The sequence below is a fragment of the Sceloporus occidentalis genome, unplaced genomic scaffold (genome assembly GCF_023333645.1).
Source record: "Sceloporus occidentalis isolate IW3139 unplaced genomic scaffold, rSceOcc1.0.p SCAF_70, whole genome shotgun sequence".
NCBI classification, from domain to species: domain Eukaryota; kingdom Metazoa; phylum Chordata; class Lepidosauria; order Squamata; family Phrynosomatidae; genus Sceloporus; species Sceloporus occidentalis.
This window is the reverse complement of record NW_028317050.1, coordinates 1311265-1455443: the sequence shown is the minus strand read 5'-3', so window position 1 is coordinate 1455443 and position 144179 is coordinate 1311265. Positions and strand designations below refer to the sequence as shown.

General features: G+C 38.3%; 2 protein-coding genes across 2 annotated transcripts; one reads left to right on the top strand and one right to left on the bottom strand.

Moving 5' to 3' along the window:
* The first annotated feature begins 23856 nt into the window (after window positions 1-23856).
* LOC149286320 (axin-related protein-like) lies at window positions 23857-29538 on the top strand. Its single transcript, XM_089494265.1, has 11 exons — window positions 23857-23961; window positions 24235-24857; window positions 25717-25839; window positions 26431-26521; window positions 26810-26950; window positions 27214-27500; window positions 27608-27802; window positions 28080-28259; window positions 28656-28745; window positions 29017-29181; window positions 29412-29538. Exons 1-11 carry the CDS (start codon window positions 23857-23859, stop codon window positions 29536-29538), a joined length of 2127 nt encoding a protein of 708 aa, XP_089350391.1.
* A 16142-nt stretch (window positions 29539-45680) lies between these two features.
* Window positions 45681-140462, bottom strand: LOC149286319 (cytoplasmic phosphatidylinositol transfer protein 1-like). Its single transcript, XM_089494229.1, has 11 exons — window positions 140269-140462; window positions 136622-136838; window positions 74404-74552; window positions 66213-66301; window positions 56129-56136; window positions 54724-54795; window positions 51253-51345; window positions 50748-50903; window positions 48927-48990; window positions 48324-48410; window positions 45681-45838 (listed from the first exon to the last, which is right to left on the bottom strand). Exons 1-11 carry the CDS (start codon window positions 140460-140462, stop codon window positions 45681-45683), a joined length of 1287 nt encoding a protein of 428 aa, XP_089350355.1.
* Window positions 140463-144179: the final 3717 nt, after the last annotated feature.

The window sequence follows — 144179 nt, the reverse complement described above, 5'->3', positions numbered from 1 at the left end:
TGTTTGATTTAAGTCACATTTGTATCATGTTACTTTTAGGTTAAATGGACAGTGTAAAGTCCCCGTCAGACCTACCATACAGTAATGATTGTTGGAGTACTTTTGAGTAATTTCATTCTGTAAAAATAAAAAATAGATATAATAATAATAATAATAATATACCTTAAGGAGAGCTTGTAGCTCCCCTCCTCCTCCATGGTCACTACTGATTGGCTGTTTGTATCTAGGGGCCGATCCAGTAATAGAGCTGACTGGCGGTAAGTATATCATATGGCAGGTAATGTGTTCGACTGAACATATGTTTGATGCATATTGAACCCCCAGGAAAAAGATTACCCAGTTTTTAAGATGTACTTAACATTATTTTGTGCTAGTTGATAATTCACAACTTCTGCTGAGTATTGAAGCTGGTATTAGGGAGCTCTATCCCTAAATGGGACATGGGTTATGGAAAATTAATGTTGACCTTGACATAGACTTTGGAGATGAAATTAGAGAATATTTCATCTACGGTCACCCCATCAATCAAAACTGCGCAAGTCAGTCAATCTATGCTGAAAAAGACTAATATGCAAAATCTAGACCTACTATATAAACTCCAGGATCTTGAACAAATGGATAAAAGCAGCACCTCTGAACAGCTTAATATTAACAAAATTCAGCAGAAGCTTCATCAACCACAATTGGGAAAAAAAAATGGTTCTTAGAAGATTGAAACATTGTTTTTATTCTCACGGTAACAAAGCTGCCATCAGGCAAATTGCTAAATGTTGGCGACCTGTTATAAATCTGTGGATATCCTGAACCTTTACCAGGCCACTTATCCAGATCTAGGAGTGATTCACACTTTCTTAAATCAGATCAGTTAACTGATGCTACCTACCATAGCTTTTGTTATGTGTATTTCTGTTTCTAAATGAGGAGACAAAAGAAAAAGTTTACTACCTATCTTCACGGAGGAAATACTTGGTGCAATTAAAATTTTGAAGCCCCATAAGGCCCCAGGCCCTCAAAGCTTCCCTAAATTCCTATTTGACCCAAATGTTTATTGTGTGTAAAAGTGAAGGCTTCTTTCCTCCTAATTTGTTATTGGCCAGTATAGTAATGCTACAAAAACCAACCAATGAGCTAATGTCAGGCCAATATCTTATTCAACAAAGATGTTATATCTTAGTTAATAGATTAGCATCCTTAACCTTTTCATTACTTAAAAGTGAACAAGTGTGTTTCTATAGACACCCTTCTGATGATGTGCATATTACTTTCTCTGGACACCGAGAAACTATTTGACAGGCTATACCAGGGCTTTGTTGGAGAAACCCTACTAAGATTTATATTTCCTGCTAATTTTATTTTATGGCATTTTTGCCCTTTATAATGCACAAAAAAGCATAGAACTAATTATACAGAATTTTCATTGTCATCATCAGTAATACACAAGGTCTGTAGGGTCATTTGATAGGGACATGCTTAGGTCTTCTACTGAAATTCAAGGAATATAACAGGTGGTCACTAAAATTCAACTTCTGTGACTCCATGACTCTGGTAGTTAACCTGGTAATATCAATACCCATAGTCAGGTGAACTGTCACTTCTTGACACTTTCTGTTGGTAGCTTCAAGCACTCCTAAATACACACATGCAAAAAGGACAAGCACATATCCAAAACTCGTTTACCAGAGAGGCGCATGATCAGGCCATATGCCATGCTTCTGGATGTGTTAATCATAAGGAGGTGTTAACCAAAATACTGCTTGGGTGGTACCTCCCTCCCCAACGGCCATCCAAAATAGTTACCTGTACATCTGCCATGTGTTGGAGAGGCTGCTCTAATATAGGAACAATACTCCATTTGTAGGGGCACTGTCTTGATCTTCATACTCTGTGGTCCACTACCTTTGACTTAACATATAAGACAACTTATCCAAATTTTCATATCTGGGACCCTTCAATTGGCCTTATTAGGAACCATTCCACACGGCATCCCATCTTAGAAAATGTATCAGTTTTGTATTACCGTATTTGCTCGATTATAAGACGACCCCCCAAAATATTAATTTAGGAAAAAAACAAAAAGCCTGAATATAAGACTACCCTATAGGAAAAAAAGTTTTACTAGTAAATACTAATTCATGTTAACAATTTTTTCATATTTAATAAAAGCTATGTGTCAGGAACCAATTTTTTGCTGCCTGAACCATGGGTTTTTTATACCTGTGGTGTTTACATCTGCAACCACTAGTGGCCACTCTCCACCCTCTGGAGCACTCAGAACTCAGGTGTGCCTTGTTACCTGGGTTGAGCCCTAGTCTACATCCAGCTGGGCCTTGTTATCTGGATTACCCTGCCTTTATGAACCTGCCCTGCCCTTCAGTCAGGGCCTTTGTATTGAAGTCTATGGACCTTCCTGCTGTGGCTCTGCACCTGTACTGTTCCTGGTTCCCTGCTTTGTGTCCTTCCAAGTGGACTCCCTGCCTTTGTGTCCTTCCAAGTGGACTCCCTGCCTTTGTGTCCTTCCAAGTGGACTCCCTGCCTTTGTGTCCTTCCAAGTGGACTCCCTGCCTTTGTGTCCTTCCAAGTGGGCTGTGTGCCTTTCGTACCCTTCCAAGCGGGCTGTGTGCCTTTCGTACCCTTCCAAGCGGGCTGTGTGCCTTTCGTACCCTTCCAAGCGGGCTGTGTACCTTTCGTACCCTTCCAAGCGGGCTGTGTGCCTTTCGTACCCTTCCAAGCGGGCTCTCTGTCTGTTGTGCCCTTCCAAGCGGGCTCTCTGTCTGTTGTGCCCTTCCAAGCGGGCTCTCTGTCTGTCGTGCCCTTCCAAGCGGGCTCCCTGCCAAAAGACTTATTACCTGTATTTTATTTTGCCATACGTCCGGTTACTTGCTTAGACTATATTACCCTTATTTGCTGGTCCTGTTATATACATGAAATACACTGCGTTACCTGGATTTCTGTTTGTGGTGTCTTTGTTTGCATAATCATGCACCGTGGGTTACATACTGAACCCCAAGTATCCCCTGCGCATGGGCTCCTACCTGACCTGATCACCCGAGTCCTGACACTATGATTGAGAAAAATATATTTTTTTATTTCCTTTTATTTGGCAACCTGCCCCCCCCAGTTATGCACATCTGCCCCCAGGGTTGCCACTCTGCCCCCAGAAATGCCCCATGATGTGTCTTTTAACCCTCTACATGCCACTCTGCCTCCAGAAATGTCTTATACCCTCCTATATGCCACTCTGCCCCATGATATGCCTTTTAACCCCTATATGCCAGTGGCATATAGGGGGTTAAAAGGCATATCATGGGGCAGAGTGGCATATAGGGGGTTAAAAGGCATTTCTGGAGATATATATATATATACTGCTAACAGCAATCACACTCCTATCAAGCCAAGGCAGCCAGTACATGCTGGAACCTGGGGATGATAGGAGTGTGAGTACAGCCTCCCTATGCCATACTACCACCACCATCCCCCTTACACATCCTTGCTATCACACACACACTCATTCACAAACATTTAAATACTCATTCATTCCATTAATCACACATACTTGCTCAATGCTCAAAAACCCTCCCCCACCCCCTTACCTGAACTGCAGCTCTCTCACTCGAAGACTTCTGCAGGGGCCCGGCTGTAGGAGCAACCTCTCTGGCCCCGTCCCCAGAGGAAGGAGGGGGAGGCAGAATTATGTGACACTCTGCTAGCTTCCTGTTCTCTTGCTGCTAGTAGAAGATATGCTGCTCATGATCAAAGCACCGGTAAACAGCCTGGCCCCAGCAGACATTTTTTTGAGGTCTGATTAGAAGGCGACCTCGATTATAAGACGAGGGGTATTTTTCAGAGCATTTGCTCTGAAAAAAACCTCGTCTTATAATCGAGCAAATACGGTACTACTACAGTTATCGACAGAAAATGGAAACAAGTAGACCTCTCAACTCTCCTCTATGTTCTCTATGGCCTGCTGTTGTGAATGTTGTGATTGTTTCATCAAAATAAATAGTAATACTCCTCATATGTACCCTTACTTTTTTCTCTTTATTTTATTTTTTGTGACAAGTGTAACCAAAATGATTTAACTGTATGGTAATATTATATATAATGTTCACCTTTAAGCCTGTAGTATGGCCACACTACTATATGTCTATGAGTGGGAAAGCATCTGCATAATATTAACAAGGACACCAAGAACCATAGAACCATAGTTTGTCTGATTCTAAGGATCAAAGGGCTCCTACTGGTCTAGATCACTAGGTGATTAAGAACACTGAAAGAGATTGGAGGGTTGGCGATGTCTATAAAACTTTAGCAACAGAAAAAGGTACAGAACAGTGAGGGAATTTAAACATGTATGAGACCAAGGACTGATTAAAGTTTGTGGAAGACAAGAATAGTTCTTATCTGCTGTCATAATGTTACTTCATTTGGGACATATACCCAGTATTAAGAATTTTTATTTTCACTTTGTCTTAAGACTGTAACAATCTACAGAGAAACAATTCTTAAACAAGACGTCTCTCTCTCCCTTTCTTTCTCTATTCATATGTATATGTTGTCTAGTGGAGCCATTCTCCTTATTTATTTACCATTGCATTACATGTGATATTTGTTACAGATATTTTTGTATTATACGCTAAAGCTATCGTTTGGAGCTATCAAGCATGCTCCAAAAGCATGCTGCTAGCCAGTAACCCTGAATGAATAGGGATACACACATTTGATGTTATTGATGTGGGGTTGGTGTCATGGTGTGCATTAGGTCTGAATTTTGACTGTGCATGCCAATTGTACAAAGACACAGCAGTAAGTCAGGAATGCCGAGTGAATGAAGACATGCTGCTTTGTGGAAAAATGCATATTGAGACCAGAGGAAAAAGACAGGTTGTGCAAGTATTGCCATGTTATCTATACCTGGATCCTTCCCGTGCTCCATTCACATGTTTTCGAGGCAGAACATTTGGTGCATGTGTGTTAGGCCGTGATAGTATGCATTGAGAATGTTGTCAAATGGGCTGCTATACAGTGAAGTATTTACCGAACCTCTGTGGTCAGCACTCAGGTATATTAAAATGAAGTCTATGGAGGCTGTGCTGAGCTTCCACAACCTCCATAGCTTAAATAGGCCAGTTCATGAGATCTAAGATCTCCCTTATAACAGGCCCATTGTGCAGCGAGACACCAGGGGGCTTGATCGCCCAAGAGGCTGCCGTCTGCCTGGACCTGCCGCCTTAGGCCTAGGCAACTGCTGCATTATCATTAGGTTGTGGGGCTAGGCTTACCCAAGTAGCTGTAAGTTGCCACAAAGCTTGAAAGGTGCATTATTAGTGGTTTCTTAATAACAGCCTATTAATAAACACACAATATTCAATGTATGTCCAGTTAAAAAAGCTAATTATATTAACAGTGGAGTTCAGAAAGAAAATGTGTTATTTGACAAGAGCCGGCTTAGTAAACTGAGTCTAATGCCTTTCCTGGTCACTGCTTATACAGCTGCCTCTTATAATCACATCCTGATCAGGATATGTATAGACATTCTTTTTGGTAAGCTAGGAATTGAGAATTGTCTTGATAATTACTTACTGCTATGACCAGAACTTTATTGTAATTGTAAGTCTTTCTTTTGATGCAAAAGGTTTTGCTTTCGCTGGTCCCTACCTGTGTTTCTGCATTTATCACCAAATACACACCTACCAGTTGGGGAGATTAGGCCTGGCTCACATGCCTAGGATGTTCAAGGAGGTTCAGGCCAGGGTTCTGTGTAGGCCAGTCAGGTTCTTCCTCATATGGAGTTCTTTAAAAGTTCCACAAAATAGGAAATACTAAATCATCTAAAATGAAATTGTATGCTGCCCCTTAACTGAAACTAATAGGCCTAGACCAAACCACAAAAAAACAGCCCCAGATCATTATCCCTCCTCCAACAAACTTTATAGTTTGCAGTATTTAGTCAGGCAAGGAATGTTCTTCTGGCATCAGATGGACCCAGTGTCAGTCTAGGACTGCCAGATGGTGAAGCACATGATTCATGACTGCACAGAACATGTTCGCTCTGCTCTGGAGTCCAATGGAGGCGAGCTTTACACTACTCCAGCTGACACTTGACATTGTGCATGGTGATCTTTGTCTTGTGTCCTGCTACACTATGAAAACCCATTTCATAAAGAACAGCTCTTGTGTTGGCCTGGCTTCCAGGGACAGTTTGGCAGTGAGTATACCAATAGGCAATACTTTGTGGCTGAGCTGTTGCTAGATTTTTTCAATTTACAGTAACAGAGCTTATACTTTAGTGTTACAGCTATAGCAGAGCAACGCTATGATGAACTGGTAGCTAGGACTCTCTATTATAAGATGCTTATTGAAAATGCATGGTGGTCTAGAAGGAAGGTAATATGCCACACGGCTGGGACCCATTTATTCTACCCTTCGTTCCTGTTTGAAGGAAAGTAAGCTAGATTCTCTTTTAGGCTAAACCAGTTTGTTACTGGGTAGCCTGTTATGAGTTTTCAAAGGTAGTGTCATTAGCAATCCCAGATATCTGTTGGGGACTTACTGTTTTTTGTTTACCCTTTAACATTGGTCCATATAACTCATAATTACAGCGCTGTACAGATTCTGGTATACCTATGGGTTGGCCAAAGTGTTTCATTGTCAAGATCCTAATTTGAAAATCTGTCTAATTTGTCAACTGCCTTAACCTATATGTATTTAAAACAAAGTATTGAATTGGATATGTACCACGGTCAGTTCTCTGTTTTGTTTATAAAGATTGCTGTATGTTACCAACTAAGCAATTAATGTTCAACATACATTTTATATACGTAAAGAACGCAGAAGAAAGACGTCACCAGGGATGTCTCAATACTTTTTGGGACAAAAGCTATCACATGTTTTTAATTTTTAAAATAATTTTAAGTTTAATGCTTCCACAAGAAAAGTAAGAATTATCCTTCAGGGAAAATCGATTTAAGGAATTATGTTTCTGTGTAATTCTGAGTAATAGGCCCTTATGGTTTGGCTCTCTTGTGCATATATCTGACGAGATATTTTTTTACTCATTTTGTTGCCTTCTATTGTTCATGGAAACGAAGGACCTATAATGCTTGGCATTATACAGTGTACTGTCAATCGGAATTAATTTCCCCTACCGTAGTACCGTACTAATATTTAATACACAGGTCAATGCAGGATTCCCCAAAACAAAACAACTTACCTTTACTTTTTTAACCCCTTAAGGACAATGGGTGGTCCCTAAACACATTGAAAACAATGCATTTTGAGCCCAAACATGTACGGGCTTTGTCATTAAGTTAATTGTGGGTGTTATGTCATCAAGATATGTCGAACAAAATTAAACAATTTTATTTACATGAACGCATATGCAGGTGAATTTACTGTCGTTTTAAATATTATATATTGTTATAGAGCTCTGTGGTACATTAACCTTTCTTGTGCAATAATCCTATCACAGAAAAATCAGTTTATCTTTCATCTATTTATCAGCGATAGCCTTCCCACCACTGGTTTTGCCATTATTTACTCCATCTGTATGGAGAACTCAACTATTTCAATGGATAAAATATGCCTTCTACTGAACCAAACAAAAAACAAATCTGTTCTAATCAGATACAACATTCTTCTCCTAAACCCAGTTCCATTGGGTAGTTTTGCGGAATCATGCTTGACATTGTAAAGACATAAGGATCTAAAGCTCTATCCTACATTATTCAAATCCGAACACCACTGAGTCATAGCATCGCATCTAAGACAAGGAACTAAGTGACCAGACAGCTTTAGACAGGACTTGTAAACAGGTCTTTTTAAATTGCAATTGAATTGCAGTTCATTAACCTGCCTTTTGTTGCATAAACAGACATCGGGATAGTAATTCAATCTAAGGAGTTACCTTTTGGCTTCCCCTAACTTAGTACCTCTTTCTTGTGAGTATGTTGTGAATTTACATTGATTTAACGTTGTTGTTAATTCTAAACACATTGGGAACTCTTAAAGTAAGACAGCCCATTGATGCTTAATTATATCACTTTACTGGATGCGGGGAAGATGGACCATTGGTTCATACGAAATCAAAGGTGTAACTATTTAAATGGAAAGCTTGCCTATAGTCTGCCCAAATATATTTAGATTCTATCAATTTGTATTCCAAGAAATGATAAAGTAAAAAGTTAGAAAACTTTATTTGATGAGTCACCTATATGAACACAATAACGTCAAGCAAGTCTGAAAGAGATCCATACCAAGCCACTAGGTCTTATATAAATTTTAATTGGGTTACCTATATTTATGCAAGATTTACTGAACAGGGAATGCATTAAGCACGAGGTCCATACAATATAAAACTAGAGGAGAACATAAAGCAAACACTCAGAGGCCGAACACTTGAGTTTGGTCTGTACAGCCTTAGGTATATGGTTGTAAATATGGGTGTTTTTGATGGGTTATCTAGTGTTTGCAGTGTGAATAGAGTCAGTGTACATATGTCAAAATTCTGTCGATGGCCAAGCCCTGGACCTCGTAAGGCGCCCTTGAGCAGCGATTATGTATTCCTGAGAATCAGAACATAATTTATTTATTTCGCGTTCTCTCGTTTTCAAGTATGTCCTGGGGACCAAATGCAGAAATGGCTTTACATACAGGATTTACAATTATTGATATAGAAAAAATAGAGAAAAACAACAATAGACATGTACAGTGTAAATAGGAGTTTGTAATCTCATAATAGGTACATTCTGTTTTTCAGGGATTGTAGGCTATTGGATGATTTGACAGAATCTTTAGAGGAGCTCTAAAAGAGAATTCACCTTGGCCTGCTTCATTTTTGGAGTGAGGGACAGCTAGTAAGGGGCTGAGATTGTAGGAGGTGTGGGGAGTAAGAGTGAGCGTGCTGCCCAGGAAGCGGGGGAGCCTTCCACCAAAGTGGTTATGCGGTAAGCAAGCTGTTAGGAGAGTGTGCCTGGAGGCAAGTGTCAGCTAGTTTAGCTCTTTAAATGTTTTGCAGGGATGTGTGTTATAATTGTGCTGGAGGACAAATGTACAAGAGTGTGAAGTTTACCGAGATGGGTCTGCGGTGCATCTCGGTAAGCCAAGTCCCCATGGTCTGAGAACGGCATTAACATTTGCTGCACAACACGTTGGCTTATCAATATGGAGCCCAAAAGAAAAATTGGGATCTAGCCACACACCGAGATACTTGTAAGATACTTGTAAGAAAATATTGAGTTCTGTCAGACTGGAAGGAACGAAACCAAACTGAGTGATCACTCACTTATACTGGAGCATTTAAGCTTGTTTAGCAGAAGATCATGATCATCCGTTTCAAAGGCCTTTGCACAGTCTAGGAAAACTGCTCTAGTAAGTTCACCTCTCTCTCTTATGAGGCCTTGAATCGATATATTAAAAACCTGGCAAGTATTACACTTCTCCACCTCCCCATTTTGTTTCACAAATACCAAATACCATTAAAATCATGTAATTGGTTTATGTTACAAAAAGGTTTCGGGTTTCTGAAAAAAGGACAGGAAATATAATATGTAACTGAAGTAAAATAACTACTCTTGTTTCTGTGTGGAGAAGTGAAAAGGGTACACAGTCTACTACTTCTTTAACATGCCTAAGCTGCTTAGAGGGATAGTTTACCGACCATGGCAGCCAAACTAAAGAAGAAGTTTATGCGCTCTGTGAATAGTTTAATATGCATTTTTCCAAAAATTAAAGCTTTTAAGTAAGGTAGACACTGCAGCCCTGCAACTGTCCATCTTGCTCCATGGTACTATGATTTTTGCCACGGATTGGCTGCTTGAAGCAGCCAATCAGTGTACGGAAAGCACTCCCAACTGAAATAAATGGAAGTTTGTTCCACGCATGGGCATGGGGTCTGAACAGACGGCTGTATTGTTCCAGAGCCAGTACTACAGCTAACTAAATGAAGTTTATTGGAAAGAGTGAAACTCTTTTTTGCCTTCTTTTGGATCAACAGCAACAAATTAACAGATATAGGAAAGGCTGAACTTGATGGACGCATGTCTTTTTTCAGCCTATGTAACTATGTAACAATGTATATGGAGATGTGATTGGCTAAACACAACTCATAAACAGAAAATAACTGGTGGTGGGCATGAAAATTGCCCACGTAGCTATAATATGCAAAAAAAAACATTGTACAGAGTTGCGGAATATGATGGCACTTTATAAGTCAATAAATAATAACAACAATGTCCATATGATTGCTGGGATGTCCCTTTAAGAGCTTACATGTTTGTTTTTTTCTAGGGACTAAAATCTTACATATCGTACAGCAGTTTTGATCCTCTTTCTTAGTTTTATTAAACAACAGAATTTGTAGGTAATTTACCTTACAATCCAATTCAGATGGTCCAACTATCCTGACCTGAGCACCCATTGACCAGACACCTTGCAAAAGTAATCTTTTCATCCATATACAGCAGGTCCAAGAGAAAAGATGGAATTGTCCTGATTGTATTTGTTTTTAAACTTACTACCAGTCTAAATTTTCCCTACAGTTAAAATTTATGTTTAGGTATAATATATATATATATGTATAATTAGTCAGTGACTTGAAGTACCTACAATACAGTTTGGTGCCTCGAGCATTAGAAACCAGGTCAAGAAGAGATTGAGCTTGAATTAAAGTCTTGCATTTCAAAGTAGTTACTTTATCACTAGGTCACTGCTCCTTTACAAGTATGTAAACCTTCCGAGAAAATGTGTTTAGATTATAGCCATTAGTTGCCATTACTAAAGTGTTCCGTCCCTTTTCAAATATAGTTTGCAGCTGTTATATTAAGAGTACTGAAAATGAGAACATATATTAGGGAACGGCAATAATGCTGATCTGAGGCGACCATCATCCGTGTTATGATGATAGGGGATTTTTTTAAAAAAAAATCTAGTTTTCAATATTATTCATAAAACTGCCATAATTGCTTTTTTGGTATAATAATAAATAATAATAATAATAATTTAGTAATTAATATAATATATATAAATGAATTGTTTTAATTGATTATAAATAATATTATTATTATTATTTATAATCAATTAAAACAACAATTCATTTATATATGTTATATTAATTACGAATGTATCATCTGGCAGCTGTTAATGATTTTTAGCAATCGTGCAGAAAATAAAGTCAATTAACAAAAAAAAAAAAAGAAACAGAAGACTAATCTTTCAGCACTGCTGCCTTACAAATGTATTCAGTAAATCTTGGCACCGAGATACATGATTAGAAAATAGAAGGAAAAGCTAAGGCAGACTTTGAAACAAAGACATCTTTGATGTGGGTCTAAACACTGCTATAGCGTAAACCCACCATACGCATTCAAAGCCTTATACGGAAAGCTTACCATGCGCGATAAAGACGTAAGGTTGAAAAGTAAAAGTTAGCACAAGGTTCTCTGATTCCGTTTTGATTTCATCGTTCAAGAAATTCTTGATATGTAAGACATGGTACATCCTGATTTAAATCTTTTTTTTTTTTGTTTAATGTTATTATAAATAATTCAGTAACTGTTCTGAGATTCTAAAAGGTTTAATGATTAAAGGTATATGACTGAGTGTCTGTTTGTGGAGTTCAAATGCCACCATATAGCCTTGGGTGGCTCAGACAGTCTTGCGTCTCACTTGCAAATACTCCATGGTGATAGCTCATACAGTGATGGCGTAATGTGACCTAAAATAAGTGACAAAGAGATGAGGTGATATACATATGCAGGAAAGAAGGGGGAGGGAGGTGTACATAGGATAAAAGAGAAGGCTTCCAAATCTCTTTCACCAATTGCCTTCCCTGCCATCCCCCCTGAGAGAGAAAGCTTTGTCAACAAATAACAGTGTGATATGAAAAAGCCCTCCAAGGTGCAAACAATGCGACAGAAGGGGCTTTTTGAAGTGATAAAAGGATAAATATGCAAGGGGAGGGGTGAGTGAACCAGAAGGAAAGTTCGAACTGTTAAGGGGATTAGATGGAAAAAGAAATCCTACCTTCCTATTCCAAATCCCCTTTCCCCCCCCTTTACTTAGAAAGACAGTGTTTAAAAGGAGAACGGGTGGTGGACAGGACAGCAAGTGGAAGGTATCACCACCATTATTGGTGGCGAAAGGACCACTGTGGTCTAATCAACCCGGTCAAAATCCCACCAAGGCCAAAGGTTAAAAAAATTAGATTATGCGAATGATGTGGGTGACTCCTGAATAAAAAATACATTTTTACACACCCTAAAAAACATATACATTCAGATTATGGGAGGCCCGCCACTACGTCAAAGTACCCCAATGTTGGCAAGTTAATTAACCTGTGTGGTTTGGTTGGGTGCTTAACCTTAAGGTTGGCCAGCACTTGCAAAGGTACACAGAAAATACAAAAAAAGCATATAAATTTCGTTTTTAGGGGTTCTGCTGAAATGACCGATATGTGCATGCAACAAAACAAGCTGAAAAAACGAGGAAAATGTGTTCAGTCCAAAAGAGATAGATACACATCCCACTTGCATATATATAACCTGCTGTAAAACAAGTCAAAATGTCGAGATGATACATGGGGAAAAATTATTTGGTCAATTTTAATGTAAATTAAATTTCACTTGTCGTTATAGGGCTATGAAACCATTTGGCGCTTCGTAAATAAAATTTGATATTCTTAGCAAAATATTTCTATGTATTTGATGGTCTTTTTTATTAGCATAAGTTGTTTTTGAAAGTGTTCCGTAAAATGAAATGGCTGGTCACATCCTTGGTTTTACACCGAGTGTTGGGAGATATTCAGGTTGGCCATTGTAATCCCAATACATTTGATCCCTAATAGTTTGTCTACATGGATCATTTGTGAATGTTAATTAGCGAGACCGCGCTCTTTGTACAGGACAGTATAGGTAGACCTAAATAGATATCAGCAGTTAAATCAAATAATTTGCAATCAGGTTAGGCGAGTCTGTGAATGCACTCGTGGCTATGTTGTCTTTGTAGTTTTTGTGCAATGCGTGGTATTGCTCACTACCTTATTGTGTTTGGTAAACATCAATTAAGCTTTTGAAGTGTTGGCATGGTGTTCTTTTTCAGGTACCAGCAAATATCAGTTCCTCAGGATTTCCAAGGTACATAGGATCGCATTTTAATCCATTTCAATGTAAAACATTATTTGTGAGGTTTTTTTTCGAGTATTCCCAACATTGGAAACCTTGACCCAGCTATATATTCATATGGTTTGGTTTTTACACACACGCCTTAGTTTTGTCTCCATCCTAGTGTTCCAAATTAGAAGGTGAGTTTACGTCTCTCATCGGTTGCATCTGCTAAATACAGAGGTACCATTTTCATGGGAACTTTGATCATCTGGCCCAGATTATGATGCCTTTTGCTCTATTCGTGGAGCAAATTATACTCTTCTTATCTTTGAAAATCTGAATTTGCTTGAGCCAAAATTTTATGAGATCCTCAAGTAGAATTCTATTTCCTTTGGTAAACAAATAACTAGCAGTAGAGTAACCTTTGTAATACAAGGCCATTTTGTATTTATGTATGCATACCCTTTACCAGTATTGTACCTCCCTGTTGTTGTACTGTAAAAGTGACAATTATCTTCCATCTTGTAAACATATATAATTTAAGGGCAGAGCCAGAAGCACCCAGAAAAAGCCTCCGAGCAGAGATTAAATAGATGATGTGTAACAGGGACCTGGTTCTCCATGAAGGAGTTTAGCATGAACATATTGTGAAGTTTTTTAGAGGCGATACAGAAGACCAAATGGGATTGAACGTAGATCTTTATATTTCTATTTCCAATTTAGGTGCACCATTTCCTCCCAGACATAACTGATACATGTCTGCAAGCAACACTACAAACCTGCCAGGTGTTCTCTACTTGAGTTAGAAACGCAATCCATATTTTCGTGACATTACAGATTTCTTTCAAGGGCCTGACGGCACATTTATGGATTTGTAGATCACTAATGGACATAATACCCATCAAACATTACCAACCAACACAACAAACGTTTTCCGAGTTATCTGGTAATTTCTAGGAGACAAAAAAAGCTCTATAGAAAATGTATATTGTATGTATAATATTTATTCAAAATGGCATACGAAGGAATACATCAATGTTATAACCTGTCTAAAAGTAAATTTCCACATGAGGTCCTCAAGATAATAGTTTAACATCACGACTGCTATATAGTTGGTACTATTAGTCTCGATGCACAAACTAGGGGGTAATAATAATAGAAGATGAACGCTCTAAAACAGGGACGCACCGGGAGCTAACACCAATTTATTCCCTCTCTTTAAATAACCAAGATAATTATCGTTGGCGAAGTGATTATATTGTTGGCAGTTTTGTTATTTCGTGTTGGAAGAACCTCAATCCCATTGAAGTTAAGATGAATGAAAAACATAAATACTTTGCATTGTTGATAATTTATATAGTGATCAAGCGCTAAAGTATACAAGAATATATAGCTCCAAAAAAATGTAAATACTACTCAAAAGAATAAGTGGATGCTGCGAGCACTAGAGGTATACCCCCTATACCCAAAAAATAAATAAATATATAAAGTGTCGCGCAAAAAGAAAAAAAAGGGCGAAACGCGTTTAGGTGTTTGACGTTATACCCGGGAGCTGTTTCTCGCCGGTTGGAGCTACAAAGAGGACTCCGATACTTTGAGACTTTAATTCAAGAGCACATTGCACTTTATTGCTGCAAATAAATCTTTTTGCAATACATATCCTGTCTCCCCATCTGCATTTCGCTATTTGTATGGATCAGAAAACGGTTCAAACGTAAACAACGGAGGAGATACAACTTGGGAGAGAAATCCCACAACGCTTGTCTAGTTTGAGCAAGCTGTTTTGCTCAACCTTACGTGAGTGCAATATTATCCTGGGGGGGGAAGTCTTTCACTGATATAATATAGAAAGCACTATGATTATTATTTGTTTTTGATTTTCATATGTCAACAAGCCTCCATTTGAAAACGGTTGGATGCCAATTCCACTTAATTGAGGATATAAGTATTGTTTTCAATTATATTTCTGGTGGATTATACACTGTGTGTGTCACAACTTTGGTGAATTTTATATCTTTAAATTGTGGTTTTTGTTTTTTTTTTTTTGTTTTTTTTGTTTTTTTTGTTTTTTTTTTTTCTTTTTGCGCGACACTTTATATATTTACTTTGCATTGTTGGCATAACTGTAGTATAAACAGTCTTTGTGTCCACTTGCACCACAGATCTCATAATTAATTTAAGGAAAGCTATAGCTTACAAAAACATTGGCAGCATTAACAAATATAAATGTCATTGTTTAACTGTACTGGCACAACACAGGATAGTTAATTGTGTGCATTGTGTTTTTAATTATGTATGTGTATACGTATGTACTTATTATATGTGTAATGGAGACACTCAGATAAAAGGTTAATGGATGTTCTTGCCTGTAGAAATGCATATTTTAATGTACTATTTAATATTTTTAATTTAATATTTTTTTAATCATTACATAATACATTTATTATTATTATTATTATTATTTAGTTACCATATCATAGCACAATTATATCTGCAATTATTATGAAAAGAAATAGCGTTATAATAAAGATAATAAGTAATCATATGATTGAAGTAGAATTTTTTTTTTTAATAAATACAGAGGGAAAAAAATAAATTTTTGTATTGTATATAAATATAATGAATACATTTTCTAATCATCCATGGTTATCACATGACAAAGTCAGCACAGAGAATATAAGGGGAAAATACTTTGATTTGACCTTTGGTGTAAATACTCTTTATGCTCTGAATGGAGATTTTTAAAGTTCAGAGAAGATTATTTACATGTATATTTATTATGTAAAGTCAATATGTTGAACAAAAAGCTCAGAAACTGGGTAGTAAAAGGGCAGTTGTGTTTCAACATGGAAAAATGTGAAGTCATGCATTTGGAGAAGAAAAACAATTATGATTATCTATTAAGAAAAGATCTGGTAGTTTTTGTGGATAATAGACTTCCCAGCAGTCTGTAATCTCAGGGATTTGATGAAAAATCAACCAATTGGTTATCCTTGATTTAAAAGGGGATATGTTTCTAAGATAAGAATGAAATATCGCCCCTTTATATATATATCAGTGGCAAGAACACACCTTGAATATGCAGTTCAGTTTAGCTCATAAAAAAGACGTCATGGAACTTGGCAAGGGCTTCGACACAAAACTAATTAAAGGAATGGAAGATCTCGGCTATGAGAGACTTTCCAAATTGGGTTTATTTGCTTTGTAGAAAAGATACCTGCTTGCGGATATGATTTCCATGTACTATACAAGGGTCTTCAAATACGACACCAAGACCTGTCCTGGGATGTTTACATTCAGAAAGCTTTACAGGCAACATGGCATCGTCCTCTGATGTTAGAGGATAATAGATCTGATATTGCGCAAGGGAAAGATTTTTTTTTTCCAAGTCAGGGAAGTTAACAAATGGGGAATACGCTGCCAAGTGAAGTGATTTTGACAGATTCGGTTAATACTTTCAAAACTCTTGGATGCTTTTCTACCAAAACACGGGCATTTAAGGTTATGACAATTTAACTTTCGCATAGGCAATGATAATCCAAGGAAAACGCTTAATAGCCTTTGGAGTCCATAAATATTTTGTTACACTTTTGGGACAATATGTAATTAACCCCTTAAGGACAATGGGCGGTCCGTAAACCCATTAAAAAATAATGCATTTTATCATTAAGGGGTTAAAAGATAATTTTGCCTTCTTCTGGATCAACAGATATAAATGTTTGGAAAATATGTACTTTGTCCTTTGTAACTATAAAGCAGGTAAGAACCATTTGGCCCATTAAGTCTGCCCATTTCTCCTGCAGTAAAGACTCTGCCTTAACCAGTCCTTGGTCTCGTCTTAGATTCAGGAAAGCTTTATGCCTTTCCCATGCATGGTTAAATTCCCTTACTGTGTTAACATCTACCACTTCTGCTGGGAGGCTGTTCCACTTATCAACCACTCACTCGGTAAAGTGAAACATCCTTGCATTACAGCTAAGCCTGTAAACTATGTAAGAAGTCAACATTCTGCTACGATTTTGATGTTTTGGTGCAAAATCCTGGCTCATACCCAGCATTTTACATATGGAGGCAAAGAATACATTGCATTATTTAATGCTGGATTGCTTCCGCTTTAATAAGTGCTACGTTTCAACTGTGTCCTCATGTAGACCAGTTGCCTTTCCTTCCTTTCTTGTCCACGTTTGAATCAAAAGGATGACACACTTAATCTAGGGAGTTACTCAGATTTCCACGTAGAACAAAAGCAGCGCTTTGAACCACAGTTATGTTTATATTATAAAAAGCAATATATTAAGGAAAACCCAGATATGATGAAGGAAATTGCAAAGGATGAAGCTCATACTAATAACATTTAGTGTTCTACTCACACAGTTGAATAGAGTATAGAATTTAAGTGAGTAAGTGGGTGTAATCAAAATGTAAAGTACATTCTAGGCTACATGTGATATGCTGAACCTAAAGGAGAAGTTGCAGCTCCTGAGCTGCAGTGCAATGTCCAGGACATGAACAAAGAGATACAGGAAGAGAATTTACATTCTATTCAGTAAATCTATTCTATGACATAAGCTATATATGAATCATGGGCCACACCGAGCACCTATAATTAAAATTAAATGCAAAAATATGTGCTGCTCATTTTTAAGGTCAGCATACCAGGAAAATGTTTAATTACCACTATTACATCAAAAACATTGTGTTGTTGTATGTTTTAAAACTTCTAGGTTTCACTAATAATATAATGTGTTCAGACGGCTGTATGTTGGTCCTGCATATGAGTTCTTGCTCTGTTATCGGATCCCAGTCTACTAGACCAACATCCCGACTCCTTATCATACTGCCTTGTGATAAACAATAGAAATGCCTCAGACTTAAAGAGGCACTCCAACCATCATATGTACTCTAATGCATGGGATAGCTGAATTTTACATCCCTCACAAATGCATGGAGGATTGTGCAGAAACCCACCATATGGACTGCCCCTTTCCATATTTAGAAGGGTGGACATCTGACTATTTGTAGTATTGTAGTCTTCAACTTCTACAAACTAGGGAACATACAATATAAGTGCCTTGTCATATGGGGGGGACCAACTATTTACATAAGTAGAAGTCTTTACGCAATGACATCACTATGCATTATGAAGGGTGCACCCCAGTGTGCTTCTCCTTCAAGGAGAGCTTAGTACACCAGCCAGGTTTCTCTGAAATCAAAGAACCAGATGGACCACATGGATTATACTTGTAGAAGAAGCTCACTGAGGATTCAACTTCATAATGCATAGTGAAGTCTACTAGATCTAGTATATGAGATTAATATGATCGGTTTATAATTGATGATGATCCGCTGAATGGGTATATTGATTGATTCCATAGGAATTAAGCTAACATGCTAAACAAATAAAACTTTCTACTGAAGGTTTTATCACATCAAACTTATATGAAAACAACTGTTTCAGAAGTTTTTTGTTTATATGGCAACAGCCAATCAGTGCATGCTTTGCATCACATGACAAGCCTCTTAATGAAAAATTATAAATAAAGCACAGGTTAACACCATTATTTATGAGAATTATGAGGGTTTAGGCATTCCATTGTAAAGCTAAATTAATTGTAGGTGGAATAGCGCCTTTGACATTCTGCACTTACTATATCGGTTCCTCTTTCCTACTTATAAAAGAGTAAGATGCTAGTCATGGACCCTATCTATCTATCTCTATATATTTAATGCAGTCTTCTAAAAAAGAGGCATGTCCCTAACCAAGGCAATAGTTAGTCAGCAAGAACATTCCATGGGTTGCTGTGGTGGTACCACGTTTTAAAGTGGTGGAGCTAGTTTGCCTGGATAGCAACTGCACTTGGTGCCATGGTGAGATAATCTGTTAGACTATTGTCTAGGTCACCAAAAAAGGCAAACCTCTTTTTTTGTGATCTGTAACGTAAAATACATATAGAATTATCTATTCTCTAGACTTCTCTATAGTAGTGACCACCAATGTCAAGGTCCACACTCTTCCTGATGCATACTGGTGGAACCACCAGTAGAGCCGGATTTAGTGGTGGCTCCCGTGGAAGCACTGATGAGTGCGACATCACAAAAGATTGTGTGATATATTTTAAGCATCGGAGAAGCAGGGAGCCCTACTTTATACCCATTTTCGGAAATGGGCTCATTTTTTATTTTTTTTTGCCCAGTCCTAATCACTAGTAGTCAAAACACACACCGTCACACACACACACACTGGCCCACACAGTCACAGACAGATATGCAGAGCTGCCAACACAAAAGTAGCTTCCCCATTCAAAAGAGTTTCAATTGGCAGCTTTTCATAAGCCTTAATTAAAACCAAACCCAGAACACCAGCCAAACATTCTATTAACTAATTCATTACTCAGCTAGGCAGAATGACTATAACATTATACAGCTGAACACATTAATACCATTGTGCTTCCCTGTATAAATAGATACTGTATAAATCACAGCATGGATCAAAATGATTGCTCATGCCAGCAACATCGCTACCTCCGTGCAACATGTGCTTGCCAAAGGCTACAAAGGGGACTTTGGTCACCCACTAGAAAATAGGCATTTTGCACCAATATTTTGTAACTGCAACAGGTTCCACCACCTGTCTACGTAAGGACGGCCTGAAACCTCTATGACACTATAGTACAAAATTTGCAAAAAATGTTCCTTGGAAGTCAACCTTGTCAATGTCATTGTTGTTCCACTTAAGTGCCTAAGGGTTCCATTGGCCCCTAGATATGGCAGCTGTCCCTCACAGCTGAACCTCAGGGGACATTTAGCCAAGCCAAGACCTAAGACAATAGGGGCTTCATTTGTCTGAACTCTGCTGAGTTGTGACCAGATTGGCAAATAGTAAATTTAAGTTCAGGAAAGGAGTTTTAGGTAATATATCCCAAAGATATAGGAACGCACAAGGATGGCGCTGGAAATAATGAGAGTTAAGGTGAAGCACTGCATCTGTCCATATCTGAATCCTAAAACCGAGGCATCTAGAATAAAAAATTTATATAAAAAAAAAGAAAATAAATTATAAGCATATTGGCAAAAAGTGCCTATGTTTCATGCATTATTGGTGGATCAGTACCACACATAGTGGTCATAACAAAGACGTGCCTAGGGTGCATGTCCCCCTTTGAGTTGTCCTTGACCCCTATCCCTCTTAAAGGATCCCTACAAATGGATCCAATTTTGCACACATATACGCCATTGATATAATAAAAACCCATCTAGCGGGTAACAAATAATTCTACAAGTCATTAGCAACAAAGTATTTTTAGAGCTGACTTCAAAGAGTCAACTTATGTACCAAGAAGCCTTGTGTCCTGTGACCCCCCATACACTGCAGGGGCCTATGATAGCCCGCTGGCTTTACGTTCTAGACCCCGGACATTTATTGCACGCCTCTGGCAGGGAACGCGTTAATTAATTTTGCTTTTGATTTAGTTGTTGGAAAGATTGCGTCTTCAAAATACTATTTGTTAATCATGTAAAAACTTGTCGTGACTAATCCCATTATTTTTTAATTGTTGGAATCACTAACGCTGAGTTCATATTTTACATTTTAAGTTTACTTTGAAAATAGTTTGGACATAGTTATGCCGCAACTAACTAAAGAATAATAATCAATAATAATAATTGATAAATATATATCTATATATTATAAATTGATAAATATATATATAAATGTTAATATTATATATATATATATATATATATATAGTATATGGATAAATATATATATTTATAAATATATATCTATAAATTATATATATATATGTTTATATTATATATTGATAAATATAATATATATTGATATATCTATATATTAAATATTGGTAAAAAATATATATGTATGCAAATGTTTAAAAAAAATATTAATACTTAAGTATCAGTGAAATACACTGTAATTTTGCAGCTTTAAAAATATTCTTAAGGTCACTTAGTTCACAACAAAAAATACGAATTAAAACACATGCTACCACTTATAAGAAAAAAAACTTCCTTAATCATTCACAAATGTGCGCATATGATTTCTTAGGCAAATCATTTTCTGCTTTGTATGTTTTATTTTTTATTTCCTTCTTTTTTTGGTGTCTGATTATCCATCTTTGGAAGAGTTGCAAGCTTCAAAAAATCTTAAAACCCTTCCCCCCCCTCTTCTTCGCCTCCCTTGCTCGCAGCACATCGGGGGTTAAAAGTGATTGAAGGCTCTTTGAAGATGGGATGAAAGGAATAGCTGCTGGAGACTCTTTGCTGTGATTGGCCCGGCAGCCTTCAAAGGACTCTTTTTCTTAACCAGAGGGGGGAGTCTGGCTTTAAGAAAGGAATTCAGAAATCCCAGGTCCTGGCAGATACATTGTGATGAGCGCAGGATAAAGATCGCTCCAAAAAAATCAACGCACCCAGATTTTTGTACCCGAAGCGGACACTTTTTCAATATAATCAGAAAATCATCTGGAGAGGATTATTTCTTTTTTTTAATTGCGTTTTACGTCCTTTGTGCTGTATAGAGTGTTTTCCGAGCTTCCAGGACGCAGCCTTCAGTGATCTCCACTGATGTTTCATTAAAGCCATAACACCCCTTTGTTCTTTTGGCTTTGTCCCCAGGGGGAGTGAAAAAGGGCTTTTTGGTTTTGATTAAAAAAAAAAAAAAAAAAAAAGTTCAGAGAGAGAGAGAGGAGGGAGAGGGAGAAAATCCTTCCAGTTCTAACTCACTCAAGGAAGGTGTAAGCTTTTTTCCTCCTCTTGTCCCTGTTTTTCCTCCCCTCCTGTAGTCTGGATCATGTTTTTTTCTGCAACTTGGACCCCCGATTGGATTATTTTAACGTTGTGAGCCATGAGAAAGCTTCCCTGGCGGACTGGATTACTTGTTTTCTGATTGAATCCGGAGTTAGACCCGATCGAGGATCCTTAAAAAAAAAAAAAAAAACACGGTAAGAGCCGCATGAAGTCACCCGATCTCTCGGGGCTGCTTCCAGTAAACTTTTATGTAGCGGGACCGGGTTGTGGTCGGTACGTGCACGGGGGCAGCTATTAAACCCCCTCCGGCCCTGCGATCCTCCTTACCAAACGGATCCGAAAAACAATTAAATGCCCCCACCGTAGCCGGCTGCCCCCCTTCCACCCGATCCTACGGGAAAGTTCTGCCCTGGGAGCAGAAGTGGATCTAACTGATTCCGCCCCACCGGTGAATCCATATGTTTGTGATCGGTGACTTCGGATACATTGTGTAATTGTTTCAAATGATTTAAAAACAAAAAAATCAAAATAAACAAAACACCGGCCGTCGGCTTTTACCCCATCCCAGGGCAGCTCTGAACCCCATGTGTGTAGTTTTCTAAGATGGGCATTTTTGGGTTTTTTTTTTTAAAATAAATGGTTTTTTTTTATGCATTATTTGTATAGTGAAGCCTTTGATGGGTGGCCATGCCATTGGAACTCATAAGCAACTTGTGTTGGGACCCTGGTGTGAAGGTGTTGGTTATTTGGATGAGGTCATAGTGAATGGTTAGAGGTATGATGATTTACTATGTCATCAACTTAGTTGTGTTTGATGCCCAGAATGGGGTTGTGTAGCGCTGTGTGTATTTTTGGTCTGATATTGAGATTTGTGCTCCATAATAGTGTCTTTTGATAAATCTTCTTTACTCCACAATGGATGTGATGGGCTATAATTGCTAACAGGAGAGGACCTTTTATCCATGCAACTTTTTGTTGGTTGGGGTCATAGGTGTTACCCCCCCCCCCCTGTGTTTCACGCTTTGAAATGAATTTACTTTGGTCCTTTTAATAGAAGAAAAAAAGAGATGATATCATTCCTCCTGTCTACCAGGAAGGACTAAGTGATTCCCTAAACCATGGTGTAATCTACATCAGAAGTGTGATGACCTGCTTGACGTTATGGGCGCAGTATGGGCCTCACCACTGTGGCATTTCGTGGGAAATAACCTCCTTTATCCGCAAACGTCTGTGAACTTGTACCTATAAAACCGTCCAAACATCTGGATATAGTGGAAGCGTTTGCTGGTATGCGGGTGAACAACAGAGACTTGGGCCCACCTGTTGTGAATAATTTTCGAGAAAAAGCTCTACAGGGCAACAGGGTATATGGAATAAGTCATGTTGAAAAGGAGGAAAATAGTTCCCAGATGGCCATTTACTTGTAATAGAAACGAGCAGTTCCGGAGAAGTTGTGCTGCATTCTTAAGTGGATTCTTCTAAAGCCTGCTTAACCTTTTAAGTTCCAGAGCATCAGCAATATGATGATGCATGCCGAGAACCCAAATGGTTAATGCATCTCGCTTAGATTTCGACAAAGCACGCTTTCCCTGATTAAAACAAGACCCTCTTTCTCTCTCGTTTGTGATTGAGTCCGGTTCCGCTGTTTGTTAAAGTAGGTACAATTTGGAGGAAAGTTATTCAAACTAATCCTATATTCCACATGATTCCTGTTCTTAGCAGCTCATCCATTACTTGAGATCCTGCATTCCTCGTTGACTCTGATCTTCTGTAATTTATGTCTTCCACTGCATTTTGTAATTTGCAGTAGGCCAGTGGAATTGGCTAACATGACTCTTGATTGATTTCCGATTACTTTTTAATTAAGGTGTTTTTGTACCAACAAATTGTTTTTGGTCCATATATCTTTTATTGAATTATATGAATTTACGTTTTTTTTTGTTTTTTTTTTGTCCTTTATAATTCAGCTCAATCTTCAAGATTCCTGGCAGCCATGAGTTCTGCTGGGGTGCTGACCTGTATGCCAGATTCTGGGCAGATCTTCAGGGAGACCTCTTTACGCCCACCGGTGCCTGGCCAAGAGACGAAACACTTCAAGGTATGAATTCATGGCCAACTTTGTTTTATTAGTGTATACTACTGTTAAATCTATAAATTATACTGTTGTTAAAACCGTTTTCTAAGGGTTTTTGCATGTCTGTTACATTATAGCAGATGTGAAATAGTAGAGAGAAACCCAAGAGTTTGTTCAAGAGCTTACTTTTAGCATCAGACTCTCAGGTTTATCCCAATATTCTGTTTAATACCCATATTTCTGTTTTGAGTTTTGTGATGATTGATGTGCAGCTAATATTATCTTTCATTAATTCAGACTGAAAAATACACCATGGAGCCTCAGCAACCAAGATACAAGGAAGATGTTCTTAGAGAAGCAGAAGGTTGTGTTTCCCATGACACACGCTTCTCACGCTGGGGCAGATCCCTCAATGGATTGTTGGATGACCAAGATGGAGCAACACTTTTTCGAATGTACTTGGAAGGAGAAGGGCTAGTTGATCTTCTAAGTTTTTGGTTTGCTTGCAATGGTTTCAGAGCCATGGATCTAGCAGAACCCAAGACCTTAAAGACTGCCAAAGCTATATACCGTTGGTATGTACAAAACAGCCAGGCTGTTTCAAGCCGGTTAAAGCCAGCTACACGAGCCCAAGTGAAGGACTGTGTGAAGAATCAGCAGTTGAATAGGACTTTATTTGACCAGGCCCAGCAGGAGATTCAGAAGGCAATGGAGCAAGAAGCATTCCCTTCTTTTCTACAGTCTGATATATGCAAGGAATACTCTCATGTTGAAGATAGTCCCACGCCAGATAGTCCTAGGCTTGGACTTCCCACACTGACTGAGGATGAGGAATTTGGGGTACATCATGGTCCTGTTAACACAGGAGCCGTGGGGAAAATTAACCGTGCCTTTACACGTATCCCTCCAAGACACCAAAGGTGAGAGCTAAAGTATTTTGCTGAAAGCTTCTCCAATCTGGTTTTGCCTTTTGTGTTTATTATTATTATTATTTTTATTTATTTTTTTGGCTATTTGTCAGACTTCTGGTAAACAGTGGGTTAAAAACTGTTTTTTTTCTTTGCTCACACCTATGTTATTTATCTAAGCCACTATTTCTGCATTTTCTTTGTTACTGTTACCCCTCCTTGTGTTAAAGGTTAACTTAGCTGTTATTCCTTTCCCTGAGCTCACATATCTTTGATGTGAACAAAATTTTTCCCTGCTCCAGAGATCAAAGAACAACATCCATAAAGCGGGACAGCTTTCTTCTCTCTCTTTCTCCACACTTCCCCCTCCCTCCCAAGATGCCTTGCTGTTTCAAAGCCTTCTTATCTTATAATGACTGTTTATAGCAGTTCTTCTTTTTCTTTTATGGCTTATGTTGGATTAGATAGTAAAGATGTTTGAGAAGATATTTTGTGTTTGCGTCAGGATTGTCAAATTTCCATGAACCCCCCCCCGAACACCTTTAACATACTCTAACTTTTTGTGATGAAAGGTCCAACTACAAAAAAGATATAAAATGATGAGAAAGTTCTGTAATCAAAGTGTTTTTGGTAACTTTATAGGGTTCACGTGATATAATGTCATCAGCTCCTCAACCTTGTCTGCAAATCAAATCGGCTTATAGCTCCCCCCCCCCCCCCGACTACTCCTGCTTTTTAGCTGGTGGGAATTAAAGGGACATAAAGACTATTAAAGGTTTATGCATATGATTGACATTTTTGTATTACTTAACCTTTAACCAAGGAAGTAATGGTATGCATTACTGGAGGTTTAATTAGTATGTTCTTTCAGGTTCCACACAAGGAAAGCTGAAGCAGCTTACCAGTACTTTGCTCCTGCAGCCAGCATCAATGATAGTGAAATCTCCAGTGATGCCCTCACTGAGGACAGCATGTCCATGACAGATGGTAGTGTGTAAGTAAATATATTTCATGCTGATTCATTATACCTTAAGCCTAACCATATATTGTGCATTTCCAAATACCAAATTAAAAATGGGTATGTGGCTACAATTATATTGGCACATAGCCGTAAATTATGGCTTAGAAGTAAATATAATATTTCAAGACCAAAAAGAAATGTCAACTGAGTGAGGAGAAATTATTATTCCACGTGCTTGCACATGTTGAGGCATCTTAGGCAGGTGGTCTTGCAGGACTCCATTCTTTCAACAAGTTGACTGCTAGAGGCTGCAGGTCAAGAAACACACAGCCCCTTGCTTTTTTTTTTCTTCTCTTCCTATTGTTTGAGACAATGAATGGAATTTGTTGCTCACTTTGACGGAATTGGAAAGTGCGTGTCGCTCAAAAAGAGGAGATGTTGATGTTCTTGGTTCTTTGGCATCTCTGAACTGGAGTAGGAGGGATGATGTTCTGATTGATGTATTGAACCATTTCTGCATGTATAGGATAATTGACTAGTTATGCTTACAATATATTGTTTTGGATAAAAAACATGCCAAAAACAAAAAAACCTTACCTCTTTGCATGCGTTTACTCTCAACAGTGATGGGATTCCCCCATACCGCTCCAAAAAGCAGCGTGAAATACATCGAAGTGTTAGTGCAAATGGACAAGTGCACCTGCCTTTTGTTCCGGTGAGCATCATAGGGAAAAAAAGTTACATGTAAAGTCGCTAAAATTTGATGGAACAGGACCCATTTTATAAAATTTGAGTTGGCTTACCTCATTGATGGTGAGGGCGAACCCTACAAATCTTGATATTTGTATCCATTACTTTTATAGTGTTTTGAGTTAAGGACAAAAATAATTGTCCTGTATCCTGAAGAACCCAAGTAAAATGTTCATGCATGTCAAAAAAACTTTCAATTCTTGTAGACTCTGTATTTTTTCTTAAAAAATATCTTCCTGTATGCCCCTTACAGAGGACGCTGCGGCCACCGGCAGAAATGATGCCCAGCAACCCAGCAGAATTTGCAGCCAAATTAACAATCGCTTTGGAAAGGGTAAAGAAACAAAGAGAAGCTGAAGAAAGATTGGAAGAGAGGTTACAGAGATTGAAAGAGGTAAGCATTACGAAACAACGCAAATCACGTTACAGGGAAACTCCCACGTTCATTACAAGTATTAAAATGTTAAAAAGTTATCAAAAATAACATTTTTACAATAGTTCTAGCTTTTTAATACTATATATAAAACAGTTCTGTATTTGTCAGGTATATGTGTTCCAGCCGTGTTGTTTTTGATCAGTCTACTAAACATCGTCACTCCTTATGACATTATAATGTTTTAATTTATTGTTCTCTTGGGTGTTTTTTATACTTTAAAGGAGGAGGAAAAGGTTGAATATGACATCCCTTCATCCGGCCATGAGCCTTTTGCTACTTCAGCGGAGGATGACCCTCAGTCCATTCTTGATGACCATGTGTCTAGGGTTTTGAAGACACCAGCAAACTTGTCACCAAGAGCACAGTCCCCTTTTACACAAAGAAAAGCCAAAGGTCAATCGGCATTTGCCAAGTGCCAGAGTTCCACTTCCTCTCACATACGCCCAAAAGTTTCTCAGGGAATGGAATCGGTTGTCCCAGCATCTGTAGAACACAAGAGCGCAAACAGGTATGCGTACCCCACGTTTTGTGTTTAATTCTTGTACAGTGTTTGAGAACAGTAATTTATAGTCTTCAATTGTTCATCCTTTAAAAATATAATGCTTTTTTTTCCAGTTCACAAGGCACAAGGAGTTACAGGAAAACAGAAGGTTGTGCGCAGTCTTATCGAGTAGAGGAAGGGTCCTCTTCTGTTCCACTCACCACTCCTCTGTCACCAGAACAGGAGGTAGAGCGGACCCACAGTGTCTTGCAATGGGTGCTTGAAAGTGCGAAGTTGATGAAGAAGCATCACCGTGATGGCAGTACAACGTGAGTTTTATATAAACTATTTGCCTTTGAAACTTACTATATAAACAATGCTTGCCAAGATATACTTTTATGTGTATGTTGTCAGAAACAAAGATAACCTAGTTGGTGCCGATTATGCATAATATACGTAAGCAACATTTAATTTACCTTTATTTACACAGAATTTGTGAGCCAGCCACTGAATATGTGTGCATTACAGTTATGGGGTTGTTGGTACATATCATGTCTTTTTACTTGGAATGTGTTTATAATGTTGGGTTTTTTGTTTTTTTTTAAGGGTAAACCACTGTCCAGAGATGAAGAAGTCCACTCACCGAACAGCATCTCAGCCAGCACACCTGTTCCTGCAGGATACATCCATGCCCCCACTAACAGCCCCCAACACCCTAGATCAATTGGAAGAGGCACGAAGACGCCTTGTGGAAGAAAAGCGACTGCCAAAAGTTCATAAAGCCAGGTATTTTATTTTGGTTCATTCTGCATTCAGTAAGGGTTAACCTTGTTTTATTAACTTAATACACTTTGTCAAATTGAATATGAATTGTTGAAAAAATGAATAGGTACATGGGTCTAATCTTGCCTATATTGGTTAAAAGGACCGACTTAAATTTTCATCCTCCTTTTAGTTTACAGTTTTATAGGAAGTAAAGTAACTTTGGTCACCAAGTTCTCCCGGGTACCTGCTATTCCAAAGCCCTGCGGATGGAATACAGCTTTAAAATAAATGTAAAAAGCACCGAAATTTAAAGTGTTCCTTTTATTGGATTTCATCTCTTTACAACAAATTGCACACGCTTCAGAAACCTTTTTATTTTCTCCAAATGCTAACGTTTATTATTATTTTTATTTTAAGGTGTGCCCCATCTTCAACATTAAAAGAAAAAGGCAAAACCACAGAAAGTGTTCCATCATCTGGATTCTCCACTCTTAAGCTTTCGGAAGAGTAAGTATCGTGACTTTGATATCTTTGAATTGTATCCATATTTTTTTATATATTTATAGTCAACTTTTTCTTGATTCAAGCTTGAGTAGATTAAACAGAAGCTTGTTTGCTGTTAGTCCCTTTTTTTTTTTTAAGAGTGTCCCATCAAAGTTGTGGATAAAAATGCTAAAGGTTCCAACACATACTATGCCAATGAAGTATTTCTTGCTCATTTGATATATTTTGTTCTATGGCTAAGGTAAACGTCACTCATTTCTTCTTCCGCTTACAGGCATAAGTCTGCCAAGAAACTCAACAGTGATGGTCAAGGACAAGGAGGTTTAGCGATCGTCTATTATTTCTGCGGCGAAAGGATTCCTTACATGATTCGAACAAAAGAGCCTAGCTTGACTCTGCAAGAGTTCAAAGAGCTGTTGAGTAAGAAAGGAAGTTACAAGTAAGTTTAAAAAAAAAATAAAAAAATAAAATAAAAATATTTTACAAACTTACTTCAAATGCCAGAGAACCGTAATGCAACGACTTTTAATGAAACCTCAGTAGTTACGTTTCAAACTCTGCTGTAGTACCATATCGGTCATCTAATCACATAGATTCCAATATAGGTCCGACAGACATTCATTCACATTCATTTCTTTTCAATTAATATTTCTTCTTCTCCATTTCTAGATATTACTTCAAAAAGGAGAGCCATGAATTTGAATGCAATGCTGTGTTCCAGGAAGTTTCCGAGGAGGATGCTGTACTTCCTCTATATGAAGAAAAGATCATCTGCAAGGTGGAAAGAGCATGTTGAAAGTACAATGGATTTCTTGTTTTTCTGCAAGCGAAATGGTGGTTTATCGCTGCTATTTGCATAGGACACAGAGAGCGATATCCATTGGTTCAGAGTTATTCTCTGAATTAAAACAGATGGGTAGAAAAAGATGTCAGTGGAAGATCTTCTAAAGGCGGAAGCGTGTTCTTTCACGGCGTCGATCAAGGAATTTGAAAGAGGCAATCTATGGACGGCATGTTGGAAGATCAGTAAAGTGGAAAGAATAAAAACTCTAAGGTGTTCGTGAGTGAAGGATGTAAAATAGTCAAGTTGGTACAACTCCGGAATCCAATAACAGAAGATCAGGAGTCCTGTCTGATGCAAAAAGGTTATTCTGGTCATTACGTATACCGGTACATTAAATGTACCCTGTTTTGTGTGGATAAATATTTTGATTCTGGAAAAAAACTTGACAAGAAAAAAACAACTTCAACAAAGTTGAACACAAAATCACCACTATTTATACCACAAATAATAAGCTGCAAACAATCAATGGACATTCTAATGCCCACCTGCAACCTCATGGATGTTCTTGAAGTAACCTCATCTCTTTGTTTGTTGGTCTTTGATTTTTGCATATAAAAGACCTTCATACACATCCATAAGACTTGAGCAGAAACATGGATGCTATTTAATAAATAGAAATGTTACATCATGCTATTAATTTTTTGAATTTTAGACATGGAGGACTTTAAAATAAGTTTTGGCTCCATGATGTCCCCATGTTGAACTCGCTTAACCCATGGTTACAAGCTATGCAAGAAATTAACGTGTGCTGCTATTCAGAGCTTGCTGTTGGCAAGAATTCACAGCCATAATTCTCAAACTATTGCTGTGTGATGTTATCAGGACATTGTAATTATTTTTTACTTAATATCATTTCTAACCTGGTACTTCTGATATATATTCTAATATATTCTGGAACATAGTTACCTACCAAATATTTTACTTGGTACATCAGAGGATCACAATAATTTTTCTATTTTTTTTTTTAGTTCTGTTTTAAGAACTGGTGGGTTTTGTTTTTTTGTTAAATTACAAAAATAACAATGTTTTTTTGTTTTTTTTTTGAAAATTGGACTCTTAAAACCATTTCCCAGAGGTATCGCAAAAGTGTCTTCCCGATTGGTCGATATATATCTAATTGAAGCCATACTGCCACCCTTCCTGAACTCTGTTTTAAGAGTGTATGTTTTTCCTTTGTTCTAAAGGGTTCACTTGCCTTTTGTATATAATGTAAAAACATTTAATGTCTGTTATTTAAGCAATAATGACTGGGCATTGTTTGGTTTTGTCATCTTGTGTATCTAGAGGATTTTGTAAAGAAGAAAAGTCGTTACCACACCAGCCTGTATCCTTGGCTAGTAGGTACTGAGTGTTTTTATGCACTTTAGCTTAAAAGCTGCGTGTGGTGTGCAAAGTTCTTGAATTGACTTACTCAAGACACTGGGACTTCTGAGATTGTGATGAAAGTAGTGGAGGAAGCTAACAGACATTATCTGGCTTTCAAAAGTATCGTTGCAGGTTGTAGCATGTATTTTGCACAACACCTGGAACACCTGGTTTAGAGTAATTCATTTCTAAAGTTTTTTGGGAAGACTCGGTGTGCTTGTGAGTTGTAGAGCAAGCAAATTTTGAACCAATCATTTTTGTTTCGGTTTTCCAGGATAGTTTGTGTCGGTAAAGCAAAATTGCTCTACTGCACTATAAACTATGAAATGCACCACTTAGTCTGTAGATCGTACAAGATCTGTGGTGCCAAGTTTATTCCCATAACCATATTAAGGTTCTAGGGTTATCCAAAGTGTTATTGTTGTGTTTGGAGATTCACGTGGTCAGCATAAGGGATCCAATTATTTTTTATATATATATATTTTTTTTTTATAACATGATTGGTATAAAATTTGCATTTTTGCAACATCTGCAACTCGCCTTAATTACTCTTTTTTCAAACTCGTACCCAGTTAAAAAAAAATAAAAAAAAAATAAATGTTTAAATTAAATAATCAAACTTTTAGTTACATGCCAGCAATGTGTTATATGATTTTTTTATTTTTTTTTTCTGGAATACAAAGTGTACATTTTCTATAAATATAAAAATGCTATTTAATGATTGATATTAATAAAGTATTTGTTATAATTTTGGTTTTGTGGTTGCCAAGATAATCTATACAAAAACTGCAACGCCTGTTTTAAAGGTGCTAATTATGAAATGGTGTTTATTGCTATAGGAAAAGAGATCTAGAATTATCTAGATATTTCCCCCTGCTTTTTGTACTGTCTTTCCTATAGCAATGAATAATAATGGTAGCCAATAATTCCACAGGTTTTATACAGTAATGCATATTTTTATATATAAATATTTACACATGTATAAATATAATTGTTTTATATATTTCAGAGTGTTAATTAATATGTAAAAACATTGAAGCATTTTTGCTATTCAAATTTGTAAAAATACATTGAAATAAAATTTTATATTTTTTTGTTAACTCTTCTCTTATGGGAATTTATTTTTGTTTCTTTTGTTGTGAACGCTATTAAACTGGCACCTGGGCCACATCCACATTTTTTTATGTAAAATTATCTGTCGCTCTCTTCGATTCCTGCAGTTTTACAGTTCAGTAAATTAAATTAACCAACATTTCTATAGGATCAATTTAGCCATTTGTATGTATTAGAAACCCACCTTATGTGTATACCTACCTAGGGAACTTAAGGGGAGTGTATTTTTTGCATTCCCAACTTTTATGATCCATAAACAAGGTATAACAACTTGGGTGCTACAGCGCCAACTTGTTTGAAGACACTTATGTAACCGTTTTAAAAGGTGATCCATCTGGAGCAGTGTGGTTCATAAAAATGAGTCAAAGAAGGCTGAACGTGTAGCAGACTGAGATCTAGATGGGGATTAGAAATCCCATATGAAATCCTCGAGAACTATACAGCAATTAAATCAATTATAGTGACTTGGTATACCCTTACCCCAGATACTCAACTCAAGCACTTACATTGTGTGCAGGGTGGTTCAGTAGATTAAACCAGGGTTGTAAAACTTGTCCTCCATTGGCAGCATCCAGCTTGTCTTTTAAGTGCCTCTAATTGTTATGAGTTGTGCGAGTATGTAGGAGCTTGGGTTGTGTTTTTGTGTGAGTTGTGTTGAGTGCCTGTTAGGCTGAAAAAAAGAAAGGGTCTGGTTGGGAGAAAAATCGGACAGAAGGCCCTCAATCACTGAGGTCCTCGACTTTATTTGACCCTATTTGCCCCAAAGGATAGAGGGCAGAATGTATGGTGCTATGGTGTTGTAAAGTTACATAATGTTTGTTAGTGTGGGTATCTGGGTCTTTTTTCCACAGAAAGAAGAGAAATAGAAGATTTTTACTTACCAAAGTAACGCCAGACAGCTGGACCAGCTACTGTCCTGGAGAGTGGCGATAGGAGAGTCTGACAGGGATATTGACTGCAAGATTGTAAGGGCTCTCTCCACCTAATGTATCGGTTTGTCTTAGTCTGTCAATTCCCGTTTTGTCAGACCCCTTGAATATATGTATTGCATTAAGCGCTGCGTAAATTAATGGCACTATATAAATAAAAGATGTTAATAACAACACAGACATCCAATACGGTAACTGGTATCTGCTTGTAAGGAATAATAACGGACAAAGTTATTGTGTGAGAATCCAACCATCGACTTGAAGCTGCAGGAAAATGGATACTTTGGAGGTAGTCAGTGTGTATTTCTGTATAAAACTCACGTGGTGCCTATCTGTGTGTATCCCTCTATATATAAAAGGACAGAAACACCTTCCATATAAATATTTATTTTTCTCCTGGTGCTTGCTTATGTGTGGATATTCATAATACAGAGATATATATATATATATATATATATATAATTCAAGGGGGGCACACTCTTGTAACATTGTTGTTAGGCCTCATGTGACCTTCATCCTCCCCTGCATGTAACTAAGCATGGCTGTAAGCGATTGGGATTATGGAGGCTTCAAAGGGCTACAAACAAACCTTGTCATGTAGTTTGATATAGCTGCTTAACAGAGCGGCGGCTAGTTTCCTTGCAAGTCCAAAGTCTGACCCAAATTTCAATCTGCTTCAGATGCTTAGCTGAACTTCTGGAGCATAGAGAATGGCTGGACTATTGAGGTTTCTACTTTACTTCACTATTCATTATGAAGGGCCAACACGATCAATTTCCTCCAACTAGAAGGGTTGTGCTGCAGAAGTTCACTGGGGTTGGGCATTCATAATGTACAGCACTGTACCTAAATTTTAAGGTAGGTATGAGAAAATGCTGTAAAATAAGAATGCTTTTACAAATAAACATGTCAATACTTTAGTTTTATCATTTTGGTATGACCACCCATTGCCTTCAAAACAGCATCAAATATTCTAGGTACACTTGCACACATTTTTTGGGGGAACTTAGCAGGTAGTTTGTTCCAAACATCTTGGAGAACATTTTTTGTGGATTTAGGCAGCTTCAGTTGCTTCTTCAGATAATCCCAGACTAACTCAATGATGTTGAGATTAGGACTCTCTGAGGGCCATGCCATCAGTTCCAGAACTCTTAGTTCTTCTTCCACTGAAAATACACACTATAAACAAAAGTATTGGGACACACCTCTTAATTATTGAATTCAGATGTTTCAATCAGACCCATTGCCACAGGTGTACTAAATCAAGAACCTAGCCATGCAGTCTGCATTTACAAACATTTGGGAAAAAATGGGTCATTCTGAAAAGCTCAGCAAATTCAAGCGTGGTGCTGTGATAGGATGCCACCTTTACAATAAGTCAGTTTGTGAAATCTCATCCCTGCTAGATATTCCGCGATGAACTGTAAGTGGTATTGCTGGAAAGTGGAAGGAAGCATTTAGGAGCAGCAACAACAACTCGGCAAAAGACCACATAAAGTCACAGAGCTAAGTTGTTAATGCTCTGCTGATTCCATAGCTGAGAAGTTTCAAACTTCTGCTGAGATTAATATCAGCACAAAAGCTTCATGGGATGGGTTTCCATGGCTAAGCATCTACATGCAATTCTCAGACCACGAAGTACAATGCCAAGCATCGGATTGAGTGATACAAGCATGTCACCACTGGACTCCGGAGCAGTAGAAACGTGTTCTGTGGAGGGCCAAATCATGCTTCTTTGTATTGCAGTCTGATGGATGAGTCTGGGTTTGATGGATGCCAGGAGAACGTTACTGGACTTATTCTGATTGCAAAAGGAGGTAAGCATGATTTGTCTTTCGTTTGCTGCAGTATGTTTCCTTGGCCGACCACTGTGTCTGTGGTCCTCAACATTGCCTATTTCTATGTACTTCTTCAATAGTGCTTGGACAGAACATTTGGCTTGAGTTTGTAAACACTTTATGTGACTGAGATTTTCATATGTCCTTGAAAGTTACAGGCAAATATTACAAGGCTCTCGAAGCTTTATATCCGCTGTAATTTTCTCCAAATTATATGGCATATGGGACCCGTAGACTAATGGAGCTCATGCAGTCCAAAACTGCCATGCCAAAGTATGTTTTTATGTCTGCATGACATGGTATCCAGCTTCATACCCTCATGCACAGTTTTTGTCCTGTTTTGGAAGGGAATAAAATTGTTTTTGTTTGTTGTTAGCCACAATAGGTTTTTCTGCTGGGACTGGTACAATTTGTTTGGGGATTTTTTAAATAAGTGTAATATTTTTTTTTTTCGAACTACACTTTCCGAATGATGACTATACATACCTGCTGGTGTCAAGCATCAGCATTTTATATACTTGCTATTTGTCATTTAGTGTAAACAGCTTGTTGGTGCTGCCTCTAATCTTTTAAAATTATACATGTCACACATCCATATCCACTTTAAAGCGTCTCACTTCCAATTTAGACTTTGATGAAAAGAAAGCTATGTAGGCGATTTGCTGGAAAATAGAGACATTTTCGGGGCTTGTGACAGGAGAGCATAACAACTCCATCCGTATCAATCATCTTATACACAGAGATCTGTTTTCAGTTTTACATGACAATCTGCAATGGGCCAAGATAGATCACTTTTAGGATCAGGGTCCAAACATTCCACTATAAACTGACAATTTGTTGATTACATGTAGCTCTAAATATCAACCACTAGAGGGCTGTTGTGTTCTGATCATTAACTTTTTTTTTTTTCAAAGACATTGTAAAAAATGATTTTCAGACTCTGCCTCATGCAGTCTTAATGAATCATTAAATGAATTGGTCTTATGTACACCCGATGGCAAGGGCTTTCATGTTTTACTTTAAAAAGCAACAAGTTGCTGCATTAGTATAGCATAATTACTGCGTTACTCCATAGTTGTGCCTTCTGGTGGTTTGAAACCAAAAGTGCAACACATTGCAAGTACAAAAATTTTTTTTTTTTTGTACTATAACCTCCTATAGTAATAGCAATTTAGGTTAAAAAAATATGCTAATTAATTGAGTTCAAACCTGCTAACCTCCTAATTGTGCCTAAAATCCTCCCTGGCTCCAAAATGATAATGTGATTCCTCAGAAAGCAAGCAACAATTAATGATGTCCTTATTAACTTTTATATCCCTGTATCTTCTTCTTTGATAAAAATCATACACTGTATGTGTAAAGACAAAAGTAGTGAAGGACAGTCTGAGACAGGAACATTTAAAAAGAAACACACAACAAACGATGAATACTCCTGATGAAGTCTATTTGACGAAACGCGTTGAGGATTTGAGGATTTTATAGAGCTCTTTTATCTGATTTTTTATTTTATGTTTTTCAAACATCCCTGAGTGGATATTTGTTATAATCTTTTATTATTTTGGCTTATAGCCTATAAATAAATATACTTGATTGGAATATAGTGTGGACTTACCTCTATTCCATCACAAAGCGCCAGTTCACATCCGGGGAATACGGAAAAGTGTCCAACAGCACGGAGCAGGAATACCAGGAATACATATCTGATGGGTGTTATACCCTTGTAGTAAGTGTAAGTGTCTCTCTATATTTGCGGGTCACACTATTGTTAAATACTACACCATTGGGTTTTTCCACGTGTCTTCTGTTTCCTTGCATATTCCCATTATACATCCACCTGGAGGACTGGATGTCCTATGACGCTTGAAAGTCTACACAAAGTGTGAGTGCATCACTTAGTCATACAGCGCCACCTTTGTATACAATATTATGCTATTAATTGTTTCTTTCTGTTTTATTTTTTCGATTGATCTAAACCGGTATACACGAGCGCCCCCGAGTGTCCTTTTTTCTGTATAAAAATCATACAGCCTGTATTTAAAGGCATCAATGGAACAGTACAACCTCTTTATGTAGTTAATTCCAGATCTTCATTGTTCTGACTGTAAAGAAACTTCTTTGCCACCTTAGGTGACAACCCTTTTCCTCAAGTCTCGATGGATGATCTGTCTTCTTTGTAGAGTGCTATCAATGAACAAAACATCAATGTTGCAGAAGTAGGGCAAAATGCACACATTTACTAAATCCGGCTAGTATACACTTGTCTGTAGGAGCAAGTCATTTGCAGAGTCACTAACCTGTGAGTTGCAAATAGTTCCAGCGCACAAAATACACTTTGTGGCTGGAGGGTAATAAATAATTTAAAAAGACAAATGAGTGACCCCAGGGCCCTCTATTAATGGAGGGGGAGCCAAAACACCCTATAAGAGGTGCTGACCTTAAGCTGTGCCTCCCCCTCACCTCCCATCCTGTTCCCTGTAAGAAAAGTAACAGCCCATTGGGAGCATCCTTTCCCACTATGATTGTGGGATTTTAAAGTTATTGGGATGATCATGTGATGATGTCCAAGGCCATTGTGTCAAAGGAGCAGTGGCGTCGCTACAGGGGGGCAATTGCCCCCCCCAGGTTAATCCTTGCCCCCCCTTTTGCCCCCCTGCCGAATTCTGAAAAAAGTCGCAATGCGACTTTAAAACCCATCATTTTTTTAATGCGGAGGAGAGAGAGGGGCGCCTAGCAACCGCTCGGCGCCCCCCATTCTCCTCCACGAGGCCTCTACCTCCGTCGCGGTGCCGGCATTTCATCCTGAGCGCCGAAATATGACGTCAGCAGTGAAGCAGCGGCCACCGCAGCAGAGAACGAAGACAGAAGCCTTGTGCCAACATGCGGCCCGCGAGACCTCGAGGTGCGGCCCGCGTAAGATCGCCAGGCAGTGCAACCGATCTTACGCGGGCCGCACCTCGAGCATGTACTGGCTGACTTGGCATGATAGGAGTGTGATTGCTAACAGCAATCAAAGTCCCATCATGCCTAGGTTCCAGCACTTACACATTCGACCAGTAAATGCTGGAACCTAGGCATGATGGGACTGTGATTGCTGTTAGCAATCACACTCCAATCATGCCCAGTCAGCCAGTACATGCTGAAACCTATCTAGCTGCCCCCCTTGTGTATTGATGCTGCCAGCAGTATGGGGTCTGCACATCACTTACAGCCACCCTGTACCAGCATGTACTGGTTGCCTGGGTATGATAGGAGTGTGATTGCAGTGTGGACGCCAGGGCTGGCTTTGGGGTATGCAACCTGTGATCTATGCGTGTAATTTAGGGGGTTTTAAATATACCTTTTAATTACGTGTTTTTTTGTGAATTCCAATTGATATATACCTGCAAAGCTGGGGTTGTGTTATTCTGTAGATCCATATCTGCTATGCTATGTTTCCATACATTATTTATGTATACCTGCAAATACAGGGTTAATATGTCTTATTCAGTTGATTAATACCTGCAATGCTGTTTCCATGTATTTATTTGATCTATACCTCCAATGCTACGTTTCATATACTATTGTATACCTGCAAATACAGGATTTGTATGTCTGATTCTGTTTATTTGAGATCACAAGTGAATTTCAGCAAAGCTTGGTTTGTGTGTTAATGTGTTGATCTATACCTGCTATCGGCAACTGGGGCTAATGTTAATATATATGGGCAGCAGGGGCATCAATACACAAGGGGCAAAAACACTAAGGGGGGTATAAATGACAATGCATTGTGAAAAATCCATCCTGATGTAGATGTCTGTGACGTAGATTGTGTCCTGCTGTTTGTGTGTTTTTGGTTATCAGTGTAGCAGAGCCTGTCCTCGGTGTGTGTGTGTTAGGGACCAGGAACCAGACGGACACAAAACGTAAAATGCAATCACCTTTATTGTAATGACAATAGTGAACAAAGCCAAATCGTGATCCAAAAGCATATACCAAAAGACAAGCCGGGGTCAGGAACCAAGACGGGTACTCAGACAAGCCGGGGTCAGGAATACAGAGATCAGCGAAGTCAGGAACAAGCCAGGAATCAGGAGCTGGCATGGACGTCAGAGAAAGCCATGTCATACACAGGAATTCAGGAACACAGCAATAGCACTTGCAGCCGGAAACAACACAAGGGCAAGGAGGAAGTGAAGTTTAGCTGCTAAAATAGCCAAAAGGGGCTGGCTGTGGGCTGGACAATGGGCTGAGTCACAGGAGTGACAGGAGTGTAGCCATGGCAACCCAGCCAGGGTGTAAGCCTCCAGCAATGCAGCAGAAAAGCAGCTAGACCATAACAGTGTGTTTGGGTGTCAGTGTGTCAGAGCCTGTCCTGGTGTGTGTGTTTGGTTGTCGGTGTGGCAGAGCCTTCCTGGTGTGTGTGTCTGGGTGTCTGTGTGACAGAGCCTGTCCTGGTGTGTGTGTGTTCAGTTGTCAGTGTGTCATGGCCTGTCCTGGTGTGTGTTTGGTTGTCGGTGTGGCAGAGCCTGTCCTGGTGTGTGTGTCTGTGTGGCAGAGCCTGTCCTGGTGTGTGTTTGGTTGTCGGTGTGGCAGAGCCTGTCCTGGTGTGTGTGTTCAGTTGTCAGTGTGGCAGAGCCTGTCCTGGTGTGTGTTTGGTTGTCGGTGTGGCAGAGCCTGTCCTGGTGTGTGTGTCTGGGTGTCGGTGTGACAGAGCCTGTGTTGGTGTGTGTGTTTGGTCATCTGTTTCCTGGCACTTAACTTACAGTAGGAATTATTTAATTTATATTTATCCAGAGATAAAATGCCCTCCTGAAGTTGTAGTGACTTCAGGGGACAAAACGTTCAAGGCCCTGAAATCATTTAGTGGAAAAGTTATTTATTGTGTTATAATATTTATTTCAAGGATTAGTCGCACTCAATTGTGGCTTCAGGCTTCCCATGTTGAATAATCAAGTATTATTTTAGCCCAATAACAAAAGTATAATTCCATAGCACATTACTTTTGGAAATTATTAATGCCCCCCCAGTTTGCCTGTGGTATCTTGTGTGCCCCCCCTACATATTGTTTCTAGAGTCGCCACTGCAAAGGAGGATGCGGTGACGCTGTTAACTTTTTTTGATATCCTATTCTAAAACCATGGGCAATATAGAGTTGGTCATTAACCACAGCCTCTACTCTTCTAGGAAGGCATTCTCCAAGATTTTGGAGTGTGTCTTTGGGGAATTGTGCCCATTTAGCAAAAAGAACATTCATGATTTCAGGCGCTGATGTTGGATGAGAAGACCTGGCATGCCAAGTCATATTGTTGAATGTTCTGTCCAATTTTGGTGTGTTACTTACTTGGACATTTGGACAAAAAATAAAAAATAACTATTAATTTATATATGATTGTTGACAGCAATCACCTATCTCCTGTCATGCCCAGCCAACCAGTACATGCTGGAATCTGGAAATGCCTGAGACTGCTGTTAACAATCAAAAAAATATATATATTATTAAATTTTTTTGTACAATTTCGGTGTGTAACTTTTTTATTAAAACTGTGGGATTTTTTATTTTTAAAGGTGGGGTTCATTTTCCGCTTCGGCTAAGTGAATCCTGAATTTTCGGTTTCGGTCCAGAATTTTCATTACAGTGCATCCCTAGAATAAATATAACTATTTCATTTTTACTTATCCAGAATCCTGAATTTGTAGTCACAAAACTTTCTAGGCCCAGAAACCAGTGAGAGGAAAAGTAAAGGTTTTGTGTCATTTACTTTATTTTAATCTGCATATCTTATTAAAGGCTATGTTTTCTCACAGTGAAAAATGAGTGCGGCCCTCGCACGTATACAATTCTGATGAAGTGGCCCACTGCAGAAACAGGCAATTTTCACCCGCTACGCACTTCAGCAGTTAGGAACCCCACTCTGTGACTGTAGGTGGTCTACCACTTCATGGCTGAGCCGTTGTGACTCCTAGATGCTTCTGCAATAATGGCACTTACAGTGGACTGGAGCAGCTCTAGCAGGGCAAAAATTTCACAAACTGACTTGTGGTAAAGGTAGCATCTTATGACAGTGCCACGTTTACTGAGCTCTTCAGTATGAACCATTCTTCTGCCAATGCTTTTCTATGGAGATGGCTGCCTATGTTCTTCCTTTTATACGCGTGTTAGCAATGAGTGTAGCTGAAACACTTAAATTCAACAATTGGGAAGGTTGTCCATACTGTCATATACAGCAGTGTACGATCATTCCATAAGGCTTTACTTATATTAATTTGTTTTATAGTTTATTCTATCTTATCTAATCACATTTGGTGCTTTTATCTAGCATTAATTTCTAGACCTGGAGGCATTGGATCTCCATTGTGTATGCAGAGGAGGAAAATAAATAAACATCTCCCTTATGCTGATCTTGATTAACCAACTTAACCTTAGTTCCTAGGAAATATTCATCTCTTTCAAAGAGCTTCACCTCTGTCCTTAACCTGTTGAATCTGTCCTTCTTAAAATGTTCCTGTTTGGCGTCCCTCCCTGGTTTGCTTTTTAGAATTGATCTCAACAGTCACCATGTTATGGTCCCCAAATGCTTCCTTACTTGAATATTTGACAAAAGCTCTACATTATTATTAGCAAATTTGTACAGGTGTCCTTTCGTGTCGATGTCTAATTGAACATGAAGTTCTCATTTAACAGGCTTAAAACTTGTTCCTTATGTTTTGTTAAATGTTTGGATAATTAAACTGCCCAGATTAAAGCCGTACTCGGTTGTGGATCTTTTTCAATGTTTGATAGCATTGATGAAGATCAGATTTTAACATTTAGGGGTTTATAGCATATACCTAAACTTAATGCACAGACCCTTTTAAAACAGCACATTTCTACAGATAAGGCTTCCACATTATCAGCATATACTATTTCCTTAACACTTCATGTTTAACATAAAGACATACCTCTCGTAAAGAGTTTCACATGTAAACTCAGCACTGAGGGTATAGATCAAATACACACGGAAACAGCGTTGCACATATTGATCAACTAAATAAGACGTACAAACCCTGTATTTACAGGTATACATAATGTATGGAAACATAGCATAGCAGATATGGATCAAAAGAATAACACACAAACCCCATATAAAACCGCATAGATCACAGGTTGCACAACCCAAAGCCAGCCCTGGCGTCCACATTGCCCACATAGCACCCAGATAACACACGTAAGACTTGTCAGCTTTGACCCCAAACAACCCGTCCTATGCCATCTTTGTCCTATAAACACCCTGCTTGTGCCATCTTTGCCTTTCCACAAATCAATTATACATCTATGATATACACACAAATTTTAGTCACTCACTAATTCACGTAATTCATTCACACAATCACTTATTCTCTAACTCATTCACACAAATCATTTACATATTCATTAATGCATTCTCACAAATTAATAAATTCTCTCCCTCAGACAACTTATCCACACATTAATTTTCATTCTCTCACTCATTCAGACAATTCATACACAAATTAATTTGTTCTGTCATTCACACAATTTATCCACACATTCATTCTCACTCTTTTTCAATATTTTTACTGCCCTTTCTCACCATCTACCCCCTCTCCCCCTTCTCACTATCTACCCTCTCCCTCCTTTCTCAATGTCTACCTGCTCTCCTCCCCTTCTCACTATCTAAAACCCCTTCTTCCCTTCTCTACCACCTCTGCCTCCCTTCTGTCTCCCCTCTCCCCTCTTTGTAGTTCACTTACCTTCCAAATGTATGATGTCATATTCCGGCGCTCAGCATGACATGCCGGCGCCCCTCTCTCTCCTCCGCGCCACCGTAATAAAAATGTTGTAGTAGATAAGTAGAAGAGCTCCTCAGCAGAAGTAGTAGAGGCTAATCCAATTAGGGAATTTTAATGTGCATGGGGCAGGCATAAAGCTATCCTGTATCTAATAGAAGACCATGGACTGGTTAAGGTTTGAGTCTTTACATCAGAAAAACATGGGCAGACTAGACGGGACAAATGTTTTTTATCCGCTGTCAGATACGTACATGTATATATGTATTCACGTAGCAATACACAGACATACATGTATATACAAGTAAATATATACACACAGCTGTGCATAAATACATCCACATCCTATAAGCATATACACATGTACATTAATAGACAGACATACACATATGTTCTAGGACAAACAAAACTACAAACTACAAGTTACTATCTTGTTTCTCAGGTGTCATTGATATAGCAGTTGTGCTGGGGAATACACAAGTTGGCTACTAGCCCTGGGACATATATGGAAGACTTGTACTGTTGGTGTGTATGGTGCATTGTTCCATATGTGCCCAAGAAAAAAGTGGTCATCATCAGGAATTTTTGATATGTGTACCCAATTCCATGTGCTAAATCATGTTCTGTATGTGCATTGGTATTCTTGATAATACAGAGCTGAGGAATATGATGGCGAGCATGTTGTGGTTGTGTGTGTGTTCAGAAAACAAGCTCAATGAAAGGACGCAGTTTCCAAACTTGTATGTACTTTCATACCCGTTTGAATATACACAAAATACAATCATTATCCAATGTAAACAATAAGGACAATAATGCCATAAGACAAAGTTGCCCATGATCACATACACAAACCTCAGACTAATTAAAGGGAAATTAATACTTAATGCATGACATATCTTAAGCTTAAAAGCATGTTTTATTTTTGTCTTCTTAATAACCACAAAGGGATGTCTGGAACCAATTTAGGGACCTAGGTCATTTTCAGAAAGCCGAGTGTTTACATAAGATCAAATAAAGCATATTTTAAAACATAACTAAATGTCATGTTTTAAATATTTGAAAAACATTTAAATTTGAAAACTTTAAATATCTGCAGAAGGGACAAGAACTGTGGCAATAAATGGAAATCTCTCTGGTTCCTAATTTTTAAGCCTAATAAAACTGTACGAAAGATATGTCCTGTTTTTGCACACAGTTGGTTTAGTTTCTATCATCAGCCACATCCTAAGACCTAAGTGGTTAAACATGATGATAATAAAGAATTAACGGGCAGATCATCTATATAACAAGCTCACTATATACAATTTTATTTTTATATAAATAATGAATGATATAATGAGAACTCATCTTATAATATTTTCTGGCTATACTTGTTCTCTTATTTAATAGCTAAAGGTGTGTATTTTAATAACTGCTAAAGCGCTACTTTTGGGAATACATTTTTTTTTTGTTTTTATAATAAAAATGTGCGGAATATTAATATGGAATTATGAAACAAATTGGTAGGTTTACTGCAAAGATGTTTTGATTTAAAGTCTTCTCCAAACAATATAAACCAATTTTTTAATTGATTCAGGTTACACATTTTTTTATTTTTTTTACCATGTACAGAAGTTCATGTCCAAGATACTAAAATAAGTGTTTTTTTTATTATTATTTGTGCATTTAAAGAGTTTTTGCTTCCTTCCAATCTGTTGCTGCTGACCTTGTTAAAAGCGAATAAAAAAGGTTGATGTCTATAGTGGTAGTTTTTATACGCCATATATGCGTATAAGTCAAGAATTCTATGCAGTCAAAAAATATTGTTTATAGTTTTTGTTTTTACATAGAAATTGACACCTCTTCTGATCTCAAATATAATTTATGCAATTTAAGACTGTTGTATGATTAATATATTTTAAATTTTTTCCTTAAAATATCACTTTTTAATGAAATGTAACAGACTTTTCTGCATGTGTTATTTTATATAAATGTTTCACATATATAATATAGGGGTAAGAACAAACACCAGACACTAAAACTGTGAGAAACGGAATTCATTTGGTAAAAGGTAATTTCAGTCGAAGGTAAAAAAAAATACAGCAATTGATCTAGACAGGAGACAGTAAAAGCCCATAAGTGTTTTTATATCCATATACAAATTACATAGTTAAAAAAAATTCTAAAAACAAAACTTGTGTGGTCCTTTAATCACATTAGCAAAACTGTGAACAGAACAGCAAGCCTATAGCGAACGTAACATGGTAGCTTATAATATAGCAATGAATGTTTTCATTTACATTACCCTGGACTCGCTGGGTGATTTCTAGAATCACGGTACCCTTTAAAAGGTATAACCTGAGCTGTGAAGCATACACACAGGTGTACAATTACAAATACATGTTGCATGACTACACTGTATATATACTTTTCCACTGGAAGCCAATACAATGCATGTTTTATACATTTCTTTAGTACCCTGATGCTCTGGACTACGGATGCATATATTGACCATGAACCAAATGCTGAAAAGCAGAATAGAATTACTATATAATATGTAGCCTTAAAGCATGATAACCAAACTTGTTAATGACACGCATGATAACAAAAAAAAAAGTAAATGATTATTTTTCAAAATTATTTTTTAAATGTGCCAAACAGGACGAAATACCGGAATTCTCTCATTATTTTTAGAGCTAAGGAATCTGTGTCGTGACAAATGAAAAACCACTCAGTGCATCATTTGTTTGAGTCTCACCAAAAAAGATCGGTCCTAAAACGCTTCCTCCATTAATTTGTTCATAGAGAAGTTTTTTTGTTTCTAAAAACACAACTCAATATACAGATGCCATTTTTCTTTTAAACATTAGAAAATCCAAAATATTATTTTTAAACTGCAAATCTATGTTTATACAAACAAGTCCATGCTATTGAGCCTTCTCTTAAACTTCGTAGAATGCAGAAGGTAACCGGTGATCAAAATCTCACTGGCTATGCCATCTGCCATGGATATATTAAACCCTTGGTGCTGAAAAACACAACCCTCAGGAAATTTTTTTTACATCACATCCTGGTCCATATATTAAGAATTATATTCCTTCAAGAACTATTCTGGAGCCGAGGGCAGTCTTGGTCTTGGCTTTAATTCTGCAGCCCCATTGGTCGCAGCGTAAGAATGTGCCTCGCTTCCATTATTCCATGACGTTGACCGGTTAATAGAATGTTTCCCTCCAGCAATGCTTAGGTGATTTTCACTTCGGGAATCTACAAGACAAAAAATAATTTAGTGTTTAAAAACTAACGTGTAAGTATACTTAAGAATGAGAAAGGCGTGCACATGGTGCCAGGGTATTGTGACATTAGGCTGCCCATGTTGGGAAATCTTTCCTATAGTAAGAAGTGCTTTAGATCAGTTTGTGTTTATACACTGTGAAATCAGAAATAAATCAGAATATCCATTATTGAAGGAGAAAAAAAAGGGAAAGAAGCATAATTATCAGCAAAACTCATCTTACTGTACTCCGTGAATGTTGTGAACATCTTCGGTTAGAGGGATTACAATCTACAAAAAGACGTAATTGAGAGAATGGATGCATAAGGCGCCACAGTGAAAGAAAACATAATAAAGCCAAATTCATGGTTGGGGCAGCTGTCCTATTCACAATTGAGTGATGAGTGCTATCAATCTGCTTCCCTCTTTCATATATTGGTCCAGTTCATATATACAACTTCAGTACTACTGATAGTATAATTTAATGACGGATAAGACTACAATGCACCAACATAATCTGTGGTTAGCTCAGCTCTAAAATGTGGGTGTAATGCATTACGTCAATGGGTGAAGCATCGTAGTGAGTCCAAAGGGATTTTAATAGGGGTTGAACTCTGGAGCCCATCTGCGGAGGACACTTGTGTTGTCTGAGTAGCACCAAGTTTCCCCAGACATAAACAAATCAAGTTTGAAGGGAACATTCTGGGATCTGGGGATTCATTATACCCAGAAACTATTTCCCCTACGAGTTACCAGATTGGCCCTTTAAATACCAAGACAAATTTGTTGTTTGAAATGCATACACTTTTTCTCAATTCTGAATATATTCAGTATCTACTTACATATACTACCTATTGCCTTACCATAGTTTTATCATAGTTCTGGATAGCTAAAGATTGATTAATATACTTTAACACAAAACAAAAAGTATTTTATGAAATGTTGTACAGGCACATGCATGGCCTCCTAGTGGTATGGACATCTGTATCTACATGACATTCAAAAACAGACATGTGAAAGGTCATCAAAACTTAAATTTAACTTTATAGTCTTTCCCTTTTCTATCCCTTTTTGTTCTGAATTATTCGGGGTCATTTTATGCATATCTCATGCGGGTATATACACTTTCTCATAATACCCCTCAATGTTCCACTCTCTAATGTGGGAATATGCTATGTAGATGGCATTTATGCATAAAATCCCTGATTATATACCTTCTAATGGCTATAGATATAGACTTGTCTTTCCAATGATGCAGAAATAAGATTTGCTTTTTATTTTAATTAATTTAGTTTTGATTTTAAGGCCTTATTGTAACCTCACTCAGAACTCCAATCTCTATCTGACTCATTATAAAGTCTAACTTTAACATATAAAAGGCATGAGGTTTAACCATCGGTTTAACAGCAAGAAAACATTCATCTTGATCTGGTCGGCTGACTGACTGACTAGATTCACCAGAAGTTGCGTACTTGCAGAAATACTCACATATTCACGAACATGCAAGTTGTTTGCAAAATTCAGGCAAGGGGATGTGAATTGAATGAAAATGTGCATGTGCCAGTATGAAACCCAGAAAAAAAAAATAACGGGAACTTATACATATAATAAAATAAATGAAACGGTGGCCCCCAGGGCCCCCTATTAACCAAGGGAGAGGGCCTGATAATGACCCCTCTTGCCCCACTACCTGCATGGAGGGGTGGGGAGGTAAGAAAATAACCATAAAAGTACTTCATTGGCTTGAATGGGGTCTGTGCCTCCCCTAGGGTGTAGTAAGACGCTATGCTTTACCCAGGACTTTTGTTAATTACTTTCTGCCTCATAATGCATAAGAAGACCATTGCTCTGCATCTTTGGACCCCCATTTAGTTTAGTTTATTTTTATATTATTTTTGCATATGGGAGGGGAGGAGGGGCTCTTAAGTCACTTCACAACCCCCTGGGAATATAAGGTGAAATTGCAAAGAAATAAGTTCCAATTCGCATTTGCTACTGGCAAGTAAATCATGTATTAATCTGTAAATTGCTTTCTTTTTTCAGCCCGCTTCAACTCAACTCTCCGAAAATTGAGTGTATGCGAGCTTAGTGATTTTTTTTTGGAAATGCATAGTGGCATTAAGGAACTTGTGAGCTGGACTTTTGTTTGCTACTGCAAATTTTATTTTTTTGCCAACTTCCAAGCACTCAAGATTTAGTGAACAGGCCCTTTTATCTCGCTGAAGGTGTCCAACAACTTATTATTCAAGGGGAACAGCCATTATTTCTTTATTACTGACATCGGAGAGAAAACTCATATTCACAACCTTGCCTTCCATCTATAGCACTTGGCTGTTCAGAAACAAATGATTTAGTGAATACCTGAAGAAGAGCAATGGATATTTTTCGGACCGACGCAGCAATATTTTTTGAGTGATAATTTCCCTTTAAATAAATTTAAATAGATTTTGGATTTTATAATAGCACTCTAAAGCTCACCTGCAGTTTTTTTCTGTGAATTTACTTTGCAGTTTGTTTCTTCTTGAAGTTTTTTCTCAAATTTCCTTACATCCTCCAAAGACATACCTGAAACAATAACATGGCGTTTAGTATAAAACATACAAGAACAAGTCCTCCTTGGGTTGGGCTCCAGCCACCTCCTAAATAGAGGAAGTTTTTTTCTCTTTTATTTTTTTGGTCAATATGTGCATATGGTCACGCATGAGGACATAACTAATGCTAAAGTCTGAAAATACATAGTATAGGGTGACCAGGTGTCTCATTTAAAGGTACAATTCTTAGTAATATGCTGAATTTAACACTTTGTAACTAACATTGTGAAACACTTATTATATGACATTAAACCTTCAGGCTTAAAGTTGTAGAACAAAAATCACTTTTAACCGGTTTCACTTCCATTTTTGCTCTTGTTTCTTAACATCAAATCACTTGCTTATGATCTATTCTATTTGATCTCTGACCCTCTTCTTGTTCAGTATTGTCTTTGTTAGTCCCAGCCGTTTTTATTCCCTCTTATTAGCCACTGTCCTTCTCACAGTGTGCATTAATCATTCCTACGTAAAACCTTGTTTCAGTACTTACCATACCATTCGTCCATCCAAGCAACAGCCTGTCTGTGGCCGGCAAGTAAAATGTCTCTGATGTTCTGGAAGTATAAAGAATACAATTATTATTTCAATGGATGTTTTAGTTTTTCACAGACAGTTCATTTCACACTGATTATTAGCTCTATTCAAATGACAACAATTATATTTTGTGTCCTTGAATTACTAATTTCTTGAAGTACACACTTATTATAACAAAGAAAAAAAAGACAGGCCTAATATATTTTAGTCCAAGATCATGGTTCATCAGAGACTAAGAGGACCTGAAGTTTGGTTGTCAAAAGGGGCTCTGTATGTGAGCATGAATGTGTATGTGGGTATGAATGTCTATGTAGAAGTGTGTGAGAGGATGGATGTGTACGTGTGCACGAGCATGCACGTGTACATGTCCGTGTAAGCATGGATATGTGTGTGTGTGAGTGTCTGTGAGCATGGATGTGTAAGTGTGTGTTTGTGTTACTTAGTATAGGTAAATGTATGTAAGTGTGTTTACATATGTGTGCCAGAGTGTATGTTGAAGGGGACAAGGGACAAAGATGGCACAGTCAGACTAGTGCATTTATTAGTTTTTTTGAGTTAGAAAATTATTTTTTTTATCTCATGTAACTCCTCCTGCGACTGCTTGTACTGAAAGCTGAGAGCATACCTCAGTATGGTAAATGCTCAGTAGAACTATCAATCATTGGGCAAAGCAGCAGTCAATCCATCACATGTATGCATCACAACACTGATGTTTTGCAAAAATAATTGTGATTGGGTGCTGCTTCAATTGAAGGGAGTTCTAGTAAGCACGTGCAAGAATGTTTCATTCATAGTAATGGTTCCTGTTTTGGCAGAGGCAGCACGGAGGGAGGTTAACTCTTTCAGGACGGAGGTGTTTCATACCCTAGGACTAGATTTTTTTTTTGATTTTTTTTTTTTTACCATATGTTTGTGAAACCACGAATTCCCTTTAAAATAATAATTATATATATTTTTTTAAAAATGTCCCCAATATCCCTTAGACCTTCCGCGACTTTAAGCCAGTATTAGACTGAAGTCTTTTTTTCAACCTACAATACTATACTGCTTCTAGTACAGTATGGATTGAGATTCTTTTGGGTATCTTTTATACATTTTGCATATCATCGATGTCACTGTGACATCACTGGGCTCACAACTTATATTTTTCATTTATTTATTTTTTACCCTGTCCTTCCTCTCATGTGGAAGTAACACTGTGATCAGCAAGCAGGGCATCGTAGGCCTGCACTGCCGATCTTAATACATGCAAACAGCCAGCAGAGGGAGCAATCACTTCAGGGTTTAAAAAGACACTGCTGGTATTCTCCTTTCCTCCAGTGAACATTTGGTGGGTGTCAGGATTGACACATACCAGAAGGGAATGCCTGATCTTGTGATCAAGCATTCTTTACATAACAGTGTACTGGCACTAATGGCATGCACCATTACACAAGAAAGGTCATCAGGAAGCCAGTGCTTGGGTTTTGTCCTGTATGTTTTAAAGGGCATCCTGGCATCTACCTGTACATCCATAGCGGAGCAAAAGTGTTAAATGAAACAGAATTCCCATTTTCTAAATCCAATAAATTAATCATTTTCATAATTTCCATGCAGTAAATGTGCATTGTGCACAGAATGGACACTGGCATGCATTAATAAAATACAATTTTTGGGGACTAGATTGTTCCTTTAACTATAACTGTGCCAACCCATCTTTTAACGTTGAACCATTTTTAATGTTAAACCACCTTTTTGTTAATGTAATATCATGTAATTTTGTGGAAACAATGCTTACCTTGTGAACAAAGCTTTCTACTCTTGATTGAAAACCATAAACTTCAAATTTAGCAGCTACTAACTTATAGGAGCACATAATGGGCTGCGTAGTCTCTCTCCAGTTCTGTAGCAATGGCCCTCGACCTGTCTTCTCCGAATGAAATGTTCTGAGGTCCTAATAAGAAAGTTTATCAGTCAAAATATGTCTAGTGAGCCTCATCCTGTTAATATACACTTCTTACACAAAATATGTGTACTTAATAAATTGTGGTGGAAGATACAAATTATCTTAATGCCAAATCCCATTTACGAAGCACTGACTCTTGGAGCTGTTTGGCAAACATCAATTCATATGTAGGAATAGCTACCCATTAAATAGTGCACTTTTTATGTACTATATAATGCTATAAATCCCATTTTGGAAATTAGTTGTACATATCTGTAATCAACGGGTGAGATTTTTAATATAATAATTTATTGTGGAAGTATTTAATTAGTTGATAAAGTCTCCACATATTGTTTACCTCCGATTTCTTGTAATAATCTTCTGTGATGTCATCACCTGCAATATCCACATAGCAGACATCTTCTTCAGGTGTAGGTTTTTCTCCAAAGACCTGCAATATTAACGAATTATAGTGAGCTAATAACAATTTAGTAAAACTCTGTTTAACAGTATTGAAAAGCATTCTTTTTTAAAACCCACTTTATTTTCTTTAAAATATAATGCTTTTAGCACGTGCGTACAATATTCTAAGACTGAATTCATTCAACCAAGAGTTTTAAGTAAGCCTATATGAAATTAAATATTTCACCTCTGCAATTTTTACCATGTATTATGAACGGCAAACCTGTCCGGTCTCAGCAGCAACAAGGCGCATAATAATTGTTAAATATGTGGTTTTTTTTAAAGCAAAGAGGAAGGATGATGCTCTGAGAAGCGCCTCGCTTTACTGACCACCCCTTTCTGAGCAGGCATGTTTTTAATGAGATTTTTATTCATTTTTTACTTTTTGTATGGAATAAAAAACAGAATCTGAAATATTAATATTATTGTAATATTAAGCTCAGCTGTTTGACATGACTTAATTTACATATAATCAGCCAATCTCCACTCGGTCTTCTCATTCCATCACTTCAGGTAGGTGTAGTCTGTTTATTAGGCTGCTGGACCGCAGGCGATGAGGCGGCAATGGCGCCGTGGTTGACACCTGAGTATGAGAGGCCGCACGCCATGTTTTTGTGCTCACACAGTGTACGCCTGGGCATAACCAGTTGAACGTAGCAGATAGGGTGTATATGGAATGATGTTGTCCAAGTCCAGACCTGGGCTGCCGTAATTACAAATTTACCTGAGCTGCCGTTGTAATGTATTCTGAATGAATAGTAATGGTTTAAGGTTTTATAGCCGCTGCTTACAGCACTGCGAACTGTTTTGAAGTTTGAGTTCATTCTAGAATCACCAGTTTGCATTGATGCAAATAACATTTATATTTCAGATTTGTGTTTTTCGAATTTGAAAGACAAATGTTTATTTTGTGACTTTTGCTAGAGAAGTGCAGTCAGCCAGAAGACTATAATTTGCATCTAATATTATAACAGGATTAGCCTGGATTTGTTCCGGATTTCTGACAGAAGTCCTAACCTCCAGTTGTACACCACTGGGTTCCGTACTTTTGTTTACCAAGTAATTTACATTTTTTTTATCAAATATATAAGCATTCATTGTTGTTCACAAAAAAACCTTGTGGTTGGCTGGATTGATTACAACACTTGACTCTTGCTGACTCTGTCACCTTGCACAAGGAAAAATATTAACGTTCTTCAAACGAGATCAGTGATTAAAATGTTAGCCTAAGATTATGTAAAACTGAGTGAAACCCCAACATTGGGAGAGCTAGTATCGTTTAATTTACTAAATTGGCCTAGATCAATGTGATCATTTTCTAAAACAGAGACATTAAAGCTATGGCAATCTGTATAAATATACTCTTAAAAGGAACAGTACAATAATTGATATAGTTACAAAAATGCATGACCTATATTGCCCTTTATTCTATAATGCCACAAAAAGTTATCTTTATTTTATAAATCTACATTGTTTCATATAGAACATTATAAAAACATAAAAATAAGCAAATATTCACTTCAAACTGTCAATGACTTAACGAATTGCTAACAAAAATATGCTTACACATGTCGAATTTTAGAGAAATACCAGGACTAGGTATTTAAGAGAATATCTGTGAGTACTACAGTTATTAAACAGTATAGGCTATCTAGGGGTTTATAGTGTGATCATGGGAAACAGACAAAAATAAAAAATACAGTGTACTAATACCACCAGCAACCGGTCACATAAAAATAAAACGGTCTACAGAAATGGCCCCCAAATTTGGCAACATGGCCCTCCTTTAGGACTTAACTGCATAGAATTTACTATAGGGTACCATCATGTCCGAGTGTGTGCTCTTTGGACTATTTGAACAGAAGCAGTCTTTCTAAATGGGTTAAGCATTGGGTTATAATATATATAATATATAATTAATAAAGGATCATTTGTGTTTTGTTAAACGGCCTTTTTAGATGGGTGCTCAGGAACGTAACATGAGCCACACGAGACTATGTTATTATTAGGCGTAGTAAATGAGACAGTGCAAATGAGATTCAAAAAAGGATTCCCTCTAATGTCAACAGAGATTCAGAATATCCTATGGAAAAACAAGTGGCAAGGAAATGGCGTCTTTATAACACCAAAGGCACCCGTTTTTTGTAAAAAAAATTGATTTGTCAATTCAAGTAGAATCTGCTTACTGCATATATACTGAAATCATGGTAAGAGGGAAAGAGCAATGGGCTCTAAGGCCACACTAGCTTTAAAAGCTTTCAAATCTCTCTCCCTCTTTTAGATTATAACACAAATTTTACATTCATTCCATCAAGAAACTAATGGAGAAGGGGTGTGGTGGTGGTTGTGGTGATGGTGCTGGAGGCGAGGGGGAGTGCAGTACAACTCAACCTCAAACCTAAAGCTACAAATAAAAAAGCAGATTGTTCATAACCATTTGATTTTAAGGAGCATCCCAGTTTTCAGCGAAGGCTATATTGTAATCTAAATTCACTGCTAAAAATGTACCAGAGCCCACTAGAACCACAACGTGACAACTCTCCAGAGCAGAGACTTCTTTTAGAGCCTCTGAGCCAGACGGAGAACTCGAGGGCATTTGAATGTCTCAATCTTATCTGCCAAAAATGACATTTGTTCTTAGTTCTTTCCTCTCTCGAGAGACCCAATTCTCATGGATAGAGTCCGACCAGTTCGTTAGGATTTATGTAATTCACATGCGCTTAACCAATTAATTCCTGCGTCACTGAGCAATTTAGCAAGTATGTCTTTGAACAGCCATATTCCCAAGATAGATTTTGTCATCTATTATTTTTAGTAAGATCAAACACGAAAAAGTAACTGTTGTAACATCACTTGGCCTACGACTGTATCTTGTATACCAACCATAATTTTAATATTTCTTCTGCCTATTTTCGGTTTTCATCTATTATGTTATTTAGGATCCGTCCTTTGACACTATAAAACATTCTGAAATTAAGTTTTGTTTTACTGTTTTATATTTGAACATCTAACCCTGGGCACTTTCTAGATGAGCTGACCATAAGACGCTTGACATATTAACCCTTCAATGGCCCATTGTAAAGATTCTATGCAGCAACTTGCCAAATGTGTTAACCAAATGGCTCTAATACCGATCCTCATTGAAACCTTGATTTGTCATTATTAAAAGATACACTTGATTGCAATTAAACTTCATTCAATTTGGCTACACACACGTTATGGTGCATATCCCTGTTTGAGAGTATTGTATATGACCACAGCAGAGGAGAATAGGAATGAGTCGGCTTCATACTGTGTGACCTTCACCCCGAGACTGGGACTTCCTAGGTATACCAATGGTAAGATTTTTGATGTCTGACTTTCTTACCTGTGCGTTGCTACCATTGTTGTTTTCAAACTTTGTTTCAATCCGAATCTGAAATTTTGGTAAAAAAGAGCACTAGAGAGAAAAAAAAAAGAGTGGTAGGTAAATATAAAAAGGCATTAAAGTGCACCCCATGAACATTAACAAATCACTTTGCTAATGGTGATGCTTAGAATACATTATTACACAAACCATTATAACGCAGGGCAGATAGGATTTTATGCGTTTTCATTCCCTGTACACAATGCTTAATTATCCAGGCATCATTTGCAAAATGATGGCACATTTTATAAAGAGAAACATCAGGTAAGGGAAGGCACTAGACCTTTTTCACGGTCCCCAGTGTAAACAACATAAAAAAGTAATACATTAACTTGATTTATCTATTCTGTTCCAGGGCTGGCTGGCTGGCTACATTTTGCTATTTTTCTGTTTTCACTGCTCAACGTTTCCTACTTTTAAGACTGTAAATATGAAGAATACATCGTGCTCAGTCATTTGCATTACAAACAGCAATGTGGCACAATGTGGCCTACAATCGGCAAACACCATTATGTATGGGATGCTTTACCCAATGGCAACCATCATTTATAATCTAATATCATATACTAGCTTTACCAATAAATAATTATTTAACCCCCTTGCATCGGGAGTGATAGGCGGACTGGATGGGCCGGGTGGTTTAATGTATTGTTTTCTCAGTGGCTGCTTAATTATGCATCAATTGTGTGTTTTCTTGATCGTGATGAGCCTGCAATTAAAATTTCACTGCAACCCCTTTAATGAATATGATAGCTGAGTGGTAGTGGTACCCCCTTACAAATGCATAGGGGATTCTGCCGTATTTCCCTTATGCATTTGTCTTCGGCTAAATGCATTACGTTGCATGTGATATGCTTGGCGCCAGTCAACTCCAGCACTAGCTTGGCTAATGCTGTGTGGTCTATTCAGACCCCCGCGCGCATGCATAGATACCAATCTAATTGAATTCAATGGAATTTGTTTCCTGTCACCAATCGGTGAAAAGAATCCTAGGGCCACAGAGCTGGTAGGGAGCTGCAACTTCTCTTTAAGGTTAGTAAATGGTTTTTTCAGCTTGTAAAAATGCATATGAAAGTAAATACAAAGTACTTTCATATGTATTGTTTGCTTAGGGGGCTTCCTGGGACACTGGAGCATCTGTAATCATAACTGAAAAACTTGCATAATGACCCAAATTTTCAGTTCTAACTGACTATGTTTAGAAATCATACTGTTTGATCCGGGGGAATGATATATAATAAAATCCTAACATTTTTAGGATTTTATTTTCTGTAAACTATTTTCACAAGGAGGAAGCTGAATCAATAACGTAAAAAAAAAAAAAGCACCGTACATATATACATATACCTTAAATCATGTGACTTACTGTATATTCTGTGCACCATCATGTAAGGAAACCACAGGGAAAGAAAACACAAAAAAAACATATTAGACAGGTGCATGGAATTCCTGGCACAAAGTCGGTTACATATTGCGGTTGCACTTTTATGCTAGTGTCAGAACTCCCACCTAAAACTCTATTAATAGCCTATTTTTGTTTCATTTTTTATAATTGTATGTCTTAATTTTTCTAGGAACTCGTACAGTCTTTTTGTACTTAATTTAGATCCCTTTATTCCATTCCTGACAGTTTTCATAACTTTGTTATTTGAGCCAATGTAGAAAAAGATACAGGCATCAACTTCAACTTAACACTCAATTTTCTCTTGTGCCGACACGACTATATCCATTTTTAATATCACATTATTCTACAGCACTAATAGTCACAACCATGGGGGCTGGCTTATGTATTTTCTTTTGCTGTCTGGAGGACCACTATTTAAGCATTTTATGGTAAACTTATCTCCACCACTTAAATGGATCAAATGATGGAGATAAAGATATCACAAATAATTCAATAGCAATTCTACCATAGATTGCCAGGAAAAAAAATAAAATAGATATACATTAGAGCAGATTCATCAACTGACATAAAATGTATCGCTGCTTTTTAACTCATTTTCTCCCGCAATCTGTGGGAGGACTGCTATTAAATTACTCTTGACGAATTTATCTCCACCACTGATCCTAGCCCAGTAAATCCAGCCCAGTGTTTGTCGAGTTAAATATTCTACTCGGGGCCAGGCTGGGGATGACAAGGTAGCCCTGGTACCTTAAGGCCAGTGGCCTCCTGACGACACTAGTGCAGTTGGTATCTGGATATGCATGAGCCCACACTATGTTTTTTTATGCCCACGTAGTGTGTGGCCGGGCATATTCACCCAGGGGACGCGCACTGCAGCAGCAGATCGGGTAACTGTGTTGCACTTTTGGCCAATGGCCCCCCTGGGCATTTGCCTGGGATGTCAGATGACCGGCCCAAACCTGATCAAATTACAATATTTGAAGGGATCTAAAGTAATAGACCATCTATAACCATATTTTAGGAATGGCTAAACCATTCAGAAAATGTTAATATACTAAACAGGCCATTTTTATAGTCTACCAATTAACAAAGTTTTCTAAACTCCAAGCTGTATTCATGAAAGCAGTGCTAACCATTTCTGTTGTCATGTTGGTTGCAGTCTTTTGTCAACGGTAAAAAGTAAAACAACTGTTTATAGTTTTCCAATAAGGAATTTATTTCACCTGAAATGGTGAGATGATGCCATTACAACGAATCATCCTAAAGGAACAGTCACATTTAATTCATTGAAATTATGAAATTGAACCCCCCCCCCCAAGGTGCAATGGAGCATAAAGCAGATATCCCCATTATTTGTGCATGTTCTTTGAAATGGCTTTCTGGGTTCTCTGGGTTCAGTCAATGAACCCATCACATCCAAGAGTGATCATATGGCAGGTACCAGAGCAGAAAAGCAAACACAAAGAAGCAAATGTGCTTGGTTTCATTTGTAAATGTGTGACCTACATGAGATCTATTCTCATATGATCAGTGAAGTAGGAGGTGTTGTAAAATGTGAGCATACATACCTCTGGACAAAGGACTGTGTCTACAGGGGATTATTTTTAAGAAAATGATATTGTTCTTCTTGAGCCTAATAATAACTCTTTTAATACTTTCTACAGGTGGAACTGACGCCACATCTAAATGCCAAGAAACAGATGAGCGACCTTTAGCCAAACCTACTACACCCGATGTGTATTAGTGACCGATAACCGTGACAGTGAAAGGAAAAGCAGATTCTGCAACCAGAGTAAGTCTTGAAAGCAACGTTCCATCATCTGTTTTGTGTTTGAACATCTGCTGGGAGATCTAATTTACTGTATAACATTCCAAAACTGAATCCACAGTATGAAAACCTTACTTCATGGTTCATGGATGTAGAAAAAACCGGGGCGCATAGATATGTGGGGAAAAAATTAAGCAAATATAGTGTAATATGTCTCAACAAAAAAATTAAAAGTGTGATATTGATTGCACTCACAAGTATAGTTGAAAATGATCGCTCATCAAAAATCCAGACTCTTTTCGGTCTTGGAGTTTCTGTGATTAAAATCAGGAAACGAAATAGTGCAATAAAAGTTGGTATTTTTTTAATAAATAAAGGTAAAAAACTTACAAGCGGATGGGCATAACTATTTCGTTTCCTGATTTTAATCACAGAAACTCCAAGACCGAAAAGAGTCCGGATTTTTGATGAGCGATCATTTTCAACTATACTTGTGAGTGCAATCAATATCACACTTTTAATTTTTTTGTTGGGACATATTACACTATATTTGCTTAATTTTTTTCCCACATATCTATGCGCCCCGGTTTTTCTACATACTGTTTCTAACAACACTTGTGAGGAGTGTTGATTTCGGGAGCAGCAAGATCTGTAGGGTAATTATATATAATTTTTACGATTCACTCATTTGTGGAGGTGTTCCTATTTCTTTCTTCATGGTTCATGGAGCCTGAACCACATTTTTAAACTTTCATTATTATACACATTATAATTCTTTGTTTCAATCTACACGACTTAAATTATTTGGGTATGAGTTTTTGTATTTAGATAAAACTGTCTATTTGAATGTTGCATTACTTCATGGGGGTTCTAGGGTGGTTGTCTGGCTCCCATGCCCCAAGAAAAAGGGTCAGCTGGAGAGAGTGAATGTTTGTGTACGGTGCTGGAGAGTGTTTTTATATAGCTAAATGTATAATGTTATAGTGAGTTGTGTGACCACAAGGTGTTAATGTGTGTGTCAGCATATCACATTAAAGTGTGTGTATGTTAGTGAATGGTGTTATCATGAGTGCGTCTGTTACACTAACATGCACAACCTAACGCTTTACATTGTGGTATTAGCATGTGTGTGTACAAGTGTATGTGGTGAGCATGACTCTATGTATCTGTTGCTGTTCTGTGTTCCAGAATGGCAGGGCCAGCAAGATCTAATCAATTTCCTATCCGGAGGTCCAAGCCCTTCATGTTCACTGACCCTTATAAAGGCTGCTAAAATTTGACAAAAGATGACATAAATGATGCCTTTCACCTTGCTATACATACAGTATTTAATGCTGTTTATTTCAACATATAATGGGTGTATTTAGTGGATATAATAGTGACATGTAAAATTTGTGAAACAAGAACTAATGTGCAAAACTGTTTTAATCTATAGTGACTAGGGTTGTGGAAAATGTTATGCAAAAATCAACACATGAAAAAATACTACACTGCTGCCGCCATAGGGGAGGAATAACAAGTAAAGGGAGGAACAGCATTGTAATTTGTAGGGGGCAATGCAAGTCCTGTTACAAACACCGGTATATAATTTAGGGAAATAATTTCTAAAATGTATAAAGTATGTGACAGATCGGCTTTACATTATACATTTTATATCTTATATAAAGCACCCAAATCTGGTATATTCTATTTTATGCACGTTTTTGGTTAGCTTTTGAATGTGCGTCTCCCTCCCCCATCATGTTGACTCTTGTTCAAGTGACAATCTTGCAAACATTTGGTCTGTATTTACTCAGTGCCAGTTCAATGACAAGCTTTAGTAGAAATCCTTTGCTTTGGGAGCAGAGTGCACCTGCTTGATTTAGGCTTTTAAATAAGCAATCACTGGAGACACCTTAGTATTAAGGAGTCACTACAGACACCCCAGTGGATGTTTGTGGCTGCCAATGACTCATGTTGGGGGGGGCAGTGGTTATAGGACTTAACATTCTGCTTAAGTGTTATTCACAATGCAACAGAGTAATGTCTAATGTTAATGAGTTTAATAGATTTACAAAGACTGTAATTACAGTGGATCTATGGTATACAACCCCAATATACTATACAGTATTGAGAAACTTTCTACTGACTCTTGTAGGGAAGGAGGTTCATATATTCACATGTGGTGGTACTACCCCATGATTCAAAGGACATGGTGGCAAGTCAGACTCCTATGTGAACAGATTTTGCAAGCGTGACCCCTGGCTTTTCCCTCCCTCCAGACCCTTAACTGTCCTCACTAGGTTGGGCAATAAATTGGTTCAGAAAATAGCCGTAGCCGTGTGCTGAGCAATTGCAGATGTTTGGTTTCAGCAAATGGTTCCATCTCCCCTTCAAATCCAAGTTAAAAATCGGTGAAACACTGCTGATGGACAAGCTGACTTTCTGGTACACTGATCTCCTGCGTCTTTCTACAGAATTGGGTCCTAATGGCTAGTGGACCCTGGACTGAGCTCTTTAGATCATCGCTCAGAACCTATTAGTTAATTATGTCGAACTAAGTAAATTATAAAAATTATGCTAATCATGAGGAATACTATTAGATATGTTGGTCTTTATTCTACAAAATTCTTATAAGGTAGTTATAATTATGTTATAAAGGAATAGCAGATAAAACAACATTATATTATACATGGCACATATTTAAATTTAACCTGCATTGCTTAAAATTCATTATTAAAAAATTCATTATTTTTTTTTATACGTCAGTCGTTGCCATCGCAAAGTTTATCATTCTAATGTTTTCCTTTTTGGAGGCTTTCCTTTTTATTCCTAAAATATGCAAATTAAGAGAGATTTATCTAGGTGCCAGATGGATGAGAAACATGTTACTTTGTATTCTCACTGGAAATTATATAATCCAGCAATGTGGATAATCCTTTTGGAATATTTGTGTTAAAACAATGGATTTTGCCATATGGAACTAGTAGACTCTTACACTGAAACGTTACCACTGTTACCACTTACCAATAGCTACTTGATTCCAAACGTATATTAAGTAAGGTCCATCAATAGTCAAAGGCAAAAAAGCAAGCTAGTCTATAATTTAGTCCTAAGGAAGAAATGCGTCGGACACGCATGAAATTAGTGGCTTTCCAAGTAGGGGGACTAATCGTATATATGGATGGAGCTGGCTATATACATCGGTGGGGGTAGCCTCAAACAACTTAAATTTGGTGTGGGGGGGGGGATAGGGTGCCTAAACCGACACAGAGCTTGAGCACAGTAACCCGGAGATGTGGTGTTTCTGGGTGAAACCTAGAGCGTTCCCATGTATGAATATCATCCGTTATTTACGCTACTACAGAAGTTGGCATTAATGTTATTGGCAATAAATCTTGCAGGGTTTTGTTCTAAATATTCTGGCTACTTCTGAAAAAAAATTTGATGTTAAGAGAACACTGTCATCCAAAATATTACAATTCTTTTTAAATGAACTTATTTTAGGTATTTATCAAAAATATTTTTATTTTATGCTCATGTCCTAGTGCTGCCATTTTAGCATATTTAAGGACACTGACGAACCCCTCCTTCAACAAGTCAGCATAGCAATGCTATTTCACAATGGGGTCCTTTCTCTAAACAGCAAAAAAGTACAACCCTACTGGGCAGGGATGAAGGGAGAGACATGGAACACATTTTGTCGCTCTTCACTCCAGTGGGCAGTAACAGTTTATTTTAATCCCACAAGGAACAGAATAGGGTGGTGAGGTACAGAATGGGATATGCACTTGCCGTATGGTATAAGCAGAGGATGGTGATTAAGGAAGTATACTTGGGACCTATACCTACCAAGTGGATTAAATTACCCACACCCCATTAAGCACAAAATGGGGAAAGAAGGGGCGATTTTCAACCGCCTTGGTCCATTTTTAAAGTGCATTCACTGATGTGTCCAGACGATGTCTGCGCTGAATTTTGCGACTTTCAAGAGAGGACATGCAACCTTTAATTTAACTCTTGCACTCCATGTACTTGCCAGGAATTCAGTTCAAATTTAAATTCAGTTGTAGTTTTAATCCTTTGGCTATTCATTTTTTGATTATGAAATTATCTCCAGTGCAAAGGGCTTGGCTGGCCCTGCATAATGCATAATTCAATGTGCAAGAAGACTTGAAGAAATGTCAAATAATTGAATACATTATGCATGGTAAACCAAACTCTTCCTGACGCAGAAGCACTAGAACTATTTAAAAAAAGGAAAAAGGCTATATATTTTTGAATACTAATAATAAAATGGCAGTTCATTGCAAGAATAATGAAACTAGTAACCAGAACGGCAGGAGGTGTTGGGGATATCACAGGGAGGCAACACCAGGAGTTTCAAATGTCAGCACTGGAGAATCAGCAGCGACACACACACCATTGTGTAACTCGGCAGATAACAGGACACCAGAGTCCTATCAGGTCATTTTGTCTCCCAGCACTTCGCCCTTGTTTATGGACATAAGATCATATCCTCATAAGAAATAACCCATGGAATTACTGCAGGTGTTAAAGAACAAACTTTTATTTTAGATTTCTGCCTTTTTATATAAACTTAAATGTGTTTTTAGTTTAAAATGCAAAGTTAAATTAAATCAGCACTTAAATTTGTGGTTGTATTCCTTTAATTTTTTGGGTTTTCTGTTTGCTTCTAACATTTGGGATCCAAGGCTCTAGGCAAACAGGTCTATATGTTTTGTGCAGACCCATACTAGCAAAGAACCATAGCGAAGTATTGTAATCTTATCACACTGATAAGAGCTGTTAGCACAAGTGACCATGGCTACTAGTGTAGAGTTTCCCTGTGAACTAAAGCAAATATAGAATGGCTCCGACACAGCTTTCACTCTCATGTCCAGGTGATGTCAAGATAGTAATAATGTCAATGAGAGGAAAACACTCAATATCGTAAGAAAACATGTGTAGGGTAAATGACTACCGAAAAAGCTGTTTTTCCCCCAAATCGAAGGAAGTAACTGCAAGTCAAAAATGAAGTGCATGTGTATTGAGTAACCAAAGGGTATTCATTTGTATCACAATGTAGTAAATGGAAATCATCTCAGATCCTTGGCCCATGCCACCAAAGTATCCTTTAGGACCAAAATCCTTTTACTTCCCTGATGCCCCATCTTTCTAGGAGCTTTGAATGCTTGGTGGGTATCATCACCACGTTCTACAACCCTAAAAGTTTTAATAATGTGGAAATAAACATCTGGTGATGGGTCTATAAATTAGATTATGTAGATAAAATATTGTTGTACATAAATAGCAATTAGGGCTGAAACAACTAATCGATAAAATCGATAATTAAAATGACAACAATTTTCATTATCGATTAGTCGAATTGATTTTTATCGATTACAAAAAGAGAGTTTTTTTCAGAGCAAACAGAGATCGGATTATAACACTAGAATCCAGATCCCCCGCAACCCTGCAGGGGACCTGGATTCCCCTCACTGTCGGCCGGTGGGTGTCCGTGCGATACGCACAGACAACTTCCGCCTCTCCCCTCCACTTCCATACACCCCTCTGACTCCTCCCCCCTCCCATACACCGCTCTGCCTCTCTCCCGACTCCCTGGTATTTTGTGAACCTCCGTTGCTGACAGGCACTTTCACTGCAGCTTCATAGAAGCCTCAGCGTAAGTGAAGGGCAGTAACGGAGGCTGTCTGTGCGCATCGTGCAGACCCCCACCGGCTGACAGAGAATTGAGGTCTCCTGCAGAGGATCATCCTCTCTGTCAGCCGGTGGGGGTCTGCATCGCACAGACAGCCTCCGTTACTGCCCTTCACTTATGCTGAGGCTTCTATGAAGCTGCAGTGAAAGTGCCTGTCAGCAATGGAGGTTCACAAAACACCAGGGAGTCGGGAGAAAGGCAGAGTGGTGTATGGGAGGGGGGAGGAGTCAGAGGGGTGTATGGGAGCCACCCTCCCATACACCACTCTGGCTCCTCCCCCTCCCATACGCCACTCTGCCTCTCTACCCGGCTCCCTGGTGTCTTGTGAACCTCCGTTACCGACAGGAGGCAGAGTGGGAGGAGGCAGAGTGGAGTATGGGAGGGGGGAGGAGGCAGAGTGGAGTATGGGAGGAGGCAGAGTGGTGTATGGGAGGGGGGAGGAGGCAGAGTGGTGTATGGGAGGGGGGAGGAGTTAGAGTGGTGTATGGGATGGGGGAGGAGGCAGAGTGGTGTATCGGGGGTATAATGAATTTCAAGGAGGCAGAATGGCATATCTGGGGGAGTTAGAGTGGTGTATAGGGAGAGGTAGAGTGGTGTATGGGGGGTATAATGAATTTCAGAGTGGCATATCTGGGGGAGGCAGAGTGGTGAATCAGGGAGTATAATGAATTTCAGGGTGGTGCAGGGCATCTATGGGGGGGCGGAGTGGCATATCAGGGTGCACAGTGGCATATAGGGAGGTATAAGGCATAAATGGGGGCTAATGGCATATTTGAAGTTATGAGGCATATCAGGGGGCACAGTGGCATATAGGGGGTATAAGACATATCGATATTAGGCATATCAGGGGGGCATAAGATATATCTGGGGGTAAAAGGTATATCAGGGGGCTCAGTGGAATCTCTGGCATATAGGAGGTATAAGGCATATATGGGGGAAGAGTGGCAAGCTGAGGATCAGATGTGCATAACTGGGGGCAGTTTGGTAAATAAAAGAAAATATAAACAAGGCTTTTTTCTCATAGTTTTTATTAAATATGAAAAATAATTGAGATATGAATTAATATTTACTAATAACTTTGTATTAAAACCTAGTTTGAGAAACACTGTGTTTGGGTTCTTGTAGCTTTTACTATGTCAGTAAAATAAGAAGGTGAATAGAGAGCGGCCATTACAATAAAGAGATGAAAGTGTAAATTGTACGTTTTTTATTACATTATTTTAAATTAAAAAAAATTGCATTTTTTTATCAGATTAATCGAAAAAATAATCGGCCAACTAATCGATTATTAAAATAATCGTTAGTTGCAGCCCTAATAGTAATTAATAGGTGACAAAGAAACGCAAAAATCTTGCTTAATTAAGACATACCCCCTTAGTTCCTCTAATAATGCTCCCTAAAATTGACTCTGAACATATCAAAATAGAAAAGGCATATACCACAGAAACATTTGGGCACCTCACGCCAGGTTCTGTTCCATTCTGGTATTTGGGATTGTGATGCCTTATGGCAAAGATTATTACCCCAGTAAATAAATATATGCCATCTCACTGTCTATTTTTGTTGTGTAGTCTTTTCCCTTTGTTTAAAAAAACATATTGTACATACATACCATAAGTATTTCAGTAGAGTTGATTTAAAAAAAAAATGGCACATCATAAAATAAAATGATTGATATTGATTAATTTTCAAATTAGGGTCAGTCGCATCACTTTTTCAGAGATCAGTGAATCAATGTTTGCTACAACAACCCCTCAACATACCACCATTGCCTTTTCACGTCCCTAGGCGTGTTATGAAAGATCAGCGGATGTTTTCAATCTGCCTATGCTCCCTACTGCCTGCTAAATCATAGGTGCATAGGAGGAGGCTGGTATAGACCAACTAGATATAGATGGAGATCGAGCCTCTCTGCTGCTGCTCAGTGGACTGCTTCCAAGGAGATCTCTGATCTCCCCAACCAGACCAGTTTACACTATGGAGGACCTTGCCTTGCTGATACAGCTTCCACAGCGGTGTACCTGGCACTGTATGTCATTAAGAAGCATAGCAGCGGTAAGGACATCTCATGTGGAGGGGCACCTAGGTCAATCTGAGGCCGGCATGAATGTGATAAGTCTCTGCTTCTTACACCATACTAATGGCCATTGTCACTCAGGAGCACTGGGTGTTTGTATGAGCCGACATTCTCAGCCACTTTACATAGACAGACTCCCAGTTATTTTCACCATGTAGCTGAGATCATGACTGAATCTTGTACATTGGCTTCTTTAACAAATGCCTGTCAAAAAGGCATTGGGTGCCAAGATACGAAAAAAGGAGAAATCTGTGTTTCAGGAAGAAGATCGATGAAGGGTATTTCAATGGTTTGTTTTTTTTAATAATTAAAAATGACTGTTCCTTTAGGTTTACATATACAATGCTAAGAATCACCTTAAATATTATTGAATTACTGTTAGTTTTAAGAACTTAGCCTGACCCCTATGTAGCCAAAGGCTGTTGCTATATTATCATGTTTTCACAAAAAAAAATTGTCACTTAAAATATTACACTTTATCTGTTATTGCCTTTCCTACCTGTGATTGTGTAGGGATAATAGTTCCAGGCCTTTTCTGTGATGTAGAATATCTTGGGAACAAATCCTCTTACCCACGCTGGCAGTTTGCTGAAAAATATAAAGTCGATGAATATATGTTCAAAAACAAATCTGAATACATAAGAAAAATGTAGAGAAATTATATTTAACCCCTTCGTGACAACGGCTGATTTTATTTTTTGTACCCTTTGTGACAATGTTTTAACATTTCTGCGCTGCTTGTGTTTAGCTGTAATTTTCTTCTTTCCCATTTTCTGAACCCACACAAGTTAAATATTTGTTTTTTCAGGACAAAAAGGGCTTTCTTTAGATGTCATTATTTTGATTGTATCATATAATTTACTATAAAAAAAAAAAGTATACAATCTGGTGAAAAATTGAAAGAAAAATACTTTTTCTGACTTTTACTTGAAAAATATTGTACTAATCTATAAAAGCTAATGAAAAAACCTGCTAAATTGATTCTACTATTTGTCCTGAGTTTCAAAATACTTTTGTATGTTTTTATGTTGTTTTGCTTTTTTCTGCACGTTATATGGCAATAATTAGTAGCGGTTTGCTATTTCAAAACCATGTTTTCTAAATCTGGTAAATCTGCCCCCATGTGCTATTTGGGACATCTTTGTCAAGTATTTTAACCAGGGTATTTCAAATGCTAGTATTTTAACTCTTTCCGAGCACTAATTCTACCACCACTCTTTATCAAACTTTGTGGTAGTAATTTCTTTGCGGTCCCCCCCTCCCCACACACACACACACATTTTACTTCAGGTATGAATTTAAAGCTCTTGGTATATGTGACTGTCATACAAAACCCCAATGTGTGTTCAGCAACATCTCCTGAGTACAGTGACTCCATCCATTCACGTGTTTATCAGGTTGTTTGGGGGGTAATAGGCTACGTTTGGGGCATGCACAACTCAGTTTTTCAACTTTGAATTTTCATATGTTGAAAATTCTGCTTCATGTCCTATAAGGGATATCTTTGAAGCCAGCCAATTCAATCTACCCCATCAAACCCTATACCGTATTTGCTCAAATTTAAGACAGGCTTTCTTTTAGAGAAAATGCTCCAACAAATAGCCCTCGTCTTATAATTGAGGTAGTCTTATACTCTTACCTCAAATAGAGGTCTGACTATAAGACTAAGATCCGGAACCCCCCCCCCCGCAGCACTGCAGGGGTCCTGGCAGCCGGTGGACATTCAACGGCTGCCCTCACTAGACACCAGGGAGTCTTGAGCACGGGGGCAAGTCTGGGAATGGATAGGTAAGTCTGGGGGCAGAGTGGCATATCTGGGGGGTAATAAGACATGTCTGGGGGGCAGAGTGGCATATCTGAGGGCAGATATGTATAACTAGGGTCAGATGTGCATAACTGGGACGCAGATTGGCAAATAAAAAATAAAAACAAGAATGCATTTAATCATAGTTTTTATTAAATATGAAAAATAGTTTACATGTGAATTAATATTTACTAGTAAAAAAAAGCTATATGTACACTATATAGGAGTGAAAGTAATAAATGTAATAGAAAGTGTGACTGTACTAACCACCATGGAGATTGTATCACTGAATATCAATTACCACCTAATTTGGACTATGGAACTTTTAATGTATACTACTTATTTTTTTATTTAGATTCAGTGTATTTAGTGGTTTATATGGAAATTGGTATACCACACTACGGGTCACATTTTTGGTACTTTTTGTAGTTATAGAAAATTGTCATTGTTGTCTTATCACTGTTGGTAAAAATGAGCTTATTAAGATCTGTTGTAAGAACTGATCATTTATGCTTTTTCTTTCTTTGCTTATTTTTTTTTTTTTTTTTTTTTTTTTAACATCTTATAACATTTATAAGAAGTTGGTAACTATCCCCCATGGATGGAGTTTTTTTTAGCTGAAGGCCTTTTTCTAAAAGATTCAGTCTAAAAATATTTTTTATGTTGGTCCAATAAAAGGTATCATCTTCAACTAAATACTTTTCTTGGACTGATACGACTATATACATTTTAGTTACTTATCTTCATTGAGTAACAATGATTTTCATCTCAATTTTAGACCCAGTACATCTGCCCTGCATGCTCTTTATCTATGTTATGAGTTCTCCTGCTGGTAAAGTGGAAACCTCAAAAATAGTGGTGTTATAATTGGTTCTCTAGAGGAAAGTGTTCATGCTCACAGCCTACTATCAGTTATAAGTATGGTAATATAAAACAATTCCTTTTTAAATACATTTTCGTTACAAACAAAAAATTATCTCTTATCTTAAAGTAAATCTGCGTATGTCTTATGGCATTTATGAAGAGTTCACTTTATTATGCCTGTATTGACATGTATTCATGTATATATGTAACTGTTTCAGTAGTTGTCAAACAAATTAACAGTTGCTTGTTTTTGCAATTTAAGAACTAAAGGCACATCCGAGATGTTAGACTTATTCTAAAATTTCATCCACTGTTCAGCTGCACAAAGACTTGATACAGTGAGTCATATTCTTCTGTTCCATCAATGTACTTCTGTAACTAGCATGTCTAGAACACCGTCTACTCACTATGCCTTTCTATTCTATTTATCTTGAACAGACTGTGATATATTACAGGCTTGTAATGTGTTTAATGCTCCCCCACTGGTACAATGTGGTGAACAGGGCTCTCTTTTAATCCCGTATGTACTTATTATCATTCATTACAGGTCATTTGAACAGGATCATGATTTATAGCATCTGCAAAATCCGTACAAGGTGGCGGTTGTGTTACTTATATTTCAATCTGCGCTTAGTGACATTCTTAGTTTGTTCCTTTCCACAGCATATATATTAGGTATTTATATCAAGATAGGATTGAAATATTGTTATTGTATAATGTGCTACCTGTTATGTTCTTCTTACTCATTATAAACGTGCTGGTGCTATAGAAATGAATAACTACCAATGGGTATGGAATGGACCACAGAATACCGCCTCTTCTGGACCATTTGATCCCCAGGTGTCAGATCTACTGGCTATTTCTTTCTGTCTGCGTGAAAATATTTGCCCTGCATATATATATATACTTGCCTACAACCACTTATGCTGAATTGGCATCAGGGCACCAGGGACTATCTTTAGGAAAAGTAGCAGTCTCTGAAAAAGGCAAAGCCATGTTTGTGAAATACTAAATCGTCAGTAGAATTGGCCCCAGGTTGGATCTCCATTTTCCATGACCCATAAGGTTGTCTCATGTTTAATGAAGATCTAGTTCAGGATTATGTGGGGATCTGCCGTTAACCAGCCATGCTCTAGAATCCGGTCATATACATGATCCTCCTTTGGAGCATAACTAAGTATAAACTTACAATCAGGTTTTGATCTAAGATCTCCCAGAAAAAGGCTTTCGGTCTCCATGCCATACATAATAAATGCTATACTAACAAATGTCACTTAAAGTCACCGCTACATGGAATAACATTGTGCAATTACTGTAACTTAGATATAAATAGAAGGGCATTAAAATGTGTATGTAAAAATTCATCATAGTTCTACTCTGAACGATCTATTCGTCGGTGATAGCAGCATTTTGCTAGCAACCAATTCAACAACTGGTTTAAAAATAACAAGGTTTCCTGTACTTTGACTTGGCAAGCTGCCACATTTAAGCATGCATCTATTATTTACCCCTTTTCCAGGGTTGCTTAAAACATAAGAGCTATGTATGTCATTCTATGTTTGTCCTCTCTACTTGTTACAGGGCATTCCAATCTTTTTTCTATTAGTTGACATTGGGTTTTAGTTTATCATCACCAATCATTCTACAAAAGGGGGGTGGAAAAAGTCCAACGCAAAAGGAATGTGATGTTACAAATGTTTATCACCTGAAAACATGCAGAATATTTAAGCTCCGCACACCTAGAGGGCCTTTTTAGGGGAAATCTAGACTTGAAAAAATATGCTATATTAACGAGAAAGGGTTTTGTTTTTTTGTTTTTTCTGGTAGACTGAAGTTGTTTCAGATGTTGACTGCCACGTCTTGAAGCAGATTTTTTCTCCCCATATTGAAATGTCTACTTATACATATTATACGCTCTTACATCTATACACAGTGTGAGTAATCTGCACAGCAGGAACACTGAGGCGGTGTGTGGGTGAGACACAGTTTCTTTGCGTCCTGAATTTGAGATATTAAATTATTATTCCTCCTTCCTATCTCGAAAATTCAGGCTAATTTATGGGGGAATGTACCATTAAAGACATGTTTACACGTTTATATTTTTTAGAATAAAATAACGGCTTTAAAGAAAAATAAATATTCCTCTCCAATTTATGTACAAATATAATGGAGGCAACATGGGGATTTACAGAAACATTGCAAATACGGCTGAGAGAATGATTTGAGGTTGAGTAGAAAAATGAGATTCCTGTTACCATAGAAAACAAGTAAATGATCGAACTAATAGGACCATAACATTGGTTGAGTCGGTAAAAGGCCATCTTGGTCAGAATCACTATTTTACTCTTGGCCTTTTATGCATTTGGTATACATTAATCATTTACGTGCCTTAATACTACTGAATTATGCATTGACTCTTGACATCATGGATGTTGTTGTGATGAATTAGTCTCCGGCCAACTATCCTATTAATCAAATCCGATCAGCTTTGAGAAACAGATCTAACAGATAACATATAATACAATAGTACCAAATCAGCTATATTTTTTTAGGTAACAGTATTGGTGTACCTGTAGAACCATGTTTTGAAGTGTCTACATGTAAAACACCCACAAAAGCCACTCAGTTTCACCCATTTTAAAGGGAATATCCAATGAAGAAGAAAATCTTTGATCATAAAATTCAGTGCTATATAAAGTAACGTGGGTTTCCCAGTAATTGACAAAAAATAGTTTTAGCTCGTTTTGTTCCAGTAAACTTCCCTTATCCTGGAGGCCACCATTGTTGTCTCTTGTGTGTGTTATTTTTGGTGACTTTTCCTGCTCTGCACTGAGCTGATTCTTTATGTCAATGCTGAGTGTACAGCTGAGTAATTAAGACCGAGTCATTCCTTTGTTTACCACAAGGAAGTATGATACGAATCCAGGGTGTTTGTCTGGTAGATTGGGCTCAGATAACAGAGCTAGAACAAACAGATGGCTAATACGCAGCTGCGTGAAAACATTATAGTGTGCAAACACTTAAAAAAAACAAACAACAAAAATTTTTTTTTGAAAATGTATTTTTAATCTGATACTAGTAATAACCCATTTAATTTGATGGCAAGTTAACCTTTAACATGGTAGTGAACCCTCCCCCTACAGAAGAAAGCATTGAGGACATACAAACATACTAACCCTAACCCAATGCCTGTACATGTGCACAAAATAATTTTATCTGCCTATAGCAATTAGTTAACAGAAGACGCTGTCATGATTGTAGATAATAACATCTCTGTTGATGAACAAATAATGTTATTATGATGTACAGGATTCATTTATGTCTACATAAGGACCTCTCGGGTGAACTGGGCTTTTGCGCAACAGAGCAGTGAGATCACATCACAGATAAAAAGTGGAAAAACTTTGGCAGCAAATTATTTTAAGCCATGACTGGTGTCTAGTTTAAAATAATAATTACATAATAATAATAACAATAATTTTAAAATAGTTTAAAATAATAATTACATGGTGATTACCTCTTTAAGACTTAGATGCTGTTTATGTCTGTACTGACAGATACCACAAATCTCTACTACTACTACAATGTATTTTCTTTAAAAACATTTGTCTCCACGCTCCAAGTCAAACAAACCTGTTTTATTGAAAATTTTAGGGAATCTCATGAAAGCAGAATAATAATGTTCAAGTCTGAGGCTCTGTTGTGCTTGTACAAGTTATTTGAATGCTTCCACTGCTGTCTCAATTCTACAAACATCTATAAATAATGGCTCACAAAGTCACATGTTTAAGTAAAGCCCCACTCCTCTAACTATCCCCCTCAGAACACAAGTGTTCCTCTTTGGCCCTGTGAATGGAAACTTTATTTTAGATGTCACTTTAGGGGAGCGTATATTTTATATATAATCATTAAAGACATGAGTAGATTCAGAGTGTTAACCCCTGACGTAATGAGACACACAGTCACACAAACAGTCACACAAATAGACAAACACAGTCACATACACACAGTCAAACACACATACCTGGTGCTGGCTGCAGCTTGCTCTGAGTTGGTGTGAAGGAGGGACTCAGTCTATCTGGAGAGGCTTCTGAACTCTTAGGCAATCAGGAGAGTTGAGAAGTCTCTCCTGATTGGCCGATACCTCCTTCACTCAGACTTCTCATTCCGGGACAATACATTGCCCCAGATTGAGGCTGCCTGGGACTTGAAGTCCCTTTGCAGGACTGTCCCATGCAATCCGGGACATGTGGTCACCCTAGCTTACTCCCAACTACAATGAGGACCCTGCAATATAGAAAAGTATTCAACCTCATTTCGACTGCTATGCCGAATCATCTGCAAGCAAGCTTACTTATTCATATTTTGTATATTTATGAATGCTTTCCTGTATAGGGACATTGTTTCCTTTTTTGGCCAAATGTTGGGCTTTACCTTTTTGCACATTCCGTTGTCCTGATCTCCCGCTCTGGTCTCCTACACCCATAACTCCTCCGCGTTTTAACTTTAAAATTAAATTATCTCTCTCTTTCTCCTCTTGTAGCTTCCCTGCACCATAACAAACGGCCTGATTACTCCCAACCCAACCAAGCTCCAACCCACCCATCTGTTAATTTTATTTATAAATCTTTTCCATGCTGAAACCACTTAGCCCTCATTACTACTCACTCTTTCCATTCCTCCTTTTGTTTCAATTACCAATGCTACACCCTTAGATTGTAAGATCACGAGCAGGGCCTCAAAAGCCCACCATTCCTTTGAGGAACTTTATGTAAAAATAGCATAAGACTATTTGACCACTCACATACAGGGCTCTCAACTCCTGATGTGTCTGTCCATATTAATGTATATTTGTTATGTGTGTTAACTCCCCCATTTAAATTGTACAGCGCTGCAAAATTTTCTGCCAATTAATAGATAAAAGGTAATTATAATTTAATATACCGAGGCTGAGTGCTACCACACTAAACATAGGGTTTTATATTTTAGAAAGGATTCTTTTTTTGACAGTCGGGGAATCTTTACATAGAGTAACTTTACTGCAGGAATCAACTCATTGCATTAAACATGTCTGAAAGGCTAAAATAAAAAGGAAACCCCTGTGATAATCTCCAGAACGGATGCAGAAGGTAGCATTTAGGAACTACAGAATGAGCAAGATAGGACTAAACACAAAGCTAAAACTATTAAATGAGTTGATTTACACACAAAAGGGGACAATTTTTACATATATAAGTGAATTGAGAAAAAATGAAAAATGCGTAGGTAGTAGTAGGGAAGACTCTACCAACTACAGACCACCAAGTTTTAAGTCGGTGGTTTAAGAGAAACCTAGTTAAGCCAAATGATAGGTAAATATCTGAATGTTAATGGTTTGCAAGATGAGAAGCACAGGGAGATCTTGTCAAACTAATAAATCACTTTTTTTATGACTGGGTAACTATAACAATAGGCTAAAGGAGCAGTAGAGATAGAATATCTAGACTTACATATACGGCATTTAACACTGTCCCTTGTGGAAGCGGGGTGCTAGGTTAATGCACATAGCCGAAAGAGGGATGTGGTCCATACCATTATGCAGATTTCTGGACAAACCTCAACTAGGGTTTATTATGTACAGTACTGAAGAATCCGTCACCATAAGTATATAGAGAACAGCAGGTTTACTAATTGTGTGCAGCAAAAAAAAAAAAAAAATCATCAAGACATCAAGAGAGACTAATGGATTTTAATTATGTATATTTTGGAAGAGACATTAGAGGGGATGTGACAGAAGAACTGAGGTCCAACAGGGATGTACATTTCAAACTTGGAGACATGTTATGATAAGAGGTCATAATCTAAGGTCAGAGGCTTAGAAGTAATATAAAGAAGGAGAGGGTGGTAGAGGTTAATAGAATGAGGGAATATGACAATCTACATCAAGTAAAAATGGGCACACTAGATGGCCCAAATATGACTTATCTGTTGTCAGACTCCAGGTTTCTAGTGACAAACAAAAAAATAATGAATATAAAAATACCTGTTTAGGTATACTCGCTTCTCAGTGTATTGTCCTCTCCCATGGACAGGATCTTCATAAGGTTCATTGATGACTACCTCTACACCTTCTCCATCAGAACTCTGTTCATGGCTGTGTTTGCTGATCATGTACAGCTGCCCAATCCTGTACTGAAAAGGGGAGATACCTTTCACATAATTGTCATTATCCTCAATTTATGTGCAAATGTAGTCTGTGGGTATAAACATTGAAATATATTAACCCCACATATCACAATTAAGAAAGGTCAATGCCTTCTAGCACACATCAAACCTTTGAGTACACCTAAAAATATTAATCTTTAGATATTTGCTTAACGGAGAAGGTTCCTTTTCGTTTTCGATTTGTAACTCACAATACAGCCTTATATGTGCCCTAACACTTAAACCCTTCTTCTGTGTATAAATTAGTATCACGAGACTGCAAAGGCAGTGTTAGGAAACATGTTTTAACAGGTGGGGAATCTAGAACATGCTGAATAGTTAAAGGCTGCCTCCCTTCTAGGCAAAGCATTGCAGGAAGCGGAAAGCGTGGGAAGGACTGAAACAATCCACCTGTCCAGACAAGCAGCATTAGTGCCTACTGACTTCAGTACTGCCATAAAAGTCAGCCTTCATGTGAAAACAATAGACTCCGAGAGTAGTATTTAAAGAGGTTTCTTACCATGTAATTATGTTTTTCATGAAAGTGTTGCACTGATCCTAATCTACTGAACTGTACCAAAGTAAAAAGAAGAAATCACAGGGTTTTCAAACCCCCCCCCCTCTATCGGAAAACGACTGAACATATTTTATTGCATTTTTAATAGCTTAACCCTTTAACTGAAAGCTATTTGCATGGCTCGCTGGAAGTGGCTTGTCATACATGCTGCAGATAGAGTTAAATATAGACTTTTTGTTATAAACCAAATAATGATGGCATTCGATAAAATGCGCGCTAGTATGGTTTTTATCCCATGTAAGGCTATAGTGACATCACAGGTGGTGGTCAATGATCAATCATAGAGAAGACGAATAGCAGTTAGTATTCTTCCCTAAACGTATGGGGAGATATATATACTGCTTATTATCAAACAATTAAAAGTAATTTTATTCTTAGTTTATTTTTTTATTTCCAGACAAGTTAAGCCATTATTAAATACCCAGTAAATTGTGCAATATATAGTGCTAAAAGGGTACAGAAAAGAAAAAAGATGAAAACATACCACACCAAAGATATAACCGAACATAAGTGGTGGAAACTAAATAATTTTCTTAAAGGCCCCTGCCTCCCTTAGTAACTCTATCCAATATATGTGGTTGTATGTATACACTATATAGACAAAAGTATTGGGACACCTGGCCATTACACCAACAGGGACTTTAATGACATCGCATTTTAAATACATATTAATATGGAGTTGGTCCCTCCTTTGCAGCTATTGCTGGATTTTAGAGTGTTTCTCTTGGGATTTTTGCCCGTTCATCCATAAGAGCCTTTGTGAGGTCATTGATATTGGAGGAGAAGGCCTGGCTCGCAATCTCTGTTCCAGTTCATCCCAAAGAAATCTTTGGATGAGTTTGGCGTGGAAGAACTTGCCTTCTCCAACCTGTCCCCACAAAGTTGGGAGCATAGCATTGTCCAAAATGTCTTGGTATATCCCCTTCTACATACCAAGACATGATTTTCTATTGACAAAATCCCCATTGTAACAGCACATTTTTGCTTTGTGACAAAGTATTGCCATGTCTCTGGTATTTTAAAGCACTAGACCATGAACATCAGACCACTAAGTTGTAAGGCTTGCTTTGATTTGGTACGTTTACACTGTATACGGTATAACATGCTTTTGTTTTACCATCTACTTAAGAGGAAGCAAATTCCACTTATTTTCTGTGATAAAGCCTCATGTAATGTTTTCATGCTTTTTTATCTGTGTTGTACCTGAAACTAGTAGGTGGCTTTTAGCTGATATCAAAATACTGATACATGCTCGATCTGCCTTGTGACCTCTGCCATGTCTAATCAAGCAATCAGACATTTCACCTCGATTATCTTACCCTTTTATACAGTATGGATTACCACATTGACGTAATGTATTACATTTGATAAATTTGGGTCTGTGTTGTGATACCGCTAAGTAAGACTTGGTGGTATTCTTAGTTTTAAAGAAATTGTCAGAGGTTTCAGACATTTTATGATATACAGGCGCACCCCGGTTACAGGTGCAGGTTGGCACGCTAGTTGCTAACCTGTTAATTGTTCAGCTTTTACTGTTCAAACTAGTCACAAGCACAAAATTCAGTCTCTTTGACAGAAATATGGGCTTGTGTCTTCATTATACGGTAAATAATCCCCCCCATATTGTCCTTCATCCATTTTTTACCTTTCCTTGTTGTAAATATCTTTTATCTATTTGGGGCTACTTTAGAAATTTGATGCAGGTTGAAAAATGACTAAGTTGACCAAGTTCAAGATTTCCAAGAATCCATATCTGCTAATACAGAAGCCAAAAAAACCTTTTAGCTATTTACCGTATTTGCTCGATTATAAGAGGAGCATTTGCATAATCGGGGTCATGTTATAATCAGACCTCAAATAGGTCTGACTACGAGACGACTAAGATCCAGATCCCCCGCAGCTGCAGGGGACCTGGATCCTCCTGCCCCCCCCCCGCCCCACTTACCGGTACTTCTGAGTCCCCGGTGTGTAGCTGGGGCAGCGTGTAGATGTCTACACAATTCGCGTAGACAACTTCCGCTGCAGCAGGAAGGAGGTGTGGCACCCGTGCAGGGAACTCTGATCTCTGACAGTAGGGGAAGGTCTGCGCGATGGATGCAGACAACCCCCGGTGCTAGCCACGCCTCCTTCCGGCTGCAGCGTAAGTGCGTGGGATCTACACGCTGCCCCGACTACGCTGCACCGGTAAGTTGGGGGGGGCGGGGGAGTGTTAAATGGGGGGCATTAGTTATTTCTGGAGGCAGAGTGCTCTGTGAAATGCCTTTTTAACCCTCTATACGCCACTCTGCCTCCTGAATGCCTTAAACCTCCCTATATGCCACCTCTTCCCCATAATATGCCTTTTAACCCTCTAAATGCCAGAGTGGCATATAGGGGTATAAGGCATTTCTGGAGGCAGAGTAGCACATAGGGGGTCAAAAGGCATATCATGGGGTACAGTGGCATAGGGGGTCAAAAGGCATATCATGGGGTACAGTGGCATATAGGGTTAAAAGGCATATCATGGGGCACAGTGGCATTTAGAGGGTTAAAAGGCATATCATGGGGCACAGTGGCATATAGGGGGTATAAGGCAATTCTGGGGCAGATGTGCATAACTGGGGGGCAGGTTGGAAAATAGAAGGAAATAAAACCAAAATATATATATATTTTTTTTAAATAGTTTAGATGAATTAACATTTACTGGTAAAACTTTTTTCCTATAGGGTCGTCTTATATTCAGGCTTTTTCTTTTTTTCCTGAATTAATATTCAGATTTGGGGGGGTCGTCTTATAATCAGGGTCGTCTTATAATCGAGCAAATACGGTATTATATCTAATTATTTTAAACAGGCGCTAAAATTCTGTATTTTAAATAATTAACCTTTTACTTTAAAATAGCCTTCATTGCAACAGATAGCTTTAAGGATGCTATTTTTAACATGATGATTAAAAAAAATAATGGGAATCTAAAGCAAATATTGACTTTAATTAATGCATTTTTTCCACAGTCTAATTTTGTATTTTTTGTTCTGCCTCACTTAGTTCATTTAGTATTATACTCATTCTTTGTAAAACGAGGTTACATTTTAAATTAGGAATAAATTATTTTATACAGAAGTAACCTGGGCCATCTGCTTTTAAAGTTGTGTGATTCTCTTGGATATAATGATGTGTTACCGCGCCTTTAGATGCAGTATTTTCCGGATCATTTATTTTTATATTTCAGAACAGCCTATTCTGACATCATCGTTTAAAAGTTATATTCAAACCAGTATGAGAAACGATGGCAATTATACAGGCATTTCACGTGGATTATCTTGTTTCATCATAATGGAACCACTTAGTGCGTGATTTAAAAAAAATAAAAATAAACGATTAGATTTTTTTTCTTAACCTGACTTCTGTGGAAAGAGCATTTGTAAAAAAAAAATTAAAAAAAAAAAAAATTAAGGAAAAAGAAGTGGGGGATTCTGGGAAAGCTGCCAAGCAGGTTCAGAAGACTGGTTTTTGGTGAGGGTGTAGCAAGTTGCTGCAAAAGTTACAGTCAAAGGAAAAGAGACAACATTATTTTCTAGAAAACCATCTCATTTATATAAACAAAAAAAATAAAACAAATTGGGTCTCAAATGAGCGATCGGGTTTTAAACTCTAAAGCTACTGAATTTCCTAAATAAAAAAAAGCTTAATATGCTCCACGTTACTTTATGCTTCGCTGATTAATTCAAATGTCGTCTTTTAGTACTACACGTAATACAATGTTTATGAAAAAATAAGTATAAAATGAATGTAGCTTGGCAACTGATACACAATACAAAGTCATGTGATTTGGCCAGGATTAGAATGATAAAATATGGTTTGTATTTATCTCTCTCTTTCCCCTTTAGAAGCTTTCCTGAAACATCCTAATCCCTCTGCAAACCATCATCTGAAGCCAAGCACTTACCCACCCACCCTTCTGTTCATTTTATTTATATATCCTATTTTGCATTCTCAAACCACTGATTCCTACTCCCTCTTTTCACCCTGTTTATTATCCATACTACCTGTATGTGTAAATGTATATTTGTTATGTGTGTTACCTGCCCCAATTAAATTGTACATCGCTACGTAATTTGTTGGCGCTTCATAAATAAAAGGTAATAATAGTAAATAATTTAAATTTAAAAAGTGCATAGCTACATACATAGGTAATCAATTCAATGCATTTCAAATTCCTTTTGTTCATAAGGCAAATTGTTGTTTTCCTTAGTTTTTACTTTAGTAAAGATTATCTTTATACTTCCGCGACTGTATATCTCATAAGCCGCCATTGGAGCTGCCTGGTGGCGAGTATGTGTGCGTGTACTACTGTGCGGTATTACGGTATACAGAACTTTGGCCAAACGCATCTCCGGCAATGCGATACCGGGGGGGGCAGTGAAAGAGAGAAACAAGCACGTGGAGGGGATTCTAAAAAAGGTGGTGGCGGTAAGCTGTCCAACGGCAGAATCCTGATGCACTTTGCTGTGTGCGCCCCTTTAAAAGTGTTAAGGAGCGATTTCTCAATGTGCTTAAAGCTGTGCCTCCATGATGGTTAACCGCAGCTCCTGTGATGTCCCCAAAATGTAGTTACATTAAACGTACCCTTTAAACTAAATGAAATTACATTAATGCTTCTGGTACTTTGGGGTCCTTGTTTTTGTGAAACGTGAGCGACACCTTTTTAAAATGAACAATGCATTGTGAGCCTGTACATGTACAGGCTTTGTCATTAAGGGGTTAAAATGTTTCCTTTTGAAGGGCTGGTGTGCAAACACTGTTGGTGTCCTTTTATTAAAAAAAAGAATGTGATCTGTTTTTATTGAGTTTCTTGGTCGAGTTTGCCAAGAGCATCAAAGTGAATTATGCGGTCAGACGCATTACAAGCAAGAGCTGGCTATGGAGACGAGATTTCCACAAAAAAGCTCTACAAGGGTGATTTTTTTTTTTAAAACGACAAAAAAAAAAAAAGTTTCAATGCAGTTATCTAGGATTGCTACATTACTGAATTATCAGCACCGTAACAAAAAAATACTCAGAGGAGCTTTTTTTCCGTGATTTAAAAACTCAATAATATAACAAAACATACGGAAAAAACGATAGATCTGCATTAGCCCCGAGAAAATTGAGTCTTTTGTTAACGTTTACTTTTTATTGGTCCAAATTAAAAATGTGTTTCATCACAGAAGCTTTCCGGACCTCGGAGGTATCTGACTCAGAAGGAATGGCAGACTAGGGAGTAGATATACATAACATGAACAGAAAGAGACTGTGGTTGAAGGGACTAAGAAGAAAATGATAATCCATGGTAAATGTAAACCCATAAAACACATGAGGACACGGAATTAGTGGAGCCAGGAGGATTTATTATTAATGGTGCAATTCCATTTGAGGTCCTTTTTTTCTGTGCTTGGCCCCCCCCCAAAATGTAAATAATACGAAAACATTAAGACCATGGTGCTTTTTAACCTTTCCGTATAAACTAAATAAGATTATTATACATTGGTAGAGACAATTTTCTTTGTTTGCTATGAAGAAACCAAAGCATAAGCTTTTTGGCCCCCAAAACTAAACAAGGTTCTAAATATCTTTGTCTTGACTCCTATATTCAGCATTGTTCGTTGACCTAAGTGAATTTATGAGATTTTGAACTTTGTGAATACAATTTCTAATTATTCTTTGGTGTACATTTAACCTCTTCTTTACTGAGGGCACTTAGTACCCAATAATGTAGAGCTTTTTTTCCCCATGTTTTTATGATATGTTTGTTTAGATATGATTTCAATTTTCCGCACTCATTTTTCTTCAAGGACACCAAAATCACCAAAATGTATTCTGCTGCCCCTCCAGATTACAGAAATACTCCACATATACAGGTATAGCTAATCTACAGGGTACACTCCGTGACACTGCTAACTATAGATCAGCGGGCAACATGATGGCACACTTCTCAGATGTATTTTTTAACCTTTTGGTAGCAGGTTGTCTGCTCCCCTCAGCTTTTTCTGTTCAAGGAAACGCGTTCAGCCAAATACATCTCCATATACGATATTTTTTACCCCCAGTCAGCTGCATTGCTGGCGCGGCAAACTTTCTTGCCAAGAAAGAATCATGGACCATGGAAGAGGGCAGCTCCTGCTTTATTTTATTCTTCTCGTTTTTCAAGAATGCATATTTGTACTCACTGGGTGCATTTCTCTTTAGTGGGGGCTTTTTTTTTTTTTTTTTTTTTTTTTTTTTTTTTACTATAAACTGTCGCTTTAAGTAAAGAATACAAAGTTGAATGCATGGACCCGACAAGATTCTTGTACATCAGAAACCGTTGTTGAACATCCGTGGGTGATTCTTAACTAGAACATACCTAACTTCTCAGACTCTCCCCTGTCTCTAATCGTTCAAAACCCACTCAAGACCCAGTTCATGCCCATCACAGGTTCATTCCCTTCCTCATACCTACCATTCCCTTACCCTTCCTCACTCCTGCTGTCAAATGTCTCGCGCTGTACCTTCTTACTCTCCAGTGTGGCAAAATAATAACTAAAAGCGAATAACAAAAATACTTGTATTGTGTTTATTTATATAAATTATATTTATTGGAATATTAATAATGTAATCTCACAACTCACAAAGTCCAAATGCTTCAGGTACCAATATTGCTAAAGTGCATCTATATCCACACTATTAAAACATTGCATAATTAAGGGATAGATGCAGCCATAATCAATCGTCGTAGTCTAAATTCCAAATGCCATGCCAGACACGGGTACGACTTTGCTGCTCCTCAATCCAAAACCATTCTATATGTAAACACTGTGTTAATAGATGTTAACCGAGGTTATTACAGGCCACATTACCCCATGTACACCGGAGTATCCACTGACATGACTGTCCACTACCAGAGCCAAAAAAACGCTAAACCCCCCGATAAAGCTGGCTTGCACGCCGGTGAAACGTGTGTCGGTTTGCTTAGTGCTTATTAGTTTGCTCTGGTGGTGTACGGTCCCCTTCCCTTTGCCTTCATCCCGGAATCGCAAGGTCCTTAGTTTAACTGAATAGCAGTTTTGTAGGAATCTAATATTGAGGAAGACTTGCGTCGACACTACCAGGAGCGACTATTAGGTTTCTTTGTTTTTGTATAGCGCCCGTATCCCGGCAAGTGGCTGTTTAGTTATGACCACTACTCTTCTAGGGAGTACTAGTGCGCCCATTTGGGGGGGGGGGTAAACTTTTTAATGCAAATGAGTTAAGGTTATATTTTAACCATTAGATTTCCTGCCCCCCCCCTTCTTTTCATATGAGTCACAGAGGGGTAGCCCCTTATTTTATTTATAGTAAAAGGTAGGTTTGTTTGGTGGACGTTCTCAAGCTCTTTTGGTTTGGCACTAAACCAAAAGATGTAATACCGGAGGGGCGCTAACCGATAACTATTCACTGCAGGTCCTTTGGCAGGCGCAAGAATTGAAAAAGTGAAGCTTGGCTAACCACAACCTATTGTTTTATGAGCATTAACCTTTTGATGACCTGATTACTCATGAACCGCCAGTCCTTAAATGATTGTTACTAGTACTAAAGAATCCTATGAAGACAAGCAACTATAAGCTTAACAAAAATAAAGTAATATAACAAGTAAACGAGTGAAGACGTTTTGCTCGCATTAACCGAGCACGTGCAGTAAACAGTGATCCTCCTTTATTGTGCAAGAATAATTATTTTGGGTCAGTTGGTCATTTTTATATATCTCCCCTACAGCATAAGGTTTTTATTGGATTCATATTTTTTTACAATATGGTCTAAGGTTTTCAAACTGATAAAACACATCGAGTAACGTATTTGAATACCAGGTTTTTAGTACTTAAAAAAAATAAATATATATATATTTATTTTTTTTTGGTCTTGCTCTCTGTTTTGTTTTGTCAGTTAGTGCTGGTTGGAAATGTGGTTTGTAACTGAAGTTTTGCAAAAACTACATATCTATAGATATTTCGTAAACTATTGCAACCTCAAAGAATTCTGTCTCCCTGTATAGGGTATTTTGCTCAAAGAGGAACTCCCACCATTTTTATTACTAGTATCAGATTGAAGTTGTTTTCAAAATATTGCATTTTCTCTTTTAAAACACTTCTAGTTTTTACATAATATATTGTCTTCAGACGGCTGGATATTATCTTTGTGTTATCTGAGCCCAATCTGCTAGACAAAGACCCTGACTCCTTATCATCCTTATCCTGCTGCCTGCAGGGAAACAACAGAATGGCTCAGTGTTAATCACCCAGCTGGACATTTAACTAATAAAAGTCCACAAAGAATCAGCCTCCGTGTCTGAAGCTATAGGATGTTTGTTGGGGCAAGATGATATAAAACCAGGTTTCGTGAATGTTAACCCGCATGCAAGACGGTATTTTATGCTCAAAGAGAACAAATATTTCAGGGTTTTTTTTTGTAAGGGTAAGTTTCAAAAAAGTAGTTTTTTTTAGTAAGTAAACATGTCAATTTTATACAATAGTGTGTTATGTTATTACAGATGCATACATAACATGTTTTGCCAAAATCACAATGGGGGAAAAAAACGAGATAAAACCAGTTGAGCCCTTAAAGGTGCTTTTCACCTACTTTGTGTATTTAACACTTTTGGAACGGAGTGCAGCATTAGAAGTATCAATTCGGTTGAATGTCCCAGAAATATTTCTATAAAATTTCGACTAATTCAGAATTTTTGTCAGGAAAACATAATTGTCATGTGAACGCACGTGATAATGGAGGATAAATTATATGTTACTGTCGATTTTTTTAAATTGCTTGTCTGGTAGTCTGGGAAAGATTTTATCACGGGGTGTAAAAGATGTAATTATAGCGGTATTGTGTTACTTAAAGCACTAGATATTGTATCTTAGACTGAGTTACTGGGTCATTGCAAAATATAATGCAGCGAATAAATAGCAAAAAAAAGAGGATTTGCTGACAATAGAAACATTACGGAAACAGGATGTTATAAGGGTGAAGGTTATAATGGTGAAGGCATTCAGAAGCAATGACCAGTGGAGGAAACACTGCTTCACTGATCCATGAAAAAATCATGGCTGTCCCGTCAAGACGGCAAGGTTCTACGTGAAGAACCTGTACCTCTTACTTCTCGTCACCTTTGTAACTATTTAATTCTGGAATTATCACTTTTGTAGTTTGAAGGTAAATACTGTGGGGAAAACACTGAATGACCTAGGTACATCTTCAAAAAAATTTTTTTTAAATACAAGACACCCAGACTCCAAGGCCTTTTGGACAGAACTGGATTGTGCAAAGTGCCAAACGTGGACATCAATAATTTTTATCAGAACTCTAATGCTGCAATAACTTGTTTACATGATATTTGAATAATATCCAAAACAGCTAAAAAACAGAGTTTAACATAACATGTGGGTCTTTAGCTACCAGGAAAACATTTGCAAAGTAAAGAATTATGGTATGTAAATCAACATATGGTATGTACAAAAGTACTGCCTCAAAGCAGACAACAGAGTATGGATACAGGGCAGGGTGTGGTAATCAAATATCACGTTATAATCAATCATGGAGAGCTCAGATCATAGATAAAATAATTTCCCATCTTGACTATTGCAACACTCTTTTGGCTGGCATTCCTCTGCAGTCTATCAAATGCTGCTGCTAGGCTTATCTACCTTGCCCGACACTCTTCTTCTGCTTCCACACTCTGTGAAGCCCTCCACTGGCTCCCTATTGCCTTAAGAATTAAAGTTAAAATCCTTGTACTAACATAAAAGGCCCTCTATAATACTGCTCCTCCATAAATACATTTCATACATACAAAAATACTCCCCAACTCTATCCTTGCGTTCTTCCCGTGGGCTAAGGCTTTTCTCCTCACTTAGAATCTCTTTGTTTTGCCATCAACAAGACTTGACTCTTGCTGCCCCCATACCTCTGGAACTCGTTTCCATCCAACTTTCACCCTCCCTCCCAACATTCGGGAAAAAACCCACTTCTTTTGAGAAGCCCCAGCATTTTAGTAGCTAGAACTTACTTGCCACTAATGCAATCCCCTCACTACCTCTCCCCTTTCGCCACACCTTATGTTTCTCCTCACCCCATTCCCTATAGTAAGCTTACAAGCAGGGCCCTCTATACCCAATGTATTGGTTTGTCTTAGTCTATTCTAGTCTTGCCATAAACCCTGAATATGTGTGTGTGTGTATATATATATATATATATAATGTGTGTATTATAAGAAGCGCTGAGTGAATCGTTGGCCCTATATAAATAAAGGATAATAATTAAAAAAACATATTTTTATAATTTTTTTGAGGCAAACTCTATTTTAATCTACCAAACAGGTAATGCTTAAAGAAAAGCTGATGGGACTTTCCTCATTGTTAAGAAAGGGCATTTTTACAGGAAAAAATACTTTAATGCTGTACTACAAGTTCTACAAGCTACATATCATAAATTTCGGGGGGGGGGGAACAAAATTATATTTCTAACAAAAAACATAGGTCTTCATGAAAGCTCACTTATGTTAAAGCAAATCCAGTTTTGAGTGGTTTGAGCTATTTTTAGTGTGCTGAATTAGCAGCTTTGGTTAGAAAAAAAAATCCTCGCTTCTGTTCAATTCTTCTGTTCTGGATTTTTTGTTTGGTGTTTTTCCAGCTCTCTGATTTTTTTTTTTTTCTTTTCAATTAGATTGTGTTGAATATATGATTAAGTTCTAAATCAACTGCGGCAGCAGATTAAGCGATGAAATCATTCACACAAATTCCAGAGGTGGTACTACAATATACGCAGATTGAAGTTAGGACCCCCACCGGTCTAATGGGCCTTCTAATAGGGCGATAAACAGATTCCTCATGGAGTTACATCACTATTTTTTATTTTTATTTTAATGTATATTATTTTAAAAACAAACAAGTTAATTTATGTATTATTATACTTTCCATCACTTGCATAACAGATGGATCCCTTTAATTCTTCTTGCTTAAGGTCCCTGAAGTATTACGTATGTAGTTATTAAATATTTTATACTAAAAATGTCATTGAAAGTCTGTGCATGCACAAACGGGTCATAAATGTATAGCTGGGTGAGGCTATTTTGTCTCAAGCCTAACATCTGGATCAGTGCTGGTCCCTCAGAATTATGGTTCTTCTCAAGTGGGGTAGGGGCTCCATAAATCTGTATCAAACCACTAACACTGTAACCAAATATATGATCTACTAGTCACCAGAAATGTAAACATAATGTAAAAAATGAAACAGTCTGGTGTTAACAACACTACTTAATATCAATATGGAGCCTTATTATTATTACAAATTGTATGAAAGCCCAGATACAAAGCCAATAAACACAATGGCGTGGGTCTAGGTATTTAGAGACCCCAACTTTGGGTCCCAAATCTACCTGCCAGCTGTCTACTTGTTCAAACAAAAACCAAGAAACACAAAGCATTTCACTTGAACATTACAGTGGCGGAGTGTAAAGATACATTTGTCTTAACTGCAGTTTTATTGGCTTTTTATGTTTGATTTATACACAGCAACATAGAATTTTATAACAAATACCCAATGCTTATTTAATCCCTGGTTTTGTCTTATGTTTAGGATAACTTTATGCTTTTCCCATGCCCGTGTATAAATTCCATCATTTTATTGATCTCTACTGTTGGAAGAGCATTCCACTTTTCTACCACCGTCTCAGTAAAGTAAAGCTTCTTTATATTAAAAGGAACACTAAGAACTCTCCTTTCTTGTATTCTTACTACCCCATGCACATCTTCTCAAATCTCTCTCCTTTTCTGCGTTAATCCGCTATACTGTATGTATAAGGTTTTCATCTACACAATAGAATAGGAATGCCATCTATGAAATGGCAACATAGCTGATCCATAACTGGTTCTTTTTAGTGTTTCTATATGATGCACACTACAGACGCTTGGCACCCCAGCTCCAAAGCACTGGCATGCTATTGTCTAGCAGGCTATCGGGCCAATGTGGTCCATTCTACAGAATTCTCCCAAATGCATTTGCCCCTTTTCCCTAACAGGAGATGCATTTAACCAAATGAGTCTGGATTCATTTGAAGTGTGAAATCCTTCTATTGAAGCACTTTCCTGTCACTAAGGGGCAACTTTATAAGCCAATCAGTGACTAGGATTTTCAGATCATGGAAGAAGAAAGTTTTTGCACCATTGCTGATAATGCATATTAAAGAACCCACAGAGGACTGGGGTTACTAACAGAGTACTTCAATATCCATTCTTCTATAGTGTGTGGGGGGGGGGGGGGGGGGAGTCAGGGACCATAAGCTGTCCCTTTAATGAATTCTGTATTAGCTCCAGATAAAAGAACAGTGACCTTCCAGTTACCTCGTACCTGTCAGAAAACATCCATGTTAACCACAATAGATTCATCTGGGAATGAACCAGTATGTATAGGTAGGAATAAAGCATAGTTCTGGATCCAGTCTGGAATCTAATAAATTATTACATTATATTACACTTTATTAATAGAGCACCGGCATAATCTGTAGCACAATCGTAACAGGGAGAATACAAAACTACCAGTAACAATATACGAAATAACATTTGTAAATTATAATGTTAATAATTGTATTATTGTGTTTATATTAGATGTTAGTACAATATTAAGGGATGCATACGAGATATGGATGGACTTACTATAACATGGGAAAGTGTTAATATTTTTTACTTTAGCTTTGCATGGAAGAACAGACGATTATCTTTATAAATATGTAAAGCTGAAGACTTCCAGCAGTGCACAAATCGAGTACTAAGCACACTTCAAAGCGACACTGACATTGAAAGTAATTTTGCAGCCTGCCTTCCCCATAAAGCAAGTTAGTAAGCCCCAGCAAATTACCAGCTTTGGGGGATGGTAGAAGGTGAGGCTGGAGAAGAAGACGGTAGACGCTTACTTTTCTATGACCCTGCAATAATGAAAACCTCGTACCCTCAGGTCAACAACCAGGAGAAATCTAAAAAACCTTCCAATGTCTTGACTGGGAGTTCGCCCAGTGACCCTGGAATGTACCGCACATCAAACGCATCATCTCTGGAATCGTAATGAAGCTTCAACATCACTTAAAGTGCAATCCAACAATATCTGTCAAAAACTGCGACATAGGCGTTTTTCTATATTTTCAAAGGAAAGAGTTGTGGGACAATTCTGGGAATGGGAAGATACGAGTTTTTGGGGCTCTAACTTATTTTTCTTGGCGCTGACCCAACCGCCCCGTCCATGGCCATCATCTACACGGCAGAGTACCAAGATACAGGGTCATATCTTGGCACTCCATGGGGTTCTTTTAATGCAGTCTATGGAGGCTTTGCCAGCTGGTCACAGCCTCCATAGTGTAAATAGGGAGATGTCCCCTGTAACTGGCCCACTGAGAAGTAACATACACCCAAGAGGGCGATCTGCCCCCCCCCCAGCTTTGGCCCTGGGCCTGCCACCTAGTCGGCCAAGGCCAGGATACACGACTGTGTGTCACTGTATTTTGGCATATGAGAAATTCTCTAGCAACAATGAAAAAGACTGCATTAGATTGAGAAAAAGTATAGTAGACTGGCCAATACATATGTCAAAGATAACTAGACAATTCCACAGCTTAATAAAACACAGCAATCATTTTTCATGCGCACAATCAAAATAATTTTAGGCAATCATTTTATTTTCTGTAAGTGGGGTAGATTTTCAAACACGCCTTTGGTCCCTGAATACTTGGAATGTAGGATTAGATTTTAATCAAACCTTTATTTTATTGTCCTGTTGATATTTTCAGTCTGTGCTGAAATTTATATTCAATTATTACAGATGCGTTTATCTCGCGTCCAGCCCCTAACATATTCACAAACATTCTGATGAGATATCCAAGCAACAAGACCACTGGGATTCGACAGAATTAGCTTTAAATTTATGCTTCGTGACAGCCAAAAGAATGCATTAAGCACCTACAAACAGTACTTAGTGTACTTTTAGAGGCACCGCCCCTTTAAGACACCGCTGAATTCCAGAAACCAGATTGAACCAATTTTAACACTTTCTCTGCCAACAAAAATATCAATAATTGGTTTAAAAGCCAACAGTGCAGAAAATGTGTGTGTGTACGTATGTGTATGTATGTATGTGTGTGTGTGTGTGTGTGTGTGTATATATATATATATATATATAATATACTGCCTTTTATAAGTTACAGCTTAACAGTTTAATGCTTTCATGTCACTCTGTTCCAGAAGCCTCCAACATGGAATGCTAAGCAGCGCATACCAGACTTCTCCAGGAGCCCAACACTTTTGTTAACCAAGCAGAAAGAAAAATAAAAAAAATGTTTTACTCTGTTGAATTCAACTAGTTCCTGCTTTGCATAAAACATTACGATTATATTTATATAATATATATATATATATATATATATATAATGTACAGCGTGATCTTACAAGCACTTTACCTAATTTATCAGTTTGTCTTTGTCTATTCTAGTTTAGTCATTCCCATTGAATATATGCATTGTAAGAAGTTCTGCGTAAATATAATAAAAATACATATCTTATTGATATTTTCATTATCGGCCTATAAAACATGAGCTTCTATTCCACATGCTGTCCCCTACTGTGAGCTGTTGTCTGGGTAGCTCAATTGATGCCTACAGATACAAGTTATTTTTTTTTAGGGTTGGTACCAAGTTGGCTGCAATTAAATTACCCGGATAGCCACTGTAGTAGGTTACTGTGATCTGGGTAAGGCTGAAATAACTCAAATTTTAGTACTTCATCTACCACAATACAAAAAAAACTGTAATGTGGCTAAAAGGAAAAGTCCTGGACCATATCTAATTGCAAATGTTTAGAAGGTCTACCGTATTACGCACTTTATAAGTTTTATTAAATTTATTATGTCAGCAGCTCTGATAGAATTGAGAATAATGCTTGTTGGTTTTAACTACTCTCTTTGTCATTCAGCTGCAAATGGACCCCAATGTTAACATTGAAATAACTTTCATAGAAAGTGATGTGAAAACTCAAGGGCAAGTGAAGTGGATTAACTTGTCTCCGGCAATAAACTAATATTGTGATTTTGCTTTTTTGTTGGTCTGGAAATGCATAAAATAGGGTAACGTAGTCACGCATTGTAAATCCCAATGACGTTCATAGCATAAAGAATGAGATATATCTCCATTGGTTAAAATAGAGTGCACGTTTTCAAGACATTAGTCTTTTCTTAATGTTTGAAGGAGGTAGACGGGAGGCCGTATGGGGGAAAGGGCAGGGCTAACCATGTATAGGGGTGGGGCTAGCCAGAAACAGACCTGAAAAGGGGTGGTAAGTAAGACGATCTTGGGCAGGGAGTGGGTGTTACCAAAGACTGCATGCATACCCTCATGTTGAATGCACTGATCCAGGGGACGGTTTTCGATTAGGACCTCTTTTTTTAACATTTCTCCAACTTTAAAATAAACTCCTCTACTGTACTTTGTTTATTTTCCTCACACTGCCTCTGTCTTAATTACTGTGGATAATTACAGTCGTCCACTAGGAAATTCTTTAACAATATAGCGGGGGAACTTCCAAAGACTGACCACCATCAATCTCTGTACAGGAGGCAGGGTGGGTGTGGAGCTAGACACCAAGATCTGAGGGGGTGTTGATGGGACTTGGGCAGAGAATGGGTGTAGCCAAACACTATTTAACACTACCCGGAAATGAATCCCACTAATCAGCTCTGACTTTCACAGCCTCTAGGCAAAGCCTGGAGATGTAGTCATCAGACGTTCAGGAGTATGGATCTACACTCAACTATTACTAAATGAAGTTTTCTTTTTGCAGAGGAATAGGTTTAACGTAATGATACGAAATAAAAAAGCTATTACATATTACACTGTATGAAACTTTATCCATCTGTCCTTCCACTTTATTTAGTACGTATTTCTCTTATGTGGATGTCTATGTGCTTTTCAATGTATTCTTCTGCGTGCCAAGATGCAAAATTAATTTTCTGCTCCCAGATATTCTAATTAAAGTTGCTCTGGAGAGTCATGAGGGTGATCCACTTTTCCCATATGATCTGACATTTAGGTAGCCTATCCCTCAGTGTAGCGGTGATTAATAGGACTTTTTGAAAGTCTGTTAAAACCATAATTTATCTATAGAACTGTAAAATGTAAGATTTTGGAAAAGTGACAGATCAGCTTTATTACATTAAGGGGAATTTCTTTACTTTCATCACACAGGCTTGGAGAGAGATCTTAGTCCACTAACAAGTGCTTGTTGTTTTTCTTAGTATTGTCCTGCTGAAGTATTTGATTACTCAGATAAAAACGTCGGAGAGTGAAAGCTTTACTGAAGCATTATGTCCAAGTTAATAAATACATTCTACAGAATGTCATGGACTTTCCCAGCGACTCCTTTCTCCCACTTTTCATAGCTTTGTAAATCAATCCTTCACTGCTGGATGTTAATTCCATGCATCTGGAATTCCTTCAGTGAAAAAGTCTTTTTCTACCGTACGCAGTATTTCACAAGGTAACCTCTGTGGTTGATGACTGGAAAATCATATCTTGAAGACAGAAGTTCGGCAGAGTTGCTACAATGGCAGAGTGGAAAAAAATATATATTGCAACTGGTAGTGACTACATGGAAACTGGGAGGCGTCGCTATTAAAAGTGATATAAATATAATATAATATAAATAAATACAGCAAATAGCACGACATTGTAAATAAGACACGTTGAGAAAAGAACAGTGTGTTAAAGATTAGCACAGAGCTCTCTCCTCCAGACTGCTGTCTGTGAAAATCCTGGAACAGCATGAATCTTTGACAAGAGCTATAACTATGGACTATTATTGGAAAAGTTACCAGATATATAAAAATCCCTGACCTTGACAAAGCTAATTATATATCCCTGCCCTAATGCAAAAATAAAGCAGATTTTGAACTACATGCCTGCCCCCCCCCCACGTGTTCACAATTTCAGTGAGCAAACACTATTGTTAATGAAATACCGTCTTTATTTTCGTTTTAGACCTTCCAAGAAGAAAAAAATATTGCATTAACAAAATTGCTGCAATATCACAATCTAGTGTGACTGTCTTTTATTTCAGATCGGTGTAAGTATATAACTGTAAAATTACATAACTACCAGTTTCTATCAGTCATACTCAATGTCAAAACTTTCTCCTAAATGCATCAGCTCTAATTAGTCACCAGCATGTCTGAGATATCCCTGGTGGATAAACGCAGTTAAGCAGAAATACAAGCCAACAATACTTACAATTTGACAAACTATGTTCAAGTATTGTTGACTCTACTTAAATAATAGATGCAGTATTGCTTAAGTGCACATTTCTTACACAGGCTGTTGTTTAAAGGAGAACTCCTGTCAAATTATTTATGACCAGTATCGGAATAAAAATAGGTTTTTAATATTATTGTGCTGTTTTCTTTTTAAAACACAAGTAGTTTTTGATAATACAATATTTTCAAGCAGCAGCATATAAGTAATGCTATTTTAGCCCAGTCTACGGGACACCTTGACTCCCTATCATAGTGCCTGTGAACAACAATAGAATGACTCATTGTCAATCACTCATCAGGACTCACTGACTAATGTCTATGGAGGAATGGACTTCATTAGCATTGCCATAAAGAATCGGCTTAATGTTGTGTTTGAAAGGTCCCTCAAAATATCACATGACTAACAACGCTAATCTACCTTCATGTATACACTATGTCTTATGCTCAAGGAGAATTTTTTTTTGCCCATGCGATTTCCCCTTTAAGGCATCTCACTTCTTAAAACCACATTACTTAGATTTATTCGAATATAAGCAAAGCAAACGTTACTGATGCATATTAAATTGTACAGCTATATTCTATAATAAATTTAATTAAATCCAAAATTTGGCTGCCATAATTCCTTTAAACAAACAGTGCCAGGGCTTTTTTGGCATGGAAGTCAACTTTGACTCATTAGATTCTGACCAAGGACTGTCACAAAGAATGAGGACAATGACAATCTTAACAAATGCCACATACGTAAAAGTTAGGAAAAGTAGTAAACTCAACACAGGTTTATTAATATTACTGAACTGTAAAATGTATTATTTGGGCAAAGTGACAGATACATCTCCAATTACATTAAGGGAAATTCAGATACATTTATGCAAGTTACATTTATAATAAAGACTATGAATCACAGTTTTGTTTGTACACAATCTTATGATGTATAATGTCATTTTCTGGGTTTTCTTTTGAGTTGCCAGACTATGTAAAATTCATGTGGAATAAATGTATCCACAGATACTGTTTTCTGTCTCAGTGTATAAACCATGTTATTCTCTTAGTGAATATAAACATATGAGGATGAGAAGTTAGAAAAGAAATAAGTATTTGGCATTGGATTTAAAACTAGGCAAAACAGACAGTTTCTTAATGACTCCTTGGTGTGAATTATCAAGAAGGCAGTTGAGGCAAAGGGCCAATAATAATAAGAAAAAAACAAATTGTGCCTGATTACTAATTTAGGATTGAAACAAAATTTTTGTTTTTTAACTTTTTCCCCAGTGATACAGTGCAGTAATATCACTTACTCACAAGCCTATTTGTGATGTTATCTTGGAGGGTGGGTCATTTTTGGCCCACATGTCAAGTGCATCCAGGTTGCTTAGTAATACTTAAGACACATTAGGGAGACGGTAATCAAATAGATCAATCTGACCCTTATTTGTATTGTATTGCGTCTAAAATCCTTTGTAACCGCAATTAAAGGTTAAATTCTATTTACAAAATGTCTACTTCCCTCCACCTACAGAAGATCCAAGTAGAAACAGCTAAGTGTAGCTCAGGACTTTACTAATGAATGTCTCCATTTTGGTTGCACAACCATTGGCAAGAGGGCATTCTCACAGGTCCCTCACTCAGTTGACTGTAGCTTCCTCACATAGCTCTCTTTCTGAGATGCACATCCTAATCATGGGCATCTTGGGAGACAGTACTGTGTCATGACCCCAGTTTTAGAACCCTTCGCTAAAAATATAAAACCTGAAACCTATGTGTCGGCACAAGTCCACACTATCAGGTAGTCGTATGCTATGCATTTGCTTAGTGACCACACGTCCCACAATCCAATTTTAGGACAATTACACTCTCCCAGAACAAAGGGGTCTCCAGTGCTTCTCAGTGAGGAGCAGACGTAGAGAATATAGACCACGTGCAAATACATGCAAACATCACCCAAGTGCTTGCTCTGGTAAGGAGATGTTTGGTTCACGTGGACCTAAATCAAGTGCCTCTGATTGGGGACAGATACGGGTGGTGTCAATATCTATTGATATCTATTGATATTGGTAAAAATATTTTTTAGAGCATTGTTGGTTTAGCAATTGTCTTCCTGCTCGAAGCTCTTGGCATGCACATTCAAAATGGGCCATGGCTCATGGTGATAGCAGAGAGTAAGGGGTAACAAGTCTGAAATAACTCATTTATTGAAATTTTTCCAAAATGTTTGGCCTATTCTGAAATATTCACTTATTGCGTATTTTACTACTTAAAAATTTAAAAACTCAATTTAAGTGTCTCTGGAAGGAGTAAGATGAAGTTGTCTGAGCCAAAGGTGAGCATTCTCTAAAACACAAACTATTTTAAATGGCAAGCATAAGCTATGACACCTGACTAGCAAGCTACATGATAGTTCAGAGTGTATTTCTGACTGGCTGACTCTCCTCAAGGAAAACTACAACTGGAAAAATCCCACACAGGGCACCAGTAAATGTATAATTATAAGTGACCTAATGTGAACTTCATTAAAGGAGACACCTTGCATTTGCTACAGTTGTCCAGGAACTTAAATGAAAAACTAAATATGCATATTATACATGGCTATTTGTACAACTAAAGCCAACAGGTCATGTAATTCCGAGCCTCTGCTCAGTCTAGAAGAGGTCCCATGTACATTGAGGTCTCGTATTTGCCGAAAAACATACATGAATCTCTAACTAGGCTGGAGGAAAGACAATCACGTCTCTAAGCTTCAACCCTTGCCAAGTTATCCTTCAAAAGAACTGTGTTGTCAACATGAAGTAAACTCGCTCAAACTCAGCCTTGAGAACTTACGCTGATGATAAATGGAAGCAAACCTTCAATTGTATTTCCACTATAGCTGGGTGAGAATTTTACTTCTGTATTCCATGATTATATCCCCCTTATAATGTTTTCTCTTCCCTGCAAAGTTGCTGATTGTTGTTGACTGGTTCAGGCATACTTTGGACAGAAGGTAATGGGAAGGGTGACAAAGGACGGTAAATCAGATACAGTTCCGCCACATGGTCACAGATCTCGGCTTCCATGAGATAAATGTTTAAAGTAAATATCTCCAAAACATCTATGATTGACAAAGAAAACACACAAGCTATTAGTGACGGAAATCCTTGAGTTACGGTACCTTGTATGACAGAGGGAACAACATAATGATGAAATAAATGAATAGGCGAACAATACCCGCTGAATAAAAAATAGAGGCCCTCTAACCATGCACAGAAATGACAATGCATTGTATTTACACATGTTGGATGAGTCAATGAAGCATTATTAAAGCTACTTTGTAAACATTCTCCCACCTTACTTTCTGTACCAAAACACGTAGCTATAGCTGTGAATCAGATTCATGTTGTTTTCCAAAGATTTAAAACATTATATATTGTAACGTTTTCAGGCAGCGTCATATTAGCCATCTTTGTGTGTTCTAGCCCTTTTAACTAAGTTCAATCTATTAGACAAACACCTTGGCTTTTTATCAAACTGCCTTGTGCTAAACAATAGAATGACACAGTCGTAATCACCCAGCCATACACTAATGAAAGTCTATGGAGGAACAGACTATTATATTACTACAAAGAATCAGCTCAGTGAGGTGGTTTATAAAGGAGGTCTATTGGAACAAAACGAAACAAAACCAGGTTTGACATTACTATATACGGCGCTGTATTTTAATGGCAAGGAGAAAAATATTTTTCCCCGGAACTTCATTTGGTTGGCCAAACATTATAAAGGCAATGCAGGAGAGCTGGCGTGCCAGAGGCTTGCCATCATTCGATATATAGTCACATTTTTCTTCCATGTGTCTCTTTTGCAACGTTTTAGCTGCTTCGCGTGTCACTGAGTTCAATTGCAGCTAATTCACAGCTTGGGAGGTTAACGCAGGCTATATCCAGTTAGTTTTGATTGAGCTATGGATACTAAAACAAGTCAGCTTGGCATTGCCTACTGCAAATTACAGCATGTTCCAGAGGACCTTCTCGTTTCCTTGGACCAATACACACTGAACGTAGACATGTGAATGATTGCATTGCATTTAAAGTGGGACTATCCTGAACATCATGATTCAATTTATTCTAGTGCGAAATGTCCAAGTAGCACCTGCTGCAATTCAGGTAGCTGCTGTGTCATTTTGCCTTTACTTTTCCAACCCCTTTTCCCTCTTTCCCATGAAATTATCAATCTTAAGAGGGAGAATTACTAAAAGGTTAAATGTCTGATGTCTTTATCACATTATTGAGGAAAACACATTAATAATTTAGGACAGCTATAAAATCATTACATCTAAAATGGGATTGATCGTGTTGTTATTGATGTCATAATACCATATCCCCTAAGGTATTAATAATTTATTATTACTTTGTTTTCTTTTCTTTTTAATTAAAGCTGGGTTGGGTGATGAAGGCTTGAGATGGTTGGGCTAATGTGGCTCCAACTTTTTGATTTTCTACTTTAAAACTGATGGACAATTTTACTTTGAGGCAGTTTGAAAATGTGCTAAAGGTGGTTAACACTAGCATTATCTAATCAATTTTGAGACCTGAAATTATATTTTGTCTCCTCACCACACCCTTAAAAAAGCTGTCCGGGTGAATGAACAAAGAACCACTGAATGAGAAAGGAGAAATTATGTTCAGGAGTAATCTTTCAGATATTTTTCAAATCTGGAGAACAGAAAGTTTCTTAGTTTGTCGGATTAGTCACAGATGCCACATATCTCATTTAGGTAATTTTTGAAAGTTAAACCAAATACTTAAGTGTCATGAGTGATGTCACAGGCAGCTGGTGTGATACCATATATATATATTCAAGGATGACATCAAAAAGCCTTATAAGGTTCTTATCTACCTACCCTGAAGAATTCAATTTTTTTTTACTACATGCAACATTAACAAAATTATTCCTATAATTCTGAACATGTCCAAAGCATTCCCAGAAATTATTCTTTAACCACGTGTTCCCTCATTCATAATTTTTCAGTGAGAACACTTGTGCCAAGTGACACAAAATCAGACAGTGAAAGGTTATTGTCATAGAAACTAAAAGTTGCTGTGTTGTTTTTTGTTAATAAACCTTTAAAAAATAAAATTCAATCTCGAAAGGTTTATTTGCTTAGCAAATATTGCTTAAGTGGAACAATAAGAACTAAGCAGCCCTATCTACTCATTTTCTTTGCCTATGAATTCAATAATTTAATTCAACAGTTATCTATTGTTTATACTGTAAATTGTGTTCCTTGTGTTGCTTGAAAATGCGTTTACAAAATCTAATTTTAATCTGCTAAATGTAAAATACATGTAATTGCTAATAAAACTAATTTGATGTGTAATCTTGGCCAAGTCTTCCTTTGTCTCACTTTTCAACCTATCTTTGGACCCACCATCTAATCAGTTTGTATTCTTATTCTTGTTGACTCACGTCCTGTTTACGTCTCCTGATCTTCTAGAGCCTTACAGCCGCAGACCCAGACATCTATTAGGTTAATGTGTTAGCTGTTAAGGAATGTACTCAGGCCTGCTGCACACTACAGCATTGTATCCCTTTAGTGAATAACACGTTGGTAGGCTGCCCTGGTGCAGAAATACTGTGAAGACTTCTACCTGGCCCATTAGTTTTTAGTCACCTTTCCCTCATCATTTTCTTCATCCCTCTATCTGAAGTTTTCCATCCCACACTCCCTTTTCACCACTCGGTCTCATCCTACAACCTCTTCTTCATACATACCGTCATAGCTCGTAACCTTTCCATATCCAAAAACCTAATCTTTATGCTTTACATAAAAACCCTAAAATATATGGCAACCCTTATCTAAAGAGAGTTCACTCTATGGACAAAGGTATTGGGACACACCTCCTAATTATTGAAATCAAGCTTTGCGATAGGCCCCCTTACTTCCATTGAAGGAAAATCTTAGTGTTTCTGTGAAAATGTTTGCTCATTCATCCAGTAGAGCTTTTATGAGTTCAGGCACTGATGTTGGACAAGAAGGCTTGGCTCACAATCTCCGTTCCAATTCATCCCAAAAGTGTTCGATGGGGTTGAGGTCAGGACTCCAGTCCAGTCAAGTTCTTCCACACCAAACTCATCCAACCATGTATGGGCCTTGCTTTGTGCACTGGGGCAAAGTCATGCTGGAATAGAAAAGGGCCTTCCCCAGACTTCAGCATACCAACACAATCTGGACAATGCTATGCTTCCAACTTTATGGGAACAGTTTGGGGAAGGCCTTTTTCTACTCCAGCATGACTTTGCCCCAGCTCCAGTTCCATAAAAGCATCTTTGGATGTGTTTGGTGTGGAAGAACTTACCTGACCTCACGAACACTCTACTCGATGAATAGGCAAAAATGCTGTCTGTCTCCAAAGGCATTCAACTATACTTTTTTCAGAATATACTAGAAACAGTTATACAGAACATACAATTTTTTGCATTTTCAAAAATTCCATACCCATTCCTTCCTCAGCGGCACTGGGGTATGCATTTTAACAATGTAAATGGATTGAATAAACTCCCACTCCCCGCAATCCTATAAATCCCTTCTGAGACCTGTGTTTAAACATGAAATACTGCTAATTCTTTGTCATACTTAAGAAAACATAACTGCACTACCGGGTAGGCATTTTAGACCCAGAAAGCCTGGATAATAACTATGCTGTCAGTATTTAGTAATAATTGACTAAACCACAAGTTCTATGTGAGATTTTTAATTCTTTAAATTTAAAGTTGGGTGAAGGATTTTTTTTTTCAAATGTTCCCTTGCCAACGTGACCGAATCCAAGGCTGCAGATAGATCAGTAAAATTATTACAAATTCTTAAGTATGTTAAACATTCCTTTATAATGAGAATTACAGTAATCCATAAAGATCTGTTGCTTCACCAGGCAACGTTAAACTCCAGCATGAGTAACTCCGCCATCACCCTAAACAAGAGAAAACCATAAGCATTGCTTATGACTGCCGTTGTGGGTAAGTGAGGAGGCAATAACACCAGGACAAGAAATTAATTGATATTCTAGTTTTTTGCCTTTCATAGAGTAAAACTAGTCCCTTACTTAAAAAAATATACAACTGCACTGAATAAGAACAAAAATCACATAAAAGTAGTGAAGGCCAGGCTGGCCATCTACCACCGCCCAACATCGCTCCACCAGCTGGATTTGCCTGGCCTCATGCTACCTGACCATACTGCTTATTGTCATTAGGAGGCCACTGGCCTTAAAGTGCCAGGGCTGCCTCATTATCCACAGCCCCGTCCTGAACGTAATTATGCTGCAAAGGAGACAATTCTCATTTAAACTAACCAAAACCATGTAGAAAATTTGCCTTCAAGGAACTTACCCAAGGTTTCCACCGCTAATCAAGAATGTGGTTGATGGGGGCTGTGGGGGAAGTGCTATTAACATTTTAACATATTAACAGTGCAGTAAGAGCTATAAACAGCTTAATGTTTTTCTATCAGATGAAAATACGCATGTAAAGTGAAGAGAGAGAGAGAGAGAGAGAGAGAGAGAGAGAGAGAAGGAATGCGATAGAAACATTGAAATACTTAAAGGGATTTAAAATCTACAGGGGGGTATGTCAAAGGAGGAGAAATGTTACAACAAGAGGTCATAATCTAAAACTAGAGGGACTGAAGCTTAGATGTAATGTAAGGAAGTTTTACTTTATGGAGAAGGCAGAAGTGACGAAGGCTTCTAATGCTTATATTGAGTCTTTACATCAGGGAAAAAGGTCAGACTAGATGGGCTGAACGGCTCTTATCTGTTTCTATGTTCTGGCAACAGTTGCAGTGAAAGTAGTTTCCTTGGAGAACTTTATTTATTTATGCTCACATTTGATTGTAATGTAGTATAAACTGACAAAGCACAATGGCTAGTGTATACAAATAAAACATGCCAATACATACATGACCGGTGACTTAGTTCTTGCCTAACATCAACAACATTGACAAAATGTACATGCTTTTACATTCCCTTATGGTACAATAATCATATACTCAGATATTTACTGAAACTTAAGAAACCTTTTTATTTTTTTATGCATATCCATTAAAACCAACTATTTTATCCCTGAATCTCTAATTTCTGTTTATAATTTATATTCAGTTCGATGACATCTTATCTTTGTATCTATTCAAATTAAGCATATATTCCTTTAAAATTACACTGCTCCTGTAAAGCAGACATTCCGTATTTGCTCGATTATAAGATGACCCCCCAACATTTGAATATTAATTCAGCCTGAATATAAGACTAACCTATAGGGAAAAAAAGTTTGACTAGTAAATATTAATTCACGTGTAATCTACTTTTTCATATTTAATAAAAAACTGATTGAGAAAAATGCATTTCTTTTTTTTTTTTATTTCCCCCCCAACATACCAATGAATCCCCAAGCTTGCCCCCTGTGCTCCAGACTCCCTCGTGTCTAGTGGGGGCAGCCGGTGGACATCTGCGTGATGCGAGTAGACTACCTCTGCTGCTGCCCGGCAGTTCTGCGGGGCTTCTATGACTGAGAGCGCCAGAAGGCCATGTCACGCTGGTGCTCTGTCTTAGAAGCCCTGCCCGCATCGTGCAGACATCCCCCAGCTGCCAGAGAGGAGGATCCAGGTCCCCTGCAGCGCTGTGGAGGATCTGGATCTTAGTCTTATATTCAGACCTCTATTCGAATATAAGACGAGGAGTATTTTTCAGAGCATTTGCTCGGGGGCAAAAAAACTTGTCTTATATTTGAGCAAATACGGTATATTCTGCATATGCTTGATGCAAAAGTGTTTCAAAGTAAAATATTTTAGAATTTCCCTTTAATAAATCAGTCAGAAAGTATTATGCCTGTCTCTTATGGATGGGATCTGTATAAGTAATAATAATAATAATAAAATAATAATAACCACACCATGAATATTAACAAACTGCTATACAGTGTTCATGGTGACATAATTTATTTTGGGCACCACATAATAAATGTAAGTAATAATAATAATAATAATCAATTTAACTATCAAATATTAGAGCATTCTTTGCAAACAAGTACCCCAAGAGACTCAGTGGGTATGCAACACACACACACATTATATATATATATATATATATATATATATATATATATATATATATATATATATATATATACTTATACAGCCTATCACATGATCTTACTCGGAAATAGTGTTACATGATACATGTAAGCAGCATGTGCTACACAGATGTTAAGCCTCTGTACGCTAATACAAATAAACACACGAATGCTGAACTGGCAAACGGCATGTGGTAGAAGGTTTATTCCAGTTGTCGCTGCTTCGTTTGCACGAATGTGTGTTTTATGTTATCTATTAGCATCGTGATAAACTATTTTGTTTTTAAGTATTATTCTAATCATTTCACTTGAGAATCATCTGATCTCGCCGTATCCTTTATGTAAGCAATAAATCCCTATGTAGTCTGTAGAGGGCTGTCTAAGCTGAATACAATATAATGCGCAGTATAAAGCTTCCTTGCCTTTTCTGGAAGCATACTTGGGAATCAAAGGCATAGAGGAGGCCATAAAAACCAAACTGTACTTTAGTTCCCTTGAACTATGCTACCCCCCCCCAGGCCCCTCCACTAGCATGTCATGTAAACGCAGGTCTTTTCTGGCCATATGTACTCCGGCTAAGAACCAGAACACACAGAAACACATGTCTCCGCAGATAAGAAACATTCCTTTTTTCCTGCTTTAGGGACTTGGACCTTAATCAGTTTTTGGTCTCATCTTAGATTGAGAATAGCTTTATGCCTGTCCCCTGAGTGTTTAAATTCAATTAGTGTTACCTCTACCGCTTCTGCTGGGAGGCTGTTCCACTGATCTACCATAAGCACCCTTGTGTTACAGCTAAGCCCCTGACCCTACAGTTTTGTTTTAAGATGAATCACGCAACAATTACGTACTGCGTATCTACTGCTGTTCAAGAAATAAACCTGATGTGTCTGAATCATCTTTAAATAAAAATCACTGAAATGATGTAGTGATATAAGTTAAGCAAAGAAGCGCGTCATCGGCGTGACACATACTAAGGACTCGTATTCTACGGTTGCTCAAGTTAGAACTTGCGATTGCATGAGTGAAAGTGAGGAGCATTATGCTACAGAAGGGGAGATCCCATCAAAACTTACATAAAAAAAATCCTGCAATGGCTCAAAGTTCAACACTACCCTTTTGCGGGAGCTGGGTTTTCGAGGGGGTGCAAGGTGAGATTTCCATTCAATGGAAGGAAGCTCTACTTTAAGGAGAGGGTGATGGATAAATGGAATGGCCTCTCGGCAAAAGTGGTAGAGGCTAATACAGCGAGGGAATTTATACATGCATGGGATAGGCATACAGCTATCCTGAATCCTTGGTCTATCCAGACCAAGATTTGTCTTTACAGGAAAACGGGCCGACTAGACGGGTCGAGTGGCTCTTATCTTTTTCCATATTATTTGTAATTCCGACCGTTGCTGGTCATAATATTTGGATTTACGCAGTGCTTTGAATGCGCATGCAAAATACATTTTTACCATAGAACTTCACTGATTCAGTGTGTTAAGAGCTCCATCGAGTTACGCCGGAGCAGCAGCTTCATCATCTAAAGAAAGCAGGACATTCTCCAGACGTTTGTTTTAAAGGTATTTGGAGATGACAAGTAAAATAATTAAGTGCGAAAGAGCAGTGAGTGTGTGTGTGTATAAAGAGCAGTGTGTGTGTGTAAAGAGCAGAGTGTGTGTGTGTGTGTGTAAAGGTGTGTGTAAAGAGCAGTGTGTGTGTGTGTGTGTAAAGAGCATTGTGTGGAAAGTGTCACACACTAGTGATAAGCAAAGTGTGGCAGACACAATTCCCTTGCAGCGGTGCTGTGTCCTTTTAAAGTGAACTTGCCATTACAAGTTGCTGGAAGACGGGCTGCGTTATATATGAAGGTATTCGCTGTCTCCTCTGTATCGCCAAATGCTGGCCGGCGGAGAATGCTTTGACGTAGGAACTCGCTTTGCTTACAAGCGGAATCCGTGTACGGGCAGCGCGCACAATGCACCGCGTTACCGGAGATCACCGTGCGGACACGATGTGTCTGACCTCTTCCTGCCAGCGGAGAAGGACACGGAGCGGACGGATACCCCCTCACAGCCCGTCCGCCCGTTCAAAGAGAACGAAAACCTCCTAAAGCCACATGCGTGCGGCCGGAGAGAATGGCACTTTCCGGCTTACCTCTTCCACAGTCAACGGCATGCAAATCCGGTATTCCTTCACCAGCATCCTGCGCCCGGTGCCGGTGCTGCACTCACGGAAAACTTTGGCAAGGCTTGTGCGCTCCTCTCACCTTGCAGTATACGCTCCCTCTCTCTCTCTCTCTCTCCCTTCTCTAAAGCAGTAGGCACACCTTTGCATGGAAGTGAAAAACTCCACCTACCCCACACAGACACACACAGACTCACCCCGCACAGACACACACACACAGACACACAGACTCACCCCACACAGACACACACACACAGACTCACCCCACACAGACACACACACACAGGCTCACCCCACACAGACACACACACACAGGCTCACCCCACACAGACACACACACACAGACACACAGACTCACCCCACACAGACACACACACACAGACTCACCCCACACAGACACACACACACAGGCTCACCCCACACAGACACACACACACAGACTCACCCCACACAGACACACACACAGACTCACCCCACACAGACACACACACAGACACACACAGACTTACACACCACACAGACACACACACACTACATTAACTCATTGGCTTCCCCGGGACACTGCTTATAGCAGCCACACAAGGCTTTCCATCACCGTGCCTCAGCTATGACTGTAACATCTGACTTCCTGTTTTAATTCTCATTTCTCTGCATGATTTCTGGGGGCACAGAATGCCGCACATGGAACCCGCCATCCGATTTCTCAAATAAAGCAGATTTACGGAGCGAAGCCACTAGATGCCAGCGAAGTCTCTGTGATCATTTAGTGCTGGCACTGTGTATTTTTTCCCCCTCTTTCTTTTCTTTTTTTTTCACCAATCATTATTTTGTTTGTGAGTTAGCCATTAAGGTGGAGAAGAGAGATCTTATCTAAATTATGCATCAAGCTAAGCTTTTAAGGGTAGACTTAAGGCAAATGTGTATATTGATCCTGTATATATGTGTACATTTCTAAATATATAATATATAAGCACTGTGTAAATATATAAATAAAAGATGAGATGTATGTATGTGTGTGTGTGTATGTATATATATATAATCTATTTATATAGTGCCAATGATTTATGCAGTGCTTATATATGGTCTTTGGAATATATATATATATATAAATACATACAAACACGGTATATACGCATTCCCACGTAGGCAGTGGTGACTCTAGAAACAATATATAGGGGGGGCACACAAGATACCACAGTCAAACTGGGGGGGCATTAATAATTTCCACCATTAAATCATACCACTGAAAAAACACACACACACACACACACACACATATATATATATATATATATATATATATATATATATATATATTGCCAAAAGTAATGTGCTATGGAATGATACTTTTGTTATTGGACAATACAATACTTGATCATTCAACATGGGAAGCCTGAAGCCACAATTTAGTACGACTAATCCTTGAAATCCTTTAAACAACACAATACCTTAACTTTTCCACTAAATGATTTCAGGGCCTAATATTAGTCCCTGCTGCCGATATATATATAAATATATATATAAATATTAGACCCTGCTGCCGATAGCAGGTATGGATCAACACATTAACACACAAACCCAGCTTTGCATGTATAGATCAATTGAAATTCACTTGTGATCTCAGCACTGAATGTATATATCAAAAAAACAGAATCAGACATGCAAATCCTGTATTTGCAGGTATACAATAATAATATATGAAATGTAGCATTGCAGGTATAGATCAAATAAATACATGGAAACAGCATTGCAGGTATTAATCAACTGAACAAGACATACAAACCCTGTATTTGCAGGTGTACATAAATAATGTATGGAAACATAGCATAGCAGATATGGATCTACAGAATAACACAAAAACCCAGCTTTGCAGGTAAAGATCAATTGGAATTCACATAAAAACTCGGCATTAAAGGTATATTTAAAACCCCCTAAATTACAGGGATAGATCACAGGTTGCACACCCCAAAGCAAGCCCTGGCGTCCACACTGTCCACATAGAACCTGGCCAGCACCCAGATAACACACATAAGATTTGCCATCTTTGTCCCATATACACCCTGCCTGTGCCATCTTGGTCCCCAAGGCTCAAACATCCTGCTAGTGCCATCTTTGCCCTTCCACAATTATACTATCTATGATACACACAAACACATTACCTCATGCTCTCCCTCATTCAGACAAATCATCCACATATTAACTCATGCTCTCCCTCATTCAGACGATTCATCCACATATTAACTCATGCTCTCCCTCATTCAGACAATTCATCCACATATTAACTCATGCTCTCCCTCATTCAGACAATTCATCCATTTTAAGAAACTACACCCCTTGGAGCTTCAAATGAGGGGCTACATGTATTTCTAGGACAAAAGTTGAGTGCACAAATAATGATGGAATATGTCGCTTTGGCTTGAAAATATGTTTTTTCTAACCATAACGACATGTTCATTTGTGTCTTGCGCACTCCAGGTTTGTACTAGAAACACATGCAGCCCCTCATTTGATGCGCCAAGGGATGTCGTTTTTGCAAATGTGTACTTTTTGTGCCATAATTTAACTTCCTACGTGAGCAGTAATGCCACGTCAAGGCTTCAACCCTAATTACTGATCATTCACACGCCTTTCATATCTCCATTCACTCACAGAAGCACACGCCATATTCTTTCCATACATTTACTCACAGTAGCACACACCATTCTTTCCCCTTACAATCCCAAAGAAATGATGGTAAAGGGAGAAAAAAAAATCACTTTTACAGCAAAAATAAGTTTTGCCGTAAAAATGCAAGGCGCTCCAGGGATGATATGGTTACTCACGTACCGCACAGGCTAAATGGCTGATTTTAATAATATTTGCAGTTCATCAGGATTTCAAAAATTGCCTCCCTCTACCGTTGGCTAAATTTAACCCCATGATCAAAGGGATCATAGGATTAAAAATGAGTATCGGCCGTTTTTAAAAAGGGAATGTGACTTTTTATAGCTATATGATCGCTGTGGTAACATTGGCTACCACAGTGATCATTTAGCTAGAATACTTAAACTTTTTTTTTTTTAAAGTTAAACTACTTTATGTTTAAATAATTTAATTTGGGGGTCTCTAGGCAATTTTGATCTTTTGTATCTGCCTTAAGAGACCCCCAAATCATTTTTTTTACATTTTTATTTTTTTTAACTTAATATTTTTTATTCTTTTTTTACAATCTATATAAATATATAATAATATGCACTGTGTAAATATATAAATAAAAGATGAGATGTATGTATGTGTGTGTGTGTATGTATATATATATAATCTTCTATTTATATAGTGCCAATGATTTATGCAGTGCTTATATATGGTCTTTGGAATATATATATATATATATATAAATACATACAAACACGGTATATACGCATTCCCACGTAGGCAGTGGTGACTCTAGAAACAATATATAGGGGGGGCACACAAGATACCACAGTCAAACTGGGGGGGCATTAATAATTTCCACCATTAAATCATACCACTGAAAAAACACACACACACACACATATATATATATATATATATTGCCAAAAGTAATGTGCTATGGAATGATACTTTTGTTATTGGACAATACAATACTTGATCATTCAACATGGGAAGCCTGAAGCCACAATTTAGTACGACTAATCCTTGAAATCCTTTAAACAACACAATACCTTAACTTTTCCACTAAATGATTTCAGGGCCTAATATTAGTCCCTGCTGCCGATATATATATAAATATATATATAAATATTAGACCCTGCTGCCGATAGCAGGTATGGATCAACACATTAACACACAAACCCAGCTTTGCATGTATAGATCAATTGAAATTCACTTGTGATCTCAGCACTGAATGTATATATCAAAAAAACAGAATCAGACATACAAATCCTGTATTTGCAGGTATACAATAATAATATATGAAATGTAGCATTGCAGGTATAGATCAAATAAATACATGGAAACAGCATTGCAGGTATTAATCAACTGAACAAGACATACAAACCCTGTATTTGCAGGTATACATAAATAATGTATGGAAACATAGCATAGCAGATATGGATCTACAGAATAACACAAAAACCCAGCTTTGCAGGTAAAGATCAATTGGAATTCACATAAAAACTCGGCATTAAAGGTATATTTAAAACCCCCTAAATTACAGGGATAGATCACAGGTTGCACACCCCAAAGCAAGCCCTGGCGTCCACACTGTCCACATAGAACCTGGCCAGCACCCAGATAACACACATAAGATTTGCCATCTTTGTCCCATATACACCCTGCCTGTGCCATCTTGGTCCCCAAGGCTCAAACATCCTGCTAGTGCCATCTTTGCCCTTCCACAATTATACTATCTATGATACACACAAACACATTACCTCATGCTCTCCCTCATTCAGACAAATCATCCACATATTAACTCATGCTCTCCCTCATTCAGACGATTCATCCACATATTAACTCATGCTCTCCCTCATTCAGACAATTCATCCACATATTAACTCATGCTCTCCCTCATTCAGACAATTCATCCATTTTAAGAAACTACACCCCTTGGAGCTTCAAATGAGGGGCTACATGTATTTCTAGGACAAAAGTTGAGTGCACAAATAATGATGGAATATGTCGCTTTGGCTTGAAAATATGTTTTTTCTAACCATAACGACATGTTCATTTGTGTCTTGCGCACTCCAGGTTTGTACTAGAAACACATGCAGCCCCTCATTTGATGCGCCAAGGGATGTCGTTTTTGCAAATGTGTACTTTTTGTGCCATAATTTAACTTCCTACGTGAGCAGTAATGCCACGTCAAGGCTTCAACCCTAATTAGTGATCATTCACACGCCTTTCATATCTCCATTCACTCACAGAAGCACACGCCATATTCTTTCCATACATTTACTCACAGTAGCACACACCATTCTTTCCCCTTACAATCCCAAAGAAATGATGGTAAAGGGAGAAAAAAAAATCACTTTTACAGCAAAAATAAGTTTTGCCGTAAAAATGCAAGGCGCTCCAGGGATGATATGGTTACTCACGTACCGCACAGGCTAAATGGCTGATTTTAATAATATTTGCAGTTCATCAGGATTTCAAAAATTGCCTCCCTCTACCGTTGGCTAAATTTAACCCCATGATCAAAGGGATCATAGGATTAAAAATGAGTATCGGCCGTTTTTAAAAAGGGAATGTGACTTTTTATAGCTATATGATCGCTGTGGTAACATTGGCTACCACAGTGATCATTTAGCTAGAATACTTAAACTTTTTTTTTTAAAAGTTAAACTACTTTATGTTTAAATAATTTAATTTGGGGGTCTCTAGGCAATTTTGATCTTTTGTATCTGCCTTAAGAGACCCCCAAATCATTTTTTTTACATTTTTATTTTTTTTAACTTAATATTTTTTATTCTTTTTTTACAATCTATATAAATATATAATAATATATACTATATTGGAAAGGTGAGGCGATTACCTTTCCAATGGTATATGTTGGGGGTATGTAGCTGCTTAGATGCCTGAGATACAGGCATATAAGCAGCATGCCCCCATACCTCTTTAACTGACAATTGTCAGTTGTTAATAAAGTTGCGCGGTGACGTCATCGCGTCATTGCGCGAGACGTCACCGGGCGGATCGGGTGGCCCCGGTGATGCCCTTCAGTGTGAGGGGCAGATCGCCGGGGTAGGTGGTGATGGAGGTCCAGAGACCTCCATCAAGGTGCCGTTGTTAGCACCTGACTGGGACTGCTAGCGACGGCACCATGCCGTCGTTAGCAGTCAAGGACTGTCCTGGGTGGTTACAAATTCGGCGGGGGGGCAAGGAATAACCTGGGGGGGGGAAATTGCCCCCCTGTAGCGACGCCACTGCACGTAGGATATATATATCAGTCTTTTGAATTTATATATATATATATATATATATATATATATATATTACACACACACCATTAAAGTATATTATATAGATATATACAATTAATATTAGTATCTTATATATGTATGCATATATTATTTGTATACTTTTCTTCCATATCAGAAACTAAAGTTGATTTGTCTAAACAAATGGAGATTATTAATAATTATAGTATTATTTTATATATATGTATTATTATATTATATATAATTCCAAAGGCTATAAAATAGTCTCTGACATATATATTATAGATATATATTTGTAGTTTTTTCTTATACATCAGAATCAGTTAATTTGTTACTAACAGTTCTCAAAATTAGTTTGTCTAAACTCATTTCTTCCTTAGGATTTCTTGCTTTCATCTGGTTATGCCTTTTAAGTCTACTGAGACTCAGTAGCTCCTGTACCAATTTATGCTCAAAGACATTTTTCTACATTGAAAATAATAAAAAAATAACACATTTAAGGCTGTCTTGCTTGCGGCTTCAGACATGTTCATCTGGACATAAAGGATTATATTAGCATAACACAGTACAAATAGAGCTAGGGATTAATCAAAGAGACTATCTCACTTGTTTGAATGTGGAATGTTCTCCCATCCATTCATTTTTTTTTCTTCTTCTTGTATTGCTTAGAGAAATACAGAATATAATTAAGATGGGCATGAATTATCGTGACTCAGAGGGACAGATTTGGATGAATGATTTAAAAGAGTAAAATCATGTAGATCCAGCCAAATACATTTATTTTTATTTTTTGCCAGCAATATCTGTTCATTAATTCAGTATGTAATTTTAAAACGGAATACAAATTCGAATACACACACATGCCTATCCCCTGGTAATTAATGTTTACAGCAAACAGCTTTGATGACTAGTGAAGAAGAGAACACAAAAAGACACATGGCTTTGAATTTACTGTAATGGTTTTGTAATACAGTTTCCAGGCATTGGCAAGATAATGTACAAACATTGCCGGAATGGACAAGTTTGACCAAGCATGTGTAATCTTGCTGCTATTTTTATTTTATTTTATTTTGCTAATTTATGGGTTCGGGTTTAAGTGATGACGAGATTTTTGGTAAATCAAAGGCCCAACGTATTATAGGTGGAACTAGACTTAATGTTCTATAAGCTTCTGCTTTGGTCTATTCTTCAAGCACCATTGTGATAGTATTTATAGATTAAATAAGCAATATGCATGTATTAGAAGCCCCCTTACATGCAAACGATGGGAGCAGCCGTCTTATCTCTTATGATCAGGTTATCCATTTTGTTGGGTTACTGTTTATATTTAATGGAAGCTGTTAGCCTTTGGTTTGAGGAGCAAAGAGGAGGCTTAACAGGAAACTATTTAAACATCAGTCTTCCCTTATATCTATATATTTGTCTACATAGGTCGCTATGTAGGGGTTTGCATTTCTGAGAGCCTGTTACTGTGTTACTAAGTATTTTGCGATTCTCCTAATTAATCTGGTGTCCCTGAGTAAAATGAGTTGTTACATTTTAACCGGTATCCTGTGGCTTCTACATAGTGGGTGATGCCAATTTGAAAGGGCATATGCTGTTTGAACCCAAGACTCTACAATAATAGCTACACAAAAAAAATGTATGCATTAGGAAAAGTATTTTGTGCAATTTAACATAGCTGGGGTAACCCTTGCATAATCACCTTAGGGCATTCACCTCAGCAGCATTTTTATTTTTGGGCCTAAAGTGGACTTTTTGGCTATGGTTATTAGAATGGTTAGTGCCAGTGGCATGTACTGGCCTAGAGTGGCCTCACTGGTGTGCCGCTGACTAAATGTACCTGTTACAAGGCATCTGATCTCCCTAACTAGTCCATTTATACTATGGAGGACTGTGCATGCAGAGTCGTTCCAAGGCAGTGAGACTGCATATGATGTCACATCCCCTCTCTCAGTAGAAAGGATAGCCCATGCGAAGTAGTTTATCCCAACAAAAAAGCAGTTCAAATATGGATAATGGCCATAACAACAAGTATGAGGGTGGGATAACATGCCAAAGGGAAACCTAAAGGAAACGGCGTCCAGTGAGACAAGCACCCTATCCGTGTTCTGTGGGAATGGAGACCAATCGGATACATGACCACGCTGAACACGCTGAATCTGCTGAACACGCTTTCCCCAACTGGGCATATGCAATCCCACACCCATCACAGAGGAAACTTTAGGAGTGTGACCCTAATGAGATACCACTCATCGCTAACATCCCTGATAAGCAACATAGTTGGGTACCAGAAATGGCATAACATTTTTACGCAGTCGCATCAGTATGTAATACCAAAAATGCATATGTCTCTACCTAAGGGAACATACCGTATTTGCTCTATTATAAGACAAGGTTTTGTCCAGAGCAAATGCTCTGAAAAATAACCATTGTCTTATATTCAAGGTCGTCTTCTAATCAGACCTCAAATAGAGGTCTAACTACAAGACTAAGATCCAGATCCCCCGCAGTGCTACAGGGGACCCGGATTCTCCTCTCCAGCAGCTGGTGGAGGTCTGTGCGATGCACATATCAGCATATAGGGGGTTCAAAGGAACATCATGGAGGCAGAGTTTCATATAGAGGGTATAAGGCATATCTAAGGGGCAGAGTGGCAAATAGGTGGTCAAGAGGCATATCAGGGAGGCAGAGTGGCATATAGGGGTGTAAGCAGTGGCGGATCTACCGGGGTCGCAGGGGTCGCGACTGCGACCGGGCCCCGGCGGCAGGGGGGCCCAAGCCAAGGGGCCGCCCGAAATCTTTTTTACGTTTATTTTTTTTTATTTTTTTAAATAAGGCAGGGGCGTCCAACATGCGGCCCGCGGGCCAAATGTGGCCCGCGAGACCTCGAGGTGCGGCCCGCGTAAGATCGGCAGCCAGGGCAACCGATCTTACACGAGCCGCACCTCAAGCCCTGCTACTTACTTGTGGGAGGGTCTTCTGGACGGCACAGAGGAAGCGGAGTTCACGTGACTTCTTCTGTGCTTTAGCAGAGAAGGCAGAGGGAGGCCGCGCCCCCTGCTGAAGTCTGTGAGCGGCATCGAGGGAGCTGCAGTACAGGTAAGGGGGTGGGGAGGGTGTTTGAATGAGTGTGTGTGATTGAGGGAATGAATCTGTGAATTAATGATTATATGAATAAATGAGTGTGTGTGTGTGTGTGTGATAGCATGGATGTGTAAGTGCTGGAACCTAGGCATGATGGGACTGTGATTGCTGTTAGCAATCACACTCCTATCATGCCAAGTCAGCCAGTACATGCTGAAACCTGGCCAGCTGCCCCCCTTGTGTAGTGATAATGCCAGCAGTATGGGGTCTGCACTTACAGCCACCCTGTACCAGCATGTACTGGCTGACTTGGCATGATAGGAGTGTGATTGCTAACAGCAATCACAGTCCCATAATGCCTAGGTTCCAGCATTTACTGGATGGATGTGTAAGTGCTGGAACCTAGGCATGATGGGTCTGTGATTGCTGTTAGCAATCACACTCCTATCATGCCAAGTTAGCCAGTACATGCTGAAACCTGGCTAGCTGCCCCCCTTGTGTATTGATGCTGCCAGCAGTATGGGGTCTGCACATCACTTACAGCCATCCTGTACCAGCGTGTATTGGCTGACTTGGCATGATAGGAGTGTGATTGCTAACAGCAATCACAGCGAGCACAGTCCCATCATGCCTAGGTACCAGCATTTACTGGTTGCCTAGGCTAACAGCAATCACACTCCTATCATGCCAAGTCATATTGCTAATTTTGTCCAATTGCGTGTTACCTACTTTTATTAAACATGTGCGTTTTTATTATTATTTTTAAAGGTGGGGGTCATTTTCAGTTTTGGCTAAGTGAACCCTGAATGTTTTGGTCCAGAATTTTCATTTTAGTTCATCCCTAGAATAAATCTAGGGAATCCTGAATTTGTAGTCGCAAAACTTTCAAGGCCCAGAAATCAGTGAGAGGAAGAGTAAAGGTTTTGTGTCATTTTACTTTATTTTAATCTGCATATTTTATTAAAGGCCATATTTTTTGTCACAGTGAAAAATGAGTGCGGCCCGCGCACGTATACAATTCTGATGAAGTGGCCCACTGCAGAAAAAACTTGGACACCCCTGGATTATGCCCTTTGTACATGCGCCCCTTTTTCTTTGATTATGATTCAATATGTAAATTGAATTTGTTGAATTAGTTGAAAAAAAATTGTTGGGTAAAAATCATGTTTTTTTGGGGGGGGTGAGGGGGTGGGGGGGCCCTTAACAGATTCTCGCACCCGGGCCCTGAGGCGTCTAGTTACGCCCCTGGGTGTAAGGCATATCTGGCGGCAGAGTGGCATATCAGGGAGGCAGAGTGGCATATAGGGGGTATAAGGCATTTCTGAGGGGCAGAATGGCATATAAGGGAAACTTTGTTCCCACCTCTTCTCACTCTGCCTGCAGATTACACAGTGATCAGGAAGCAAGCCTCTACAACACTGCTTTCCTAATCACATCTACAGGGGAGGGTTACCTGAGATCCCAGCAGGGTCTGTACAAAAGATGTCTTAAGTTTACTGGCTCTTGTACTGAATTGCTAACATATAATTTTCAGAATCAGAAATAATTTACTGTGTTTTAAAACCAATTATGCATTACATAGAGCGTTATAATGTTTGTCTGGGATAAAGTATAACCATATACAGGTAGACTACACAAAAAATATAAAATAAAATGTCAACGTAAATTGGTAAATTGTTGGTGAAATGGTAAATTTCAACATAGCATATTATTCTCTCAGTTTTTGTGCCCTTCAAAATAAAGAACAGCACGATCCATATCTATATCCATATCACTTTTCCCGTTAGACACTGCTTTAATTAGCTTTCCAATTTTATCACGCATGTATTTGATTGTTTGACTCAAATGACACATGCGCCTGCTCCCAAGGACAGATTTTCATAAGACAAACTAGACACTTACTAGTTCAGCATTCATATTTTTCAAGAGCGGTGCGAGAAACCAGAAACCACAGGAATTAGCAAAGACAAAATTGTTTAATGTCTCCAATGTGGTTTTCGTACAGATTTGGTGGTGCAATCTTGCGATTCATATTTTTTTGATCATTATTTCATTATATGTCACAGAAAACTTAAATGACCTACTGAACAGTAAACAACTTAAAAGAAAAAAATCCTACAAAATAAAAATATAAAAACAAAAATCAAAAATAACCTAATCTAGACCTTAACCCCATAAGGACAATGGGTTGTCCTTAAACCCATTAAAAACAATGCATTGTAAGCCCATACATGTATGGGCTTTGTCATGAAGGGGTAAAATTATTGACTTTAAATTTAAACTTTCCTTGATTATCTCACTGTGTTATTCTGGAGGAACCATTACGGTAAATATATATATTTACATTTTAAATATATACTAAAACAATCTCTTAAATGTATTAATACCTACATAATGTACCCAAGTTTAATTTGTTTTCCTGAATATTATTATTTTTCCAAAAAAATCACTGACGTTTGGTACAAAAAAGTATTGTAAAGTATTTCATGATTTAAGCTGTTTGTTGAAAGGTCCCCTATAGACAGGGCCAATGTTAGGCAAGTTTGCAAACATGAATGAAAAACTGAACGTTGCAGTCACTAACCCTAAAATAATCAATTATACCATTCAACAGAAAAACATTTATTAGAACATATCATTCCTACAGCACTCAAAAAAAAACCAAACACATTTCCAATCCGATCTCTGCTCTTGGATAATGTAGACCCTCTGCTATATCATTCTCACTTTGCATTACATTTATTTATAAAGCGCTGGCAGATTCCGCAACGCTGTTACAGTCAGAAGAACAATTTATAAATACATACAATAACACATACAATAACAAACTGGTGCAAAGGAGAAGAGGGCCCTGCTCTTGCGAGTTTACAATCTAGTACATCACTTAGGAACGTCTTAGGAAAATATATTTTTGTATATTAGAATGTTATATGGCATATGTATACATTACATCACTATGTGATAAGTACTAGCAGACACATAAACTGGAAAATAAACTTGGCTTCTGTCTCGCTATAGATTACCAATACAAGAGAGGTAGAACATGACAAAGGTTCATGTAAGTAGTTTCTAAATGCTGCCACCTGCTGACCAGGCTGGCTGCACCCAGCACTCAATACAGACAACCAGAAAATTTTAATATTGGTGTGTTTTCTGTAATATTATTATTATTATTATTATTATTATTATTATTATATTTTATTTTACCAATAAACTATGCATTATGCGGGGTTAACTCAACCCTTCTTGCAGGAGAAACTCTGTTTTTAGTAGAGGCAGCCAGGTAAGATGACACAGAAGTCTCATCTTCTAACTCCAATAACTAAAGAGTGCTTGCGCCAATTTGTACGCAATATAATGTATTTGAGTCCATGCAAAACACATTCCAATATGCATTTTACATGAAGACGCTTGAGTGGTATTTTAACCCTTTAATAGTCCATTACAAAACATTCCTTTTGTAGTGATTTGCTCATGATGGCAGCCATAGTACTAATAATGTTCCTTATGAAAACTATTGCTGACCATTATGATTTTGAGCCACCTGATTCAAATAATGCACAGCATGACCTTGATTCATTCATACGCCATGCTGACTTTTTTGATTAAATCTCAATTCACCTTATCACAGATTTACATCTTTTTTACATATAATTATTGGCAATTTGTGACCACCATTGTCCTTTCCTTGCTTTATAGAATATAACCACAATGTGTTATTGTGGATGTGCCTTGTAAAATATACAATTCTGCCACATGTAACTGCCTTATGTAAATCAAATGCTTTGGATAAATGTATCTTCTACTATTCATTATATATGCTGTTTGATGGAAAATTGTATGCATGGTCATTTCTGGAAGAAGGCTTGGATTCAGATCTTAGCTCAGGACCATAACATCATATATTTCTGTGTAAAAATTAGATACAACTTACATCACCTTTCTTAGAACCTAAAATTAATTATCCAAACTTAAAAAACATTAAAATTGTGGAGCCTGGTTGTTCAACAGAGTGATGTTCCCCGAATGTGTTGGCCTAGGGACTGCCTCTACCCAGTACTCCAGTACTGCCTCCTCACTGTACATGCCTTACCTTACAGGTCAGAATATACCAATGGATGAATGAAGACCAACAATTTACCTCTTCTCCATCATTAAGAGGAGGACCCATGAAGGGCTAAATAGCTTTTTTTGATAGACAAATTGAAACTTGAAGGGCATGCCAATATTAGTATGTTAGTGTTATTTAATGCTCTAGATTCCCCAAGAAACCATGAACAGTGATTGTCATTGCTATATTTGTTAGTATAAAATGTAAAAAAAAAAAAGCGAAAAATAATAGATAATGAGTAATATACTGGCACAACTTGACTTTACTTGCTCCATCAGAACTCCTATAAATTGTATTACCTCCCCCCAACCGTATCTACTGTATATATGGATGCTTGCCCACACCGGCCATTAGAGCACCCCTTTCTACCCATCATCTACCCTTTTTTTCACTATCCCCTATAACACTTTCTCACCATCTCTTACCTTTCTTGTCTTCCTCTTCCAACCTGCGCTCTGCTCGGCTTTAGTTGTGAGCAGACACATCTTTTTTTTTTTTTTTTTGTCCATTGGATTGCTCTTGATCTTCTGGTTTTTTTTTTTGGTTTTTTTGTTTTTTTTTTTACTGTTGAGACATTCTTACTTAACTTAAAGCAGCAAATAGCGTTCTCCGTGCAATCTGAGTTTTGCAAACTATTTACCCTATAGATGTCTAACAGTATATTATTCCCGCTGGTGCCCTATCTATGCACTTTGTTCAGTCCATAATAACATCGCTCAGAGTCTAAAGCTGCTAATACAGAAGGCTTATCAGAGCCATACTGGATACTCTGTAATTGTCCCTTCTGTAGGAAGTCCATTTCCACCATAAGCCATTCTGATATGCACATTTATTAAAGAAACCTGCAGTTTATCAGTGTTTTCTACCATTTAACTCTGAAGAAGCGCATTTCACAAACCTGTCAGGTTTCAATCTTATTTGAGAAAGGGAATTGAAAGCACCGAACACTTATGTATTTTATATACATTTTTTTAACATTGTATATTTTTATTATCAGAAATTAAAGATCAATTATTCTTATTGGAATAAAATTACTTTTACAAAGTTGAAAAGTTCACCTCATTGAAGCTGAGATCTGGTCCTCACTCCACACGGGCTGCCTGAACCAATCAACAACAATAAGCAGCTAAAAATGTGAATCTTGGGAAAGCAAAGTTGTATATAAATAAATGCGGTATGGTCTGAAGGTGGTCTTGCCAGGATTGAGGTGGATATAGGAGGTGCGAAGGGGGGATCAGGAAGATGATATTCCCTGAATGGCATTTATAAGCATACCATGCCCCTGGGATATCCTTTTAGTAGCACACCAGGAGACAAACAGGAGGTTTAACAGCTCTCCACCCCCAAGAATAGTGAGAGGAACTTATAAGGGGCTTTTGGCAGGAGTGTTAGTATAGAATTGTTAATAGAATATATCAGTTGTATGGCAACATAGTTAGTTTTTTTTTCTTTTGCAAAGTTTTGGTTTTCATGATGTTCCAGATTTCCTAGGAGCAGAGTCCCTCAGGTGACTTAATTATTAGTTAAGTGTCCATACACCTGGAAATGGAAGGTTATTCGTGGAACAATATGGAAATAGAATAAATAAATGTTATAATTTGTGCCATAGTATGCATTATGAGCATAGCTGGGAACTCTATGGGGTTTCACCAGGAGACTCCGAGAGAAGCGCAAGCGGGAGCCACTCCCTGTCTATTTCCCCCTTAAACAGTGGCAGGTCATGCAACGTCATCGAGACCACCCACTGACATCAGCAGGACCACACCAACATCAGCTGAACTTTTTGCCCGCATCCCGAAAGGGGGTCCAGGTAGCAGCAGCCATAACGTTCTCCGGTATAATTATGACGTATTAAAACGCCACGATCTTACACAATCCAACACATGCTCTCTTGTCTGTTTGTTTATAGGAATGAAATCCAGTAAGCAATGGCGACACATATAGAACTCTAAAATGTAGGCTTTGAGGAAAATTGATAGCTGTAAATGCTTTTAAATAGGGAAATAGTCTGTTTTAGTTTAAATCCTAATGAATCCAATGTAATTAAAACAGTGATCAAAAGGAAAGAAAAAGCGGAGAAGATGATTAAAGGGTACTTTTGTCCAAATGTATGTAATGCATAGTGCATTATTTGGATGCTAAAGATCATCATCATAATTATTCTGTTATTTTTGCCCTACCACTGTGTAGTTGAGTTCACACTGATAACAATTTACACATTTACAAGATTAATTAATCTACTAATAAATAAAAAAAAATCCAACAATGTATTTACATAAAGCGTACAGAGTCATGCCAAACAGATCTAACAGGAACAGTGATTTTATACAATAAGTGTTACTATGCATACATGAACTCATATATGTCTGTGCAAAATGGACTTAAATATATATATATATAAAAAAGAGAATAGTATTTTGGGAATGCATGTCCCACGATACGCGCTAAAATATCGCTAATAAGAATTTCAGTGTCTCTAATAATTTTCATTCACAAAAACTTAAACGATTACAGCATGCATTAAGAACAAAGTGGCTGATTATTATGAATCCGAGGTGAGGACGGCAAGCGCTGAGAGGGCACATAGCGTTCTAGGAGTAGTTAAGAAGGGTTTTGATTACTTGAATTACCGTTACTATGGGGAAAGTCAACACAAACATGTTTTCTTTGAGTGTTGACAGGCTTCAGCGGAATCATCTGACAAACTGGATAATAAAACATGACGCTAAAAGAATCACTGATATTTATACTCTTCTCTGTGTCTTTATAGAGCTTCTGGCCTCTTATAGCAAAGCATTTTTACAAAACTAAACTAAACAAAGATAAAAGACAATGAAATTAACTGCAGAAATGGTCAGCAGAACTTTTTGGATCTGGAGATTTTACTCCAAGGTTAGTTTTGATAAGATTGAAGACCTTCACGTTCTGCATTCGTAACTACATTTCTATGCCTAATTGGCATAGGTTTAGAAACCTTTGTATGATTTAAAAACAAAAAACCTGGAGTCGCCAGAATAACATATTGAAACTCAAAGTTTATTTAATCCGAGTCACACTTATTTAAATTATGAAATGTTATTCTGTGGACTCCACTTTTTCTATTTCATTTTGTGGCTGATCATGATTGCATTGATCCAGCCAGTTTATTTGATTAATCTAATTTCAAATACAATAATAAAAATATGAAACAGTATTTAAACTGAAATTTATATAATTTCCTTTGGGGTGCCCAGCTTGACTTTTCTATAACATAGTCAGGGCCGGACTGGGACTGAAAAGCAGCCCTGGAAACATTTGGAGACCGGTCCCATATAGTTTATCTCGCGGTCGAGCGCTTATACCCTCAAGCACCCCTTATACATACCCGAGTCACACTATTTGCCATACAAAGAGCTTTAAAACATTATTTTTGGCACATTATTTGTATTAAAATGCCAGAAAGCAAGTGTTAAAAGGCCCCAATAAATGAAATACATTAGACATAATGAAATCAAAACATTTGCTACTCATGAAAAAGTTCCATTTTATTCAGTGGAACAAAACAGTGATCACATTATTTTTCACGATATTCTTGTAAGAAACTTTTGGCTATTAATACCACCACAACTGTTCTAGCGCTGCATCATCCAAAGAATACCTCATCCCAGATACATTATTATTATTATTATTATTTTTTAAATGCACACAGTTCATGGTGCAAAGTGGTCTGCCAGTATGTTTAAGTAAAAGGTCCTCTCTTAAGGGGGAAGGACTGTGAAACCAAAGGGAATAACAAACTAAATTGAATTTCACTCTGAAGATCCCAACCACCATTCAAGTTTCTGCGATTGATCCTTTGTGATAAAATATGCAGATTAAAATAAGAGTAAATAACACAATGCCTTTACTTTTCCTCTCACTCATTTCTGGGCCTAGAAAGTTTTGTCCTCTGAAGTGACTACAAATTCAGGAGGGCGTTTTATCTCTGGATAAGTAAACATTAAATAAATCAGTTTATTACTACAGTAACTACAGTGCACACCGACACCCAGACATCCTCTACCATACTGAAGCATAAAACACTATGTTCTACGCTGCTTTGTCATTAACTCCCCCTGTCATTAATCCCCTTGTGTATTGATGCCCCAGCCAGGCCCTCCTTTAGTATTGATTACTGTCTTCCCCTCACAGCACAGCCTTGGGTATTGCCCCATTTGTGCATTTATTCCCCCACAGCCTTGGGTATTGCCCCCCCCAGCATTGATTTATGTGATACCCCAGCTAACCCCCTCCCTTGATGCCCCTAACACTTTTGTGAAGCACACTTGTCTATTATTGATGCCCCCCACTGCCATGTGTTTTACCCCCAGCCACCCCTCCTTTTGTATTATTTAATTTAAAAATGTAATGAAGGCAAACCCCTCTCCTTTGAATATGGGTCTGCTTTCCCCTTTAACCCCATTACTATATTTTGGTAATACTAATACCGGTACTTAAAGTTTAGTGTTTTTTGTCCTGCTCTCCTCGAGGATGTGACAGTCCTTTCCCTGTCACGAGGAACACTTCTGTGAGGCTGAGCCCGCCTCCTTGAGTGTCACCGCACCGCGCCGCCCAATGGCCGTGCCGCAGCTCTTCGTCCCACCCCACAACATGTTTCACACAGCCGCCATGTGGCTGCAGCGTAAGACAGCCACTGAGCAGCCGTCCCACCCCCACAAAAGGGGACAAGAGCAGCGGCAAGGCCATTGGGCGGCGCGTTGTGTGCACACCAGCCGCTTTCATTTCATTAGTGGCCGGTGGAGGCAGACTGGCGGCCGCGCAATGGCCGCTTTGAACTTTCCTCACAGACGCTCAGCGGCTGTCTTACGTTGCAGCCGCATGTGTTGTGTATTTACAACGCTTACGGCCGCTTTGAATGCTGGCCGACTGGGCGGAGCGGCCCACGGACCGGCCGGCCCACCGGAAAATTTCCCGGTATCCCGGTGGGCCAGTCCTGAACATAGTTATGTCAACAGGAAAAGGACACTATAAAGAAGAATCTACATTACTACATTACAATAAAAAATAAAATATTAATCGAAGCAAGAAACTGAAGCTGCCCTTTACCATAGTCCAATGATTCTTTGTACTGATTGGCTGTTTGAAGCAGCCAATCGGTGACAGCAAAGCAATTTCACTGAAATAAATGGAAGCTCTCCTGTACATACATTTGCAAGCCACCACTGGAGCTGACTGGTGGTAAGTGTATATCAGCCGAACACATTTTCTCCCCCCAAAAATAGCTAGGGAGTGGGCAAATGCATTTGGGGTGATTCTGCAATTTAAAATTTAATTCTTTGCTTCATGCACATTAGCATAAGAACTGGACCATGGAGCAATGAAAGAAGGTCCCCTGGTCTAATGATTCACAGTTTTTTACATGTGGGTGGCCGGGTGTGTGTGTTTCGCTTACCTAGAGAACACATGGCCCCAGGATGCATCCATGGAGGCCCCGCCTTGTAACTTACAGGTCTGCTGCTAACGTCTTGGTACCAGGTACCGCAGCACACCTTCAGAGGTCTAGTGGAGTCCGTGCCTCAACGGGTCAGGGCTGTTTAAGTGGCAAAAGGGGACCTACACAATATTAGGCAGCTGGTCATTATGTTATGGCTGATGAGTGTATATAGTGTTAGATTGAATGGGTGGGTGTAAGTGTATGTTGTTGTATAGTGTGTGTTGTATGTGTTACTGTATTTGGCATTTGCATGTGTATATCTGCATGCAGTGTTAAATATGTGTATTGGCGTATGGGGTCAGTATGCCTGTGCATGATTGTATGGTCCTAGCATGTGTGCTTGTTACTGTAAAGTATTAATGTTTGTGAGCATATAATGTTACATGTGTATGTGTCTCTTACAGTATGGTGGTATATAGTGTGTAAGTGTATGGTGTAAGCATGTGTGAATGAGTTTTAGTATTTTGTGTTGGCATGTGTGTGTTATGGTTTGGTGTTGGAGTGTCAGGGGTGAGCCTAGGGTTAGTGATGCCTAGAAGGGGGACAGGAGAAGCATGAGAATGTATGTGTATGTAAGTGTACAGTAGTAGAGTGAGTGGGTGTTAATTAAAGTTTGCATGTTAGTATATATGCGTGTTTGTTAAAGGGGGTCTTGAATAAATTCTGCACCCAGATGCTACTAACCCTAGTCTTGCCCTTGTTTTGATAAGGTGTGCTTATGGGATGATCTTAAGGCAGAGTGATGGGTGGAGCAATGGGTGGGGCAGTGGAATGGATGTGGGTGGGCTGATGGGAGGGGCATGGGGCCCAGGTGTTAAGAATCTAGTGGGCCCCAAGATTTCTGATGATGATGAATGTGGTTAATCTCTTCCCCTTAGGGAAACCTTCCTTATTTGTAAAGCCAAGGAGGGGTTAACCCATGTAAAGGAGAGTGTATTTTTAATGCCATAATGGTGGTCTGTGTAATTTTTGTAATGGTATGAATGAGTTTGGGGCAAATATGGTGAAGACTGTTTGGGGCAAAGATGGCACTGGTAGGCTGGTTGTGGCAAAGATGGCACAGATATGCTGTTTCAGGTAATTAACAAGCTGTTTGGGGGAAAAGATGGCACAGGGAGGTTGTTTCAGAACAAAGATTGCTCATACATGCTGTTTGGGGACAAAGATGGCAAGTCCCAAGAGTTCAATCTGGGTCCAGGGACAAGTCCTATGCGTGAGAAAAGTCTCAGTAGTGTTAATTTTGTAAATACAACATATTGTTTCTTATGCCTGATAAATGCAATAATTTATTAGTTATGATAGGAGAGATTCTCTTAAATTTAGTAAAGCCCCAACTCCAAGCCGTGCCTCTTACCACACCCACTAAAACAAGTCCCTCAAATTTTGTGGGGTAATTCCTGGGAGGCTAAATTAATTTAGAGGATGATGTGTTAGATCTTAACTATTTATCTTAAAGATTCAAGTGTTTTTTCACGCCATCTGGTTATAATATTAAACAGAGCAGCTCAATGAAAAAATGACCGTGAGTTAACAGATTTTGCTCTGTGCTACTTGCACGGTTCACTTCACAGTGAAGAGAAAATTCTTGGAATTGGTTTAGTTGATCAGATAATGATTCACATTTATATACGCTACACCATTGTGAAGAGATGCCGTTTTAACAGAGCTGCCAGCACTCTTCATTCATCCATGAAAAGTGCCTACAGAACAGAAAGATGTAATTGCTAACTAAGCTTCCCCTACATGTATTATTCATATTTTAAGTGTGGAGATTGAGCACCTTTAAGTGTGGGGCACTCTGAGGGCCACTTCTGGACAGGATGACAGTACTTAGACAGCACTACAATACACTGCTCATACATACATAGGAACTTCCCAGGGTTGGCCACCCAGGGCTCTTCCTATGGAGTAGCTTTTTGAGTGGCAGGGCTAACAATGCACAGGGGAAGAACTATTCCGTGTGCGGTGTGATTAGTCATACAAGGGGTGGGGATAGCTGCAAAGAAGGGGCTAGACTGGGATATAAATAAATCGGAGTGGGAGGAAAGCTGAGTGGGGAGTGGGCATGGCCAAATACAGCTCTCAGAGAAGAAAAGAGTGTGTGTGACCCAGAGGCTCAGAGACCAAGAGAAGGAGCATCTTACCAAAAGACTCTGGGTCCGAGCCAGAGAGTTTCGCCAAATGGCTCCACTTAAGCAGCATGACACACATATGACCTCTCATAAAAACAAAGAAAGTGATGGCAGATAAGAACCATTTGACCCATCTGGGCTGCCCAACCTCTGAATACTTTCCTTAGTCCCTGGCCTTATCCTATATCTAGCTTAGTCTTATGCCTACCCCATGTTTGTTTAAACACCTTCACTGTATTAATCTCTACCATTACTGCTGGACAAATATACCATGCATCAACTACCTTTTTCGGGAAAGTGATATTTCCTGTTATAACTTTTAACCCTTTGCCCCTCTATCTTAAGACTATGTCCTCTTGTTGTGGTAGTATTTCTTTTAACCCCTTAAAGACCAGGCTGTTTTTAATTTTTTGGTATTTTGCTGTGCTTGTGTTTAGCTGTCATTTTCTTTTCTCTCATCTAGTGAACCCATCTAATTTCTTATATAAAAAAAGTAATAAAATATGGTAAAATTGAAAAAAGCTATTTTCTCACATCTGTTTGAAAAATATTTTACTCATCTACCAAAGGTAATGGAAAAAACTTGCTAACTACATTTTACTATTTGTCCCGAGTTTAGAAATACCCAATATTTTTATGTTTTCTTACTTTTTTTTGCAAGTTGTAGGGCAATAAGTACAAGTGGCATTTTGCTAATTCAAAACCCTTTTCTCCAAATGTGATAATCCTACCCCATGTCCTATTTGGGACTTCTTTGAAGACAGTCAGTTCAATTTACCCTCCTCAAACCATATATTTTTAAAAACTAGACACCCCAGGGTATTTCAAATGCTGGTATTTTAACTATTCCCATACACTAATTCTACCACTTCACGTATAAATGTATAGCTCCTGGTACGTGCCACTTCAAAACACCCTAATATGTGTCCAGCAAAATTTCCTGAGTATAACCATGCATGTCTAAAAGACCACATTTGGGAAATGCGCAATTCAGGTTTTCAACTTGAAGCTTTGACATCTGATCCTTCTGCCCCATGTCTTATTTGGGACATATTTAAAGATGGTTAATTTACCCCATCAAACCATAAAATTTTGAAAACTAGACACCCCAGGGTATTTCAAATTACACTAATTCTACCACCAGCCTTTGTCAACGTTTGTGGTAGCATTTTTGTGTGTGAATATATAGCTCCTGGTATTTGTCACTGTCAAGCAACACCCCGATATGTGTTTAGCAACATCTCCTGAGTACAGTGGTACCCCCCCCATGTATATGTTTGTCAGGTTGTTTGGGGCTAAAAGGCACCTTTTTTCTTTTCATTTTGACATCTGGTCAGTTTGCACTTGCTCATTTTTAGTGATAGTGATAGTGGGGGGAGAGGGGGTAGATAGTGGGGGGAAGAGAGGGGGTAGATAGTGGGGGAAGAGAGGGGGTAGATAGTGGGGGAAGAGAGGGGGTAGATAGTGGGGGGGAGAGAGGGGGGAGATAGTGAGGAGGGAGGGAGGGGGGGAAGATAGTGATGAGGGGTATAATATCCCTTTTAATGCTTAGGTATCTAATTAGCATGTTGTCTGGTGCGTGGCAAGTTTCCAGACACAATAACATGTTATGAAGTAACTGTGCCAATAAGGGCGCTAAACCCAAGATAAGGAGCACAAATATTTACGCTGTGGGGGGAACAAAAAAAAAAGCTTTAGAGCGTAGTGTGACGGAAGCCTCCATCACTGAGGACATCCGGGATTTTAGGGAGTGGGACCTCCCAGATGCATTAGGACTTAAAGGTGATTTAGACTTTTTAATTACACAGGAGTGGGAACTGGAAAAGGCAAATAAAAAACTGTTCGACCGCGTTCAACAGAATGCCCCAGTGTTTTTGTGGATTTTGTGGATGTGATTGAGTGGTCATCTGAGGATGTTGACTCAGGCCCATCTCCCTAGCGGCAGCTCACATGTCCGGGAGCGGAGGAACCGGTCCTCCCTCCCCAGCGGCAGGCCGACCCAGACGATGCCCTAACCCCAGCTGAAGCGCTGGCAACCGGACAGAGCATCGGTGGCCTCTGCCCAGCACCTACCAAAGCTGCAGGAATTCAGGGAGATACAGCGGCCGACCCGCCTCCCCAGCAGAAGCAGGGAGGTGGAACAGCCGGTCCATCTCCCCAGCGGCAGAACCTATTTCCGGGACCGGATCAACCTGACCTCCCTCCTCAACGGCAGCAGGAGCACCAGGGAGGGGATGCAGGAGGCATCCCTCCCCAGCGGTACCCGGGAGATGGCGCAGCTGGCCCATCTCCCCAGCAGTAGCAGGAGCACCAATTTTGGGAGGGCATTGATGGGGAAAATAAACTGACTGACTATGCAGTCAACCCGTTTGGGGTCTCCCCCTGTGTCAGTCCAATTCGAAGGGGGGAGAATTGTGACGGAAGCCTCCATCACTGGGACCACTGGAGAAGCCTCCTCCCTATTGACTATGGGCCCTGGGTTTGTAAAGGCTTCTGTGGCTACCCCCAGCAGTATCATCTCATCACTGGCTGAGGGGATTATCTCCAGCAGACACCAGGGAGTAACCACCATTCTGTCAGTTTAATGTTGTATAAATCAGACTGCCCCCCTATTGTATTGTTAATCTCGTTACTGCCCCTGTTGTCTCTGGGAGGCAGATTAAGGGGGCGGTTTGTGTCCAAATATCTTGTTTTATGTTAATGTGTGTTTTGCTGGGTATATCCAGCTCTGTGTGTCCAAAATAAATCAGTCTTCGTTTGGTTTTACCCTACACTGAGTCTCGGCTAGTGACTGGGGAACCGGGAAAAGTGTGGTGTCCCAAGCTAAGGGAGCACAAGACAGCGGAGGTAGTCGGTCGGACTAGCCAGCTCCGTGACACGTAGTACTAAGCCTTGGATATCAAGTGCTAACACCTAGACTTAGCCAAGGCTTAGTACTACGCGTTTTTCGGTTTCAGTCCAGAATTTTCGTTTCGGTGCATGAAGTGGTAGGCCTACACCACATCAATGTTTGGGTTAGTATATAGTGATAGGAGTTATGCTGCCATATTATCAGTGTCTGGCTCAATGTATAGTGATAGGGATTACGCTGTACCACCGTCAATGTCTGCCTCAGTATATAGTGTTAGGTGTTATGCTGTACCCCCATCAATGTCTGCCTCAGTATATAGTGATAACAGTAATGCTGTACCACCTTCAATGTCTGCACCAGTATATAACCATAGAAGCTATGCAGTTTTAAAGTGTTGGGGGGGGGTGCCACATACAGGATCCGCCCCAGGTGCCAAATACTCTAGGTACGCCCCTGCTACTTAATTGGCTGGTTACAAAGGAGATCTCTAAGCAGTCCTCTGGTTTGTTATATGGGCATTGGATGAATCCAGGATGCATACCTGCAGGTACCTGGGTTTTTCTTAGATAAGTGAGAAAACCTGGGGGATGCCTGCTGAAAAGCTAAAATAGAGGTACCAGATCCTGGCAGATTTTAGGCAGGGCTGGCCCAGATCAATACTTGGATGTATATCCAAGTGGCTGCCGAGCAAGTAAGTTGGCCTGACACATAGTATATGGTCGCCATAACCATCTGTGCTTCTAGCCTTGACCACTACTTTCAGCAACACTCACAAATGCAGGTGTTAAAATATAGAAAAAAAAATTTTAGTCTGTCAATTGACATTCATATACATGTTTTAAATGTAAGAATCATTGTACAGAAAAAAAATAGGAGCCATGGGAACTAGGAAATATGGACAAACCCCTGTGAAAATTTTTTTTTTATCTAGGAGGGGCAATTGACACCAGGCCAAAAGTCTTCACAATTGGCCTGTCCAACCTGGACCCATTTGTGAAGCACTGGACCAGAGAGGTGAGAATGCAGCGAGGTCATTTAATGCAATGTTACGTGACACTGTGATAAAAGCGAGGTTGCCTGCACGCTGAGATAAGGGGGTGAGAGAGTAAGGGAGAGAGTACATATGTATAAGTGTGCGTTAGCATTGATTAATTAATTTAAATATTATGATGAGAAAGCTGCTGCTGACACAGTAACTAGTGACTAATGATGAAGTCAAATTAGTGCACCCCATCGTGTTTGTAAAGTTGGATGCAGTCATACAAAGAAAACCAATTCAAACCACAAATCCCATTCAATTGATGATATCAAATTAGAAGCTAGTGGGGGAGAAAAAGCACAACTAATCATCATTGTAATTCAGAATGATCTGCCTTGCCAACATAAAACGAATGCAAATTATGAAATATTGCAGCCTTTGTAAGAAAAAAAAATGAAGTATCCTGAAAATTGACTCGCTGTTGTGGTAGTCAACTTCATCAATTATCATTACTTTCACTTGCTTCAACATTACTAATACCCCTCTGATAATTATGTTAGAAAGTTGAGTTCTGTTTTGATATGAATGTTGGAATGTATACTGTTATAAAGGTTACTTGCATGTTAGTTTTAGACCCAGTAGATTTTTACAAATCTAGGCCATTATTATACAAACATTACCCTTAATGATCTTACATAGCCACTGGTATTTTTATTGACAATGGTTGCCCTATTAGTTAAATAACTTTTAGATAATCCAGCAAACTGTGCAGGAAAAATACAGTTTTTATTTTACCTGATACATGTTTAAATTCAAATATAGATTGTATTGTCTATTTATAGGTTTTTTTCTAGGAAGGGACAAAATACCCCCCCCAGACACACACACACACACACACACATTCTCCCTCTCCCACCCCAATAATGCATTACCTCCTCCCCATTGCCTTAATTTCTTGGTTCAGGAGAGGGGTTTAGTCAAACATTAATAGGAAAAATGATATGACCCGCCCCGCTCCCCGCCCATTTTTTCCTTTACATGGGGGTGTTCCCCCTGACGTCATCAGGACGTCCGGCGTCAGTGTGCAGTCCTGGCCGCGTCCCGCAAGGGAAGGCTCCTGCTAGCCGGAGACGAGAAGTTCACAGGTATGGTCATAGGAAATGTAGTCTCAATAGCTAGAGTATTAACTAGCCCTAGATGCAATACATGTTTGAAATAATCTTGTGTCCGCAGCATGCCAACTATGTCTCTGCCCAGGTGGGGACTCTGTGCCTGTGAAGGAGCAGCTGCCAGAGTGAAGGGGAGGAGACCAGCTAGAGGAAGAGAGCAGACCAAACCACTCTGACAGCAAGGAGTGTATATAAATAAATAAGCTTTTTTGCAGCACTCCCCTGAGATATTTATTCTGTTCTCTGTGTCTCGTTAACCTACTCTAAATAGCCTACTTTTTCTCACTCCCCTGCTGCCTCTTTGAATTTCTGGGAGGGCAGGATTAAGTGTCCCCTCCTGCCCCCCCCCTCTGGATGCCCATGTATGTACAAAGATAGTGTTGTCATAACAAGGTTGCAATAATTTTGTTTTCAAATGTAAATGATATAAATCCTAAAATTATGTGGGCTTTTTCGATTCCTCTGAGGCACTGCATAAAGACAAACAAACAAAATGATAACTACAAAAGCACTTTTCTGCTGTATTTTTAAATCTATACAAATAAATATGTTATTCAATATAGTTGTAAGGAGTAAATCACAAAAAGGGACCACTCAGCTATCATATGTATTAAAATGCCTAGAATGGCTGGAGTGTGTCTATAAACAATAGAGCTCTTGTCTGCTTATGATTATTAAATGGAAGACCATCCTTCAAGGTTAAAGTACTTTCTCACCATGTCAAACAATAAAGATGTCGGCCAGACATCCCACACCTAGCACAAAGCGCTTTGTAAGATGCGAGGCTATACCAAGGTAATGGTATAAACCTTTCAAGCATCAGTTCTGAGTCCTGTGTATCCTCTTTGTATATGTATGGAACTTCAGGGCAGAAAGTTTTTCCACCATACTGACAATTTTTATGTTTAATGCACCCACACAATTCATAAGCTCTTTTTCCCCCAAAGACAGATAGAGCTTTCTTATGTATAGTCTATCATTTATTATGTTTTAAAAATTATATATATATATATGTGACATTTTTTAATTTTCCCTTACATACTGTACTATTTGTTATTTTTGGGTTAGAGAGCAGTGAAAGTTGGTTTAAATTTATATTTCTAGCAGAAGGGACACAAGCTGTAAACCTATGTTATTTTTTCTCATTTTATTATAATTTTCTTTTTAAACATTTTTGGCTATAGGTCCCTTTATGGGTCTATATTGACCTCAGCCGTCTTTCTTGTAACAAGACCGTACCCCTTTTGATGTCATGGTGGCCCCACTGAAGTCCCTTTGATTATTTATAATTATTTTACAGATCTACAGACGTGCAGTCATCAGAGAATTGGTTTCGGCTTTTCATCATAACTTAAGTTACTTGCGCTTAGTCTGTCAGCCCAGAGCCAACAATGGGGACTATAGGATGAAGCATCTAGTACACAGTCCTTTGGGTTCTTAGGATGATATAGTTGGGCTGCAATATTGAAATGAGGATGCAAAAGCTGACCGCTCTGGGAGTCGCTTTCGGGGCATGTGCCATTGAAGATGTATGTAGATTTAGAAAATGTGCCTGTGGCCAGTGACGTGGCATTTGTCTTCTGCTACTTAACTGATCTATACTCACTCAGCTAACAATCATTCAGTATTAAAGGACTACCCTCTATACGTGGTCATGTCAAAGCACACAACAGCTTCAGATGTACACACACATATACTACAATTAGGCTGACACTATTTGGGATAATACCACTGGATGTCAGCATGGAGCAGACAGTTCTGGGTGTTAGAAACAGCAAGTCCTATAAAAGCAGTGACATGGAAATCGGAAGATTACATTATGTTCATATAGCACTAGCAGATTCTGTAGCGCTGTTACAATCAGTGGAATTGTGTTAAATCGCACACAATAACAAAAGGAGAAGAGGGCTCTGCTCTTGCAAGCTTACAATATAATTGATCCAACCTGTTCAGTTTATTACTACTTTTTTACATCTTACTCAATCTCCAGACCCAACATTGTTAAAGTATGCTTGTACTAATATGAAATCTTATATATTTACTAGTTACTGCTTTTATTCGCAGTGGTCTTTTATTCATTAAGGAGGCCATAGAACATCTAAGGCCCAAGCTAAGAGCCAGTGCTCCTCTGTAGGCTTTCTTTGTGATACATTATTTGTGTGCAGGGAGAGACTGAAAATACAAAAAAAACCACCCCTGAGAATAATTTCAGTCCCAGATTTTATGGTGCCGTTATTGTATATTACATATTTGTGAGTTCCAGGCCCCATAAATATTTTATAGCTTGTCCCCATCCTACGTATCACAGCATGCATCTGGCACCTTCATTTCTCCTCACCTTTTTTAAGATACATTTTTAACAAGGTGCTCATAATGTCCATGGTTTGCCACACTGATGCAAACTCACACACACTCAGTAGCCCATATGTATATACCAGTATTCTCAATGAAAGGATGCGCATGTATAAATATTCATCACATATTTCAGAATCTCAATATGTCACAGCATGACCCCTAATTTCACATTCTTTTGGTGAAAATCGCCTTACCCATTATATATATATATCGCATCACATATCTAAATATATACTTATTCCGTAGCGCCGCATCTTTTTTTTAACCCCTTTGTGACAATAGCTGATTTTATTTTTTGTACCCGTCGTGACAAAGGCTGTTTTACCATTTCTGCGCTGCTCGTGTTTAGCTGTAATTTTATTTTCCCGTTTACTGAACCCACACAAGTTATATATTCTTTTTTTCAGGACAAGAAGGGCTTTCTTTAGATGTCATTATTTTTATTGTATCATATCATTTACTATTAAAAAAAGTATAAAATACAGTGAAAAAAATTAGAAAAAAGGACTTTTTCTGACTTTTACTTGAAAAATATTTTAGTCATCTATGAAAGCTTATAAAAAAAAACTGCTAAGTAGAGTCTACTGTTTATCCTGAGGTTAAAAATACCCAATGTTTTTATGGTTTTTTTTGCTTTTTTCTGCAGGTTATGGGTTAATAAGTACAAGTAGCGTTTTGCTATTTCAAAACCATTTTTTCCAAATTTGGTAATTCTTCCCCCATGTGCTATTTTGGGTATCTTTGAAGCTGGCCAATTCAATGTACCCCATCAAACAATATATTTTTGAAGACTAGACACCCCAGGGTATTTCAGATTCTAGTATTTTTTTTACATTTTGTTTTCCACACACATTTTACTTCATGTATGAATTAACAGGTCCTGGTATATTTCCCTGTCACACAACACCCCAATATGAGTACAGTGATACCACCCATGTATGAGTTTGCCTGGCTGTTTTGGGGCAAAAAGGCCACATTTGGGGCATGCACATTTTTCAATGTTGAACTTTGACATTTGGTGATCCACTGTCCATGCCATATTTGGCACATCCTTGAAGCCGGCCAATTCAGTGTGCCCTATAAAACCATATATTTTTGAAAACTAGACACCCCAGGGTATTTCAAATGCTGGTATTTTAAGTCTTCCTATGCACTAATTCTAGAAACTAGGAACAATCCAGTGTCAGATCTTTAACATGTTTCATTCTTAGATTGTATTAGTCACATCCTCTCATATGTATATTCCACAATTCTGCTTTAATTATGTAGCAATATATGAATGTATTATTATATTCATAATTATTATTATTTTTATCTTTTATATAGCGCCAACAATTACGCAGCGCTTAATACAATACATATATTCAAGGGGTATGACAAGACGAGAAACTGACAGACTAAGAGAAACCGATACATAATGTACCCAGGTATTGCTAAACTAAATTATATTTTATTTTGTTGTACAAATTGTGGCTGACAGAAAACCACATGTTTAGACATAAAATAAACCATGTATTTAGATGTGCATTCCCATTACATAAGCATATCGTTACCTGACTAACTGAAGAGGCCGGCGTTTGATGCAAATGACACCACTGAAAGCTCCAAACTGGGGTGAGTCATTGTAACAATTACTTAGTAAGTGTTTTGCTATTATTGTTGAAAGAAAAATTACCAGTACTTAGTGAAAGCTCAGAAGTGTGGTGATTCACTTGAGTGAATCCATTAACGCAACCCATATTGCGTTAATACTAACATTTAGCTTAACTTTTACTCTGTAAGACCGAATATTGGCGAGTCACACATTTTAGCTTAACCTCTTTAGTTATGTCCATGACATTGTTCAAGGTCCTAGAAAGTTTTATGTTTGAACGGTATAACATTTCTGGCTGGCTACTAGGAGTCACTAATTAGCATCCCCGTATAGGCTTTTTAGTTAGCCCAGTATCACTGAGGTTTAAATGTGTTTTGGAGCTACCTCATGTTTGGTAAATTTGTTGTTGTGTACCCATTCATAAACTCAAGAGAGTGTTAATGCAGGGCTATTAGGTCCTTTGTTCATTGACTGAAAAAGTCCTCCAATACATAATTGGGTTCTGGAGAAAACGCAATTAGGAATGGTCACAAATTATGGTCACCCACCTGTAGTGACCAAGGTGGAGAGGCTAGAACCAGTATGCAAGGGCAAGATGCAGGACACCTGGAAACCAGGTGTGGGACAATCATAGCATGGGAGGCAGCTTGGGTATGCAGCATCAGAGAGTAACTCAGGAGCTAGGTCAAACAAGTTGGACGTCAGGAGAGCCTGGTAACAGGAGCACAAGGGTATCTAAGATTCAGGGTCAAGTCAGGCCGAGAGGTCAGCAACGGAAGTCAGACAGCAATGGGCTCAGGAAAAGTTCCATAAACAGGCTGAGGTCGTAACCAGGAAATCCAGCTGAAGGGGCATGGGTCACAGGCTAGGACACAGTAAAGAAAAAACTAGGTTCAGGGAGTACAGTACGCTGTCACACTGGTTCAAGCACACAATACAACTGAGCACTTGTCCTTAGGTGTTCAGCGCTTACAATGGTTTTATCTGGCTTCTGGGCATGCTCCAGCCAAAAATCGGGTTGGGCACCTTTAAGAGCTCCTCCCATGAGAGGTAGCGCAATAGGACCTCATGATTCAAAAAAGCAGAAACTGCTCCTGGTATGTCCCCTGGTATGTCCCCTTCAGCATACCAAGACATTTTGGTCAATGCTATGCTTCCAACTTTGTAGGGACTTTGTAGGTTTGGGGAAGGCTCTTTTCTATTCCAGCACAGCTGTGCCCCAGTGCACAAACCAAGGTCCATAAAGACATGGTTGGATGAGTTGGGTGTGGAAGAACATGACAGGCCTGCAGAGAGCCCTGAACTCAACCCCATCAAACACCTTTTTGATGAACTGGAGCGGAGATTGCGAGCCAGGCCTTCTCACCCAGCATCAGTGCCTGACCTAAGAAATGCTCTACTGGGTGAATGAGTAAAGATTCCCACAAAAATACTACAAAATCTTGGGGGAAGCCTTCCCAGAATAGTGGAAAGTGTTATAGCTGCAAAGGGGGGGGGCAACTACATATTACTAACTAAATATTTACAATGCAATGTCATCAAAGTCCTTGTGTGTGTAATGGTCAGGTGTCCCAATACTTTTGTCCATATAGAGTATAAAGGCAAACTAAGATGCAAGGATGCTTTAATAAGATAAAAATAAGACATAATAATAATATGGTCTTCCCACCCATAGTAAGATCCATAAGACATAGATGTAGGACTAAGGTATTAAAACTAAGCATTTATGATGTGTGGATTAAGAATTGGTAACATTGCATACATAATGGCATAATATTGGATTGGATAATAAATAATGGATATTATATCGAAGATGTTCACTGAAAGTTATGACTCCACAATTTTTATTAACCCCTTAAGGACAATGCATTTTGAGCCTGTACATGTACGGGCTTTGTCATTAAGGGGTTAAGGCTATTTTTCATCATATCCAATGTCCTTTGTCTTTCTTTCAAGATATATATGTTTAGACTTTTAGTGTTCCCTGATATTTAAACTATAAACAATGCACGCTTTTAGTAGCCCATATCTGGACTCTTTCTAGAATATCCATAGCCTTCTGGAGATAGGGTCTTCGATACTATACAAAATATTCTACCGATCTCTGGTGAGACATCATCTAATGTGGCAGACCCATCTCTCTCTTTCTGCTACTTGCTAAAGAACCCTACTATAATTACTTCAAATACATCCATCCACTTGCTGAAAACTTTCTCTGCTGGTTTCACCTTCCCGGCTGTGGTATTATTTCAAGTACCGTGTAATTTTAATAATAAAGCAGGACTTAGTATCGTCTCCTCGCTAAAATATGCCTAATGAAACACAAAAGATGTAGCACTCTTGAAATAATAAAGCAGTTTCACTCGATAATGTTACTAATTGCATATGGCAATTACTAAGACAAAGGAACAAATAGCTGAATGAAAGTTAAAGGGCAAAAACTGAAACAGCCTATATTCAGTAGAAACGAAAATATACTGGTGAATAGCTGCAGAAACTGAAAGACATTAGGAACTCTTAGTCACCATGACAACATTATAATTCCATAGTAAAAGTACAGTAAAGCAAAGTAAAAATGTGCATAGTTTGACTGAGCTAAATAAAACTATAGCTATTACTCATGGTTTTTTTCCGTTATAAGACAAGGTGCCTTATATTATGGGCAGATTGGGTGACAGGAGTACAAATGAATAGTTAGGTGTTCTCAAAAGCGTGAGCTTGGGTGCTGTCAGAACTGCTGAAAGTACAACAAAATGTATGAGGGGAGTAGGAACAGGGTACGGAACGGATGTTAGTGTCTGAAGCTAGTACAGACCAGGATACCCTGCCATGTATGATGTATGAATTAGAAATTTATACTGAAGGTAAATTATGCCATCCCATCTAGAAAAGCAAACTGAAAGTAGAAGTAGATTAAGAAAACAATGAAGTCCTTAACAGCCTTAAATTTGCCTGCTCATAATTTTACATTCCAAATAAAAAAATGCAAGGGTATAGTTCAACTAAAGTGAGAATTTGTGAACCAAACTATAAGGAGAGATGGGATGATAACGATTTCTTCTGTGACACCTTAAATCCCCAGGGAGATGTATCGTGTAGATTTTGTGCACAGATAAGGTTCAAATTATATGTTTTGGTCCGTGGGGTGGAGTATTTGGAGAGCCAGGTAGACAGATGCTCCAGCAACAGTTTTGCAACAGACTGGATGTCCAAGTCAGGAAAGCACAATCGATAGCCATTTAAAGTACCCGAGTGTGAGGTTTCTGGAAGACTGTTGAAGGGAGACTTTCTCCGAGGGCAAAGAGAGGTCTTCCAGAGTCTGGCTTAGCTGGGTCTGGCAGGGTGGTTGAAGTTTGTGGGTATTTGGGCTGGTTAGCCTGTACCAGCAAAGTATAGCCAGAGAGGGCTCCATTTACGGGGCTAGGCTTTAGTTTTCTGACTTTGCTTCGGAGTTTCTTATTTTCACTTGCAAGTAAGAGTCACAGTTTATAAGAATACTTCTATTTCTGAGTCGTCTTGCCCTAAAGGGCTGTATGTATGATCCTGAAAAGTAACTTATTCACCCTGTGAAAAAAGTGACTTATTTTGTATGGCTAAATAGCACAACACATGAGTAGTCCCAACTTTATTACACAGTAACTGAGTGACATATTCCCATGTGCCTCTCTTGATCAGAGTCCAAATCCTTCTGTTCCTCGTTCTACTCCAATAGTCTCATTTTTTCTAGGAGCTCCGAATATTTGAAGTATGAGTGTAGCGGTCTACAAATCACAATATTGTTTATTTAAACATAATTGTCTTTAGAATTAAATTGGATAAATGCCATACTTTATTTACAATTCTTTCCTGGCCATAACCACAACCCAAAACAGTTCCTCTTTGGCCCTTTTAAGTGACGTGTTGTATAATACTCCCTTACATATAGAAATAATTCATGTAGGGGAGCTTTACTGTGGTTAGCGTGCAGGAAGCAGAAAATAATAAATCCGCCAAGTCGTAGACTTATGAAATACAAAGTGCAAAGGAATTGTTAAAACATTCACCCATTTTAGTCATGGATCAGTGATTCAAATCGGTCAAGGGAATACAACAAGGGGCTAGAGATTATATAGATTTTCTTTCAGAAATTACATGTAGTCCAAACAATAGAAATTTACCAAAATCCAAGTTTCAATCATACCTTAACACATTTATAGGTTACTGTACACTCGAATTTACAAATTATCACTTTCTAACAATGCTACCATTAGTATAGAATAGTTTGTACAAAGCGCACATTCAACTTTCATTTTTTCTTGGCCATTTTATATATTGAACACTCGTTCGCCAGGTCTGTCATGTCTCATTACTGATATTGATCCCTTACTAGTAAACCTTTTTCCAAGGGATACTGAAAGTAGAAATGCAAGACAATATACGCGTGATGTAACGCGTGTTATGTTAGTTGAAAGGATGGTGTTCCATTCCATTATAAGAGCTATTGCTTTGAGACCGTGACCATCGTCATCACTCTATGATACAGATGACTTGGTGAATGTAAAGGCTATTTTCAGCCTGTATTTGTGGGAGGGGACTTGGTGTGTATTTATACCCCTTTAAGACCCCCTCCTTCAGGGCGTTTCGTTAGCACACCCCTCAGTTAACTCTTTCTGATCCTCTCAGTCTTTATATTCTCTCTTTCATATCCCTTCTCCTTTACAAGGGCTAGACCCTTATCTTACCTAGAAACGGGGGCATTTTCAGGGTCTAGGCACATTCCAGACACACTGGACGTCTGCTCATGTTTTACCCCTGCCGCAACTACAATTTATAATATTATTCTCAAACAGTCTAACGTTACATTGCACATCTACTTTAACCCCTTAAACCCATTGAAAACAATGCATTTTGTATGGGCTTTGTTATTAAGGGGTTAATAATCCACTTTAAGATATTGAGTTCTTTCTGTACACCCATGTGGGGGTCTCATCAGACTCCCTGAATGTCTGGCACGAGAAAGCTGAAGCTTTGTGCGGTGGGGAAGTACAAAATGTAAAGGAGACCATTCTGCTTAATCATTCCGTGCATTCATATGCGGTAAAATTATAATATAAAGGAAACACTTAGCTATGCTTTGCACAAATATGCAGGCCATATTTAATTCTATTCATTATACCTTTTTAAACGATATTTCAGAATTCTACTTGGTTTACTGAAATTCAGATGACTTTGAACAAAATAGTACCATATTAAAGTTGTAGTAAGGTATAGAAGGGAGAAATACATCCATAAACTGATGAGTGCATATTTGCTTGAGTTTATTACAAGATTCTATGCAGACCCTTTATGGACACTATGTAAAAATAGTTATTCTTACGAAAAGCTTTAAAAGTGGTTTTATCACAGCAATTGTGGAATTTGACAGTCAGTTACAACCTTTAGTTGGCCTTGCGATAACACTATTTTTCAAACTGTGGGGCAGGATTACTTTTTATACGTAGTCCCCATTGTGAGCCAACTTAGTTTATCAATTGCAAAGATTTATGTTTTATATTGGTCAGTGTGAAATTCAAAGAAACCGAGAATTAGATGGGAACAAACAGATTTCATCCACCTCTGTGTTATTCCTAACATGACTATAGGTAAAAATATACTAAACTGAGATTTCATTTGTTCAGCTGTTAGCTTGCAGCCAGAATAAAACTTTAGTTGGTTGCTATAAGTACTCAAGTCAGCTTTTATTAAAATTTTCAAACTATAATGTGATGATTAAGCTCTATGTACATTTTTCATAGAAAAAAACACATATATATATATACAGTATATACATATATATATATATACAGTATATATATATATATATATATATATATATATATATATATATATATATACCAATCAGCCATAACATTATGACACCTGCCTAATATTGTGTAGGTCCCACCAGCCCTGACCTGTCAAGGCATGGACTCCACTAGACCTCTGAAGATGTGTGGTATCTGGTACCAAGACCTTAGCAGCAGATCCTTTAAGTCCTGTTGCGAGGTGGAACCTTCATGGATAAATCCTGGTGCCATGTGATCTCCAGGTAAGCGACGCAAAAGCTCCCGGGCCTTTAAAATTCTGGCACCAAAGCTGCTGCGCACTGTTACTGCTTTAACCCCATATTAACACCTGCTAAAATAAAACATAATAAAACGGGGGGAAAAATGAACACAAAGAACGTACACGAATAATTGCCCGCAAAGAACACAGGAATGGATGAATATTTGTGGAATACAAAGGTTTTTGTTTTTTTCACGAAGGCGAACACGAAGACTTGGCTGGTGCCCAACTCTACCGAACAATGTAGACCAGGAAAACCACACAAGAGCTGTAGTCTTGGAGATGCTGTGACCTAGCTGTCATCTAGCCATTATAATTTGGCTCTTGTCAAAGTCTCTCAGATCCTTACACTTGCCCATTTTTCCTGCTTCTTGAGGACGAAATGTTCACTTGCTGCCTAATATATCCCACCCAATGACAGGTGCCATGATAACAAGATTATCAGTGTTATTCACTTGACTTGTCAGTGACTTGTCATATATATATATATATATATATATATATATATATATATATATATATATATATGATGTTGCACAAAAGGCCTGTAGATGTTTGATAAAAGGCCTGGCTCGCAAAGCTGTTCGATGGGGTCAGGGCTCTGTGCGGGTCAGTCAAGTTCTTCCACACCCAACTCATCCAACCATGTCTTTATGGACCTTGCTTTGTGCACTGGGGCACAGCCATGCTGTGAGAAAAAGGGCCTTCCCCAAACTGCTCCAACAAGATTGGAGGCCTAGCATTGCCTCAAATGTCTTAGTATGCTGAAGCATTAAGATTTCACTGGAACCCCTATAAAACAGTCCCATACCAAATCTCTCCTCCACCAAACTTTACAGTTGGCATAATGTAGTCAGGCAGGTGATGCTCTCCTGGCATCCACCAAACCCAGACTCGTTCATCCGAGTGCCAAACAGAGAAGAGTGATTTGTCACTCCACAGATGCTCCAGAATCCAGTGGTGGCGTGTTTTACATCGCTCAATCCGTCGCTTGGCATTGTACATTGTGAGGCTTGCATGAAACTCCTCTGCCATGGAAACCCATTCCATGATGCTGCCGCCGCACAGTTTTTGTGCTGATATTAATGCCAGTGGAAGTTTGGAACTCTTCAGCTATGGAATCAGCAGATCATTGGTGACTTTTAGGCACCATGCACCTAAGCACTCGGAGAGCCCGCTCTGTGACGTTAGGGGGTCTTCTGCTTTGTGGCTGAGTTGCTGCTCTTCCTAAATGCTTCTACTTCCCAATAATATCACCAACAGTTGACTGTGGGATTTCTAGCAGGGATGAAAGTTCACAAACTGACTTATAACAATGGTGGCATCCTATTACAGCACCACACATGAATTCACTGAGCTCTTCAAAACGACCCATTCCTTTCACAAATGTTTGTAAATGCAGCCTGCATGGCTATGTGCTTGATTTTATACATCTGTGGCAATTGATTGAATAATAACTAGGAGGTGTGTCCCAATACTTTTGTCCATATATATATATATATATATATATATTTCAGATCTTCTATTATGTTATTAAACAAATCAGGCAATTCTCTAATTGTGTAAATTACAAACCAGCTAATGTACATAACATAACCAGCTTGACATAACCAGAATGGTTGAATTACCAAACGTTGTCACTAGATGGCGATCAAGTTTCATCCCTTAGCAGTTTATCATAACTACATGTATATTTTTACTAATTGCAAAGGCAGTTAAAATCTTTTAAACCCACACAGTTTCTCCTCCATTGCCAGGGCAACACCTGCTAATGATGACTTAGAACTAAGTGCTGATCGCTCTGCAGGCTTCCCCCACAAATCTATTTAGTCATCAAGATGGAAGGCACTTTTGGCTTAGACTAGGGTTTCCTGTGGTATATATGACATCATTTGTCAGCTGAAACAGAGATAGTATTCAAAAAACAGCCATTTTAAGACACTATTTGGAAGCTGTATTTCGTTATTTCTAAGCATCACAATCAGTTCCATACAAGTATAGTGTACACGTTTGTGACTATCCAACAGTTTAAAAGTTTTTTCTTTGCTAAGATGTTATTTGTTATTTGTTTTTAAACCTATAAAAAGTTATTTAACTGCATTGACTAGTTAATTATGTTGCAGATATGCAGAATATATAGCTTTTGTGTATCTGTTAATTTAATTTTTATGACATTGAGAAGAGATACAATTTACATTGTATATTATATGGCAGGGGTGTCCAAGTTTTTTCTGCAGTGGGCCACTTCATCAGAATTGTATACGTGCGCGGGCCGCACTCATTTTTCACTGTGACAAAAAATATGGTCTTTAATAAAATATGCAGATTAAAATAAAGTAAATGACACAAAACCTTTACTTTTCCTCTCACTGATTTCTGGGCCTTGAAAGTTTTGCGACTACAAATTCAGGATTCCCTAGATTTATTCTAGGGATGAACTAAAATGAAAATTCTGGACCAAAACATTCAGGGTTCACTTAGCCAAAACCGAAAATGACCCCCACCTTTAAAAATAATAATAAAAACTCACATGTTTAATAAAAGTAGGTAACACACAATTGGACAAATTTAGCAATATGACTTGGCATGATAGGAGTGTGATTGCTAACAGCAATCACACTCCTATCATACCCAGGCAACCAGTAAATGCTGGTACCTAGGCATGATGGGACTGTGCTCGCTGTGATTGCTGTTAGCAATCACACTCCTATCATGCCAAGTCTGGCTGTAAGTGATGTGCAGACCCCATACTGCTGGCAGCATCACTACACAAGGGGGGCAGCTAGCTAGGTTTCAGCATGTACTGGCTGTGTGTGCCAAATACTCTAGGTACGCCCCTGTGTAGATTGAAGCTATTTTGATCACAATAACTGTTGGGGGTTTGCTATAAGGAAAACAGCTGTAAATGTTATGGATGCTTTTTCCTCTCTCAGCTAAATTTCTCCATTGCTCTTTTTATTTTTGTATCCCTTGTTCCTCCCATGAAAGAAAGTGACAGGAGAGACAGGAAAACAGAGTGTGAGAAATAGTCTGTGTTAGTGAGTAACCATGTAAAAAAGAGAAGAATAGAGAAAACATGAGACTCGTGTAAAGAGACACTCAACGGACAATATATGCATCTCAAGCCCAGCAGAGAAAACTTCAAGCACTAGCAGTAACTGTGAAGGATATGGTCACTGACAGATATAAGCCCCAAGCAATGATGTCATCAACTGTGTTTTACAAGATGTTAATGCAAAACCAGTCAGTATTCATTTTTGCAAAATAACACTATATTTAACATTTTAATTTTTGTTGAATCTTCCCATTTTTAATCTTCCCTTTAAGGCAAGATGTTCAACCAGAAGCGACATGTTATTATCCCACACCTCCTAAACTCTTTTAAACCGGGTGTCCGCCACCATACAGTGTATGGCGGATGTTGACACCCCAGGGAGGGGCCAGGCATGGCCCCTGATGCCAATCTTGGTGTTACTGAATACCTTGACATGAAGTGAGGTGCCAGGCACGTCAATGGACATTAAGGGGTAAAGCAGGAAGGAAGGTCAAGGTCAAGCAGAGATCTGGTACATAGTTCAAGATCAAAGGGAGCAATACAACAGGATAAGACAAGCTCGTAGGCAAGGCAAAATACTGGAAACTGGTGCAGGACTCAGAACAAGGCACTATCAAAGAATAACACTCATAGACCATAGATAGCTCTTGGATGGGTAAGAACAACAAGGAAAGTGATAGTATTTGAACTGGGCGTGTGTTTCCCTTGCAGCCCATTAAATCCTTTTTGAGTAGCACGTGCATCCATGTAGTTCTATAGTCAGTGAGGAGGAGGATTTCTCTGGCACACAACGGATAAGGTAAAAAACAACCCTGTTGTGCATCTCCAGACAACTAGAACATGGCCTCAGGTGACCGTCCCGAATCTATGTAGCCTCTTTTGTAAATCGCTTGATGCCTTTTTCACTCAGTGAAGCTTTGTTTGCTGAAGTGTCTGCCATGTATGGAGATATACAGAGGCAAGCCACAGTTGGTTGTGCCAACAGAAACCTAAGAAGGTTCCTGAAAGTAATAACATTAAGACAATGCCTTAAAACATTTCAAATGACGGATCTGCTAACTGGAACAGCACATTTAACCATTTGCGTGCCATGGCACACGCTTGACAAATTGGGCTCAGAATGTCAACCACGTACCTTGTATGTGGTTACAGTTCAGTGTCTACTCACACTAAATCTTTTTCTGTAGTGTAGGGGACTGCAGATGGGCTACTGAAGCAATTGGTGGTCATCTCCCCATCTCAGAGGAAGGTAGTATAACTAGTGGGGTGCCACAGGGATTTGTAGTAGTTCTATTTTTTTATTAGGGAGATTACACAGTGTCTCAAAGATGTCTCTTTTGCAGACAATACAATGATCTCCAAGAATATAGACATTCCTTGTGGAATAAGCCATATGATTAATTACTTAAGAAATAAAGAAGAATCAGGAAATACTAGGGGTCTTCGTCTTCGTATACGTTTTGCCGCCGCCATGTTCCGTATACGGGCTGAACAACGAAAACGCACCCTTCGTGTTCGTTTTCATGTTTGCCCGAATACGAATGCAAAAGTGTACTGACAACCCATTGATCTTGATTTAAGACCCAGAAAGGAAGCTAAAGAAAAACGGCAGATGACAATTCTACAAAACCAAAGAATAGTTATCAAATATATACAGTGAATGCAGT

Coding starts and splice junctions, on each gene's coding strand:
- LOC149286320 (XM_089494265.1), top strand. CDS start 23,857: ATGAGTTCTGCTGGGGTGCTGACCTGTATGCCAGATTCTGGGCAGATC. Junction 28,260..28,655: donor CCAAAAGTTCATAAAGCCAG/GTATTTTATTTT, acceptor TTTTATTTTAAG/GTGTGCCCCATCTTCAACAT. Junction 29,182..29,411: donor AGTAAGAAAGGAAGTTACAA/GTAAGTTTAAAA, acceptor CTCCATTTCTAG/ATATTACTTCAAAAAGGAGA.
- LOC149286319 (XM_089494229.1), bottom strand. CDS start 140,462: ATGTACAATGCCAAGCGACGGATTGAGCGATGTAAAACACGCCACCAC. Junction 50,904..51,252: donor ATTATTACAAGAAATCGGAG/GTAAACAATATG, acceptor CTTTCTTATTAG/GACCTCAGAACATTTCATTC. Junction 48,411..48,926: donor TTGGATGGACGAATGGTATG/GTAAGTACTGAA, acceptor TTATTGTTTCAG/GTATGTCTTTGGAGGATGTA.